The sequence below is a fragment of the Macrotis lagotis genome, chromosome 5, assembly GCF_037893015.1.
Source record: "Macrotis lagotis isolate mMagLag1 chromosome 5, bilby.v1.9.chrom.fasta, whole genome shotgun sequence".
Classification (NCBI taxonomy): domain Eukaryota; kingdom Metazoa; phylum Chordata; class Mammalia; order Peramelemorphia; family Peramelidae; genus Macrotis; species Macrotis lagotis.
In genome coordinates this window covers 261,070,512-261,193,642 of record NC_133662.1, presented here as the reverse complement: position 1 = coordinate 261,193,642, position 123,131 = coordinate 261,070,512, and the positions used below count along the sequence as shown (strand labels likewise).

General features: G+C 47.2%; 3 protein-coding genes and 1 long non-coding RNA gene across 9 annotated transcripts; all 4 read right to left on the bottom strand.

Moving 5' to 3' along the window:
* Positions 1-10,381: 10,381 nt before the first annotated feature.
* LOC141489042 (uncharacterized) lies at positions 10,382-21,249 on the bottom strand. The gene is made up of 3 exons (XR_012468886.1): positions 16,280-21,249; positions 14,114-15,648; positions 10,382-13,833 (listed from the first exon to the last, which is right to left on the bottom strand). It is a non-coding gene; the product is annotated as an uncharacterized LOC141489042 (long non-coding RNA).
* A 5-nt stretch (positions 21,250-21,254) lies between these two features.
* Positions 21,255-46,752, bottom strand: CAPN10 (calpain 10). Of its 6 annotated transcripts, XM_074189644.1 has the most exons (14): positions 37,379-37,400; positions 36,781-36,832; positions 35,842-35,973; positions 35,613-35,682; positions 34,390-34,586; positions 32,731-32,948; positions 30,860-31,001; positions 29,389-29,555; positions 28,602-28,888; positions 26,942-27,144; positions 26,501-26,756; positions 24,820-25,019; positions 24,463-24,508; positions 21,256-23,821 (listed from the first exon to the last, which is right to left on the bottom strand). In XM_074189644.1, the coding sequence occupies exons 5-14, from the start codon at positions 34,557-34,559 to the stop codon at positions 23,792-23,794; spliced, it is 1,719 nt and encodes a 572-aa protein (XP_074045745.1). In that variant the 5' UTR covers positions 34,560-34,586; positions 35,613-35,682; positions 35,842-35,973; positions 36,781-36,832; positions 37,379-37,400; the 3' UTR covers positions 21,256-23,791. The 6 variants fall into 6 exon arrangements, with proteins under 6 accessions (XP_074045741.1, XP_074045742.1, XP_074045745.1 ...); XM_074189645.1 differs by lacking the exons at positions 36,781-36,832; positions 37,379-37,400 and adding an exon at positions 46,422-46,752; XM_074189642.1 differs by lacking the exon at positions 37,379-37,400 and having other exon boundaries at positions 36,781-37,332.
* Positions 46,753-49,662: 2,910 nt separating this feature from the next.
* Positions 49,663-89,327, bottom strand: LOC141489542 (cytochrome P450 2J2-like). The gene is made up of 12 exons (XM_074190113.1): positions 89,309-89,327; positions 89,090-89,200; positions 74,454-74,688; positions 63,150-63,303; positions 61,700-61,862; positions 60,554-60,703; positions 59,349-59,509; positions 55,563-55,736; positions 54,955-55,096; positions 52,372-52,559; positions 49,968-50,109; positions 49,663-49,883 (listed from the first exon to the last, which is right to left on the bottom strand). Exons 1-12 carry the CDS (start codon positions 89,325-89,327, stop codon positions 49,663-49,665), a joined length of 1,860 nt encoding a protein of 619 aa, XP_074046214.1.
* A 796-nt stretch (positions 89,328-90,123) lies between these two features.
* Positions 90,124-122,047, bottom strand: RNPEPL1 (arginyl aminopeptidase like 1). The gene is made up of 11 exons (XM_074189639.1): positions 121,517-122,047; positions 101,431-101,571; positions 99,752-99,903; positions 97,717-97,833; positions 96,588-96,823; positions 95,393-95,506; positions 95,021-95,133; positions 94,273-94,381; positions 93,823-94,053; positions 93,193-93,335; positions 90,124-92,868 (listed from the first exon to the last, which is right to left on the bottom strand). The coding sequence occupies exons 1-11, from the start codon at positions 122,045-122,047 to the stop codon at positions 92,602-92,604; spliced, it is 2,154 nt and encodes a 717-aa protein (XP_074045740.1). The 3' UTR covers positions 90,124-92,601.
* Positions 122,048-123,131: the final 1,084 nt, after the last annotated feature.

Below are 123,131 nucleotides of genomic sequence, written 5' to 3'. Positions count from 1 at the left end.
TTGGAAGATAGAACAGAAAACAAATGTGAAAGAAGCATTTCAAAGACTGTTTCCACCTTACTCAGTGGAAAGAGCTCTGCTTCTGGTGCCTTCAAAAATCCTGCTTCACATGAGCCCTCTGGCCTCACCTGCGTGACTTGGGTAAGTGGGTGCACTCTGTTTTAAATACATCCCCAGCACCCTGCTGAGTACATACTGGCAAAGAGTCGTCAGCTTTGGATGCTACAAATTCTTATCACTTCAATCTGTTTCATGTCGAGTCCCATGCTGGCACCTAAAGGCAGTGAATTTTCCATGGTGACACATTGCTTTCCAGTTGACGCAAATCACAGATGATGTTTTAGAGACTTGAATGGCCATCTAGTCCAAAACATTTCCTAAAAGGAATTTCTTTTCTTTCCCAACTGACAAGTAATCAGCCTCTTCTTAGAGATCTCCAAGGAAAGGGAGCCCATCATCTCCCATGGCAACCCCTTCCACTCTTTGATGAAACTAAGCATTAAGAAATCCTTCAAGGCCAAATTGGCCTCTTTGCTACTTCCTCCCATCCATTGCCCCTTGTTCTTACTCAGCAGAAGTAAGGACAAAACTTCCTTCTAACCAAATCCCATCTTAATTGCTAAGCAGTCATGGTAGAAATCATTCTGGGTCCAGTTCTACCCCTTGCCTTGACCCAAACCAAGCTAGTCTAGTTCTTCTGTATATTCTTAAATACTTGAATGTAAGCTATCCTATCTCCCCAATTTCTTTTCCAAAATGTGCCTAGTTCTTTTGGAACTTGCAACATGGACTCATCCTTCACCATCTTAGTTACTCCTTCTGCATATTCTCCCTCTTATCAATAACCTTAAATGATTATCCTCTGACCTAAATCCAGAGCTCCAGATGTGACCAGGGCAGCCTCAACCTCCTATGCCTCAGTGTAATCTCAAATCACAAGACTATTTCTCTATAACTGCTATTGAGCTTGCAGATCATCCAGACTCCCAGATAATTTTCCCCTGAACTACTGTTATCTAGTCATGCCTCTCCTCTATCCTCTATTACTTGTGCAGTTGATTTTTTGAAACTATTGAATTTTGTCTTCTTAGGGTCAATAGATTTAGCTGGAAAGTGCCTTTGAGGACAAGATAGACATCCAAATCCTTAGATGAGGAAGCAAGCTGAGGGGCTTGTACCATCTATATATTCCTTTTCCTAAGTTACTGACAAGAAATGCTAAATTGCCCACATGCCCCAAGGCTCTTCAATGAAAGGTCACAGATGATAAGAGCAGAAGCAATATTCTCTGCTTTCACATCAGAGGCTCTTTCTCTTGACCCTTCTGGATAATTCTTCTGAATCAGATTATTCAGACAGTTCTAAATCCATTTAATTCATTTATCCTCCAGTCCACATTTCTTACTCTTTTTCCACAAAAATAGCATAAGATACTTTATCAAATTCATTACTAAAATCTGTTTACTTGTCCCAAAATGGAGATCTGGTTACTCATATATGACCTTTTTTTTTTTAGTTTTTGCAAGGTAATGGGGTTAAGTGACTTACCCAAGGTCACACAGCTAGGTAATCATGAAGTGTCTGAGGTCGGATTTGAACTCAGGTCCTCCTGACTCCGGGGTCAATCAGTCCTCTATCCATTGTGCCACCTAGCTGCCAAATATGACCTTTTTTAAAAGATTTTTTTACTTATTACTTTTTATTTTTAAATTAAAAATTTTATTTGTTTTACAATTTTTCCCCTAATCTTACTTCCCTCCCCCCACCCCCCAGAAGGCAATTGGCCAGTCTTTACATTGTTTCCATGGTATACATTGATCCAAATTGAGTGTGATGAGAGAGAAATCATATCCTTAAGGAAGAAACAAAGTGTAAGAGATAGCAAGAGCAGACAATAAGATATCAGGTTTTTTTCCCTAAATTAAAGGTAATATAGTCTTTGGTCTTTGTTCAAACTCCACGGTTCTCTAGATACAGATGGTATTCTCCATTGCAAACAGCCCCAAATTGTCCCTGGTTGTTGCACTAATGGAATGAGCAAGTCCATCAAGGTTGATCATCGCCCTCATGTTGCTTATTAGGGTGTACAGTGTTTTTCTGGTTCTGCTCATCTCACTCAGCATCAGTTCATGCAAATCCCTCCAGGCTTCCCTGAATTCCTCTCCCTCCTGGTTTCTAATAGAACAATAGTGTTCCATGACACACATATACCACAGTTTGTTAAGCTATTCCCCAATTGAAGGATATTTACTTGGTTTCCAATTCTTTGCCACCATAAACAGGGCTTCTATGAATATTTTTGTACAAGAGATGTTTTTACCTTTTTTCATCATCTCTTCAGGGTATAGAGCCAGTAGTGGTATTTTTGGTGCCCTTTGGGCATAGTTCCTGACTGTACTCCAGAAAAGTTGAATGAGTTCACAGCTCTACCAACAATGTAATATGTGTCCCAGATTTCCCACAACCCTTCCAACAGTGATCATTATCCTTGCCCTGAGAGGTGTGGGATGGTACCTCAGAGAAGCTTTAATTTGCATTTCTCTAATAAGTAATAATTTAGTGCAATTTTTCATATGACTATGGATTGCTTTGATCTCCTCATCTGTAAATTGCCTTTGCATATCCTTTGACCATTTGTCAATTGGGGAATGACTTTTTTTTAAAGTTGACTCATGGGGCGGCTAGGTGGCACAGTGGATAAAGCACCGGCCCTGGAGTCAGGAGTACCTGGGTTCAAATCCGGCCTCAAACACTTAATAATTACCTAGCCGTGTGGCCTTGGGCAAGCCACTTAACCCCATTGCCTTGCAAAAAAAAAAAAACCTAAAAAAAATAAAAGTTGACTCAGTTCTCTGTGTATTTTAGAAGTCCTTTGTCAGAAACAATAGATATAAAGATTGTTTCCCAATTTATTACATTTTTTTGATCTTAGTTACAGTGGTTTTGCAGATATGACCTGTTCTTGATGAAGCTCATGTTGGCTCTTTCCTTTGCTAGGTCTTCATTTCCTAATTTTTAAATTAGTAGTTCTTAAATTTTCTGAAGTCTGGCTCATTGACCTATAGTTTGTAGCCTCTTCTCTTTCCTGTTTTCCCCCCTCCACAGTCCTATTATATCTCTCCCATTTTCCACAGACCTTCAAAAGGCCCTCACAGAGGCTCAGCAACTACATTTGCCAGTTCTTTTAGTGGCTGAGGATGTAATTCATCTGCGCCAGGTGATTTACATTCATCCAGGATAATGATGCTTTTATATGAACAGAGATACATTGAATTCAAAGAACATTATCTCCAGAATCAAAGGGCCTGATTCAGATGCTACCTCTGATGATTGTTCTTTCTGTGATCATCCCTGTGACTCAGTTTCTTCATATGTAAAATGAGGGACCTAAACTAGAAGGCACTGAAGGGCCCTTTCACCTCCTAGTTCAGCATTTTTTGTTTTCCTCTCTTTGCCAGAAAAAACAAGCAAAATAGGGAATCATCCAGCTAATAAAAACTGTGGGCCAGGCTCATAAAAGTTCCTGTTTTCAAGAAGTTTACATTTTATTGGGAAGACCACACGTCCACAGAGGCTTTTACCAAATACACAGTAATTTCCAAGGGAGGGTTCTAGGTGCTGGGCCTATCTAGAAAGACCTCCTAAAGGGAACCAAGGATTCTGAAAGGTAGAGTTGAGTAGGAGGAACATTTCCAGGTATGAGGAGCAGGCCATGAAGGGTTGTGGGAACAGGAAATGAGACATTGGGGATGAGGAACAGGAGCAAGCAAGGTGGCAAGCTTGAGTGATCCATTGAGCATTGGAACATGAGAAACAAATGTAGGGAAATGTGTGGTAAGATGGGAGAGGAAGGTTAGAGCCACCTAGTTAAGGGCTTTTCAGGGTCAGCAGTAGGGTTGTCTTTGTTCTCAGAGCCAGTAGGAAGGGAGTGGTATGGGCATGACTTGGTCCTGCTTTGACAGCTGTGAGGAGATCTCTGGAGAATCCAGCAACATCATGGCTTCTCCATTAGGCAGTTGTCACTCGTCTGGCTTCTGGGTCTCTTTATATGTCTAGGGGATCTGTGAACCAAGACCATCAGACTTCATGGCAGAACTATGACACTTGAAGTCTCTCTTCCCCATTGACCCCATCATTGGCAATTCAAAATTCAAAGCTGTACAAGTTAATTATAGTCTACAGTGTAGGAAAAGGCATTTCCCGGAGTGGTATTGACTTGGTCATGTCACGGAGGAAGGAGTTTTGTCCACGGGGGCCCTGTGTGTCATGTCCTCCTCATTTTATGGACCGGATGAGTGAACGCCTCCATAGCTGTGATGAAATGTTAGTCTAGTTATTTGACTGAGTTGGTGAATTTCCCACTTGACTGGTGGTTGTTGCCTATTGATGGGCAGATGCTGTCTCCTGCAAGATTTGAGGGGTATGGGGTAGCTAGGTGGCACAATGGATAGAGCACTGGCCTTGGAGTCAGGAGTACCTGAGTTCAAATCTGGCCTCAGACACTTAATCATTACCTAGCTGTGTGGCCTTGGGCAAGTCACTTAACCCCACTGCCTTGCAAAAAAAAAAAAGATTTGAGGGTATGTCTTGACTTCCTGAGAGCCATTCTCTGTGTACATCCTTTTCCTCCTTCCCCTCTTTGACTTTCCTAACTCACTCTGGCAGGGAGAAGACAAGCCACGAAAATGTAACTGGTCCAGACCATTGAATTCTTACTTTTCCTTGGATGGTTCCCCAGTCTTTCTAGGGAGCCTTTTTTTGTTGTTGTATTGGTTTGGGTAGAGTTCTTGTTTTGGGTTTTTTCAAACGTTGATGTCGTTTGTCTTACTATTTATGGTCATTTCCTGCCTCACCCACCATATTGAAACTTCCCTTGTGATAAGGGAAAACAGCTAAGCAAAAACACCAAAACCATGTATGTGTATGAACACACATGATTGTTTCTCTTTGGGATTGAGTGGTCACTTTGTCTATAAATTCCAGGCTTCTAAGACAAGAATATATATGTCAAATGATTAGTGCTGTACAACAGGGGTTCTTAACCTGGAGTTTATGGACCCACCAAGAGGACCGTGAATAAATTTCAGAGGGTTTGTGACCTTGGATATTTTTTTAAAATGTCATTTTTTACCAGCTTATGATGAAAATTTAGCATGTCCTTCAATTATGAAGGCAACAAACTTCCTTCAGAGTATGGGTTCCAAGGCTTCTCCAGCATGCTTCCCAAGGGGTCTGTGACCCCAGCTAGATGAAACCTCAGAGATCATCTAGACTGACTCCCTCTTTGCAAATGAGGAAACTGAGGCCTAGGGACATCTTGGATCTTCATCCCCTTCCACCTGGACCGTAATAATATCCTATTTATTGGTCTTCCTGCCTCTAATAACACCTTTGTCAACCAGGGAGTTAACCTTTCTAAAGTTTAGGCCTGATCATAGAGGCTCAAAAATCTTCAGTGATCTTCCTTGGGCTTATATTTAAACCCCCTCCCCCCAAAAAATCTTATTTCATATTTACCTCTTTTATATACTCAGTGCTTTCACCGTAAAGGGCTCTTCTTTGTTTTCCGAACTTGTCCATCTTTTGCCTGACTCTGTACTTAGAGACATCACCTTCAGTGGTTAGAGCAGACTGCCTTCCCCTCACCTTGGTGCCAGCCTTGCCTCCCATTAGAGGAAAGGATGAACTTAGGTCTTCCTCACTCTCCCTGTGTATCCAAGAGAAAAGACTCAGACTCTCTCTCTGGGATTCTCCTGCCTTGACTTTTCCATTGTCCTAAGTCATAGTCTGAGTCATGATTCTTTGTGCTCATCATTTTTTCCTCTTTAAAAAACTATTTACTTATCTATTAATTAATAAATAGTTTAAAAGCAAAGAATGTATCATTATTTATCTCTATGACCCCAGTGTCTAGCATGATGACTTCCATATAGTTGAAACTCAGTAAGTTTTTGTTGGATTAAAACCTCTGAAGGAAGCATCAGAATGGAACCCATTGGGTCCTTCCTATCTCCTGAGGCAGTGGCAGGGCCATGTGATGAGGGGTTGCCCTACTGCCAAACTTTATTCACTGCCCTTTTGAAATTGGTTTTAACCAAGGATGGACTGGGATGGTGAACTCCCCGACATCCCTCCAAGTTTTCACATGTCCACCTCCTTTGTTAGAGCTAGGCATGGGCTGATTTTCTTACCATCCATCAAAGCTATCTGGCTGTTCTGAGTGTCTTGAAGGGACCGTTCTCACATGAGGTTTTGCATGCAGCTCTGAGTACATTCTATGAACATGTCTTCCAGGAGTCAGCCAATGTTTTAATCAGGTCCCTTGTCTCATCTCTTACATCTCCACTATTCATTTGTATTATAGGATCATAGATTTATATAGTCACCAAGTCCCTCTAGCCCACTCCCTTCTGTTCTCAGTAAGGAAATGGGGGTCTGCAGAGGTTTGAAGTGACTTGCCTAGGACCACACAGTGGAGAGTATATTGGCTGAGAGGGTCATAACTAGAAGTAATCCTAGAGGGTCTCCAATCCAACTCTTCATTTGTAGGTGAGAATGGGAATCTGCTGAGATCTCACAGGAAGCAAGGGGCAGACCCACAATTCACAGCCAGGGCTTCTGTCCCCAGACACCATCCAGCTTCCTGTCAGAGCTGGTATCTGAGCCAGTCTGATGTCTTCAAATTCGTTACTCTGCCTACTCTGTCCGGGACACCTCGAGATGACGATAGCCAGAGGTGGGTACTTGCTCCAGTTTATTTCTCTTCCGTTGTATATACTGGGGTGCTGTGCTTTGGGGAATGTTCTCCCTGGACCCTGAGACTCACCCTTGTGTCTGCTTGTTCCTCTTAGGGTTTTTGTCCTTGTGTGAGAGCTGTGGTTACTCTGACACCTCCAGTTAGTGACTTTTTTCCTTGTCTTGTTTGTTTTAACCAATGAGAAGTTTCCTTTCTCACTGCACCAGCACAACGAGAGGCCCTGTGGTCATGGGCCAGCATCAGCCGGAGCTCATGTGGCCCCCTGAAGCATGGGTAGACGAAAGCCAACCTGGCAGGCAGAAGCAGTCGGGAGGGCAGCTGATTTCTGTGGAGTTCCCTGAGGGCACCCCATGGCTGAATTTGATGACTGACTCTGACAGTTTGCTCTCTGGCTGATGGCAGAAGCGGTGGATGAATCGTCCATCTGTTGCGTCCTCTAGAGAACGAATCCGTGCTTCCTGTCTCCCATGGCTGAGGCTTCTCCCATTTCTTGTATCTGCTGTTTTTGTTTTTGTTTTTAATAGAGTTTATTGGTATCTTTTGATGCTCTATCACCTAGATAACCCCTCTGCTTCCTTCATTCCTCCTAGAGAATAATCCCTTAGAATATTTTTAAAGTTTTTTAAGAAAGAGAAAAAACTGCTAAGTTGATTCATCCATTAATTTAATTAAGCATCATGACCAGGGGAAAGAAAGGGTGGGAAGAGCAGGAAGAAGGGCATCTCCTCTCCTCACTCTTCTTCAGGGGCCAGGCTTGTTCTTTGTAAGTTCACAACTTGCAGTTTGGGTTGTTTGGTGGTTTACACAGTCAGCATTGTTTGTTGTTTTCCCAGCTAGCTTCCTTCACTTTGCTGGTTCATGTCATTGTTTCCTTGATCTCTGCACATCAAAACAGCATGGCCTTTTTCCATTATGTCCATGGACTGGGGTCTGTTTCACCATTCCCCAATTGATGGATATCACCTTTGTTTCCTGTTATTTGCTACCACAAAGAGTGTTGCCCTTAATGTTGGGGTGTTTTTATAGCCTTTGTTTTTGTCACTGCCCTTCTTGAGTACCCTCCCCAACTGTGGATTCTCTGGGTCAAAGGGCATGGATGTTAATGAGCCTTCATTTGCATAATTTCAAATAGCATTCCACAAATAATTATAGCAGCTCCACAAACAATGTATATGTGTGCCAGATTCTCCATAACTCTTTTTCCTGCCTTTTGTCAGCTTTGTCGATTTGCCAGATGTGAGATGAATACTAACTAGCTGTAATATTAATACTTCACCTCATTTGATTCTCCCAGCAACCCTGTTGGGAAGGGGCCTTTTTGTCTGCATTTTATAGATGAGGAATGGGCTTGGGAGATGGGAAGTGGCTTTGCCCCAGGGTCACAAAGATTTAGGAAGGCAAGAAAAGGCTTCTTGATGAAGATAGGTCTTTAGCCTGAGGCTTGAAGGAAGTCAGGAAAGCAGAGAGGCCAAATGAAGGAAAGAGCGTCCCAGACATGGGGACAGTGAGGGAAAATGCTCCAATGGGGCGGCGAGGTTAGGGTCCATGGAAGGGTGCAAGTTGTAAGAAGATTGGACAGGGAGCAGAGGGCCAGGTTGTACATAGATTTGATCCTGAGTAATAAGGAGCCCCTGGGTTTAGTGACTCTAGGAGTGATTTGATCAGAACAGTGCTTAAGGAAGATCACTCTGCTAGGTGAACTGAGGAGGCACTGCAGATGGGAGAGACTCGAGGCAGGCAGACCTCCAGCAGCCTATGCAGTGGTCCATGGGTGAAGTTATGAGGATCTACACCAGGTTGGGGTCAGTGGCTACCAAAGGATGGATATGACAGGTCATGGGAAAGGTATGTGTGGTTCATATGGAATATATCAATTTATTATCTGTCTTATTAATGAGCATTTGTTCAAATTTAATTTTTTTTAATTCTGAATTTTAATGAACACAAAAAAATTCATATTCCTATACACAAAATAGAATGGATAAAGGAAAATTATATTCTTTTCTTTTTGGCATGACTATTGCTTTCTCTTTAACTCTCCCTACCATTTCATCCTCAAAAAATTAAGAGAAACAAATCCTACGAACCAGTAATGATAGGCAGGCAAAACAAATCCATACATTGGGTCCATCCAAAAAATATGTCTGGTTCTGTCCCTTGAATCTTATCACCCATCTGTTAAAAAGAGGGCAGCCAGGAGGCTCCATCCATTGGTCCTTGGAAGCCAGGTCATCACTGCCAAGGTCAGTCTGTAAGGCTTTCAGGGTTGTTTTTCTCTTCCACATTGCTGCATCACTGTGTAAGTTGTCTGGCTTCTACTAACTTCAGTTTGCATCAGTTCATACAAGTCTTACAGTTTCTTTGAAACTGTTCTTTCATTATTTCTTGAGGTGCAGTAATATCCCATAGTGCTCATAGGGCACATGTGTGTAGCCATTCCCCAGTTGATAGGCTGGCTCCCTGTTTTTTCCAATTCTTTGCCCCAGCAAGAGCTGTTAGACATTTTTTGGCCAAATGGTTCCTTTTCTTCTTTTTCTGATGTCTTTGAGGTTTAGGTCTCATTGGGTGAAAGGAGGATAGGTTTAGTTGAGTTCCTCATCAGGGCTCAGTTCCAAATTGTTTCCCAGAACAGCTAGGCCAGTTCACATCTCCACCAGCTGCTCTCTTCCCACAACCCCTCCAGCAATGCTATTTTCTTTCTTTGGATAGCTTAGATTTTTTCCTTTGAATTATTAACTGCCTGTTTACATCCTTTCACCCCTGACTACTGGGAATGGCTTTTAATCATCTGTATTTGAATTTGTTCCTGATGTATCTTGGCTATGAGACTTTCATCTGAGAGAGTCCCCCCAACCCCCCACCCCACACGGGTTTGTTTCTCTTCTAATCTTAATGATATTGTTTTCCAAAAGGCATATATTATGCTCCTATTTTTTGTCTGACAATGGGTTATAGGGAGGTTTGTGTAAAGAAGATAATTAAGAGCAATCCATTGGAGCCGAGTGAAAGGGTTACCTGAACAACCTTATAGCAAAATATGAAGAAGCTCTTCAAAAGACATGGACCCAGGGGCAACTAGGTGGCACAGTGGATAGATCACTGACCCTGGAGTCAGGAGGACATGAGTTCAAATCCAGCCTGAGACACTTAATAATTACCTAGTTGTCTTGCAAAAAAATCCAACAAAAACCGAAAAAGAAACCCAAAAGACATGGGCCAGAGGAGAGGGAAACTGGCAGAACTTAGAAGAATTGGCTTAGACTGGCCATTCTTGGGGTTGCTTCTCACCAAGCCAACTCCCAATCGTAAAGCAGTCATGTAGCCAGGAGGCCAGAAGATGAGCATCCAGTAGAGCTAGGCTCTCTAATCTCAGAATCAGGTTGATAGAGAAGGTAGAAGAGCAAGGCTTAGTTTGAACTGGGATTCTGCTTTGGAGAGCTAGGGTGGGCACAAGAATTTGAGAATGGTAGCACATCCAAGCCGTGAAGCAGTATCTGGTTGAGTGGGCATTGGGTTGAGGAGCCTCTGGCTCCCAGCACACTATTAGAGAGCAGGGCATGAGCAGCCCCCTTCATGTGGACCTGAGTCACATGTGTTACATGACTCCACTTGGAGACTCTGGGGGTTCTCTCTTCCCACTGGTGCTGTATTTATATGGGAAAGAGAGTGCTTCCAACTATACCATTTCAGTAGATGTTTTTTCTTAAGCTAATTATGTCCCCGGCTGACTAGAAACATGATGAACACCCCAGTGGGGGCTCATGAGCTCTTGTCTTAGGTGTATGGACCCACAGAACACACCTACAGCAGTCATCTCCTTGGGGATCCAGCCCAAGAGTCCAACTGGGAACAGTAGCCTAAAGGGCTGCTACACCTTCCTTCAAGGGGCTTATGTTCTACTGGTTAGAAATGACATAATTCACAAATAAGTAAATATGTGCAGGGTGATTTGGGACCGAGGAGGGTGTTACCAACCAGCAGCTGAGGCCATCAGACCCCTTTCTGTGAATTAACTTTGCATATTTATTGATAACTTTTATTTTTATATCACTCATCTCCAAAAATATCTTTCTTCTCCCCAAGAAACCATCTCTTATAACAAAAAAATAAAAAGGATAAAAAAAATCAGTTCAGCAAAATAAACCAATACCACTGAGTCTGAGAATATATTCAGCTACAGGAAAAGCCTCCTGAAGGGGAGCTCCCTTGATTTGAACCTTGAAGGGCAAGATGAAGGCCACTTGAGGCCAGGGGTCCTCTGAACAAAGGTATGGAATGGTGTGGCCAGTGACCCATCTAGAAGGCCAGGACTGTGAAAATGCTTCTTCAGGGTAGAGAAAAGACTTCCCCCAAACAAAAATTCCTAGCTCTGGTTCTGATCCAGAACAAAGAATGATGCCTTTACTTTCTAGTCTAGGGGCTACATAGGGTTCCTCAGTTATTGAGGTGACCTTGACACTGGACCTGGGACATTGGGGCGGAGCTCTCTCCAGCTGTGGGGGTGGGAATTTCTCTCTGGGCACCTGCCACCATCCAGTTCTCATGTCCTTATTCCAGTGAGAGCTGGAAGGAGGCAATGGGGAGAGCCCTGACTCTGGAGTCAGGAGTCTCAGGTTCAGATCCTACCAGGGGGCCACTTTTCTATAAAAATGAGGTGATGGCCTTTGCAATTCTAGACCTGTGATAGTCAAGGCTATAGAGCCCTACAGTCCAAAGGCCTCTTCCACCACTGGCAGCTGCCCTCGGCAGCTTTATCTCCAACCTTTTCTGCCATGTTTTTTGGGCTCCACCTTGGGAACCCTAATGGGAAGTCCTTCCCAGGCCTCTGGGCCTTCAGCCAGTGCTCTACCCTTGACTGCCTTGCCATCCCTGCCAGTCTTTGTTGTATGCCTGGGCTTTCCCATTCCTAATCCTTCCTTGAGGTCTGACTCGGATGCCTCCTCCATCAGGTCTAATATAATGCTTTGTTTTGTGAGGTTGTCATGCACCCTCCTCATGCTGTTCAGTCGTGTCTGACTCTTCATGGCCCCATTTGGAGTTTTCTGGACAAAGATCCTGGAGTGGTTCACCATTTCCTCCTCCAGCACATTTTACAGTTAAGGAAACAGAGGCAAATGGTGAATTTGCCCAGAGTCCCGCAGCTAGTGAGTGTCTGAGGCTGGATTTGAACCCAGGAAGATATCTTCCTGACTCTAGGCCCAGTGCTCTGCACATGATGATGCCCCTAGTCACCCCATCATATAATGTGCCCCAAAGCTCCCTGGATTTGTCTTTAAGCCCCAAGATCAGAGAGCAGACCCCACTGAAGCTCTGCATCTCCCCATGGCTTGATTCCCCTGTGGCTTCTCTTCCACTTCTCCTTTCTAAATCGTTGTGTGCTGTCAGACTGGGAGCTCCCCGAAAGCCGAGACTGTCTTTTGACTTGGCTTTGCCCCCTGGCCATGTACCGAGCACACATTTGTTGATTGACTGACTGACAGTGCTCTGCACACCGTCTCATGGCCTGCCCCAGGTGACAGCCCTCTGGCATCCTCCCCAGAGCCCGGTGTTTCTTGGATTCTGAAGATTTTTAGCCCTCTCACATCTGGCCCATCAGCTGTGACTCCTTTCTGGTTCTCTTCTTGCCTCCCCTAAGCTTTCCCCTGAACCCAGGCAGTCCCACAGCCCTGGATCCCTCCCCCCTGGTGCCAGTTAGCCATTGGAGCTCTCCTCGCTGGAGACCAGAGGCCTGAACCATCCAGATGGAACAAGCCACAAAGGTCTGGGGCCTTCCTGGAGACTGCCCCAAGGTCCAGCCCCAGCTCTGTCGACCACATGAAATGTGGGCCCAGGATGAGGAGAAGCCCGGGCCTTTGTGGCGGATCCTTGCATGTTGAGCCCTGTCCATCCTCTGATCACACCGTCTGTCCACTCTGCTGTTTCTGGGTCTGCTTTTAATCCATTTCCTCTTTCAGCTATGGGCAGGGTTTTAATCAGATGGAAGAAAATATACATGTGGAGGATTTGGGGAGCAAATGAGGCGAGGTAGTGGGGGATTCTTTTCTGGAAACTTTAAAAATAACAGCCCTTAATGCTGTTTTCAAGTATCAGCATTGCCTCACTGGGTAGTCCTGCCTTTCCTGTGTAAATAGTGAGGGAACCCAGCCTGGGACCGAGAGCCCCCATGGAGCTTTCCAGGAAGGAGACATCCTCCTACCTATCCCCCTTCCCTCCTGATCTGTTCATAGGAAGTGGAAAGTATCTGGGGAGGAAAGAAGCCCCCCATTGGGCAGGAGTTCTCCCCAATGTGTGTGTGCCTTCTTCCCTCTTCCTGCTTGATCCAACTGGATTTGCTGCTGGTACCCTTTGAGCTCCCCCTGGTCTGGGCACATACACCCACCACAGGTGTTGAGAGACCTGGGTAGGATCAGGCTGCCTCCACTCAGGCCTTGTATCTGCTGACCCATGGAGTACGAGGAAGGCTCCCCAAGAGCCCAAGGTCTCGTTCCAGGGACCACCTTTGGGCCTTCCAGGGCCTCCCTGGTCTATCTGACCCTAGGACAGAACCAGGCTCCAAGAAAGCCTTGGAGCCTACAGCAGGGAAACTGAGCCTCGGCTTAGGGAATGGATTTTCTATCTTTCAGCAGGACAGTCAGAGATCTGGGGAAAGCCCCTAGAGCTGCCCCAGCCTCCCTTCTTCCACCCTGCACTTCATCTGGAGATGGAACACATCATCCCCTGCCCCCATGGTAGTGGCCGCCCCGGGGTCACCATCCTTCTCCAGAGCCCTTTGCTGTCAGCCTCGTGTTTTGAGGGGCTTGGGCAGGCATCTAGGGCTGGGAGGAAACCCTGCAGGTCCTGAGAACTGTCAGCCCTCTCTGGGACTCCAGCCAGCCTGGAGAGCCTAGGGGCTGAGACCCAGAGCTGGGAGGACTTTGGAGCCCACCAAGTCCAGGGCTTCATTTTACAGGTGAGTCTCCTGACCCAGAGCTGAAATGACTTGGCTGAGGTCACACAAGCTTGCAATGCTAAACGAAGGCCACATGGGCAGCTGCACCTTCCTGGGTGGTGTTTGGGGAGGCCCCAGTGAACTAGACCTGTAGTAACAAGAGCAAGGGGGGTGGGTCCAGAGTCATGCCTCCCTCCCCCTCCCCACACACACAGCCTCCCCTCCCCTCCCAGCCAACCAGCATGGATGGTGAAGTCAGATTGGAATCATAGGGAGGGGAAGAAGAAGCTGGGAACACGAGGGCTGCTATCTGGGGGCCTTTGCCAGAGGCTGACCCTTGTCCACAAGTGCTGTCTGTGGGGCAACAGCAAGGGGAACCGGTCACCTCCCCCTCCTGCTTCAGAAGGGTCACCCCCCCCACCACTGACCTGCAATTGGTGAACAGAGAGAACATGCAGCAACGTCCTCAAGATTGACCTGGTTCACTGCTCTGGGGACCTTCCAAGGAGGAGACACTGGATCCTCTCAGGATTTCAGGTCTCCCAAGAGGTGAGGCTTGGACCCAGACTCCGTGGCCCCACACTCCTCCAATAGCATCTCCCCATTCAGTCCTTTGATAAGCGCACTTCTGTCCACACCCAAATGGTTGACCTCAAAAGTTCCCTTCCAGAGTCAGAATTGAGTCCTAGCCCTGCTGAGAGTGGACCTCTGCTGTGGCCTGGGATTCCCCCGCCACCTGCCCTCAGCCTGTCGGTGCTGCCACTGGGGCAGGGATCTGCTGGTAGAGAGTGCTTGCAGCTACAAGGGGTCTTCCAGAGAAGGGAACAAAGGCCCGGGCCTTCTCCAGGGTCACACAGCAGTGAGGGTGAACTCAGGTGAAGACATGGGGATGTTTAGCCTGGGGAGGGTCAGCCTGTGAGGAAAGGGCTGAATAAAGTATTCCTTATGACCTAGCGACAGCTTGGTTTCCCTTGAGTGACTGTGTTCCATGCCAAGGGGAATGGGGGGGATGGGCTTGGGAGGAGTTGGTTTCAGGCAGAGATGGTGTCCAAAGACTCACCTGCTGTGGCTATCCCAGAAGTCAGCGACCACATGGGTTTAAATGAGAACCACGAGGACTGAGAGAAGGAGAGGAAGAAACAGAAGCTCCAGGCCCAGCTCCACCTTCTAACCACACCTTGGCTTTCTGGGGAGCAGCCCAAGTACACAACCAAGACTTTCCTGGGGGGCTAGCCCCCCACTTAATACTGTAAGGGCCTTGGAATTTACTTTCAGCTTGCTTCATTCAGTGATTCCGCACCCATTTATTAAGCACCTGCTGTTTACCAAACATTGTGGTGGGTGATGATGATGGATACAAGCACCAGAATGAGAAATTTCCTGTCCTCAAAGACGTTTCAATCTCCTCTTGGAGATTTTCTTGGCAGATACTGGAGTGATTAGCCATTTCCTTCTCCAACTCATTTTAGAAATTAGACTGAGGCAAACAGGTTGAAGTGACATGCCCAAGGTCACTCAGCTAGAAAGTGTCTGATGCAGGATTGGAATTCAGGTCTTCCTGACTCCAGATCCAGTGTTCTATCCATGGTGGCACCCAGTTCTATCCAAGCAGAGCCTTGGAGGATTCTGGGAGCCCAAAATAAAGGGGGGGGGACACCTGTTGCAAAGGTCCAGGAGATGAAATGTTACCTTTGGGGATGGGGAGGAGTGTGAGGTGGAGGGAGTGCATGCCTCCCCCCTGTGGAGGAGCTGGCCTGTCCAGGGACGTGAAGCCCCCACATTCAAGCAATCTCAGGATCAGAGGAGCAGGTCTACAAAAGTTGGACCTCCCTGGGCACAGAAGCCGTGGAGTTGCAGAGACAGATTTCAGGGACAATGTCCCAAGGAGTCATTGCTGTGAAAAAGTGGAACGGCCTATCTTGGCAGCTGGTGGGTGGGTGTCTCCACATCGGAGGTCTTCGAACTGAGTGTGGAAAATTGGAAAAAATGGAATCTTGAAATTGGAGAGGACCTGAGAGAGCCTCAGACCAAGAAGCGCCTCCCTGACAGTTCCCTCACGAGTGGTTCTCCAGCCACTCAAAGCCCTCCCGGGAAGGTGAACTCATTACTTCTTGGGGCAGCTCGTTTTCCTTGAGGCCACTTCTGATGGTTAGGAAGCTCTCGGCATAGAAAGTCAAAATGTCCCCTCGGGTAGATGACAGCCTAAGCCAGCTGCCAGCCCCGTGGAAGAGTCCTTCACAGGGCGAGAGAGGGAGCATTCCGAGGGCTGCTAGCCACCCCATTCAGGGCAGTGGGACCTGTCTCCAAGACCAAGAACAGTTGGGATGGAGGGGGAAGAGAACCCAGCACACAAGGCCCCCTGAGCAGACCATCAGCGTCTTCATACATCTTGGTATCTTTATAACCCAGGTCCAGCCTTCCCCAGCAGCTAGGCCTAGGACCCCCAGAGGATCGTTATCTATTGTAGCCATTGTCCCCCCTGGAGTTGCTCCAGGAAAACGTCCTCCTGTATTTCATGGTACACACACACACAGTCACACACAGACACACAAACACGTATGCAGCTAGGGGGTGCAGTGGATAGATCATCTGACCTGGTGGCAGCAGGATAAAACGTCCCATATTCAAATCTGGCCTCAGACACTCCCTGGCTGTGGGTCCCTGGGCAAGTCACCTCACCCTGTTTCCCTCAGTTTCTTCACTTCTACAATGAGCTGGAGAAGGGATGGCCAACCACTCAGCTCTCTGCCAAGAAAACCCAAAGGAACTCATGAAGCATCAGACTTGATTGAAAACAGCTGAACAAATATTTACATTGAGGGTTCCTTCAAGTAGCTCAGGTGGGTGTCCTTGGCTCCCGTAGGCAAGGTAACGCATGCATGTTGGGGTTGGGACAGACTATTTCATGGAACCACAGACCTGGAAGGGGAGGACCCCAGTAGTCACAGGGAAGGAGTCCCCACCACCTCATCCCGGACAAGTGCTCACCAGCAAAAGCTGCACAGGATTCTCAGGCACCCAGAAGTAAGGAAATCCAAACCCCACATAAAGCCCATCCACTGCCCCAAAGGCAACTGACTCTTCTGACATTTGAGGAGTGCAGATGTCACTCCAGCACACTCAGCACCCCATAATTCCCACTATGGTTGGGGATCAAAAAGCATACTTTGGGGCTGCAGAACAAGCAATGATAGAGCATCTTGGGAGCTGCGCTCGGCCTCTTGCTAATGAGCCTCACCTGTGGCCTGGGTGAAAGAGGAAGAGCTATATGTCAACCAACATGGTGGGGGGGAGCGGTGGGGAAGAGGGGGGCAGGGAAGGGCTTGCCAAGATCTTTCCAGCCAGTGATGACGAGGATGGACTCAAGTCTTGCCTTTCTTCGTGATTTCCAGTTTACAATAAGCCTCGGGGCCACAACAGGAGAGGGGGCCAACATCCTGCGGGATGCCACTGAGGTCGCTTTCTTGGTTCCCCACTGAGTTGTTGCTGCCACCTGTGAGTTCTCTCCAGACTTTCAGTTGCAAGGATCCTTCCTTCGGGGCTTAGTGGCCACTCTTTTGTGAGAGTCAGCTCTTCAGGTGAGTTTCAGAGCTGGAGTCGGCTCCTCCCATACGTCCTCCAATGTCCACTCCTTCAGGCCTACCTGGTTTGTGGCTTGGGGTGAATCGACTCTTTGTAGCTTCCATCACGGCGCTGACTGTGGGTGGCAGTCATCAAATTACCCCGGAGCTTCACCAGATGAGGTGGGAGGATCCAGGGTAGACCCAGTTGTCTTTGCCTGAGACGCCCCGTACCCAGATTGCTCCTCTGTCAACATGAGAAAGGAACTAAAACAAAAACCAAATTAGCACACGCCCACAGATGATGCCCCATCCTGGCCTGTCCGGTCCAGGATCACAACTTTCCCACCCTCCTTTCTGGGTCAGCACACCCACTTTCTCAGGACTGTTGAAGCAACAATGGGTACCGAGTGCTGGGGAGCTCTAGATGAGTGTGGCTTAGATGCCTCTGTCCATCTCTATGACTTAGAGGGAGGCTGAGGGAGTGGGGCCCATTGTGGAGGACTGGAGGCCAGCCTCTAGTGCACATAGCCTCTTTCCATTGAATTTCCTGAAGAGCATTGTAGAGATTATTGTCTCATTTTAGGATGAGGACAGGCTCATAAGGCCATAGGCTAAAAAATGGCAGAGGAAGGGTGGAAGCCCCAAGTCCTCTGCCTTCCCATCCAGAGCTATTTCCAGTGGTGGGTTCTTACAAGGCAAACAAGACATGAGGACAGACCTGCTGGGGGCAAACTGGATTTGGACCTGCTGGACAGAACAGGACTGATAATGTTGGGCCAGAAGGCCAGGGATCTACACTTGCCTAAGCTTGGCCTCAATCTTCTTGCCCGACTCCCTCCTCTCCCCAATTCTCTAGCAGATCAGCAGGATCCCCTCCCTCGACATCCTTGTAGAGCCAAAGGAACCTTTCCTTCCACCCCGTCTTGAGCCTGATGAATACTTGCATGGAGCCCGACAGATGGAGGGAAGATGTGGGCCAATGCCAACAGACAGATGGAGCCAAGAGAGCCAAATAAGGTGAAGATACAGAGGACTTACCCATTGACCCAAAGAGATTCCATCCCACTGCAGTCCCTTAGCGACATTCAACAATTCACTGCCAACAAGCTTGGGCAGGGTCTAGTTGGTCACACACTGGACCTGGTGGTTGAAGATATGGCTGAGAGATGAAGAGCCCGTCCCCTTCTTGTTTAGTTGTGGGAACCAGCTTGAACTTTGATAAATGAGTCTCATTTGCTCCCACTAATTGACTCCACCAAACTCCAGGCTGGCAGATCGCCATGCTGAGCTTCTTAAATTGGTTATTTGGACTGGCAGAGCCCCAGATAAATTCCGAATAGCAGTACATCAGAGTCAGCATGGGGTTTTTCTTTGGTGGGGTTGGGGGTGGGAAGAGGGGAATTAAGGAGGGTGGGATGGCCAACAGCATTGTTTCCCCAAGGGACCTTAGCTCATGTCCTTGTGGAACAAGGACAGTAGGGCACTTGCCATGGTCAGCCAGGTGTTAAAAGATCTCTTCACCCAGGAAGAAATGAGGCCTAGCAGTTAGACACTGGCGACTGGATGGTCTAACAGTAGGGTGCTAGGAGTGGCTGGGACTCGAGAGGCTATGCTCATTAGGAAACCTTGCGGATCCACCAAATAGAGGGTTCGCTTGATGGTTTACAAGACTTGCATCTGCTCTTAAATGCTCTTAAAAGACAAAAGCGAGAGTTCCAGCCCAAACCCAAGACTCCAGATCCAGGAGTCCTTACGGACACAGGCTGAGTAGTGGGTGCTCTAGAAAGAGCGAGATGAAACAACTGGTGGAAAAGGAAGGGATGAGAAGGATCCTCCCTCCTCAAGGCTCAGCAAACCCCCCACCCAGGGTGTCCATAGCACACATGGAAAGGGAAAACCCATCAAGATGTTCCTTCAGCCTTCTTACCTACAATATGTTGTCCAGTTCCTTTACTGGTGACCTCCAGCACTTGCTCTGATGTGTCCACATCTTATTAAATGCAGCATCCAGAACTGACCTAAGTTCCAGATCGGGCCCCACCGGGGCAGCCTATGGTGGTAGGGGACCCCCCCCCTTTCCTCCTGCCAGTCTCAAAGGCTAACAACCTCTGCCTGCCTCTTCTGATCACTGGCCAACACTTGAGGATTCTAACTCCCCCAAACTGGCCCCAGGCCTCTTCTCACTTCTTGCCTAGAGGAGGGCAAAAGTCTTCGGCTTGGTCTCCCTGCCTTTGTCCCTCCCCTCTCCAATGTCCACCCAAATACACAATAAGCCCCATTGACTCCCTATTGCCTCTAGGATCAGAGACAACCACCTGGAATTGGCATTAAAATAAAGTCTTTCAGGGCATCTAGGTGGCATAGTGGATAGAGCACCATCCTTGGAGTCAGGAGGACTGGCCTCAGACACTTAATTATTGCCTAGCTGTGCGACCTTGGACAAGTCACTTAGCCCCATTGCCTTAAATAAATAAAATTTAAAAAAAATAAAGTCTTTCATAACATGATAAACCTACCTTTCTAGTTTCATTACTTTTGTGAGGCAGCTGGTGGGGTGGTGGGGCCCGGGGTCATATCTAGCCTCAGACACCTACCAGCTATGTGCCTAGGTTTGCCTCAGTTTCCTTGTCTAAAATGGGGATAAGATCAGCACCTACTTCTGAGGATAAAATGAGAATATGTATAAAATGCTTGACAAACCTTAAAACATGATTTATAAATTATTATTAATATTATAAGATGCTGAGGTAATACATATATATTCATAATGCAAACAAATAAAAGTGAAATAACAATCATTTCCACCCTCTGGTTTTTTCCTCTTCATTGCACACAACCCTCCATCTCTCATCGGGGTGTCTTTGCACCCCCTCTATCGGCTTGCCCTCCCTCCTCACCTCCTCTGCTCAGAATCCTTCTCCTTTCACTACAGCCCAAGCCTCAGTATACCCCATAACCATGCTCTGAGGTTACCAGTGATCTAGTTGCCAAAACCAATGTTTGTTCTCAGCCCTCACTTTCCTTGACGTCGCTGCTTTGGACACTGTTGCTCTCTTCTCCATCTAGGTTTTGGGAACACTGTTCTCTTCTGGTTCTTCCCTCCGCTGATTCCTTTTCCGTCTCCTTCAAGGAATTCTCCCTTCTACATCAGGCTCTAACTAGGCATTCCTCAGGGTTCTCTCTCGGACCCTCTTCTTCCTCCCATGCTCCTTCACTTGGAAAGCTCATCACCTAAGACCAATGATTCTTAGTCTCTCCTTATTTTCCAATTTTTTGAAACTTAGAAATCTTTTATTTTTTTTAACTTTGTTGTATTTCCAGTGCTCTCGTGGAGTCAGTTCTCTTACCCAGCCCAACTATTAGGAAGTTCATTATTGGACTAAGATTTCGTACGTCCTGGGTCATTTATCAGTCTTCCACTTTTCTCAAGAGCTTTCATTTCTCATCATTTTTCAACTCATTTCTTGCAGGAACCCTAGGAAAGTTTGTGGCAATCTGTTGATTTGAGGCTTTGGAGATGTTTTCATTTTCTGGATTTACTTCTTGAAAATATTTCTTAATATTTTAATATTTATATCAACTATTTCTTAATAATTTTCTTCAGTTTATTCATTTCCCAGCCTTGTTTGCTGAATTAGAACTTAGGGTCAGGCGTCAAGCTCTGTGTACCTTTGGAAAAGAATAATTCGGCCTTCTTTGATACTAAACTATAATTTCTGGGTTCTGAGTAATCTAAGGTGTATTTTACCAAAAACCTCAGCAGTGGACAGTGAAAATTGGGTTGTCTGTACCAGGTGATCGATGTGGCCCCCCACAAGGAGTTCTGATCCATTTTGCACCTTGTCGCCCTCCTGGTCAGAGCTCCACAAGCTTTTGAGGTCATTTGGGATTGGAGCACCACAGATCCCTTTACCTACCTCTTCTGCCCTGGGCTCCTCTCTCTGCCCCTCACACACAATGTTAGACCTTAGACCCCCCCCCCCCCCCAGCCCTGGGCCATGTGCTGGGAAGCCTTGAAGCTCTGAGCCCCCAGTCAGGTTTTTCCGGCTGGAGCCCAGGGCTCCAGACTGTTTTGTGAGGACCCAGTATAGTTTCTCTTTGGATTTCATCACTCCTAAGTTGTTGGGGTTTTGCTGAAGTACTGTGGGAGAGGGCTCTTCAACGCTTTGTCGCTGAAATTAGATTCTATTAACTATCGTGTATGTTGGTTTTCTCCGGTTTGGTGTAAGGGAAAAGACTTTCATTTTTGTCCTATTTCAGAGTCTGGCACACAGTAGGCATTTAATAAGCATCCTTTGAATCGAATTAATCCTTAGAGGCAGATAAGCGCAAGAACAGCTCTGTGTGGAAAGTACGAGTGACCATAGAGACCCACCTAGACTGCAACCAAGAACTTCGGTTGGCTGATTCTTCATCCTCTGGCTACAATTAAATTCAAAATGTTGGCACCTAGGTGGAATGCCAGGCCTGGAGTCAAGAAGATTCCTGAGTTCAATGGCAGTCTCACTAGCTTTGTGACCCTGGGCAAGTCCCCTTAACCTTATTTGCCTCAGTTTCCTCTCCTCAAATGCGCCGGAGAAGGAAATGGCAAACCACTCCAATGGCTTTGCCAAGAAAACCCCAAATGGTTAGACACAGCTGAACAAGAATTTGAAAACCACACGAAAATAAATATGTGAGTCATCCAACTACCCCAGTCAAAGCAATGTCAAATAAACTTTAAAATGCTTTAACATTTTTATTATAAAAATTAAAATCTTTAAAATGTTTCCAATAAGAAATCACTTTATAATTCGTTTCTTCCTGATGCTAGGGCATTTCTCTGGATTACCAGGAGATGCTCTAGAACACTGCAAACATCAGGAGAGGCAGTGCAATGTCAAGGACCCAGTGTTGAACTTGGGAGTCTGGAAGACCTGGGTTATGCTGACCCTTATGACCTGTGGGAACAGGGGCTCACCCTTAGCCTCTCTGTGCCTCAGGCTAGTTACTATGTGAGATAATATTTAAAGATGGGCTGCAATTTGCATCTGTGGAGTGAGGACCCACACCACTGAAAGGCATAAGTCCTTCAGAACAGACTTGAGAATTGGGTTCCTTCAGTCTCCCTCTGAAGAGACTACAGGATCTGATTCTCCTCGACACCCTCTGACAAGCCATGTCCAAGGGAAGGTCTCCAGGGAGAGGGAACCCTCCCCATGGCAGGGCACCCGCTGCTTTATTGGCCAGCTCCCATCATGAGGCAGTTTCCCCCACGTTGAGTCCAAGTCAATCTCTCCACTTCCACCCATTGCTCCATTCGAGGCGCAGGGTTCTCTCCCTTTTTCACCTCCCCACATTCATGTCCTCATTGTCCTCCTCCAAGTTCTTGGACGTGCTTAGATGTGTTTTGGCTCCACAGGGAAGTCAGCGGCTGGAGGGCAGGGACCGTTTCCTTGTCTTTTCATCCCCCAGGCTGAGCCGAGGGTCCTGCACAGACTGGGGGGCCTCACGTTTGCTGAACCCAAGATCTGTCTCTGATCAAGGCCTTCAGATTCTGAGTGACTGCTGCTCGCGCCTCCTGTACAGTAAATGCCAAGCTCTACCCTGCTCCCTACCTTGCAAGTCCCTACACCGGCCACTTCTTTCAGAATCCCAAGACAGTTTGTCTGGGCCATGGGAGGCTCAAGGTCCCAGGCTCATTTCCTTATCCAACGTGGGTTTCCACTAGCTTTTGACCATTTTCGTTTCTTCCCTAGCCAACAGTCCTTCTTGGCAAAGACAAGAGACCATTTGGAGCCCTTGGACAGCAGTGGTTACACCTTCCAGCTCTGAACTTTCTTTCCTTCCTAACACAGCTGAAAGCACCCAGATTCTGGCCAGTCCTTTCCCACTGCCCCTTGGTCTGAGCTGCTGTGATTCTGGAGCCCTCCTTGGCCCAAGCTTTCATTCCCAGCTATGGGGGAGGGCAATGGAAAGAGTGCTGGGGATGGGGTGGTGAGACCCTGGGCAAGCAAACTATGCCACCTGTGAGTTTTGCTCTCATCTGAGAACTGACTTCTCCCAAGTCCCTTGTAGCAGGAAATCAAATCATCCACAAACAGATCAAACTCTCAGTCCCAAATTCTCCCCAAACACCTGATGACTTCCCCCTCTGGCAGTGACTTCAAGTCTTGAACCCTGGCACTTTTGGGGGGCAGGGGGAGGAGCTTTCCTGGCTTCCCACAAGCCTGAGGTTTTTTTCCTGAGAGGTGACAGTCCTCTTCACCTTGTCACAGTCAAGTACAATGAGGTTTCTCTAAAGACAAAGTCTTGTTAAATCAGCAACATGGAGCTGAGTGAAGAAATGAGGTATATATACTGCTAGTGGCTCCAGCTGTGGAGTCCCTGCAAGGGGGGCACTTCTCCTGTGAGGGCCAAGCAGGAGATTGGGCTGCACACTGCCAGAAGACCAGGACCCCCAGCATTTTGAGACGGTCAGTGGCCAGGGCAGAGAGCATGTTGGGCATCCTCCCGAGGCCTCAGTGTTCACTACCTGAATGCTCTCACGTGGGACATTTCCCATTACCTTTTCATCACTGCCGTGAAGGAGACCTACAAGGGAAAGAGAACACCACCTGTCAGGGTGTCAAGGACTCAACAGATCTCCAAGCTGAGGCTGCATCTTACACTCCTGTTCTGATTGTGAACCACTTAAAAGAACATCCTAATGTCGCCACCTGGAATCTGCAGAACCTCCTCCTTGCCCAGACCTTTCCAGCTTTGCCACTGTCTTCATGCTACCCCAAAGGGGGGGAAACAGGGCGAAAGCAGGAGCCAAAGACCTCCCCTCACCCTAGCATGAAGTTTGCAGGAAGATAGAGATTCTGGAAATCTCTAAGGAAGACCTCAGGAAACAGATTTCCCTTGGGGAATTCTAATCCTTGGAGTGATCAGCACCTCTTACAGGGGGACCCACAGATAATTAACGGGTCTAATGACTGGCAGTTTGACGCCTCGCCAAGGGAAGTGGCAGCCAGCACCTCTGCCTTTCCAGAACATGCCTGGGTGGCAGCAACCAGGGTCAGGAGACACTTCTGCTTCCTGCGGCTCCTTCTAAAGTCCACGTCTCCGCAAGGTTACATTAGCCCAGAAACAACATGTCATCTGTGGGTGAGGCACAGTCTGCGGCAAGGCCACCCTTAAACAGCTTTATGTCCCACCCCTTCTCAGAATTCCCTTGTTAGCATACCCACCTCCTGCAGGAGCTGCCCCAAGGTCTCCTGGCTCCGAATAGGCCTCCTACAAAGAGAGTGGGGGGGAAAGCTGGTTGGGAGATACTTCAACATCGCATTCATTTGGGCTGTGCCTCACAAACCTGCTGGGGACCCTCCCACCCTGCTCTGACACACTCCTCATCTACCTGTCACTCACTTTTGGGGGGATCTTCTTTAATCCCCCAAGGTCAGCCTGCACCAAGGATCCTTTCACTGAACCCACCCTTGGAGCCCTTTGCATTTGGGCCTTTCTGTCCCTTTCCCTTGGGAGCTGTAGAGAACCAAGCCAGGGCCCCACCCTGAGGTAGGCAGCAGATTGCCCCGGGGCACATGTACCTGTCTATCTGGGTCGCTATGGTGATGGTGAAGTCTCCCTCTGTATCGGGCAGGTAGGTGGAGGGCACGATCTTGTAGTTGCCCGAAGGGAGTCGACACAGGTGGCTTACTTCCTGAGAGTAGCGGTGAGGGACGCAGCTGAGCAAGGGCTCCAGGTGAAGCAGGGAGGAAGCCCCCTGAGGCCAGCCGCTCTCTGGCATCTAAGGACGGACAGACACGAGGCACCCCCATTGGTCAAACTCCCCCCAGATGCTGAGCAACCACTGCCTCACCCAGGAGGTGACTGTGTAAACCACTTCTGGCTGAAGCATGGCATGATGTGAGGTCAACTGAGGTATACTGGCGCCTTTCTCCTGTCTGGGCTTCATCAGGTTCCCTTCCCTGGGTCCCTAACCCCTCCAACCCACGGGCCAGGTATGGGCTCCCAGAGGCGCCTCCTGGGTGCACAATTAGCCTGGGAGCCACCAAGAGAAAGGGATCTGCTCCTGCCCAATGGTCGGGGGGGCCTGGGGGAGGCTGGCAGGAGGACCGATGGGCCTCTGGGAACATGGGCTCATGACAGGTCTTTCCTCATCTGTGGCTGTCTCTCTCTGTTTGCCTGCAGGGCATCTCCCGGCAGCATCAGAGGTGAAAGCCCCTGTTGATGAAACCCCTTGGGCTCCTGGGATCCACGGGTTCTGTCCCTGGTTAAGGACTGTCTGTCTTGTCCTTGTCAAGGCCCCCCTGTACCCCCACAGAGGTGCTCACTAGCAAGCCCCAGAGATTTAAGGAGTGTCTGGCTTGTCTAGGGCCCTGGGGGACAATGCCAAGGAGTCCTTCCTTAGCAGCTTCCTCTTGTGGGGGAAGATCCCCAGCAGGTTTACAGAAAGAATTCTGAGGTAATGGGGGAGGGGGCTTGGGGAGTGCAGGATGAGGAAGGGCCTCCCCAGATGGGGATATCTGAGGGGAGGTGGAGCTCTGGGTCCAGTTGGTGGGCTAGAAATGTTCCTAGTGAGATCGACCCCTCTCCCTGGGCTCCTGTCTCTCTGTGAGCTGTTGTCATTGACCTGCCCATTCTGAGAAACTGAGGCCCTTGCCCAGGGTCAGTCAGGTGGTGGCAGAGCCATGGCCGCAACGGGCTCATCCCAGCACTGGCCTGTGTCCCCAAAACCGCATCCAGAAAAGCAGGGTCAGTCCCAAGATTCAAAGTCTCCAGAATCACCAGAGACAACAGTGACCTCCCATGAGCCTCAACCAATCAACAGGAAGAGCTGCTTGGCTAGGGCAGGATGCCCAGGACAGAGCCTGGCAGGGAGGGAGAGAAAGGAGGGAAGGATGCCCTCCTGGCCCAGGAGACCCACCAGGGGGTCCCACAGCTTGGCTCAAGCCTCTTGAGGGTTTCCTAGACCAAGCCTAGCCTCCCCCAGATCCTGGGAGGCCTGGAACCAGAGAAGCGGGCATCATCTGCTGAGTGATCTGCCCTGAGCATTCATCTCCCAGACTCCCTGACAGAGCCATTGGGGTCCTGGGGCCTCCAAGAAGTCTGCCTCCCCACAACTAAGGGAGTCAGGCCTTCACTCAGACAGCAAAACTCATCAGGCTCTGAGGAGCATTCCTGCTCCCTCTTCCGCCAGAGCCGCCCAGGTTGGAGACCGTGGGCTGCACCTGGATCAATAAAACCTAATGGATACAGAAAGCCTACCTGGAAGATGTGGAAGCCGATTGGGTGGCACTCACTGTCCCGGCAGTGCTGGCGCAATGTGACGCGGATGCTGCGGGGGCCCGCTCCCGGGGGTACGGAGAGAGGGAAGCAGGGATTGCTGGGATATGATGGGAAGTTCCGACTGCCCCCCGCGGTGTGCCCGCTCCTCCAGCCCCCCTGCAGCTGCACTGTCTCCCACTCCCCAGCGGATGAATCTTCCCAGGGGGAGGCGCTACCAGAGGCTGGCTTGATTTCACTGGCCAGGGAGAGAGGAGGACAGAGGGAGAGAAGCGTGAGAATGGAGCGGGGCAGAGGGGGTCATCCTCAGCTGCCTGAAGCACCTTGAGAGAGGTCCTGTTGGAAAGGCCCCCAGGACAGCGGCTGCTCTGCTGACCTCCCAAGGGGCGCTGGCCATGAGTCCTGCCCCCCCACCTCTCTCACCTGAGGGAGATCCCACCACTGGAAAACACTCGCAGCAGGAAGTGTCCGGCAGCGTCCTTCAGGAAGGTGCTGGGGACAACCAGGTAGTAGCCGGGAGAGAGGGTACAGCGCAGGTGGACTTCCCGGTCATAAGCGTGGCAGGCAGTGCTGGCCACAGGAGGAGCAGACAGGACCCCCGGCAGATTGACCCGCTTCTTCTCCACCTGTGTGACAGAATTAAAGACCAGTTCATCCCCCCTTGGCTCCTTTCCTCGATGGAGGGCCTTGCTTTGCTTCCCCGCCAGGAAGGACCAAGGTCATTTGTTCAGTTGAACACATGGGGGCGCTCAGGCCACAGAGAAGACCCTGCCCCATGCCCCTAGAAGACTCTCAGAGGAGCCAAGTTCCACTGGAAGCCTGTTTGACCAGGAGCCAGGGGGCACCATGGGAACATGGCTGGAATGGAAAGTGGACTTTATCTGGACAGACAAGACTCAGGGCCAAGGGCCTTCTCCCAAGAGCCCCCCCCCCCCAAGGATAGGAGAGTCACAGCTTCCTGGCCCATCAGTCCTAGAGCTCAAGAAAGAAACCTGGCTCTAGGAAAGGGTCCATTGTGGGAATGGCCAAGGACTGTGGCAAGCCAGAGGCAGCCCTCCATGCCAGCTCCACTCTACAGATTTAGAAAAGTCACCTACAAATCCCAGAGAAATCTGGTGAAATCCTGGCTTCCTACAGTGGGGAACAGAACACATGCCTTACCAGATTCCCTGCCAGCCCCCCAAGTGGCTCCAACAGCTGATGCCACACAGGGATGTGGGCAATCTAGGGTCCCTGGGCCAAGCATGCACCTTCTGGATTTCTGGGTTCAGGTGGCAGGAAATGAAGTCATTCAGCACCTGAACACCTCCTTGAGCTCCCCCATTCCTAAGACCTAAGCTTCCAAAACCATCACCAAGGCTTCCCCATACTCTGATGGGCAGCTCTGCTGAGAGGAGCTACCAGGCTGGCCAAAGGGATCTTTGCCCCATTCGTGCTCCAGGTGACCACAGGAGACTCCTCCCTGACCCTGCCTCAACACTAAATATCACTAAGTAAAACTCTCCCACCCAAGCCTGGGCCTAGAAACCTAACTGATTCACCCAAAGGGGGAAGACTGTCACCTAAGGAGTGAGATCCAATGGCAACCGCTCTCACCTGCCCCAGACACCCCCAGACCCAGGGACGTGGTCCCTCTCCTCCCCATCAATGGTGACTCAGATGGAGAAGCTGCTCTTTGGGTGCTCACTGGGTTGGGCAGCTCGGAAGGCAGCTGAGTGGCGCGGGCCCTGCCTGGTAAGACACCCTGTGGGCGCCCCTGCAGGCACGGGACAGGGACCTCTGCCCAACAGAGCAGACTGACCTCACTTCAATTAGGTTTTGGAACCTGTCCCAGAAGGGCTTTTCCTAGTTACTATTACTTTTTTCTCCTACTCTGGGCAAGTTGGACACATTTTAATTTTCAGGGAAAGCCACCCAGAAACACAGCCGGCAGTTCAGAGCACCTTTGGCAGGTTAGCAGAGGTGTTCCCCCACCCCACCATCCGTCTGTGGAGGCCGCTGGACGCCGCTCAGGAAGGCTGCGGCAGTTTCCTCGGCTCAGGTCTCTCACATGTCCCCTCATTTCTCTCCTGCTGGTTGTTACCTTCCACACGTGGAGCCCCACGGCCTGGTACTCCTTCCCTGGGAGGCTCTGCGGGCTCAGGGCCGGCCGGCTGCCCTGGCTTGGAGGTGGGGCCAGGATCCTACCCGCCCAGTCGGCCTGGCACACCCGGGGTCTCTGCAGGAGGGCAATGCAAACCTCGCTCGGTTCTAAGACCCGCAGCCAGAATTTGGGATTGCTCGGGAAACTGCTGTTGTTTCGGCAACCTCCTGCAGACTGCCCTTTGACCCAGGCCCCGGGCAGCTTCTGAGTGTGACGGAAGACCTTTGCTAGGACAAAAACACATAGAGCACATCAGCTTAGAGAGAACGGAGCTGCTCTGCCCCAAATGCTTGGTTAAAATGGAAGCTGGACTCACGGCCCAAACAAGGAAGGGCTCCGTCCCCAAGGAACAGAAGGCAACATGATATGATTGAGCAACATGGAGCGTGGCTCTACATGGCAGGTGTTCTACTGGGAGGGTGGGGGGATGTGAAACTCAAAACCTTGACAAAAATGACTGTGGGAAACTAGTGCTGCATGTGGTTGGAAAGATAAATAAAATCTTGTTATTAAACCCTAAAAACCAAACCAGAAGGGAGAGTCTAGTTCCAGGAGGGAAGTGGAGGCACAGAAAGGAAGCTGACAAGGGGTTTGCTTGGAGTGATACAACAAGGCCAACCCTCTGGTGACCTGGCTCTCATCTCGAGGCCCAGGAGGGGCAGTAGTAAGACTTAGCGCCATCTTCTTGAGGTCCTGGGTATGACCACCCCCCGCACTCCCCACCTACCAGTATAGAGGCTCTGCAGGTGGCCCTCCTCTGTGATAGGATAGCTGATGGTGATCTCATCAAACTCCCTGATAAACTCTTCTTCCTCAACCCAAAACTCCCCTTCCTGCAGTTGAGACAGGAGTTGTGAAGCATCTTCTGGGTCCAACTGATCCCATCCTTCGCCCCTGGAAAAAGCAGGTCCAGCTCCATGAGCAAGTTTCAAGTCCACGTCCCTCCGTGTCTGAGCACAGGAGAGAGTCCATTTACCAAGGGTGGGGGCAATGCCCACCACCAGCAGAGGAAAAGCCTATATCCTCTTCCAGTTCCCGAGAGCTCCCAGAGTCTAGGGACTTTCACATCTTTGGTTATCCAGCTCATTCTCTTGAATGAAACCATGAAAACTGTCCTGGGATGCATCAACTCTCTACCTTGCAGCATCTTGGAGGGGTCCTCTGCTGCTCTGCTTGCTGGCAAAGGGGTGAAGATGCTGAATCTACCAGGACGGAGCCCCTCTAGAACATGACATGGGGCAGGTGGGCAAGTCAGGGGGTTGGAGAGGGTGAGGGGTTTCAGTCCATGGCTTGGCACAGTTCCATGCCTTGGGTTGAGACCCTGATCCAGAACCAACCAACAAAGATCAAAGCAGGGGCTAGAAGGTTTCTCAGAAAGCCTCTGGAACCCCCTGGTCCGACCTTTCATTTCAGGAAGGAGGACACAAAGACCAAGAGAAGGGGCTGTCGGCATCACAGTGCTGCCCTCAATGAGCTGAAGACATCAGGCCTTTCTCTCTATCTCTGAAATCCGAATGATGGACCATATGACGTCCAGCTCTAACTCTGTGACTCTCCCACCTAGAGATGAATTTGGATGAAAACTCTGGGGTCCAGGTCCCAGCCTGCAGCTCGCCCTCTTAAATTAAGCTTAAATTAGTCCCTCTCCAGTAGTCTCCATGGGCTCCTCTCTACCACCCAACTTTACCCTATGCCACGACTAAGGTGGTTTCCAAGGTGGGGATATTCAATGACTTCCTAGCTAGGTGACCCTGGGCAATCCCTTCACCTCTCTCTTCCTCCATTTCTTCCTCTGTGAAATGGGAACACAGCAGCCCCCTTCTGCCAGGGTGGAGACCCTGCCAGTCCACAGGGCTCCACAGAAATGGGTGTCACATTTATGAGCTGCTCCTCCTGACCAGACCTAGCAGGAGCCAGGGGTTACTCCAGAGTGGTTGGGCCACATTTACTGTGCACTAATGTCTTCACAAGGTTGTTGTAGGTGGCACATGATAAAGGGATCAATAAAGATGGACTCACTAGCCAGAGCTCTGGTAATGAGGACCACATGGACCAGACAGTGGAACACTCAGACTGGCATCCCCAGATCTCCTCACAAGGGCCACAGTCTCTGGCTGCCGCTTCTAGTTTGGGCAGGGCGCAGGATCACTGGGGCTGCCAGAGCAGTGGGGGTGCCGAGCCCTACCCGGGCTACTCACTCCTCTCTCCAGGGCCCTCGCCAGCACCGCCGACCCCACGGGTTCAGAATCCGAAGCAGCAGCACCTTCCTGCCCAAACTGCTACGGAGCTCCCGTACATCAGAGATTATGAAGGCATGAAACTCCCCTAGTTCACTGGCACCTGCATGAAGAAGAACAGCAGTCAGGGTGATGAGGGAGAGCTGTGACCCGGGCCCCAGCCTGAAGGGGCGCCATCCTTGGCCACCCTGGGAGCTCTGATCAGCCAGGCTGTAGGCATGTCCAGGGTTTGCCAACTTTACCCAACTGCTTTGTTACAGTGGCTCACACTGGGGAGGGACACACAAAGGCCTGACAAGGACTGAACAAAGGATGTCCAAACAAAAATCTGCAGTAAGACTTCTTTAAGAGTTAAAAAAAAAAGCAAGTCCCTGTTGTTCAGTGAGAATATTTCCTCCCTCTCATCCAAGTCTCAAAGGTTGGTCTGGCAAGGCCTTGAGGAAGGAGGGCAGGGTTGCAATCTGAATGGGTCCCTGTTGTTTTCTTGTTCAGTCAAATAGTCTTGTCTGACTCTCCATGATCCAATTTGGGATTTTCTTGGCAGAGATACTGGAATGATTAGACATTTCCTTCTCCAGCCCATTTTACAGATGAGGAAATAGAGACAAACAGGGTAAAGTGACTTGTCCTGGGTCACCCAGCTAGCAAATGTTTGCAGTCAGATTTGAACTCAGGAAGATGAGTCCTTCTGACTCCGAACTGACACTCTGTGTATTGTGGTGCCACCCAGCGGCCCTGGTGGATCCTAGCCATCTGCCGTTTCCCTAAAGCTCCTTCCCCAAGAACAAAGCAGAGGAGTGACATGGAGACATTTCTCTACCCTTTCTTTCACCTTCATTAGATGAATTGTGAAGTCAAAATCCCATCCAAAGTCACTGTGGACTGCAGGATGAGCTCTAGTCACTGCAAAATACACAAGTTATCAAGTGTGTTAAAATGTGTAAAAGAAAAAGGGGAACTTCTAAGGTAAAACCCAAGACCTTGGCCATCCTGGACATGCTGTGTTAATAAGGAATTCCTGGGAGGGGGTGAAGGCAGCACAAGAGGAGGGTTCTTCAGGCTCAGAAAGTCTAAAAGATTGACTTCAAATTAGAAACCGAGACTAAGGAGTCACACTTAGATTTTGATAGTTTACAAATAAACCTGTTGGTGCCTGGGAAGACTCTAATGTGAACAGTCTCATATGAGGCAAAGACAGGAGAAAGAAGAGAGAGAAAATAGGGAGGGAAGGAGCACCTGTGGAAGGGAAAATCCTAAGCAAAAAGGAGGCCTCCATTCAGAGAAATGGGCTAAGGAGCTGAGAGCCTGTAGAGCCAGGAGGCATGCCAATGAAGGGTTTCCTGGAGAGGCAAGTGGGGGTGAGGGAGGAAGCCAGCCTGTTAGAAAGACCTTGCTTCTCCAGGACAGAGTCTGGAGACCAAGGTAGACAAAGTTAGGAAGAAGAACAGTCAGCTTTCTGGGAAGGAGTCTATGGCCTTGGGCCAGCTCAGTTGAGAACCGAGGCTCACCTGACCTGGATAGAGTTTATAATCAGAAATTCCCCACGTGCTAAGGTCAAGTTTTTTCTCTGAACTGATTCTCTGGGACTGATTCCATGTCTAAAGTGACCAAACCCTGGGGAAGAGGAGGAAACCTGGGGCAAGACCCTTCAAGTACAAATTCTTCAGGATCAGAGGAAGAAGGCAAGCTGTTAGGGAGAGATGCCTCACTTCATCCTAAAGTCATGCCTGGAGGCTGAGGCCACTAGCCATGTGTGTTCCAAAAGCCTTCTGGGCTGCTGAAGGAAGAGAGGGGTCAGGGCAGGGGAGCTCACCTGGGCCTGGGGACCTTACCTTCCCTGGAGCTGAGCACGGAGCAACTTATCACACACTGGTCCTTGAGGTCCAGCAGCCTCCGGAATGTTCTCTGCTTCAAGCTTCTGGGACTGCTTAGCTTGTCCCCATTTCTTCCGGGGTCCTTCAGGCTCCACCTTTCTGCCAGCCCTCCCGTTAGATCCACCAAGGCATCCGCCACCTGCCCTGCCCACAGATGTTCATAGGAGCCATACACCCTAGGAAAAGACAGCATTGGCAACAACACATGCATCTCGGCCCCGTGACAACCCCCAACAGCCACTCCAGCTACTCAACTCTTGGGTTTCCTCTTCACCTCTGCTTGAAGTCAGAACTCCTTCATGGCTTTCAGCACAGCCACTGGCAATATTCTATTCACACTCAACACGATCCTACCACCAATTCCTGCTTCTCTTCAGATCCATCTTTACTAATGCTTTGGAGACCCACCTACTTCCTCCTGTCCAGTTTCTATCAAGATGAAGCCTTTGGGGAGTCTGCACACTCTTGGGAACCCGATCCCCCAAATAAACTGTCATAGTCCCATACCTTCTAAATGCTGCCTATACCCTGATGGTATAGGCACCTGCTCCTACTGCTGCTAACCCCTATTCTCTCTCTCCCTTAGCTCAAGCTAACCACAGTGATGATGGCTATGATGTTTGTCCTTCATTCTCGAAGAAGACCATCACATCAGGGAGGCGATGCCATGACAAGCACATGAAGTGGATTTGAGTGAGGGAGCACTGTGCCAAGTCAGCAGACTCACTTTCTCCTCCAGAGCCATCTGGGTCCAATAGTCAGATATGGATCAAGATGCCTGGAGATGGCCCTGGTTGCAAGGCAGTCAGAGTGAAATGATTTGCCCAAGGTCACACAGCTATTAAATGGCAAGTGTCTGAGGCTGAATTCAAACTCCTGACTCTGAGGCCAGTACTCTATCCACTGTACCACTCAGTTGCCCTAATCACAATAATATTTAAATAAACCCCTCTTTGTCCCTAAAAAAAGATCAAGCCCTGCTTTCTCAGGGAGCAAACCCATCTGATGTAAGGAACGAGGTATAAATGCTTGTTTCTGGCACAATCAGCCCTGCCAAAAATAAATGTAAGGCTGTTGGTTCATCTGGTTTTAGCTGGCCTGTAAACTCCCATGTTTATGTGAGCTAACATAACTTTATATATGTGTATGTATATTTATATTATATATATCTTTTGTTATTATTATTATCATTATCATTATCATTATTATTATATGACAAATGCATCTTCACCGCTTGACAAGGTGTCTACGTAGGGCCTGGGCGTCCAAAGTCATTTCAACCAATAAGAATCCACGATACTAAGAAACAAGCGCAGATGCCACTTTCTACAAACCTTCCCCTTTCAGACCAATACTGCTGGACGAGAAGCACAAGGAGAGCTGATGTGGTTTGAAGAAAGTAAAAGGAAAGAGGCCAACTCATGTTTTCTCTGGGGAGCTAGGCCCTGAAATCCATTCCCCAAAGAGAAGGGCTAAGAGATGCAGAGATCAATCTCTCTCTGCTTCCCTAACCCAAATATCAGCTCTGAGCCCCAGAATCCTTGGGGCAGCCTAGGGAAGCTCCAGGCTCCTCTCCCTCATCCCTTCCCACAGGGCCCTGGGGGCTGGCACACATACTTAGCATACACCTTTTCCAGCAAAGGGAGCCAGAACACATCCTCTGTCTGACACTGGGAAAAGCAGAGTCGGCCACCGAGGCAAGGCAGGCGGTCATCCACGGTCACCTCTACCCACTGTCCAAACTGCCACACCCGACAAGTAAAACACCCGCGATAGGCCAGATCCATCCAGCTGGGCTGTCCTGGTGGAATGACCTACAAGGGAGAGAGAGCATTAGTGAGAAGTCGTAATAGAGAAAACAGGGAAATGTCTTGGAAATAGGGACTATAAACATGATTCTTTCCCAGAGCCTGGCCACATACCAACCATTCACATCAGACACACTTTCTTATGGATAAGAGAGAGAGATGAATTCATTCCTCACTATTTAGGACAGTCTTTGGAGCTGCGATTGCATCAGAGTGGAAAGTCTCAGTGCAAAACTCCCTCCTGTGATGCAGATTGGCCACCTGTTTGTAACTTAGGGTCTTAAAGAGCTGCCCAGGACACTGGGAATGCCATGAAAATGAAAAGGACTTTTCAGTCAAAGATTCTGGGGTCAGATCAAGTGAGCCAACAGCTGAGAATCATCCTGTCACTTTCCATGGTCAACAATAAGCCCCTAACCTAAACTGAGATCAAAGACAACCTACACTGGCTTATAAACATACCTTCAGACTCTGCGGGCAAGTCTCTCTGAGCTGTCACACTCTAACTACCTTGCTCTACTGACTTCTCTGCTTAAGGAATGTTGGCCAATGTCTGGCCAGCCTTTCAGGTGACTTGAGCAATGATACGACCCAATATCTGGGCAGTGGGGAGGGACAGGATAACTCACTGGATATTGTTGAAAATATAAAGTATAAAGACAGAAATATGATGCCTCTGAAGTCTTCAAATGCCTATCTGTGCCTGCAGAGTTGACTCAGCTGGGCCATGGGCAATCTCCACTGGAGGGGATCCCAAGAGTCTCCTCTGCACACCACCCACAATCCCTGGACATATAAGAGATACACCTATGGCAGCAGGCAGGAGTGTTTCTTCCATGTGAATTTTTTCAAATACATAAAACAGTCTTATTTCAAGTTCATGGTCTATAAATGCCTGAAGGCATCGAGGGCTTGGGAGATGTCAGAATGGTGCAGAAACCAACTGGATCCAATTAAGTCAGTGAGCAAGGTATGGCCCCTTCAGTTGGTGAAAAGAAAACTGGCAGTCTGTACCTCTGCTTTTAAACTCACCCTGACTGATACCACTTGGCAGGTCCTCACACTTCCAACTAACCATCCTGAGCAGCTACAGCAGAGGCACCTGAAACAGCAAAAACTTCAATGGCCTCTCCCCCAGCTTCCTGCCACACTCCCTCACTAGCTTTCTCAAGGGCTTCCTGGGTGCGGCGGAGGATGGAGGAAGGGCAGGAGCCTGTGCTTTCAGGCCTCGGGTAGGACAGGAATGGGAGGGGTCCCGTACCTGATCCAGGAGATGTTTGCTCTTCTGGAGGGCTGCACAGGCACAGAGGAACCAGCAGTCTCCCAGAATCCCTTGCTTTATCTGGCCTTCCTGCGGGTTATCTGGGAACAGTCGAGGAGTGGAACAAATTTCCTAAAATCAAGAAAAATTGTTCCCAGTGAGACAATTAGCCAGCGTGGTTACAGATCAAATTCTCCCAAGCATCCCCCGGACCGGTCGGCATACGAAAAGAAATATTGATTTCTGACCCCCCAACACTCATAATCTGGCTATAGAGACAGAACAACTGTGTGCAGAGCAATAGTCAGAGTTAGAGGAGACCTGTACAAAACACCAAACCCAACCCAAAGTGAGGAAGAATAAATGACCTGAAGTGCGGAAGGGACCCAAATAAATGGAAAGGTAAGGTCTGAATCCAATGGCTGAGAAATGAGGTCATGGAACATAACATAGAAGATGCCAGAGTTCTGGGCAATTAATCCCTGCTGGTGATGTGTGCGGAGGACGGTGCCAATGGAAACAGATCAGCAATGACTGCATTGTTTGATCAGGGTCCTTCACCTTTATGAGGTAACCAAAGAAAGGAGGAAGGAATGGCACTCAACCCTCAGCATCACCGTACAGGACACAAGGCTAGACCTTCCCTGTGCTCTGTAAATAGGCAATAATGGTGCAGGAGATAGAGCGTCAGGCCTGGAGGCTGAAAGATTCCCTTTCCTGAGTTCAAATCTGGCGTCAGACACCCTGAGCAAGTCACTCCACCCTGTTGGCCTTGGTTTCCCCATCTGTAAAATGAGCTGGAGAAGGAAATGGAAAACCCCTCCAAGTATCTCTGCCAAGAAAACTCCAGGGGCAGCTAGGTGGCACAGTGGATAGAGCACCGGCCCTGGAGTCAGGAGTGCCTGAGTTCAAATCTGACGTCAGACACTTAATGATTACCTAGCTGTGTGGCCTCGGCGAGCCACTTAACCTCATTTTGCCTTGCAAAAACCTAAAATAAAAACACAAAAACAAAACCAAGAAAATTCCAAAAGGGGTCATGAAGACACAACTGACATGACTGACCCGGCACAACTGTGCCCCTCCCCCTTTCCAGGGTGCACCCCAGGCCCTGGGCTCCCGCTTCTGAACTTGAACTTGGGGGAGGTACCAGGTTTGCAGTAACTGAGACTGTCCCCGCCGTCTTCTACTCTGACAACAATTTCGGGGAGGCTTTCTGAGTCCCAGCACCTCGGGAGAGGGCTCGGCCGTCGCCTCCCAAGGACCCCACACCGACCCCCCACTTAGAGGCGGCCACAGAAGCTTGTGCTCGCCCCAGGCTTCATCTCAGGCCTGGGTGCAGGATGTGGCACCCCGGGGCCCTTGGGCCGCTCCGGCCTCCCATGGGCCGACGCTTGCCCGTCCTGCAAGGCCAGGATGGGGCCGGGCAGCCCCGTCCCGGGGCCACGCGGGCTCGGACGCGCAGGGGCCGGCCGGGGCAGGCGCTCCCCGCGGGCGCCGGGCGGGCCCACGCGCGGCCGGCTGTGGGGCAGGGCACCTGCGGCCGCAGCCAGGCGATGTCCTCCCGGAAGCGGGCCAGGGGCGTGGAGAAGGTGCAGAAGAGCGCGGCGTCGCCGGCCGGGAAGGCGGGGTCCAGGAAGAGGCCGGCGGGGGGCGGCATCCCGCCTCGCCGGGCCCCGCTCCGGAGCCACAGAAGCGGGGTCTGGGGGCGCCCACGGGGGAGAAGGGGAAAGGAGGGGGAGGGGGAGCCGGAGGTCCGCGCCCCGCGGGGCCCGGAACAGCCGCCGCCCGTCACTCCGTCTCCACGGCAACCGCCCCCGTCGCCCCGCGGCCAATGGGACCGCCCGCTCGTCGTCACGTGACGGGCCGGGCCCCGCGCAGCCGCAGACGCCGCCGCCGGGAGTCCGGGGCGCCAGCTCCCCCTGCTGGTCCCCGAGGGGCCGCCCCGGAGCGGGGCCCGGGGGGGGGGGGGGGAGGAGGAGGCCGCTGCCGACCCCCCACCTCTACAGGCCCCCGAGGGGCGGGGCTGCGCCGGGAGACCCCCCCCCCCCCCGCCTCCCGGCGGCGGTCAGCCTCAGAGAAGGCCCAATGAGAGCGCGGGAGCCGCGGGGCGGGGCCGGGCCGGGGGCGGGGCCGCCGAGAGAAGGGACACGTGGAGGGCGGGAGGGGCCCACAGGGCGTGGTCCCAGGGGCTGGGCAGGTCTCCGTGTGACGTCACCGGGAAAGCCCCCTTCCCCACTGAGACTGTGGAGACGGACAGAAAGAGACAGAGAGAGACAGAGAGAGACAGATATATATACATATACAGAGAGACAGAGAGAGAGACAGAGACAGACAGAGACAGACAGAGAGAGACAGATATATATACATATACAGAGAGAGACAGAGACAGACAGAGAGAGACAGAGACAGATATATATACATATACAGAGAGAGAGACAGAGACAGACAGAGACAGAGACAGATATATATACATATACAGAGAGAGACAGAGAGAGACAGAGACAGACAGAGAGAGACAGATATATATACATATACAGAGAGAGAGACAGAGACAGACAGAGACAGAGACAGATATATATACATATACAGAGAGAGAGACAGAGACAGACAGAGACAGACAGATATATATACATATACAGAGAGAGAGACAGAGACAGACAGAGACAGACAGATATATATACATATACAGAGAGAGAGACAGAGACAGACAGAGACAGACAGAGACAGAGACAGATATATATACATATACAGAGAGAGAGACAGAGACAGACAGAGACAGAGACAGATATATATACATATACAGAGAGAGACAGAGAGAGACAGAGACAGACAGAGAGAGACAGATATATATACATATACAGAGAGAGAGACAGAGACAGAGACAGATATATATACATATACAGAGAGAGAGACAGAGACAGACAGAGACAGAGACAGATATATATACATATACAGAGAGAGAGACAGAGACAGACAGAGACAGACAGATATATATACATATACAGAGAGAGAGACAGAGACAGACAGAGACAGACAGAGACAGAGACAGATATATATACATATACAGAGAGAGAGACAGAGACAGACAGAGACAGAGACAGATATATATACATATACAGAGAGAGAGACAGAGACAGACAGAGACAGACAGAGACAGAGACAGATATATATACATATACAGAGAGAGAGACAGAGACAGACAGAGACAGAGACAGATATATATACATATACAGAGAGAGAGACAGAGACAGACAGAGACAGAGACAGATATATATACATATACAGAGAGAGAGACAGAGACAGACAGAGACAGACAGATATATATACATATACAGAGAGAGAGACAGAGACAGACAGAGACAGACAGAGACAGAGACAGATATATATACATATACAGAGAGAGAGACAGAGACAGACAGAGACAGACAGATATATATACATATACAGAGAGAGAGACAGAGACAGACAGAGACAGAGACAGATATATATACAGAGAGAGAGACAGAGACAGACAGAGACAGAGACAGATATATATACATATACAGAGAGAGAGACAGAGACAGACAGAGACAGACAGATATATATACATATACAGAGAGAGAGACAGAGACAGACAGAGACAGACAGAGAGAGACAGATATATATACATATACAGAGAGAGACAGAGACAGACAGAGACAGAGACAGATATATATACATATACAGAGAGAGAGACAGAGACAGACAGAGACAGAGACAGATATATATACATATACAGAGAGAGAGACAGAGACAGACAGAGACAGAGACAGATATATATACATATACAGAGAGAGACAGATATATATACATATACAGAGAGAGAGACAGAGACAGACAGAGACAGACAGAGACAGAGACAGATATATATACATATACAGAGAGAGAGACAGAGACAGACAGAGACAGAGACAGATATATATACATATACAGAGAGAGAGACAGAGACAGACAGAGACAGAGACAGATATATATACATATACAGAGAGAGAGACAGAGACAGACAGAGACAGAGACAGATATATATACATATACAGAGAGAGACAGAGACAGACAGAGAGAGACAGAGACAGATATATATACATATACAGAGAGAGAGACAGAGACAGACAGAGACAGAGACAGATATATATATACATATACAGAGAGAGAGACAGAGACAGACAGAGACAGATATATATACATATACAGAGAGAGAGACAGAGACAGACAGAGACAGAGACAGATATATATACATATACAGAGAGAGAGACAGAGACAGACAGAGACAGACAGATATATATACATATACAGAGAGAGAGACAGAGACAGACAGAGACAGACAGAGACAGAGACAGATATATATACATATACAGAGAGAGAGACAGAGACAGACAGAGACAGAGACAGATATATATACATATACAGAGAGAGAGACAGAGACAGACAGAGACAGAGACAGATATATATACATATACAGAGAGAGAGACAGAGGCAGACAGAGACAGAGACAGATATATATACATATACAGAGAGAGAGACAGAGACAGACAGAGACAGACAGATATATATACATATACAGAGAGAGAGACAGAGACAGACAGAGACAGACAGAGAGAGACAGATATATATACATATACAGAGAGAGACAGAGACAGACAGAGACAGAGACAGATATATATACATATACAGAGAGAGAGACAGAGACAGACAGAGACAGAGACAGATATATATACATATACAGAGAGAGAGACAGAGACAGACAGAGACAGAGACAGATATATATACATATACAGAGAGAGAGACAGAGACAGACAGAGACAGACAGATATATATACATATACAGAGAGAGAGACAGAGACAGACAGAGACAGACAGAGACAGAGACAGATATATATACATATACAGAGAGAGAGACAGAGACAGACAGAGACAGAGACAGATATATATACATATACAGAGAGAGAGACAGAGACAGACAGAGACAGAGACAGATATATATACATATACAGAGAGAGAGACAGAGACAGACAGAGACAGAGACAGATATATATACATATACAGAGAGAGACAGAGACAGACAGAGAGAGACAGAGACAGATATATATACATATACAGAGAGAGAGACAGAGACAGACAGAGACAGAGACAGATATATATACATATACAGAGAGAGAGACAGAGACAGACAGAGACAGAGACAGATATATATACATATACAGAGAGAGAGACAGAGACAGACAGAGACAGAGACAGATATATATACATATACAGAGAGAGAGACAGAGACAGACAGAGACAGAGACAGATATATATACATATACAGAGAGAGAGACAGAGACAGACAGAGACAGACAGATATATATACATATACAGAGAGAGAGACAGAGACAGACAGAGACAGACAGAGACAGAGACAGATATATATACATATACAGAGAGAGAGACAGAGACAGACAGAGACAGAGACAGATATATATACATATACAGAGAGAGAGACAGAGACAGACAGAGACAGAGACAGATATATATACATATACAGAGAGAGAGACAGAGACAGACAGAGACAGAGACAGATATATATACATATACAGAGAGAGAGACAGAGACAGACAGAGACAGACAGATATATATACATATACAGAGAGAGAGACAGAGACAGACAGAGACAGACAGAGACAGAGACAGATATATATACATATACAGAGAGAGAGACAGACAGAGACAGAGACAGATATATATACATATACAGAGAGAGAGACAGAGACAGACAGAGACAGAGACAGATATATATACATATACAGAGAGAGAGACAGAGACAGACAGAGACAGACAGAGAGAGACAGATATATATACATATACAGAGAGAGAGACAGAGACAGACAGAGACAGACAGAGAGACAGATATATATACATATACAGAGAGAGAGACAGAGACAGACAGAGACAGAGAGAGACAGATATATATACATATACAGAGAGAGACAGAGACAGACAGAGACAGACAGAGAGAGACAGATATATATACATATACAGAGAGAGAGACAGAGACAGAGACAGATATATATACATATACAGAGAGAGAGACAGAGACAGACAGAGACAGAGAGAGACAGATATATATACATATACAGAGAGAGACAGAGACAGACAGAGACAGACAGAGAGAGACAGATATATATACATATACAGAGAGAGAGACAGAGACAGAGACAGATATATATACATATACAGAGAGAGAGACAGAGACAGACAGAGACAGACAGAGAGAGACAGATATATATACATATACAGAGAGAGAGACAGAGACAGAGACAGATATATATACATATACAGAGAGAGAGACAGAGACAGACAGAGACAGACAGAGACAGACAGATATATATACATATACAGAGAGAGAGACAGAGACAGACAGAGACAGACAGAGACAGACAGATATATATACATATACAGAGAGAGAGACAGAGACAGACAGAGACAGAGAGAGACAGATATATATACATATACAGAGAGAGACAGAGACAGACAGAGACAGACAGAGAGAGACAGATATATATACATATACAGAGAGAGAGACAGAGACAGAGACAGATATATATACATATACAGAGAGAGAGACAGAGACAGACAGAGACAGAGAGAGACAGATATATATACATATACAGAGAGAGACAGAGACAGACAGAGACAGACAGAGAGAGACAGATATATATACATATACAGAGACAGAGACAGAGACAGATATATATACATATACAGAGAGAGAGACAGAGACAGACAGAGACAGACAGAGACAGACAGATATATATACATATACAGAGAGAGAGACAGAGACAGACAGAGACAGACAGAGAGACAGATATATATACATATACAGAGAGAGAGACAGAGACAGACAGAGACAGAGAGAGACAGATATATATACATATACAGAGAGAGAGACAGAGACAGAGACAGATATATATACATATACAGAGAGAGAGACAGAGACAGACAGAGACAGACAGAGAGAGACAGATATATATACATATACAGAGAGAGAGACAGAGACAGACAGAGACAGACAGAGAGACAGATATATATACATATACAGAGAGAGAGACAGAGACAGACAGAGACAGAGAGAGACAGATATATATACATATACAGAGAGAGACAGAGACAGACAGAGACAGACAGAGACAGACAGAGAGAGACAGATATATATACATATACAGAGAGAGAGACAGAGACAGAGACAGATATATATACATATACAGAGAGACAGAGACAGACAGAGACAGACAGAGAGAGACAGATGTATATACATATACAGAGAGAGAGACAGAGACAGAGACAGATATATATACATATACAGAGAGAGAGACAGAGACAGACAGAGACAGACAGAGAGAGACAGATATATATACATATACAGAGAGAGAGACAGAGACAGACAGAGACAGACAGAGAGAGACAGATATATATACATATACAGAGAGAGAGACAGAGACAGACAGAGACAGACAGAGAGAGACAGATATATATACATATACAGAGAGAGAGACAGAGACAGACAGAGAGAGACAGATATATATACATATACAGAGAGAGACAGAGACAGACAGAGACAGACAGAGAGAGACAGATATATATACATATACAGAGAGAGAGACAGAGACAGACAGAGACAGACAGAGAGAGACAGATATATATACATATACAGAGAGAGAGACAGAGACAGACAGAGACAGACAGAGAGAGACAGATATATATACATATACAGAGAGAGAGACAGAGACAGACAGAGACAGACAGAGAGAGACAGATATATATACATATACAGAGAAAGAGACAGAGACAGACAGAGACAGACAGAGACAGATATATATACATATACAGAGAGAGAGACAGAGACAGACAGAGACAGAGAGAGACAGATATATATACATATACAGAGAGAGACAGAGACAGACAGAGACAGACAGAGAGAGACAGATATATATACATATACGGAGAGAGAGACAGAGACAGACAGAGACAGACAGAGACAGACAGATATATATACATATACAGAGAGAGAGACAGAGACAGACAGAGACAGACAGAGAGACAGATATATATACATATACAGAGAGAGACAGAGACAGACAGAGACAGACAGAGACAGACAGATATATATACATATACAGAGAGAGAGACAGAGACAGACAGAGACAGACAGAGAGACAGATATATATACATATACAGAGAGAGACAGAGACAGACAGAGACAGACAGAGACAGACAGATATATATACATATACAGAGAGAGAGACAGAGACAGACAGAGACAGACAGAGAGACAGATATATATACATATACAGAGAGAGACAGAGACAGACAGAGACAGACAGAGACAGACAGATATATATACATATACAGAGAGAGAGACAGAGACAGACAGAGACAGACAGAGAGAGACAGATATATATACATATACAGAGAGAGACAGAGACAGACAGAGACAGACAGAGACAGACAGAGACAGACAGATATATATACATATACAGAGAGAGAGACAGAGACAGACAGAGACAGACAGAGAGAGACAGATATATATACATATACAGAGAGAGAGACAGAGACAGACAGAGACAGACAGAGACAGATATATATACATATACAGAGAGAGAGACAGAGACAGACAGAGACAGAGAGAGACAGATATATATACATATACAGAGAGAGACAGAGACAGACAGAGACAGACAGAGAGAGACAGATATATATACATATACAGAGAGAGAGACAGAGACAGACAGAGACAGACAGATATATATACATATACAGAGAGAGAGACAGAGACAGACAGAGACAGACAGAGAGACAGATATATATACATATACAGAGAGAGAGACAGAGACAGACAGAGACAGACAGAGAGACAGATATATATACATATACAGAGAGAGAGACAGAGACAGACAGAGACAGAGAGAGACAGATATATATACATATACAGAGAGAGACAGAGAGAGACAGAGACAGACAGAGAGAGACAGATATATATACATATACAGAGAGAGAGACAGAGACAGAGACAGATATATATACATATACAGAGAGAGAGACAGAGACAGACAGAGACAGAGAGAGACAGATATATATACATATAGAGAGAGAGACAGAGACAGACAGAGACAGACAGAGAGAGACAGATATATATACATATACAGAGAGAGAGACAGAGACAGAGACAGATATATATACATATACAGAGAGAGAGACAGAGACAGACAGAGACAGACAGAGAGAGACAGATATATATACATATACAGAGAGAGAGACAGAGACAGACAGAGACAGACAGAGAGAGACAGATATATATACATATACAGAGAGAGACAGAGACAGACAGAGACAGACAGAGAGAGACAGAGACAGACAGAGACAGACAGAGAGAGACAGAGACAGACAGAGACAGACAGAGAGAGACAGATATATATACATATACAGAGAGAGAGACAGAGACAGACAGAGAGAGACAGATATATATACATATACAGAGAGAGACAGAGACAGACAGAGACAGACAGAGAGAGACAGAGACAGACAGAGACAGACAGAGAGAGACAGAGACAGACAGAGACAGACAGAGAGAGACAGATATATATACATATACAGAGAGAGAGACAGAGACAGACAGAGACAGAGAGAGACAGATATATATACATATACAGAGAGAGACAGAGACAGACAGAGAGAGACAGATATACATATACAGAGAGAGAGAGACAGAGACAGACAGAGACAGAGAGAGACAGATATATATACATATACAGAGAGAGACAGAGACAGACAGAGAGAGACAGATATATATACATATACAGAGAGAGAGACAGAGACAGACAGAGAGAGACAGATATATATACATATACAGAGAGAGAGAGACAGAGACAGACAGAGACAGACAGAGAGAGACAGATATATATACATATACAGAGAGAGACAGAGACAGACAGAGACAGACAGAGAGAGACAGATATATATACATATACAGAGAGAGAGACAGAGACAGACAGAGACAGACAGAGAGAGACAGATATATATACATATACAGAGAGAGAGACAGAGACAGACAGAGACAGACAGAGACAGACAGATATATATACATATACAGAGAGAGAGACAGAGACAGACAGAGACAGATATATACATATACAGAGAGAGAGACACAGACAGACAGACAGAGACAGAGACAGATACATATACAGAGAGAGAGACAGAGACAGACAGAGACAGATATATATACATATACAGAGAGACAGAGACAGACAGAGACAGATATATATACATATACAGAGAGACACAGAGACAGAGACAGACAGAGAGACAGATATATATACATATACAGAGAGACACAGAGACAGACAGACACAGAGACATATATATACATATACAGAGAGAGACAGACAGACAGAGACAGAGAGAGACATATATATATATATATATATACGGACATATACGGAGAGAGAGACAGACACAGAGATATATACATCAGAGAGACAGAGACAGAGACAGACAGACAGGCAGATGCAGACAGAGAGCACACTAACCAGCCGGCAGGCATTCCCGCTGCAGCCATCCACCTCTTGCGAGCAGCTTCAAGCACCCTTAAAAGCCCCAGATGCTTCCCCAAGTCCCCCCCAAAGAGGAGGCTGAAGGGGGGCCCTTTGTTGCCCTTTCTTCTTGTTCAGCGTCTCTGACTGAGCACGTTCACGTGTTTCTTGGCAGACATACTAGAGAGTTTGTTGCCATTTGCTCCTCCAACTCATTTTCCAGATGAGGAAACTGAGGCCAGCCGAGTGATGTGACTTGCCCAGGGTCACACAGCTAGGAAGAGCCTGAGGTTGGATTTGAATCTGAACCTGACTTAGCCACTCTGCCACCTTAATGCCCCATCTATATCTACTTTGCTCACACAACTGTCCTGATTCTGCAGCAAATTAGGAAGCTTTTCATCATCAGCCCAATGGGCTCCTCAGGCACAGCTCCTCCCCCTCCAGGTTTCTAGTGGTCATTTGGAGCAGAGATGCCGCCGGGCCCAAAGGGCAGTCTGCTCATGCTACCTGGAAAAGTAAGGTTAACGATGATTGCGCTCTACCTTTGTCAGAAAATGGTTGTGATATTGTGTCTCCACCTCCTCAGAGAGAGCTGATAGTCTCAGGTTAAAAAAAATAGATCCATGTGGATAGGGCCACTTTGTGGCTAAGTCTTGTGGGACTGGGCTTCTTTTTCATAACATTTTGGGGTTTCTTCCTCTTCCTTTAGGTTTTTAATGGGGGAGCGGCAGGGAATCACAATAGTAATACAAAAAAAAATCATTGTAATATTTTTTAAAAAGAGTCAGAAAGGGGCAGCTAGGTAGCACAGTGGATAGAGTACTAGCCCTGGAGTCAGGAGGACCTGAGTACAAATTCAGACGCAGACACTTCATGATGACCTAGCTGTGTGACCTTGGGCAAGTCATTTAACCCCACTGCCTTGTAAAAACACCCCCCCAAAAAGTCAGAAGAAAGTACAGACACGCCAGACAGTTTTGAAAGTAATGAATAGAATTTATTGTGTAATTTCTAAAAAGCAAGCAGTACAGATTTACAAAGACCAAACATGACCCCAGAGAAAAGACAGAAAGACATCCCCTCCACTCCTTTGCAAAGAAAGGAGGCCATGGCCATGGAATATTGTTTATATTTCAAGATATTTCCCTTTTGTTCCCTGTTTTCTAATTGCCTTTTTCCTCTTATTCTGATTTTTCTTTTTTTAAAAAAAAAGGATTCTTAGTTATATAGGAAGGGGCAGAATGAGAGATATAGGGGAAATTTTTATGTAATTTATAAAAAAGCAAAAATAAGAAAATGTATCAAATGAGCCAAGATGGTGGGAAGGGGGGAAGGGCAAGCAAGGAGCATGAAATGGAGTTTTACTGACTCATGAAATCCTCTCTGTCTTACTGTGGATGGAATTGTTCATTATTTTGTTAAGTTCAGAATTTAAAAAATAAATTCCAAGGTCATAGAGTTAAAAAAGGAAGGCTGCAGAATTAGAACCCAAGTCACTGCTGACCCCAGTTCTACCATTGCTTCTTCAAAGGGCAAGGATAAATGAAGGTGGGATCAGGTTTGGCAACTGTGAAGCAGGGCTGGGCCTCACAGAAAGACCTAAGGGATCCACTTGGGATGTTGAAAAGGTAGAGCCAGGATCCCTGTTCTTCCTGCTTTGGGCATTTTAGTTTTAATCAGACAGTGTGGTGTAACGCAGAGTACTGAGTTTGGGGCCAGACCCAGATTCAAATCTTACCTCTACTATCTGGACCTCCACCAAGAAGCCCTGGGATGAAAATGGGCAGGGTGAGAACTCTCAGGCTCAAAAGAAGCATGAAAAAAACTGAGTTAGGGAAATGTAGTCCTTAAAAGCTCTGTCCTCCAAAGGATATAAAGGATATGTTCTTGACTTCTGTCAGGGCTAAAACATGGTATGGGAAACTGAGGCAGTAGAATGGAGCAGAGGAGACCCTTGAACTGAAGCTAAGAAATTCCCTGCTGTGGGATGGGTGAGTGATGGTGGTAGTAAAGCAGGGGGGCAGGAGGGGAGGCTGAGCATTGGGATTCCCCAGCTGACCCTCCATTTGGCAGATAGCAACCCCAACACTGAAATGACCATATTTTATGTATCTGAGACTGCCAGATACTTCACTCTTGGAGGAGCCAGAGAGGCTGCAGCAGATGGCACCGGAGCTACAAAAACATTGAAAACAGGGCAGTCTGCTGGGTCCAAGTTCAGGACAGATGAAGCTCCCCCAAATAGCAAGCACATGGGTGCCCACCTCAGCCCTTCTCCACTGTTTTCTGTGGGTTTTACTCTTAAGCAAGACTGATGATCCAGGCTTCCACCCGACTCTTTCCTTGTCAGAAACAAAAAAGAGGAAGAGGGAGCTGTCAGTGGGGGAGGCAGCAGTCACCAGCTATTTGCTGCTGGGTAAAGCCATCGAGGTCCCTGCTGGCCTGGCAAAGGCAGAGCTGGAAAGAGCCTGGAGGGTTGTGGAAATCCATCTGACACCATGGAGACAGGGTCGAGAGTTCAGCTGGCTGGCAGAGACAGTCAGAGAGGTTGGGAGCAGACTGGCAGTGGCTGGCCTGGCACCCTCTACCACTGCCATGAGTGGGTCAGAAGACAATGCCATCACCCAGAGTTTCCTCCTTATTTTCCCTGCTTTTTGGTAAAACTGATCCCATTTGAAGTCCAAAGTCTTTTGAAGTGATAAACCCAAGAGGAAAGTCATGGAATCTACTAATTATTCCCAGTTTCTTGGATTGTTTGGTTTTTTTTGGAGGGGGGTGCGGTGCTGGTACTCATGAAGCAAAGCTCATGGCTCCCTTTGTGCTCCCCTTCTCCCCTGCCCCCAAACTTAGTAGAGAAAAAGGACCTAAACTTCTAGCATGGACAGCCCCTTGCCTCCGGTCACTCTTGGCCTTGAAGCCCAGCATGGTGTAATGAGTCGTTGTCCATAGTGATGAACATGCCATCTCTACATACTTGCCAGGAAAGCAACATAGTAAAAGTCGTCTGCCTCCCTCCTAGGATGCTCCAATTAGCAATGAGTGCTCCCCCCAACAGCTCTCAGGGCTGCCTTCTTGAGGCAGCTGCTGGGATTCAATAGAAAAGCCTTGATTTTATATCCCCCCTCCACCCCAAGCCCTTTAACACACATTCCTCCCACCCTGATTCTACAGAAATTCAGTGAGCCAAGAGGAAGAATGGAGAAGAATGGAGGCCTTCCAGGAGCATGTCGGGAACTTAAAGACTGTCTTCCCCGCCGCTGCTGCCTCGAGAACAGCCCAAACGAGGCCTGACACAGATTCTGTAGGGCTGGGGCTGCAGCGTGCCCCAGAAAATGTAATCTCGCTCATTCCCAGAGGTCCCCTCCGGAACCTGTAGCTGAAACTCCCGGAGCAGATTCGTAAACACCAAGAAGAGTTCCGCCTTGGCCAGCAGCTCACCCAAACACACCCGGTGACCTGGAAGAGGAGTAGGACCATAAATACCATCAAGGCTGTTGATCCCCCAACCCCTTGGTGGTACTAGGCTCTCAGGGCAGTTACCTGCAGAGAAGGGCAAGAAGACCTCGTTGATCACAAAGTTTCCGTCTCCATCCAAGAAGTGACCTGGATTGAATTGCCACGGGGTCTCCCAACAATCAGGGTCATACAACACAGAGGCCAGATTGGGTAAGATGACCGTCCCCTACCGAAAGGGAAAAAGGAGCTTGGAGGTGGGCCAGAGGACTGAGGATGGGGGGGCCCGGTTAGAAACAAACCAGAAGCAAAGACTGGAAGCTGGAAGAGACCGTCGAGGTCAGTTCTACTAATGGTCCTCGTTTTAGATGGAAAAGCTGAATCCCAGGGAGGGCAAGTAACTCAAACCCATACAGCTCATTAGACAACAATGTTAGAACTCAGACTTGGGTCAATTCGATTCAGCAAGCATTTATTAAGCTACAGAGCCAAGAATGAAACAGCCCCTGCCCACAGGGAGATTCCATTCTGCGAGGAAAGATGCAATGACATATTTAAATATAAATGAAGCTCAGGGCCCCAATTTTATCTCATGTGATCTCTCCTCTGGGACCCAGAAATGATGGAGAGAGAGCAAGATCTAAGACCCTTCCATCAGAAACGAGATTGTCCCTAGGGTCTTACTATAATCCCTTTGCAACAAAACATAAGTTAAGAGAGAAGCCTTCAGGCTTGAGTAATGAGTGCCATCCTTTGGAGCCATCCATAGAAGCTACTGAATTAACAGGAGGCCAGATCATTAGGAATGAATGGCCTGTTTCCTCCTTCCTGGCCAGTAATCACATTATCTCCTACAGCCCTGAGCCTACGCTTGTTAGGGAACTGGCCTGAATCACATTTGCCACCGAAATGTCAAATAGCAGAAGCTGCTGACGTTTTGTCGATCTTGAGAAGGAGGGGAAGCTTCTTTTCCCCCTTGTTCTTAAAGAGCGTCAGGTTCTGCCCAGACAGAAGTTCCAGGAAGCCAGGGCACAAAGGGAGCTGGGTCCCCAGGCTCACTTCTGCCCTGCGCTGAGGAACGTCTTCAGGTCTGTTTTCTTTGTCATTAGATTCTGTGCATGGTATGGTTGCACTGAATTGTGTTGAAATGTGTTTAAATCAATGAATACATAGGGAAGTGAACAGAGAATTCCCTCAAGGGGTGGGAGCTGGGAAATCATTGTAAAAATCTAAACATTTTAAATATTTGATTTAGTCTCCCAGACAAGAGGTCAGCTCTGTCCCTGCAGCATGGTTGCTGATCGCCATTATTAGCAAACAGGTGGCACAGTAGATTGAGTGAAGGACCTGAAGTCCGGAAAACCTAAGTTCAAATCTGGCCTCCCACACTCCCTAGATGGGTGACCCTGGGCAAGTCATGGCACCCAGTTTCCTCATCTATAAATGATCTGGAGAAGGAAATACTCCATTATCTTTGTCTAAAAAACAAACTCAAATGGGGTCATGAAAAGGAAGACATCATTGAAATGACCGAACAGCAAAAATCTGTTTGCTCATCTTTAAAATAGGAATCACAATAGTATAATCTCACAAGGTTGTGAGGATTAAATGAGAAGTGTTTTGCAAACTCTACAATGCTCTTATCAATGCTGCTATTATAACAATATTGATAGATAAAATTAGTATTTAATTTTGTTCAGGTGTTTGTCATGTCTCTTCCTGACCTCATGTAGGGTTTTCTTAACAAAAGTACTGAAGTGGTTTCCAGTTCATTTTACAGGTCAGGAAACTGAGGCAAACAGGGTGAGGGGACTTGCCTTGGGTCACACAGCTAGTCAATGCCTGGGGCCAGGAAGGGGAGTCCTCCTGACTCCAGGCCCCACATTCTCTTCATTATGGCTCCATCTAGCTGCCTATCATATGCATATACAATAATATTTTTGTTGTTATCGAGGATGGGAATACTCATGCTTGTTCAGGCAATGAGACTAGCTCAGTCTTTGTAAATGCTCTAGTGATCAGAGGGAATGTTTCAGCCTCCTGGCAGGTTGATCCTTCACCCCATTCTAAACACACACACACACAGCAGTTTGGGTTGTGTTCCAACTAATGGTCAATATTAAACTTTAAGTTCCTCCAACATCCTTGTCTGGATAAAACACACAGACAGCTGTGCCCCATGTGATGTCATATATACAAAAACAAAAAACACCATTAAGTGGAGGAGTCCTGGGCACCAAGAGGGTCAGGTAATGCCCAGTGTAAGAGATGGCACTTGAGGCGAATGACTTAACTTAGTCATGGCCCTGCATCTGTCATGGGACCTTATACATAGATGCTTCGAGTAGAACTGATGGGGAAAGAAGAGAAAGTTCCTCAGGGACCATGGTCAGCATGGAGATGAGCTGGCCAGGTCTGCTGGGGGTCTCTCTCTTACTGGAATGGGCAGGGGGGACTAGTAAGATTCCCATGGAAAGGGCAGCCCTCATACCTTGTGGATGGGGAAGCCTTGTACAGTGGTAGTTCTCACACACTTGCGTACAGCACCCACGGAGATGACGCTACAAAACCGCTGGACTTCATGGAGGACAGCATTGGTGTAGGGCAAGGACTTCCGGTCCTCAAAGCTGATCACCTGGGATGGACTCAGGACTGTGTCCAATTCCTTCTGAACCTTTTCTGCAGAGAGATGCTCAAGGTCATTTGGGTAGCACCAATCTTTTTGATGCTCTTGGAGCCCGTCACACTCCAGAAGAGATGGGATTGGAAGCATCTGCTTCAGGATAACCCAAGTCATGCCCAGCCCTATCATGTCATTCCAGTCAGTCATATCCTGATCATCTTCTCCCAGCAGGACCATACTTATGGCTGTAAGGAGAGATAAGGCTGAAGAGCCAGAGTCCTAACCTTCTTAGAGTATCTAGGCAGGAGTAAGAGATGAGATAGACATACATTTGGTGTGCAGCTAGGTGTCTCAGTAGATAGACCACTGGGCTTGGAATCAGACTCATCTTCATGAATTTAATTCTGGCCTCAGACACTTGCTGGCTGTGTGACCCTGGGAAAGTCACTTAACCCCATTTACCTCAGTTTCCTCATCTGTAAAATGAGCTAGAGAAGGAAATGGCAAACCATTCCAGTAATTTTTGACAAGAAAACCCCAAAAGAGGGTCATGATGTAACAGAAATTACCAAATATCAACAGCAACAAAGCATTTGGTGGGTCCCCAAAGCACTCTCATCACCAATGCTATCAACCTCTCACCAACCCCCATGCCCACCAGTTGTAGCTTAAGATTACACTAAGACTTTTGGGACATCTGGTATCCATTTGCAGTCCAAGAACCAGATGATCTCTGGATGGAGAGATGGATCATCAAAAGGCTGGCCACTAGATAATGATTTTTTTTTAACTATAGCAGTTTAAAATGATGTTAAAACAAGAGGACAGGGGCTGCTGTGCTTTTGTCTTTGTATCTCTAGCATCTGAGAAATAATAAAAATAAAATATTTTTATTGATTTACTAAGGTGTGGAAGGGTTGCATTCTATGGAAAGAGTGCCCACGAGAGCAATAACTAAGACAGGGAAACAAGGGTTCTACCCTAGGAAACTAAAATAAAATACAACAGCTATGATCCACTAAAGTAGCTAATTCCCTCTCTGCTGAACACACTTTGTCTGAATTACTCCTTTTAGCTGCACATGGTGGATTCCAAAGTTGATTTAAACTTAGTTTGTGCCATTTGCTCTGGACACCAAAATTCCTAGCTATTCCTCAGGAAATCATAGACTTTATGAAAGATTGTTTTATACATAGAGGGGAAATTAGGTAACGTGGCTAGAGCAAGGTGATATAATGAGCAAATGACAGCTTCAGAAATTAATATTGGGTTCTCTGACTCCAAGATTAGTACCATCTCCACCACCAAACACAACATAAATTAGAGAATCACTCAAAATGGATTGATAACCATGATAACCTAACATGATACCATTGATAACCTAAATTCTGCATTTGAGACTTTATGTCTTTTGCCTTGAACAGAGAACCCTATCCACTTTTAGAAAATAGTCATCTCTCTTTTCTTTTTTTTCTTTTTTTAATTCCAGTTTCTTTTTTCCTTCCAAAATGACTTTTCTGACCTGGAAGTTTTCTTTTTTGAAAATGGAACAAGAAATGACATGACTCTTTTCTTCTTCAACAAGGGATTTTGCACACATTCACTGACACCATTGAAAAAGGAGCTACCTGTAGTCCAAAACGATGAATCTGGGGAGGGCACCTATCCTCTGCTAAACCTTTGGTTTTTCTAGAATAGTCCACAAGGGCTTAAAATATGGAGAAGATTCAGTACAATATGAGGAAAAAGATTCAGAAAAGTGATGACCTCAAAGTCATCAGCACTATTCAAAACTAATCTCATCTTTCTATAGCACTTTCCTGACCACAACTTTGAGGTAGATAATACAAATATGAATTTCCCTATTGTACAGGTGGGGAAACTGAGTTCTAGAGAAGCAAAGACATCTGACTAAGTCATCAATACTATTCGATTTTTTCTATAAATAAAATACCTTTCTGTAGCAATTTACAAAGCACTTTCCTCATAACAACCCTGTGAAGCAAGCCATACAATGAATATTTCTCCATTTTGTGGTTAGAGAAATTGGGGGCCAGAGAAGAAGTGGTTTCCTAGAGGTCAGATAATTCTAAGTAGTAAGTGTCAGAGACAGAATTTTAATGCAGGTCTTCTGATTCCAAGCCTAGCTTTCTACCCTGAATCATGCTAGATCTCTGGGTAAGTGACTACCAGAACCAGACTTCTGCCCCATGCTTTCACTTGAGGGGGACGGAGGGGAGGGAGGGGAGACGAGACCATAACCTCAGATTCCCTGGAACTGGTTGTTGAGTCACTGAGTATCACAGGACCTTGGCCCTATCCATCTCTAACTGCCAATCCTGGGGCAAGACTGAGTGTCGAAGAATGACCTCTCTACCCAAGACATGAAGGAAGCCTTCCTTGGGTTATCCTGGCCTGAGGAGAGTTTTCTTTCTCCCGGTATGTCCTCACCTTGAACATCTCTATGATGGATCATATAGAGTAGTGCCCAGCGCAGAGTGGTGGCTGTAGTTTCAGTGCCCCCAAGGAACAGGTCAATGATTACTTGGATCAAATTCTCCTCATTGAATGTTGACATAGGGTCATTCTTACTCTGTGAGAAATGAACATCAGGCAGTAGTATGGAGTGAATAGTCTCTCTCTCTCTCTCTCTCTCTCTCTCTCTCTCTCTCTCTCTCTCTCTCTCTCTCTCTCATTCTGAGTGTCCAGTGGCAGATACCAACTTCCCAGATGGCTCCAGCAGAGAAAGTAGACCAAAATATCAATCACCACCAACTTCCATGGACAATCAGAATCCTCAGGAAGGTTTCCATTCTGCCATTTTTGGAGTCAGATGCTATACTGTTAACCCAAGGCTATAGGGTTTCATTTCTAACTCAAGACAGAAAAATCAAAGGAAGCAAAGGAGTAATGTAACCCCTTTGAAGGACTCGAGGAGCTCTGAAAGTTCTCTTAAGGGAAAGAGATAATTGTATCTAGGGAAAATATGTTTACTATGAGTGTCCAAGATTAGAGCTAAATCTCAAAAGTGACCCAGGATCCTTGTTATATCTCTTTACCTTAGTGATCTGCGTCAAGTAGCAGCTGATAAAGTCCTCTGAGTCCTCGGACATCCTCTGCTTGTGACTCTGGATCTCCTGGCAGATGAGATTCTTCACAATCTCCTGATACTGAAAGACCTTGTTGTGAGGTCCAGGGAGTTGGCGCAGTAGCCGTGGAAAGACATCATACAACTGGATAAAGAGACCCATATTTAACACAAGAGCTTGTGAGAGCCATTAGACATAACTTAGTGGAACCTACCTGGAGAAGTTTAAAGTTTCTAGAAGCTCATGAGAATAAGTCAAAATGACAAACAGTGAACCTGTGGAAGGAAAGATGAAAAGAAGACAGAGAAGCTCCTGTTAAGGATGCTGGCTCTGTCACTGACTAGCTACTGATCTAAGGTAAGTCACTTAATTTCATTGAGCCTTAGAGTCCTGATCTGTTAAATGGGTTTAATTTACTGGCCAACCAACCTTGCAAAATTGTTGTGAGATAAACACTTTGAAAATCAGAAAGTACCAATATAAGTGTGACCTGTCATCATAAGGTGAGATATATATAACTGTTTTCCTATCCCAGATGACAAGGATATTTAGCTGGGCAATGAGGTACCTGGAAATTCCTGTTGGACCTGGGATGACAAAAACATTTGAGGAAAGTAAAGGGATCTAGAGAGGCCAAAATAGTAATCATGGCTGAGTCAACCTGTGTCTTCCTGCAGTTAATCTCTTGAGATAATTCTTTAGGATCATGACATGAGAATCTTTGAGCATGAGATGCCTGAGGTAAGATTCTTTGGATAAGTCCCTGAGATATAAGAATGAATGTGTTCTGGGAAGCAAGTAAAGTTTGCATTCAAAATCAAGAGAGAAGTGGGAAGCACAACAAGAGCAGAATGTCTAGGTGTATCTGAAAGCAGATCTTCAGTATCTGACCTAGCCATGAAGACATGACTAATGAGCACCTTTCCCCACTCTGGGGTATCAAAAGGGAAAGATTTGAATCAGAACACCTGGCCTGTGTTTCTCTGAACTCTGAGATTTGGGCTCGTCAGAACCCAAAGTGGGAGACTGGAAACTGAGTACCTGGACTGTGTCTCTTTAGCTCATTTCATGCTATTTAATCCAGGAAAGATTATGAGCACCCAGTCAGTGTTGGTGACTTTAATGTGTTTGATATTATTCATTTATATATTTGTACTTTTGGATAGGACATCAATCAAAATGCAGCATGAAAGTGACAATAGACTGAGTTTTTCAGAAACTCAGCAAGAAAAAAGTTTGAATTAAAAATCTGCCTAGGGGCGGCTAGGTGGTGCAGTGAATAGAGCACCAGCCCTGGAGTCAGGAGTACCTGAGTTCAAATCCAGCCTCAGACACTTAATAATTACCTAGCTGTGTGGCCTTGGGCAAGCCACTTAACCCTCATTGCCTTGCAAAAAAAAAAAATCTGCCTGGATAAAATTCAAGGGATTAAGCCTTTTGAGCAAGAGATGAGCATTGCCACCCATAAAAGGATTAGGGTTAGGAAAGAAAGGCTGCTCACTCCCTGAAAGCCAAAAAAGCTTGGCATCATCATCACTCATCCCAGAGTACCCTCTAGCTTTGGCTAGAGCTAACTGGGCAGTTGTATGTTGGGTCACTAACACTTGCTCCTTACTAAACAAGAACAGACAGAACCTCCTAGTGGTTAAATTGCTTTTGGCAACAGACACATTATCAAAAGTCAAACAGATACAAATACTGATTTAAGCTTAGGCTGCTTCTTCAATCCCCAAAGGTATAATCCGTCCATTTATGCTGCTTTCTAATGTGAAGGGAGAATAGCACATGATTGGCTCAGGGATATATAGAATGTGAATTCTCTTGAGTAGGTCTTGTTACATGAAATTTAACACTCTGACACCTTCTTTGGAGAGTGGAATGGTGAAGACCCAGATTGCAACCACCTGCTTATCTGGTCACTTAGAGGAGATCTCCTAGCACAATGCTTGCCCAGCATTGGCTGAGGCAAGAAGCTCGATTCTCTCTGTAGGATGGGAGGAATGTGAGCTACCTTGTAACCCAGTCAGGTGGTTTTGGTGGTTAAATCATAAGATTCACAGAGGAGTAACAGATAAGCATTGGCGATTTGGGGAAGTCTCAAAAGGAGTGTCACAGGTACCTGTCCTAGGGCCTTTAGTATAGACTTATTGCTTTTTTATTAAAGATTTAAATAATTTTGAGTTTTACAATTTTTCCCCTAATCTCACCTCCCTCCCCTCACCCCCACAGAAAGCAATTTTGTCAGAATAGACTTATTTTTTAAGCAGTGAACTGACTAAAAAGGAATTTCTAACATCCTTATTAGATTTGCACATCATGCATATCCAAGACAAGAGAAAGAGCTGATCTAGCAAATGACAAAATTGGTTTCGAAAATAATTCAATAGTTTGGTCCACTGGGCTAAAGACAAGAAGCTGAAATTTGACTCACTATCTGCTATTGGTGATAAATGATTTAAGGTATATAAATATTACCTCAGTTTATGATAACATACCTGGGAAGTGGGGCTATTATCACTATTTTACTGGTGAGGAAGCTGAGGCAGATGGAGTCTAAGTGACTTACCCAGGGTCATGTAGCAAGGAAGTCCAGATCTGAACTCAGGTCTTCATGATCCAAATACAGTGTTCTCTCTATATTTTTTTTTGTAAAATTGCGTGTAAACGTTGTTTGGTGGAAAGAAGTCTTGCTGACTAGTGACCAGGGAATTGGCTTTTGTTCCCAGCCACCTGCACATTCCTTGGTGGCCCTGTTTCACAGGGTAGATGGAGAGACTTCTATTTCAGTGCTATCCCTCTCAGACCCCGGAGAAGAGAGTGCCCATCTCAAAGCTCTCTTGGAGCTGCCTATCCTTCTCTGCTAGCTGGCATGCCATGCTGGTGGTGAGGCAGAATGCTAAACCTCTTCTCCTTAGAGGTGACCAGGCCTTAGATTATCTCTAGCCTTGCCTCCTGTGAGTCATAGAGCTATACAGTTAGACAAGCTATGAGGTACACATATCTGACATGGGTAAACACATCTTAGACTTACGTTGGTCAAGGGATTGGAGTATCTGACCTTTGACATCTTTTCCAAGTCCAAGATTTTAAGATTTATGATTTTATTGATTTGTTTTTGTGAGACAATGGTGTTAAGGACTTGCCTAAGGTAATGCAGCTAGTAAAAATTAAGTGCCTGAAGGTTGGATTTGAACTTAATTCCTCCTAACTCCAGGGCTGCTACTCTGTTTACTGTACCACCTAGCTGCCTCAAGAATTATGATTTTAACAAGATCCTAGAACCATTCTATCTTCCCTATACTTTCCATGTTTGTTCACTCAGCTTCCCACAAACCCCAGTCAACAAGGAACCTCCCTTTCAATACATATTTTTTTTTAGGTTTTTGCAAGGCAAATGGAGTTAAGTGACTTGCCCAAGGCCACACAGCTAGGTCATTATTAAGTGTCTGAGGCCGGATTTGAACTCAGGTGCTCCTGACTCCAGGGCTGGTGCTCTATCCACTGTACCACCTAGCTACCCCCTCCCTTTCAATACAAATAGGCAGTAGGAGATGGCCCTACTGGGGGAAAAACTCCTGGGAAAAAGGATTTGTCTAATCTTTTCTCTCTGTCACAACTGTTTAGTCATGTGCTTCTTATGTTTCCATTGGGTCTCAGTAGTTAACTATATAAGTTGCTTCCTGGGTACATCAAAACCCAAGCAGGCATCAAAATCAGTGAGTGAATGGCTGATAGCATGACCCCAAACCAGCTTACCCGGCGCCAGATGGTATTCACAAAGGCCAGCCCAAAGTCAATTGCTTTCATCAGCTTTTGGAAGAAGGGATCCCCATGGGAAAAGCGATGGCCAAACACGAGAGCACAGATCACATTGGCCGCTGCCCTGACGATCGGAACATGGGGGTCAAAGGATTTGCCTTTGAGAGAGAAAAGAGAAGCGGTCAGGATAAGGACATTAAAACCAATGACTGTAGAGATTCTAACTCCATCTGCCTAGTGTCCCAGGTTGATGGGAAAAGAGATCATGATTATGTGACATGTTCAACTTTGAGCAGACTGTTCACCTCCAAGGGGAACGGGATGGGAAGGGAGGGTAGTAGGAAAATGGGTAACCTAAATATGCAAGTGGATGAATATTGAAAAACTCCCACAATATGCATTTGGAAAAATAAAATAAAATATCTATTTTAAATAAAAAGAAAAGATCATGACTTTTTTTTAAATCTTTCCCTTCCCTTTGCCTTTCTTTCCTTTCCCTTCCCTCTGTTCCCCTTCTTTTCCTTTCCTTTCCTTCCCCTGCTCTTTTCTTCCCTTTCCTCTTCCCTTTTCCCTCTCCCTTCCTTTTTCTTTTATCCTTCCCTTCCCTATTCCCTTCCCTTCTTCTCTTAATCTGACTCAGCCTTGAAGGGTAACTATAATGGCTTTTACTACCAACTCACCAACTCAACATATCTCATGTACACACACACACACACACACACACACACACACATCTGAGCTACATGTTGGAAGGGTAGTATAGTGTCGAAAACTAGACTTGGAAAAAGAAAAGACCTGGATTCAAATTCTGTCATCATCACTGACAAGCTATATGACTTTGCCTCTTTGATTCTCAAATACCTCATCTTTAAAAATCATAGAGAGGCATCATGTCATGGATGGAGAGCTAGCCTTGGGGTCAGCAGCACTTGGAAATCAAGGGCCACAGAGTGACTGTGTGACCCCAGACAATTCATTTAACCTCTTTGTGACTCTCCAAGAGGATAAGTAACGAGTAGATGCTTATCCCACATTGGAATGTTGTCATCCCTGGTCTGGTAAGAAAATCAAATGGCTCAATTTCCAGGGCTATAATGGGATTCAGTGAGAGGTCTGTTAAAAACTGCTTTGTAAATCTGAAGGTGCTCCATGTGAGCTACTAGTATTGTTGCCTACCTCTGCCTCAACTTCCCATTCCCTACCGTTCTCTTTGCGAAAGATCTCCACCAAGTACTGGGCCTCCTCCTGCAGTCGATGCTCCAGGTCTTTCTTGCCCATTCCCAGGCTGCGTAGGGTGGTCAGACCAAAACGTCTCTGCTGTAGCCAGAGGTGACCACTGGTGGAGATGATCCCTGATGCCAATGGAGAAGGGAAGTTTCAGTGGAAAACATTCTATCCCTGCTTTACTATGACCATATATTCCCACTTCTCCAGCAAAGGCACTATGGGAGAGGAGACCTTACCCAACCCAGAGATGGTCTTTTTGATACTGCTAGTAAACCTGTTATCCAATATGGGACAAGCAGCGCAAAATGTATATAACAGAGGGCAGAGTCTGGTAGGAATAGTCAACAGGAATCCTCATTGTACCATAGCCATCTTTTGGCCATTTCCTCTGCCTTGCTGTTCCCTGTAACCGAATGCCACAGGCTGAGTGACAACCCTCCGAGATCTGAAACTACTTCCTCGGGTCCCAGGTCCTATTTAACTGATGACCCACTTGATCCAGCAGGTTGTAACCAAGCTTCTACCCTGGCCATCTTCTTGCTATTTTGCTTGCTCTCATGCATGCATCCTCCTCCCAACCCAGGTCTGAAACTAAGCAAACCAATACTTTTGTTGCTGTTGAAGAGTGTATGTCAATCTACCAGCCTGTGACTGTGCTCAGCATTCTGATCTTTTCTCAAACCCAGACTTCCTTTAGCTGCTCTTTCCCCCTTTTGAAAATAAGAGGAAGTTTCTCAAGAGGTCATCTTGCTTTTCTTTGTGCATCCTGGCACTTAACACATAGAAAGAATGTAGTAGATGCTTTTTCATTCACTTCATCCATTCATTGAGATGCTCCTCATAGGATCAGCTCATTGTGACACCTAGAAAACATTTTGCATCTCTCCTCCTGTTTTCTCCTATACGTTTCTCCACTCACAACTCCCAGAATGGAACTAGAGAGAAGGCATTCATAGAGGCTGAAGAAGGTTCACCAAGTGAGTTTTCTTGGCAACTCATGTAGGTAATAAGCCCCAGGAAGATCCCACTTCCTTGCCACCTATGATCCCCCAAAATCTTCTCCTCAGACCTTCATAATGACTTCTTTACCAAGTCACTACTGGACATAAAGAGAGTGTTACCTTTGTCACCAAAAAGGTCCTCAAAGAGGGGAGTAACTGGCCGATCAGCAAAGTCCCCTGAATGATTGACCAAGGCATCCTTCACAGCCTGGAAACCATTCAGTACAACCACTAGTGTTGACCCCAGCCACACAGTGAAGATGCTTCCATGTTTCCTGGCCAGCTGCATAGGAAAGATGTGATTCTGTGCTTAGCTCATGACCTGGGACAAATCACTTCCCCTCTGAACCTCAGTTTTCCCTTTTATAAAAATGAGCAAATTGGACTCTTAAGGGCTTGGCGAATGAAACGAGAAAGTTTAGTTGCTTCTCCTTCAAAGGTGGTATGGGTTATACTTTCATCATGAAGTCACATCCCTAGAAAACCCCACGCATGGACCCAATGCCAGCTTTAGCATGAGAGCATCTCAGACCTGGAAGAGAACCTTCAAGGCTACCTCAGTGGAGTACAGCATTGCCCATTTCTTTTTTTTTTGTAAGGCAATGGAGTTAAGTGACTTCCCCAAGGTCACACAGCTAGGTAATTGTGGATTTGAACTCAGTGACTTCAGGCTGGTACTCTATCCTCTATGCCACCTAGCTGCCCCAGGATTACTTATTTCCAAAGCTTAGTGCCCATGTGACTTTGGGCAAGTCAGATAGCCTCCCTGGGGCTCAGTTTTTACAATAAAGTGAGGAGGTTAAGGGCAGATGGCCTTGGAGTTCTCTTCCAGCTCTAAATCTATGATCCTTGATATGATAAGTGGTTTTGCCTGAGCATTTCTAATTATTAGGAAAATTTTCCCTTATTTCAAACTGAAATTTAACCACTCTCAATCACTGTTGCCCTTTGAAGGCTAAGAGCAAGTCCAATTTGAATGATCCTGGAGGACAGCTCCCAGATCTCCTCTTCCCAAGGCAAACACCTAATGTTTATTCCTTCCCAATCAGCAGGATACAATCTACATAAAGGCACAATTGAATGAACAAGAACCAGATAGAAGGTGGACTAAAGACTGAGGGAGGGTCATGACCACACCATTTAGTGGCAAGGCCTTAGGAGTTGTTTAGATCTCAGAAGGATCAGCCTCTGTGATGGGATCCATTCTCTTTCCAAAAAGCTCCTGGGGCCTTGCAGATAGCGGATGTCCAATGATCTTAGCAGATTCTTACATGCAGTTGATATTTCCATCAGTATCTTATTCATTAGGCCAAGTTCAGAAGTCTGAGCAACAGAAGTCAATGAGCACCATCATGTTTTGCTCCCTTCCAGCCTGGAACTCCAAGGATGAGATGTGGAGGAAAATTGAGCCCTTCTCTTGGGTTCTCCTCCTTCTCCTCCCCTTCTCTTTCCTACCCTGGAAAATTGGCTCCCTCCCATTGTCCTGCTTCGATTGAGGATTAGGAGAAGGGGAGAAAGCAAGCAAACCTTGAGCATTTTGATCCCTACAAAGTCACCAAGGAAGGCCTACCTGGCTGAGCTTCTCAGGGTGAAGCTGGAAATTCAGCTGCAGCAGATTTCCAAGGATGGGAAATGGGCATGGACCAGGAGGGAACTGACTTCGATCCAGGAAGAAGGTGACCACCCTCAGGAGCAGGAGGGAGGTGGCCAGTATGGCCAAAGCACTAACCAGGGAGAACATGTGGTTCTGGCCCAGTGTGTCACCCAAAGCCCTTTGCCCTCTTTTCCTCTCCTCCTCTCACCTCCTTTATGCTCCTTTTCTTTGTTATCCTATTTGTCTCTCCTTTCTTCTATTCTTTCTATCCACTCTTTTCTTTCATTTCTTTCTCCTGTCTTCTATTCTCAAATTCTGTTCATGTCCCTCTCTCCTTTTCGATACCCTGTTCTTCTCCTCCTCTCTTCCCTTTCTTTATCTCCTGCCTTCTCCTGTATATTCTAATACATTTCTTCTTTTCCTCTTCCCTAGCGTCTTCTCTGTTTTTCTCTCTTCTTTATTCTTTTGTTCTCCCTTCTAGTTAATTCTAGCAATTGCCTTTCCCCTTCTCTTTGTTTCTATTCTTTTCTCTTCTGTTCAAATGTAGAATATTTTCTTTCTGTCGTTTTTGCCTCTCCTTCCCCTTCTTTCCTTTCTCTCGCCTATGTAACCACACTAAGCTTCCTTTCTTCACTTTCCTCCTTTTATGTCTAGAGTGGAGGTTCCAAGCAATGGGGAAAAGCCTTAGGAGTTTCTCCTTGGTGGAGCAGAGTAATTTCCATTTGGTCACAGTAGCTGGCCCACACCCTTGCCCCTCAGCAGGAGCTTAGCCTGGCACAGTTCCCTCCTGGTCTCACCCTGAATGAGGAGTACCACTCCCCCACTCCCCTAGCACCTTTAGGAGCCAGCACTGTCCCTGGATTATCTCTAACAACCAAAAGCTCCATGGGTCAAGAAACTCTTTCCCATTTATCTTGACTCTTGACCCCACAGTCAACTGTTGAGATAGCCACAGCTAGCAGCCACATCCAGAAGAACCCGAGTTCCAAGGACGGAGACTCAAACAGTCCTCTCTAATCTCAGGAAGCAGCAATTTCTTAATGGGTGTCCCCACCACTGGTCCCTCTTTTTACCATTCCAAAGTGCTGAGGGACTGGCCAATGTTTATGTTTGTTTTGTTTATCCTTCATTCTTTTATTTTTTTTCTTTAAGGCAACGGGACTTGCCCAAGGTCACACAGCTAGAGAATTATTAAGTGTCTGAGGTTGTTTTTGAACTCAGGCCCTCGTGACTCCAGAGCTGGTGCTCTATCCACTGTGCCACCTAGCTGCCCCTGGGACTGGCCAGTGTTATAGAACTAGCAAAACCATAGTTATGGTTCACCACAGGAACCAGGTTGGCCTCAGAGTAGCCCTGATTATAAGGTGACTTGTCAACTGGCTCAGTTGAAATTCACCCTCTTGGGAAGAGAATCAATTCCAAGGCATCTACAATGCCTTATTTTTCAATCCTCATGCTTCTTGGCCTTTCTCTCTCAACCTCTTCTATCACATGTACCGCCCCACCTGCTCCTGGATGTTTTCTGAGCTGTTTCATGGTGCTGTTCGCCTGGTTCTTCTTTTCCATATCTGGCTGCTCCTTTTTTTCTTTTGAGGGTTGCCTGGAATATTAGTAGGTGTTAGATAAATTCCTGGTGATTGGTGATCACTCAAGTCTTATGCCATATGCTTTTGTATACAACAGAGTGATGCTCTGGGCCCTCTTCTCTACTTTTTTCTCTACAATGTCTCTTGGGGTTCTTACTGGCTCCGTTCAGTTTGGTTATCATTTCTAGGCAGATGGCTCAGAAATCTACATATCCAACCCCCAATTCTTTCCTGAGCTCCAATCCAGCCTCTCTACCTGCCTGCTAGATATTTCCAAATGGTTAACCCATAGCCATCTCAAAATCAATATTTATGGAATACAACTCTTTATCTTCTCCATGAAATCAACCCCTCTTCCTAACTTTTCTCTTTCCATAGAAGGTTCCAAAGTTTGCAATCTCAGGAGGAGTTTTCCTTCTCCTTCATTCCCATATCCAGTCAGTTGAATGTTTAACCACCACATAGTGCTGGTAGCCATTCTCCTGATGGGAGTCAACAGGAAGGAGCTGGAGCTCTCATGGTCCTGCACTGTGATTATGCACAGTTATACCATTGTGAGAATGTGAAGAAGTTTCTTGAGTTCTTTCTTTTCTTTTCTTAATTATTTTTAGTTTTTGCAAAGTAATGAGGTTAAGTGACTTGCCCAAGATCACACAGTGAAGTAATTAAGTGTCTGAGGTCACATTTGAATTCTGGTCCTCTTGACTACAGAGCCAGTGCTCTATTCACTGCACCACCTAGCTGCCTCCGTTTCCTCAATGTCTCAGTCTGTCTCTCTCTGTACTGGACTTTTTTCAAGGGGGAAACTAGATGGATACAGATTCACCCAAATGGAAATCAGCTCTTAAGCCCTTAATTTACCTCTACTTCTTGGACTCCTTAAACTTACTTCTTTGTCAAACTTTCTGAGCCTTCAATAATGGAAAGGAAAAGATTTCTTTGGATATCACATTTAGTTCTTTTATTTGGCACAGAAACAACGATAGCAATGAAGCAAGCAGATTCACCCTTCTTCTTCTTCTTCTTCTTCTTCTTCTTCTTCTTCTTCTTCTTCTTTTCTTTTTTTTCTTTTTGGTTTTTGCAAGACTAAGGGGTTAAGTGACTTGCCCAAGGTCACACAGCTAGGTAATTGTGTCTGAGGCTGGATTTGAACTCAGATCCTCCTGAGTCCAGGGCCCATGGTCTATCCATTGTACCACTTAGCTGCCCCTCCCACCATTATTCTTGACCCCAACAATCCCCTAACCATCTAGAAGCTACTTCATCCAGATATTTTGGGGGGTTCTCAGTTTGTTTCTCCTGCAACTGGGCAAAAGAGGGTAAGCAATTACAATCCATTCCCATGCAATGATTAGCTCATACATCTGACTGGACCAGTTCTAGGACAAAGATGTGGGAACTGGGACCTGGGACCTGTCATTTGAAGGAGCATGGATCCAGTGTAAATTGAAAGATAAGGAACAACATAGTGGATAGAGCACTGGCCCTGAAGTCAGGAGGACCTGAGTTCAAATTTGGACTCAGACACTTCATAATGACCTAGCTGTGTGGCCTTGGGCAAGCCACTTAACCCCATTGCCTTGTAATAAAAACCACCCCCCCCAAAAAAAAATAAATTGAAAGATAACAGCTCCTGGACTGGTGCTTTCTTAGTCTCCATGGTTTTGTCACTGGCCACAACCAATCAATTCTTGCTTTGCTAGATCTCTTAGAGCATGACGGGCACCCCCACTGGCCAGCCTGCTTGCCACCATGCCATCTGGTACCTCTGACCTTGAGGCCTGTCCTCCGCTCATGTGTAGTTGTCACACCACGTCCTCCCTCGCTTTTCTTTCATATTGTCAGTCTGTCTGTTCCTTACAGTGGGAAGAGAGGCAGAGTGGAAGGGGGTCTCCCAAGTGGATTGATCTGAAATCACATTCTCAGCTTCACTCTAGTCTTCTAGGTGTGGATACTTTATGAGGATCTGAGATGCAGGTATAGGAAAATAATTTACACAACTCCATAATACAAATATGGAGAATATAAAATGAATGCTGAAGTTTGAATGATCAGTGCTGACCTAAAAGGGGGAAGTGCTTTCTACCTTGTCTTTGGAGAAGTGGGGAACTATGGGTGCCTAATGGTGCATTCTTTCTGAAGCAAATTTTATCTGCTTTAGATGGAGGTATCCTTTCCCCCCTCCCCATCCCCAATCATATAAATATTTGATGATATTCTTTGTGTCGCTCTTTAAACAGTTCTCAATTCACAATGTGTTGTAGCCTCCCCATGCTCACCGAGCACTGCTCCATCACTCTTTGAGAGGCAACTTTAATTTTGGGGAGCCTTTGAATTTTATAGCTTGAAGTTTCATTGCATCATCAAAAGAGTCTCTCATCTAATCCCAACTTGCTCAACTACTCTTTCTTTTCCTCTCTTCATCCCTCACCCTAGGGTCAAAACCATCCAACTGGATGGGTTGGAGTTCTGCTGACTTCCATGGGGACATTTCCCCTGACCTGGAGATAACAACTCACTGATGAGGCCAGACTGGGACCAGGTTTCTGAGATAATAATTTCCCAAGGAACACAGGAATGTGTTTGGAAACCAAAAGTCCTTTAGAGACTCAAAATTAGAGGCCCTTTTTGCACCTTTGATTTTTCGTACATATTAAGATCTTAATGTTCATTGATTGATTGGTTGATCAATTCCACCTGTATAAAGCTACATAGACTTCACCATTGGATAGATAGATGGGGCAGTAGATAGAGCACTGGGCTTGGAATCAGGAAAGATTGGTCTTCCTAAATTCAGATCTGACCTCAGACGCTTACTAGCTGTTCAATCCTGGGCAAGTCATTTCATCCTGCTTACCTCAGTTCCTCATCTATAAAATGAGCTGAAAAAGAAAATGGAAAATCACTTTAGTATCTCTGCCAAGAAATTCCCAAATGGAGTCATTGAGAGTCAGACATGACTAAAACAAGACTTGCTATAGTCCCTGGGAATTATGGATGCACAAATATGACTTGAACACTTTCCCAGATGAAATAAGAAGACTGAGAAGCAGAAAATGGGAAGAGGCCATTGGATTTGGCAAAATAAGAGACTGCTGTTGGAGCTGGAAGGAATCTTAGAAATTGATTAAGAATGATTGGTCCTTGGGGCAGCTAGGTGGTGCAGTGGATAGAGTACCGGCTGCGGAGTCAGGAGTACCTGGGTTCAAATCCAGCCTCAGACACTTAATAATTACCTAACTGTGTGGCCTTGGGCAAGTCACCTAACCTCATTGCCTTGAAAAATATAAAAATTAAAAATAATTTTAAAAAAAGAATGATTGGTCCTTGTCCTTCATTATTGAAGAAGACCAAAATGACATCTCTATGTTTGAGACAAATGACATGTGTCCTACTGTGGATGATCAGACCAATTTGAGCTTGGAATGCTCTACCACAGGTCGGGCACAAATAGTCCATGTGAACCTCTGGGGTGGGCACTCTAAACTTACAGATGTCATGTTTCTTTTGAGCTGCTTCCATTCTGCCATCCTCATAGAGTGCGGCTCCCTCTCTGGTGAGGGCACGCTACACTGGGTGGTCCTGTGCCGGTGTATCCCAAGCAATACAATCATTTCTAAAGTTCTTCAATGAGACCTTGAGGGTGTCTCAGTATTGTTTCTTCTGACCCCCTTGGGAGCATTTGCCCTGTGTAAGTTCTCTGTAAAATAGTTTTTTGGCAAGTGCACGTCTGGCATTCTAATGTGTCCAGCCCATCGTAGTTGCCCTCTCTATAGTAATGTTGGGATGCCAGGCAGTTTAGCTCAAGAAAGAACCTCAGTGGCTGGTATCTTCTCTTGCCAGGTGATCTTCAGAATCTTCCTAAGACAATTTTAAATGGGATTTTCCTGACATGAAGCTGGTATACCATCCAGGTTTCATGGGCATATAGCAATGAGATCAACACAATGGCTCTGGAGACCTTCATCTTGGTAGATCAGCTAGGATGCTCTCTACATGAAAAGCCCAACTCCTTCGCTTTATAAATGGGTTTGTAGAAAGACAAATGTATTTGCATAAACTAGTGGATAACAAGGGATTGGTTTCAGAACATGGTTTCAGACCCAGGACAGTCCTATTTCTTAAGACAGGTTTTGTGTTTCAGTGGCTAGAGACCATGAGCAAGTCACAAACTGTTAGCTCCACTGTCCTCATCTATAAAAGGATGTAGCACCTACCTCCTAAGATTTCTGTGAACATAAAATGAGTAATATTTGTAAAACATTTTACAAAGCTTATAGAATCAGCATTTAGAAATGATGATGTTGATGATGATGATGATGATGATGATTAAAAATGTGCCTACCTCCCAATATAAAAACAAAGAAAATGTTAAGCTGTAACTTCTCTTCATTTTCAAGCATAGATCCTAGACCAGTGAGAGCTCAGCCCTCCTTAATTTAGAGTTCCCCCAGAATAGAGACTCCAATGCAGGGTTACTGGAATCCGCCTCCTCTCCAGGTCACTTTGTTAATTCTCCATGCCAGCTGCCTAGTCAGCAAAAGACCAAGTGTGGTAATGCTGTTAAGTCAATACCACAGGGGCAAAGTCAAGTAGGGCAAAGTCTGGCAAGGATTTCAGATTTTGTAAGATTTAGTAACTTGAAGGCCCTGTCAATTAAGAAGCTTCATTAATCAAGCCTGCCAATTAAAAGTTTCATTAATCCTCTGTTTGTAGGATCATAGGACCCAGGCCTAGAAGTATCTATGTCCCCATTTTATAGAAGAAGAAGAAACTGAGGCCCTACAAGATGAAATACTGTCCAAAGTCATAGTTGGCAAGGGGCAGAGTTTAGTTCCTCCATCTCCAAATTTAGATTTTTTTTGCCATAATTGAAGTGCCTTTCCCTAAAATTCTCTCTCAATGCTTCACCAATGGTCCTTGGAAACTGTGCCATGGAGCAGGTTCAATAATTTGGAAACATTTCCAGGCCAAATTTAGGAGCAGATGGAGATGAGCCTTGTCACCCTGGAGCACCTCCTTTCTAAAGCCCACTCACACATTTGGCAAGGCTGGCCCTGACTTCCATGACATGAGGAGCCCCAGTCCCACTTGCTTCACATCTAGTTCAATTTCCTTTGTCTGGTTTTGTTCCCTTTTATTCCTCTGCCCTCCCCCCTCCCCCCTCCTCACTGATCAATTTTATTTTAAAGAAAGAAAAGGAAAAACCTTAATAAACAGTTATATCATCCAACAAAACAAATGTCCACAGGGGTCATGCCTGAAAACCCTCTTCTCCTTCTGTATGTTTAGTTCATCACTTCTCTCTGTTAAGAGATAAGGGGTAGGTTTCATCTACATTCTTTCGGTATCAAGGTTTATTCTCCAGGGAGCAGAGTTCTAAGTCTTTCAAAGCTGTTTTTCTTTCTAATGTTTCATTATATGCACTGCTTTCCTGGTTCCCCTTCTTTTGTTCTACATCATTTCATACAGGTCTTCCCCATTCTCTGTCCACTTGGTCATTTCTTTTTTTCCTTGTATTTTATTTTTTCCTATTACATGTAATGATAGTTTTCAATATTTATTTTTGTAAGATTTTAAGTTCCACATTTTTCTCCCTCCCCACTCCCCAAGACAGCAAGTAATCTGATATAGGTTATACATGTATAAATAACTGTTAAATATATTTTCAAATTAGTCAAGTTGTGAAAGGAGAAACAGGAAAAAGGAAAAAATCACAAGAAAGAAAAAACAGAACACAAATTTTAAAAAGTGAAAATAGTATGCTTTGGTCTTGCATTCTGACTCTGTACTTTTTTTTTTTTAGGTTTGTGTAGGGCAAATGGGGTTAAGTGGCTTGCCCAAGGCCACACAGCTAGGTGACTGGATTTGACCCCAGGTACTCCTGACTCCAAGGCCAGTGCTTTATCCACTACGCCACCAAGCTGCCCCCTGTACTTCTTTTTCTCAATGTGTACGGTATTTTCCATCATCAGTCTTGTAATTGTCTTTGATCACCATATTGTTGAGAAGAGCTAAGTCTTTCCTAGTTGATCATCACATAATGTTGTCTTTACTGTGTACAATGTTCCTTTGGTTCTGCTTACTTCACTCCACCTCAGTTCATGTAAGTCTTTTCAGGTTTTCCTGAAATTTGAATTTGGTCATTTCATATGATTCTGTAATAGTCCATTACATTCAGATAACACAATTTGTTTAGCTGTTTCCCAATGGGAATAGTGTTCCATTAGTTACCCTATTTCCAATTCCTTAGTTTCTAATTTTTGGCTACCATGAAAGGAAATAGTTCAAATATCTTTGGAAAATAGGTCCTTTTTCTCTTTCTTGAAATATTTTAAAAATATCTATTTATTTATGGAACAAAATAAGCATAATGTAGCATAATAAAAATAATTGCACATAAAATTGCAAATGTATTCTATATTTATATAATATTGAATATTTTATAGGTTAAAATATTTAAAATATAATATATGATTTTTAATAATTATAATATATTTAAACATATGATAAAATGATTTAAAAATCTATTTAAAATCTATTAAAATATATATATAACAAAATTATTATAAGCCTAATAGTATATTATAGAAATATATTTTAAATATTAAAATTTTAATATTTTAAAATATAATGTTTTGAATATATTATTAAATATTTTATATATGTATATTTAATATATAATATATCTTTTACATATATAATAAAATGATTTTTTATAGTTGTAGTAGAGCTACAGCAAAGGGTAGCAGTAACTATAAAAGCTAGGATTTAGACAGTGCTTTAGGGATCGCAAATATTATCTCATTAAATTCCCACAACCATCCTGGGGTGCAGATGTTATTACTGTCCCCATTTTATCAATGAAGAAACTGAAGTAACCAGGGATTTAGTGACTTGCCCAAGATCACACAGTTAGCTAATGTCTAAAGCCGTGTTTAAACTCAGGGTCAGCCTAACTATAGGTCATAAAGTATTTGCATTATCTCCTTGGCTATATACATAGTTCAGATACTCTTTAATCACGGTTACAAGTTGGGTTTCTCTAGGATGAGTTCAACTTAGTTTCCAGACTTCATCTCCTTACCATCAGTCTTGACCCCATGAGGGTACTCCCTTTTCCTTCTCACAGTTACCTGTTCCTCCACATCCTGTTTTCCAGATCCCCTTTAGTTTTTGTCTTCCACCATTAAAACTTCCTCCAGGGCGGGCACTGGCTTGTTTGCTTGGATTTGTATCTCCAACACATTTACTTAGCATATATTAAGTTCTTAAATGCTCTGGTTATCTCTCTATCTAGCAAGTGACCCTACTTAATATATGGGTCAAATATCACGGACAATGTGTTGTATTATTTCCTCCCTTGCCTCCTCACAGAAGCAGTGACCATGAAAATTGAAATAAATTCAAATTCTGTCTTCTCTAGAGCTCCAGGTTCGTTGTCCTTCTTTCTCTAAGAGGACCAAAATGACATCACTGTGTTGGAATCAAGATCTAGTGTGTCCAACTGTGACTGATCAGACCAATATGAGCTTGGAATGCTCTATCACAGGTCGGGCACAAATAGTCCATGTGAACATTTGGATCACTAAATTTGTACATCTCAATATTTCCTTTGAGTTACTGCAATTCTGCTTCAATCAGAGAGCACAGTACCTCCTTTGATGTGGGCCACCATGTTGGTCAGTGTCTCCCAAGTCATGCCACTGATTCAGAGAGACCTTGAGAGAGTCCTTGTATCACTTCTGACCTCTTTGTGAGTGCCTGCCTTGGGTGAGTTCTTTGTTGTTGTTGGGGTTTTTTTTTGTTGTTGTTTGTTTGTTTGTGTTGGGGGGTGGCAAGGCAGTAGGTTAAGTGACACAGCTAGGTAATTATTAAGTGTCTGAAGCCGGATTTGAACTCAAGTCCTTTTGACTCCAAGGCTGGTGCTCTATCCTCTGTACCACCTAGCTGCCCCCAATTATGAAGGAATTTTTGGAGTATTCTTAGCATTTTTTTTTTGTTTTTTGCAAGGCAATGGGATTAAGTGACTTGCCTAAGATCATACCTCTAGGTAAGTATTATGTGTGTGAGGCTGGATTTGGACTCAGGTCCTCCTGACTCCAGGGCCAGTACTCTATCCACTATGCCACCTAGCTAACCTGTGAGTTCTTTGTAAAATAATTTTTTGGGTAAAGTTAAGGTTGACATTCAAACAACATGGCCAGCCCATTGAAGTTGCCCTCTGCAGGTTAGCTCAAGAAAGGTTTCTGGTGCCTCATCTCGTTCGATTATTATTAGAATCTTCTGAAGGCAATTTAAATGGAAGTGATTCAGTTTCCTGGCATGGTGCTGGCGGACTGTCCAGGTTTCACAGCAATGAGTTCAGCACAAAGGCTCTGGAGATCTTCAACCCATTCCCTCTAGGTAGCTTGTGAATGAGAAAAAAGTGAAACCTGAAAGTAGACAGTAAGCAGGTCCCAAGGCCGAGAGGACATGGCCATGTCAAGCGGTGATCCTTTCTTTGTGAGTTGCCCCATTCAGCTTCAGAGGAACCTTTTGATGCCTAGACAGGACCTGTTACAGGTCATGGGGCCGAGTGACCAAAATGGAGAAATGGAGACTAGTGAGCCCTTGATGGTGCCAGCTTTAGATCTGGCTTGCAACCTCAAATTAGGAAACTTGGATTCATAATGGCAGAATGCCTCTCAAGGCAAGAGAAGTAGTTTGGCATTGCAGAGAATCCATGGCAAGTTTTGACTAGTCCTCACAATGTGCTGAGAAGGAAAAAGACCATCATGTTCTAGCTCCCTCCACTTACTTTCCCTGTGACTCCAAAGTCAATGAAACCCACCCTGGCCTACATGCATTGTCTCCCCTATGAAAATGTAAACCCTTTAAAATGAAGCTACTGCTTCATTTTTTTACTTTTGTATCACAGTGCTTGGTAATGGTATCTTCATGCAAATCTTAATAAATATATTCATTCATTCATTCATGCTGCCCATGAAAAACTCCTTTGGAGTCACAGAAAAGTATAATAGATGTATTTAGATTGCCCCAACAGGAAATTTCATACAATGAACTGCTCTGACACAAGAGGGCTGTTGGAAAGAGGAGGGGAAGAGAGAGAGATAGAGCCACATAGACACATACAGACACACACACACACACACACACACACACACACACACACACACACACACACCAGATAGAGAGAGAGAGAGAGAGAGAGACAGACAGACAGACAGACAGACAGACAGACAGAAACAGAGAGACAGACAGAGAAACAGAGACAAAGAGACAAGCTGGGTGGGGGGAGGAAAATTCCTAAATCCTTCCAAGCATATGAGCTATGGAAACAAAAGCAGGAGACTTGACCTGGTCACCCAGATACAAAGACATGTTTGGTTGGCATCTGCTGTGAAATGAAATATTAGGCAGAAACTAATCCTCAGAGGACAGAAGATCATGGGAGTAGCCAAAGGTCATAGGCTCCTGAGGTAAGAACCCCACCAGCAGAATACGCTGAAAATGCCGAGCCATCTTCTGCTCTAATTGGGTTGTAGATGGACATGTGAGTATGGCACAGGCTATGAGCAGGCCTATGGAGTTTATCAGCATTAAGGCAGGCCTGAAGAGCAGATAGTATTTCAAGGGGAAGTCCCTGGTTGCCAAATGATTAAAATTTCAAGGACAAAGTCCTTCCTTTTACTGTGGAACAAAAGGATTGCACATCATGAGGGATGTTGCTCCTGTCACGTCGACAGCCAGAGCAAAAAGGTTTCTTTGTCTTGGAGCAGAACAGAAGGTTTTGCACAGGGGACGGTTCTTGGCAGCTCTCCGACCCTGTGGCAAATGCTCACCAAAGCAGCTGCAGCTCACCTTCCTAGGACTAGAGGATTCTGCAATCCACACCAGCCCTTTTTCCCACCAAGGGAGGATTATTTCTGCAGAAAAACAAAGACAAAACAAAGTCCTGCAACTCAGTTGAACTTGACAGAGCTAGAATTAGGATTTTGGAAATAATTGCATCTGTCCAATCTAAGCAAGCCTTGCCTGATGCCCTTTGTATCATCTTAGTATCTGGAGTTAGGGTGGCTTCTAGCAGCTGCCCACTCACTACGGCATGGTAGATGCCCTCTACTATGAATAATGCCTTCGTTTTGGCAAAGGCTGTGGCCCCATATCCCCTGCAGGAATGGAAATGGATTCATCATAGAGTTCCAAAGTTTGTCTATAGAGTTCACTGAGCAACATGAAAGAAGATTTAAAAGGTCTCATTGTGTGTAGTCAACTTTTACTAAGAGGACAAAAGTGAAGCAGCAAAAGCAATAAGTTTCCAATGGCCTAGACTTTTGTCAGTACCCATGATCCTCCTACCAGACTTATATCATGGATATAGTGTCGAAAATAATAAGAGCAAAACTCTGAATTGTTCACTTGGATCCTTCTAATTTACTGTGTACCAATGCTAACCTGGAAGATCTGGAATCATGCTTTGTATCAAAAAATAGTGGTCACTGGTGGTCTTTGCCAGGAGATGACTTACAGAGTGAAGGAATCATTGAAACATGTACAGATTGGAGTTCTTGGTTTTGTCATGGATGTTACTGGAAAGTTCTGAGACTCTGTATCTGGAACTCAGCTTCAAGCATTGATTGACTAACTTTAATTGTGACTAGTGCTAAATTGACTGTTGCCTATCAGAGATGGGTTGGGATAGCAGCAAGAAGGGAATGACCAAGCTTTGGGAGAACTAGATGTGGTGATTAAGGTAGCTAAATAATGCCCATAATAGTAATTCATCTGAAATGTGCTTGGATAATATTGCAAAATATGTTGTTGAAAGTGTTGTGGTGGTTGTGTGTTGCATGTCACCTATATGTGAGCAATATATTTTCCGCTATTTACAAGAGTTTATTTAATACTTATACATTATTTTTGTTTGTCCTCATGTGACTCATGATGAAATGTGATACCCACTTCCTAATGGGGATTTGATAGAGCAAGGGTGGAGAAATTTTTTCTGCCAAGGGCTATTTGGAGATTTATAACATCATTTGCAGGTTATATTTGATTAAGTATTTAATTAATTTACCTCTGAAAAGTTCCTAGATTTATTGAATTTCAAGTTCTGTCTGCAGTTGCCTTGGCAATGCCAGACCAAAACTTGGCAGCTGAAGTTTGCCCACCCCTGTGATTGATAGATCCAGAGTGCAGATACAGACATACCTTTTTTTGGTGGAGAGAGGACTGTGGACATGGCTAACGTGGAGACTGTTCTGAACTATACATATTTATTATAGGAGAAAACAAAAACAAAATCTATATTGGCTAGAATATCACATGGAAAACATGAATTCCTCGAGTGAGGTGTCCAATTTTATTTATCTTTTTCATCTTATAACATGTTTTACATATAGTAGAGGCTGAGTAAATATTTGTTGAATTGGGACAAAATAATAATTAATTTAGTGGAGGTGATGCAAGATAGAACGCCAGATTCAAAGTCAATAAGAATTGAGATCAAATCTGGCCTCAGATGCTGTGTGAGCCTATTTAACTTAATCCTGTTTGCCTCAATTTCCTCTTCTGTAAAATCAGGGGAGAAGAAAATGGAAAGCATTCCAGTGTCTTTACTGAGTAAACCCCAAATAGGGTCACAGAGAGTCAGACAAGACTATAAAACAACTGAACAACCACAAAAAACTAAATTAAACAACAAATCCCAAAGCATCTCCGGTGGAGGGCCCCAAACAGAAGAACATCAACCTTCAAGATCCCCAACTGGACACTGACTGCTCTAACAAACTGGGAAGGCGTCTAGATAGTCCGCCATCTTCTCAAGTGATTAGCTCAACTGGATTCGTGAGTCAAATGTCATTTGGAAACTATTTATTGTTTGCATTCCCTTACCTACTCCTGGGAGGAGAGTCCGTGGGGAACCAGGCCAGAGCTCTGTCTTTCAAAGAACTCTGAACTCCAAAGAGCTAGTGTATGCAAGACTGTGCCTGTTTCGAAGGCCAACAGGTAAAGAGTCTCTCAATAGGGAGTTGATTGCATATTGTTCATTGTTTTTATTTTTCCTAGGCTGCCAGTAGGTGTTGGGTAAAATAGCCAGGGATGATGCTTCCCATGAGGAATCACTTCTATATGCTGAGTCTCTGGGTAATATCGGGGGGGGGGGGGTTATCAGATGAAAGGACTCTAGAGTCCTTGGGGGGGGGGTAAATCCATAAATCCAAACAACCTACTCCCGCTAGATCACAGGTTGTACTGTCCCACAGAGAAAGGCAGAAGAGAGCGAATAAAGGTTGTTGGTTCTCTGAGAATCACTGAGAACCCAGCACTTCTAGAAATCTCTGGCTGTGTCTCACCTAGAGAGAGATCAAGGGATACCTAACATCAGATGCTTCTCAATAAATAAGATCAAGGGGCATCTAGGAGGCACAGTGGATGGAGCACCAGCCCTGGAGTCAGGAGGACCTGAGTTCAAATCCAGTCTTCTACACTTAATAATGCCCTAGCTGTGTGACCTTGGGCAAGTCACTTAACCCCATTTGCCTTGCAAAAAACCCCTATAAAATAAATAAGATCAAGATCCTGGACATCAAGAGCACCTAGAGCCTAAGATAGACATGATTATTGACATAGGGTATGGAATGGGGATTACAAGGATTTCTTTATCCCTGAGTGCAGATCCCTATTCCTTAGGGCAGTGGCCTGTCTCAGGCCTGGTTGGGTTTTCTCCTCCTCCCTGACTTTGCGAATGTTTTAGGGACTATCTCCAGGCGTGTCTATAACACGAACAGCTGCCTTTGAAGAAGGGAAGAGGCAGAAAAAGAAGCAGAGAGGGGGAATGTGTCTCCAAACTTAATCACTATCAGCAGGTGTCGATGTAAGCAGGAGGCAAAGCTCCCTGCTCGTGGGATGAGAGGAGACCATCAAAGGCTACAAAATCCTCATGTGCCCCCCTGCAGTGGTAAATAGAGGCCACATCCCCACGCTGCCTGAGGGGACCATTTGTTGGGAGCAGGCCACCTGAGCTGTAAACCATACAAGGTCTAAAAAACCCCAAGATAACCCGTGACCCTAGAATGAATGTTCAAGATCTGTAATACCATGAGTTGAGGCTAGATGGTGGCTACCTGGAAGGAGGCACGAGACCCGGCCTCACCTTCCACCTTGCTGGTGCCCCTACCCAAGGTGTCCAGCTATCCTCACGTACTGTCCATTTTCCTAGTTGGAAACTGGATAACCAGAGTGGAAGAGGAGCTTCCAGATCTCTTGGGTCAGGTTTGGGTTCTTTCTGTAGCTTTTACTTTTTTAATAAAATTTTTCTCTGTGACTACTGAGGTTCCCATAATTCCCTAAGGACACCTTATGTGTAAAAAGGAGGCTCCACTTGTGTAGAGATAATTGAGAGAGGGGTCAAAATGTGGTTGGGCCTTTAGTGACAGATTTCCTGGTCTTCCCTTCTCCCCACCACCATGCTAGTACCCTCTCTCCTTAACTTGCTTGGCTCTATTTGCATTGATTCTTTTTATTTTTATATCATCTTATTAGAATTGAACCTCCTGGCAAAATAACAATTGTTTTATTCTTTCTTTTTTTTAGGTTTTTGCAAAGCAATGGGGTTAAGTGGCTAACCCAAGGCCACACAGCTAGGCCATTATTAAGTGTCTGAGGCTGGATTTGAGCTCAGGTACTCCTGACTCCAGGGCTGGTGCTCTATCCACTGTTGGGTGCTCTGTGTTTAGACTCATCTATACCCAGGATTGGTCTCATTTGGGTTGGAAGGAAGGAGCCCTTTGGCAAAGTCAGCCCTTAATCCATTGATACTTTCCAGAGCTCAGAAAACACATTTGTCACGGTCCTTGCTTCAGTAGGATTAAGTCAGTCTTAATCTTCTTATTATAATATCTTCCTTCTGGCTCATTTGCAATATTTATATTATTTCTATATATGCATATATAAACATACACATATATATAACATATATGTTATGTTTTGCAGGCATATAATATGTATAATATAATATATAATAAATATATAAAATATATAAATATATATAATATATACATAAAACTATAATTATTTTTGTCTCAGAGGATCAGAGTTACCCTTAAGAGGTGGAAGGAACTTCCAAGATCTGATTTAACCTCTTCATAAAGATCTTGTCTTTTTTTTTTTTAGTTTTTTGCAAGGTAATGGGGTTAAGTGACTTGCCCAAGGCCACACAGCTAGGTGATTATTAAGTGTCTGAGGCTGGATTTGAACTCAGGTCCTCCTGACTCCACGGCCGGCGCTCTATGCACTGTGCCACCTAGCTGCCCCCATGATCTTGTCTTTTACCTATGGTTCTAGGAGTAACTGGGCAGCTAGGTGGTAGAAAGAGCTAGATCTGGGGTTCAAATTTGCTTCAGATGTTCACTAGCTGTGGGGCCCTGGGCAAATCACTGAACCTCTGGAAATGACAAACCCCTCCAAATACCAAGGACGGCATTGCTGTCTCTGGTCCGTGGAGTCACAAAGAGTCAGATACAACCGAAGGATAGCCAGCCTAGGAGTAGATACAGGGATGTGCCGGAACCTACCAATTGGCCCTGGAGAGCCAGTTCAGTTTACTGCATGAGCATTTGCAGCTTGGAAATTGGCAGATATCACCAATCAGGGCTTGATTTACTGTTGATCATCTAGAATTAAGAAAGTATTGGAGAAAATATTAATAACACCCACTTAAAGCGTGTCCTGCGTTTTCGGGGAGCTGATCATGAAACATTTACCGGCATCCTTTGGAGTAGATTCTCACAATTGTGAAGTTTAGGGATTCTCTGGCATATTCACTGACTAAATGGATACATAGGAATGAGGAAGAGATTCAATTTGATGATTCCCTTCCCTCCCCAAGATGGAAAATGAACTTTGCTCTTGAGAGAAGGCTTCTCCTTTATAATTATCTCTCTTGTCTGTTGCCAGAGATCACATTCCTCAGCCCAGTTTCCTATCTTGACTCCTTGATTGATTCCTCAGGGAGAATATTTCATTCTTTAAGGCAATCAATTGCTTTTGTTGTTCTTATTCAGTCATTTCCGACTCTTCATGGCCCCATTTGGGCTGCTTTTGGTAAAGATTCCAGAGTGGTTTGCCATTCCCTCCTCCACTCATTTTACAGATGAGAAACTGAGGCATAGAGGGTGCCTGTGGTCACACAACTAGTAAGTGTCTGAGATCAAATTTCTGACTCCAGGCCTGGTGCTCTATCCACTGTACCATCTAGCTTGCCCTCACTTGCTAATCCGTTTTGATTGGAACCAGCTGGAAGTCAACAAGATCTGAGTTCAAATCTAGCCTAAGATACTAGTTTGGCTCTGGGCAAGTCATGTCACCTTGATCTTGCCTCAGTTTCCTCATTCATCAAAAAGGAATAATAATGAGGAATAACCTACTTCCCAGAGTATCTCAATGAGATAATATTTGTAAAGTGTTTTGCAAACTTTAAAGATATAAAACCTCATAACAGGCTAAGTCTAAGGCCCTCTTTATAATTCATTTAAACCTCACTCAAGCAAATGACTTTTCCTCTTATGATGGTAACAACTGTATAGAGGAGAAATCAATACATCCGCATTGATTCTCCTCCTTCTCACGACATTATATTTCTTCTAGTTTCAGCTCACGGGACCCAAAATATTTTCTGATCCATGAAATCTTCCTATCTCCACAGCTGTTTGTGCTATATCCTGAGTTTTGATGCCTGGGAACATTTGTGTGACCATTGCACCAGTGAGCTGAGACACAACTAAAAGAGCCGGGCCATATCCATACTAAATGGACCATGGCCAAATTTTCCATGAACATTTTTTCTCCTCTCTCCTTTGCCCTCTTTCCATCCTTTCCTTATTCTCACGTAGCAGGGATTTGGGGCTGAGCATCCTCACGTGTAGCCAACAGTGGGCCTGCCCTTCAGTCCATTACGATTCCTCCTCATCCTCCCAAATAATCCAGGAGAATGGTTAGTTATTCATTACTAAAACTGCAACCTCTCTTATAAATTAATAAATTTGCTCTGAGCAATAGAACTGATTGTCTTCCTGAAGAGAGAAAGGAGGATTGGCAGTAGAGGCCCTAGTCATGTTGAAGCTTGCATCCTTTATCCAAATGCAACTTATGATCTGTGAAATCAGCAGGAGAGAGTAGGACAAAGTCAGTCCCGGCTCCAGGGCACGGCCCTTGCCAGGACATGTTGCTCCACAGCCTGGTAAAGGGGCATCTGACAATTCCATAGGTGAATTTGACAACTAAAGGACTCCAAATACCTCAAATTATCTAACAACCCTAAGTAAACTAAATTATGAACATAAAGTATGCCATTCCTAATACGCCTTCTACCCCAATCCCAGAAACATGGCAAAAACTAGATTTGGCAGGACCCTGCCAAGGACAGTTCTCTTGGAAGAGAAACATATCTTACTGATGAAGCCAGAATCAGACCAGTTTTCTGAGATTCCAATCCCACAGGGGACACAGGAACAGGTAGTTCATTGAAAGTCTCTTAGAGGGGCAGTACAGTGGATAGAGCACCAGCCCTGGAGTCAGAGTACCTGAGTTCAAATCTGGCCTCAGACACTTCATAATGACCTAGCTGTGTTGCCTTGGGTTAGCCACTTAACTTCATTTGCCTTGCCAAAAAAAAAAAAAATCCTAAAAAAAGTCTTTTAGAGATATAAGACAGGAATCCCAAAAGTTATAACTATCCAAAATTTGAATAGATAGCTTCGAAGACCTTAAGTGAAGGGAAAACATAATAAATGTTTCTTTTTTACCAATCCCTTAGAATAGAACCTGTGAAAAGTCTTTCCTATTACTGGAAATTTTTGTAGGTCTTCTGGTTTCATTTCTAGCAAGACTAGGGTCCATTTAATATGGATATGGCCCGGCTCTTTTAGTTGTGTCTCAGCTCACTGGTCCCATAGTCACACAAATGTTCACAGGTATCAAAACTCAGGATTGTGGGTCTCCTCTGCTCCCTATACCACCATTGTGCCATTGTCATTTCCATAACAGAAAAGGATGGCACAAGACTGAGGGTCATTTTGTATTTTTATCTGCTAGGTGGGCACCAGCTCTCTTTTGCCTCTTTTTGTATCTCCATCACTTAATACAGGGCCTGCCCCATAGCAGGCACTTAATAAATGTTTATTGATTGATTGCAACATATAAAGAAACTATGAGGAATTGGAGAAGAGGATATCACCGAAGCCTTGTGGGATGGGAGGAGAAGACAAAGTAATCACATGGAAAGAATAAAGAATGGTGGGTAGACAGCCAGATGGCTACCCTGGTATGCTTCTGATGCCAGGAGAAAGCAAAGAATGCCTTTAGCATATTTATGGAAGGATGAGGTCAAGAATTGAAGAGGTTGGCTGGGTATGGATGGGTTGGGTATGGATGAGCTGGGTATGGATGGGCTGCTGCCTGTACCAATGGAAGAAACTCCTGAATCATAAGGTAAGTAGATCTACCTAGATCATTAGATTTATGCTCATAGGTTAGCTTGTGATTGCTCAAGATGTGTGTGACCTTGAGCATGTCACACTCTCTTTGGTCCTCAGTTTTATCACCTGTAAAATGAGGCAAGGTGGATGGCTTAGCTTCTGAGGTTTCTTCCAACTCTATATTTTAATACTTGGGAGCCAGCTGGAAGTCAACAAGATCTGAGTTTAAATCTGGCCTCAGATACTAGTTTGGCTCTGGGCAAGTCACTTCACTTTGATCTTGCCTCAGTTTCCTCATTCATCAAAAGGGAATAATAATGAGGAATAACCTACTTCCTAGAGTATCTCAAATGAGATAATATTTGTAAAATGTTTTGAAAACTTTAAAGATATAAACAAATAATAGTTATTATTTTGGGGTAGCTGTAAGGTGCAGTGCTTAGTGTCAGATCTGGAGTCAGGAAGTCATCTTGTGAGTTCAAATTTGTGTAAATCTAGACTTATTAGCTGTGTGATCCTGGGTAAGTTACCTAATGCTGTTTGCCTTAGTTTCCTCATCTGTAAAACAAGAGAAGGAAATGGTGAACTACTCTAGAAGCTTTGCCAAGAAAATTCCAAATGGGGTCAGAAAGAGTCAAATGTCACTGAAAAAAAATGACAGGATTATCATGGCAAGCTATGATCTTATCAATTTTATTGTTTGTTTTTGTTGAGACAATGGGAGCTAGTAAGTATCAAATGTCTGAGGCTGGATTTGAATTTAGGCCCTCTTGACTCCAGGACTGGTGCTTTATCCGCTGTGCCACCTTGCTGTCTCAAGTCATTCACTTCTTTTTTTGTTTGTTTTTGGTGAGATGATGGGGTTAAGGGACTTGCCCAAGGTCCCACAGCTAGTGAGTATCAAATGTCTGAGACTGGATTTGATCTCAATTTTTCCTGACTCCAGAGTCAGTGCTGTACCCATTGTGCCAGCTAGCTGCCCTAAGTTATTCACTTCTTTGGACTGCCATCAAAGATGAGATCAGACTTCCAGGTTGCCCCAACCCAATTAAATTGTAATTGAGAAATGTTTAACAAAAGAAATTAAAAAATACAATACAATATAGATAATGCTAATTTGTGATTTTCTATGTTAAGAAGCCAGCCACAAGGACACCATTCGACCAGAAAATTCCCTAAGCTCCCTTCTAGTTCCAACTCTGCCTGGGCTTCTGTTTATGGGAGTGCTCAGCCAGAATGAGCTAACTGCACCTCCCCAAGGCAGTAGAATAAATTGCATCATCCCACTGGGGGGGGGGGAGGAGATATTTTTCTGGGTAAATTAGTTTACCTAGAAGTCCAGTGAGCAGATAAGGAAAAGAGGCAGGGTGTGTCAACAGGTAACTACAATGGTCCGCAATGGAGATAAAGCAAAGGCAAAGAATAGGAGTTCAAAATGGGGCTTCTGTAGTGCCAAGCAGGCACCCAGGGGTACAAAGTGGGGGCAATGTCTATTCTGGAGGAATAAGTACAGTAAAGGCCTCTCTACTTCCCAAGACTTCTGGGGCAAAAGGGGATCCCGGAGGGGGGAGAAATGCATCACAAAGGAGATGATTGGTTATTAGGAGGGTTGGATATTAGGAGCTAAGAAAGAGCAATAAGATTTTTCCTATAGAGGGGGTGGGGGAATTGCAATAGCTCAACAAGATAAGACTTCCTCTTCTCCAGAGACTAATGACATGAATCTAAGTGGCACATAGTAGGCACTTAATGTTTATTGATTGACTATGAGAGCCACTCTGTGAGAGGACAAGTAGTGGTGGTAAACTGAGTGGTGCTTGGTGAACCCCCAGGACTGGAGGCTGAGAGAAGCTGTGATAAATATGAGCAGACCACTGACCTCAAAGCCAGGAAATCCTTTTTTTTTTAATTATTTTTATTTTTTGCAAGGTGGTTAAGTGACTTGTCCAAGGTCATATGACTAGGTAATTTTTAGGCATCTGAGGCTGAATTTGAACTCAGATCCTCCTGACTCCAGAACCAGTGCTCTATCCACTGCACCACCTAGCTGCCCCTGAGTCAGGAAATCTAATCCTGAGTTGAACACTTTTAAACAGTAAAATCGACAAAAGCACGGAATTTCTCCGTAAGCCTCAGTTTCCTCATCTGAATCATGCTTAATGTACCTACCTGGCACTGTTTGTGCGAGGCCCAAATGAGATCATCTGTGCAATCATAATAGCTGAAAGGGATGGTGTATTTTTAAGGTTTGTGAATCACTGAACATATATAGATCTTTACAGCATACTTGTGAAGTGGTGCTACTATTAACTGCATTTTATAGATGAGGAAACTGAGGCTGAGAGAGGTAAAATGACTTTCTCAGGGTCAGAGGCAGGATTCAAACTCCGATTTCCTGACTCCACACCCAGTGGTCTAACCACTACTCAGCCTAGCTTTCTCATCTAGTTTGTACATTTTGGAATATTTATTATTATTATTATTAGACCATAGGTCACAAAGTACAAGTCCTCAGTTTTGCCAATACGGTCAACTAAAGCCCAGAGAGGTGCAATCATTCGCCCAGAGTCACACCAGTAGTGTGAGCAGTCACATTTGAATACAGGTCTCGTTGCCTTCTTGAGCCAGAGTCATCTATTACAACAAAACTACCAAGAAGAGCTAGAGGGTCCCTCACAGGGCACCCAGCCCTCTGAAAACTAAAACCCAGGGTGGGTCAGTGACTCTGCCAAGGTCGCATAGGGAGCAGATGTCAAAGGCGGAATTTGAACTTGGGTCCCCTGGTCCCATAGCCAGTCAGGGACAATTGAATTCAACCATGAGTTACCAGGATACAAAGAGGAAACCATTTTGGGAAGAACTAGGGAGGTTTAGCTGCAAAGACCTTTCTGAAGAATCATCACAGAGAGAGAGGATCTAGAAGCCTCCCTGATGTCCCTCTCCCCTGCTTTCTACAGTAGAAACTTGAGGGAACTCCCCCTTTTCCCAGGAGAAGCTGATTACCTGAAATCTCCTCTGACTGTTTGACTCAGTTTGAATAGTCCATTCGAGTGGTTCACCACTTTTCTCTCTAGTTTATTTGAAGATGAGGAAGCTAAGGCAGAGTTAAGTGACTTGCCCAGGGTCACAAAGCAAGTAGATGTCTGAGGTGGATTTGAACTCAGATCTTCACGATTCCAGACCCTGCACTCTATCCTAAGGTAAAGCACTACTGATTTCAAATCCGGCCTTAGACACTTACTAGTTGTGTGACCTTGGGCAAGTCACTTAACCCTGACTGCCTCTCATCCAGGGCCATCTCCAGTCATCTTATTTCATATCTGGTCTGTGCCCAAATGGCTTCAAAGGAGAAAGTGAGGCTGGTGTCTTTTTTTTTTAGGGTTTTTTTCAAGGCAAATGGGGTTAAGTGGCTTGCCCAAGGCCACACAGCTAGGTCATTATTAAGTGTCTGACACCGGATTTGAACCCAGGTACTCCTGACTCCAGGGCCGGTGCTCTATCCACTGCGCCACCTAGCCGCCCCGAGGCTGGTGTCTTAACCTAGCTCCCCCTCACTCAAATTCAATTCGTGTCAACATGTTGGCCAATAACGCCAGTGCTAATCTCAGGTCCACTGAGGTTCTTCCTGACCAGATCCCAGCTAGAGGACTGAGCTCAGTGCACTGCATTTAAGGGCACTCAGCGATGAGCGAGGGCGTCCAGAATAATGATGGGAACAGAGGTCATGTCATTCACATGCAATGGGAGAAGCTGACCAGGGAGGGCTTGGTCCTCAAACACTATGTTCTACCTGGCTATCAACATACATGGAGGCTTGGCAAACCTGCTTCTGGAAAGGCGTTATTATGCAGGGGTTCCCCCTCCCCACTCCACTGTCTCCTCTCTGTTGGCTTATTGCCTGGTGACCTAAACCTTTTAATTGCCTGGTGAGCCATAACTGAACATGAATACAAAAGGACAGATATCCTTCTATTATTCTCTCCCCCTTCTCTCCATCCTCCTCACTTTCCCTACCCCTTCACCCTCCTCTCTTCCTTCCCTCTCTGACTCTGTCTCTGTCTGTCTGTCTGTCTGTCTGTCTGTCTGTCTGTCTCTCTCTCTCTCTCTCTGTCTCTCTCTCACACACACATCTCACACACACACACACACACACACACACACACACACACACACACACACACACACTTATCGTGGCATATGAATGTAGTGGACAATTTAGAGGAACCTGGGAAAGCTCCTCTGGATTAATGCAGAGTTTGAAGCAAACAAAACAAAACAGAACACCAAGAAGATGATAATATAAAGAAAGCCAACTCTGAATGACTTAAGGATTGATCAATGCTGTGGTAAACTATAAATTGAAAGGAATAAAAATATACTATTCCACTTACCTCCTGACAGAAAGGTGAACTTAAAATACAGAGAAATTTTTCAGACATGCTTTATTTGTTTTGCCAGACTATGCAGACATGTATTGAGGGCTTTCGTTTTCAGGGTTTTAAATTTTTTGCTCAATGGGAGGAGAGAGAGGGGAGTGGGAGGGACAGCTCAATTTTCAACATATTAACTGAAAACAATTTTTCAAATGTTGGTGCCTTTTCTCTCCAGGAAGAGGAGAGTATGCTCTCAGTTTGAGATAATATTATTCTTTGGTTCTTGCTTTATCTTTTTTATTATCTCTGCAAAAATTATTGCTATTGACTAGTCAATTGATATTAGGGGAAGGGGAACACACTGATGGGGGCTCATTAACAATGGTAACATTTCTATCACCATACTTCCTCAGGTTTTCCCTAGGAACTGAGGAGAGATGTAGTAGCTTTGCTTAACATACCCACCCAATGTATTTGTCCTAGTGTGGGATTGGAAACTGAGTCACTGAGTCTATGAGCTACACAGTGTTAAAGAAACTAGTGACATTTTGCTTGGATAAGCAAAAATTTATTGGGAGGGGAATGGTGAACGTCATCTTCAAGTATCTGAAGGACTGTCACATGGAAGAGGGCATAGACTTAGTTCTGTTTGGTCCCCAGCAGGCAGAACTAGAAGCCAGGGTGGGAGGAGAGAAACATCTAGTTGTGATTTTTGGGGAATTTGCCAAGCACTGAATTGCTTGGAATGGGTAGAATGGGCTTTCTTAAGAGGGGAAGGATTCCCTCTTTAGAGGTCTTCGATAAGTTAGATGGTCATGTGTTGGAAAGATTGTGGAGTTTCTTAGTCAAGCCATAGCAGCTAAGAGTTGTGGTTAGCATTTATATAGTGTTTACGATGTGCCAGACACTTGGTCTTAGTATTATACAATTATTTTATTTTTTTAAATTTTATTTAAGGCAATGTGGTCAAGTGACTTGCCCAGGGTCACACAGCTAGGTAATTATCAAGTGTCTGAGGCTCCATTTGAGTTCAGGGCTAGTGTTCTGGTGCTCTATCTGCTAGGCCACCTAGCTGTCCCCTACAATTATTTTTTCATTCACTCCTCAGAACACCCCTGGGAGATAGATTCCATTGTTACATCCATTTTGCAAATGAAAAAACTGAGGTTAAACAGGAGTGAAATGACTTGCCCACCATCATACAGTTAGATAGATTATGGGTTGAATTAGATTGTTTCTGCAGCTCCTCCCCTTCTCAGATTCTTTGACTTCCCATTTGTTCTGATTAAATTATCATACATTTATCCTGTATTCAGCTAATTGCTGAAATCCCAGGTCTTTGATGTTGATTATAACAAAAATCTATTATATTCATAAAATGACTTACAGAGCATCACAACAGTATGGAAAAGGAGGGGGTTGGACTGGATAGCCATCCAAGTCCTCCCCAACTCTAAATTTGTGGCCCTAGGAATCCTTTATTCACTACCTGGGGAGTAGCAAAGGAAAAATAGATCTATGATTTCTCTGCTATAGAGATCTCCAGGGATCCACACTTAGCACTGCCTAGGGAAGAGGGCTCCAAGGGTGTGTGTGGGGGGGCCATGGTTTGACTCTAGAGGGTATGTGATCAATAAGAACATGGAAGCTCATTCCACCTTGTCTCCAACACAACCCCCCCCCCACTGTGATGGTATATGGGGAGAGGGGAGAGGTAGACAAGGACCCCTCAGCTACATGGGTGCAATTCCCTGACCTCCCCGTTCCCCCTCTTAACACTTCGGTGTTTCCATACCTCATCGGTTCTGGGGCAGTGGCAGGTGAATAAACCCTCACACAGACTTTTCATTTGGGTAATGATGGATGAGGAAAGCATGAGTGGCAGTTAGATGTCTCCCCCAACCTGGCCCTCCTCCAAATCCTCCCATTTCCATTGAGGGCATCTCCATTCTATCAATCTCTCGGGTTTACAACCTCCAAATTATATGTGACCCCCCCCCAAAACTACGCTTTTCAAAACTACCAATGTCAAATCCAACGGCCTTTTCTCAGTTCTTGCCCCTCTTGGCTTCTCAGGAGCATTTGGCATTGCTGATCACCCTCCCCTCCTAGATGCTGCTTCTCTCCTCTCTTGGTTGTCATGACACTGCTCTCATCTGGTCTTCCTTCTACTGGACCGTTCCTGCTCAGTCTCCTTTGTTGGCTCATTGTTCCTATCATGCCTCCTTCCTGCTTCTCTTCTCTCTGTTCTCTCTCCCTTGGTAACTCCACCAGCTCCCACAGGTTTAATTATTTCTTTTCAGATTACTCCCAGATCTGAGCTCTACCCTAATCTCTCTCCTGGGCTCTGATCCCACATGACCAAATGAATGTTGAACATTTTTCAAACTGACATCTTCGAGAGAACTCAAAGTCCACAAGGGCAAAGTAGAACTCGTGTTTCCCAACCCTTCCCCCTCCAAAAAACAACCCCACACCTCTTCCAAACTTCTCTATTACTGCCAAGGTCACCACCACGCATTCACCCAGGTTCACAACACGACTGTCATGACCAGATCTCATCATCTCTTTCCCATCTGTCCCATTCTCTGCTCACACAGATGTCACCCTTGTTAGGCACGCCTCACCTGCCGTAATAGATCTACAGAGTTAGAAAGATGGCTAGAGATAGATGGTATGTGGGTAGCTATACCTACCTTCATAGGGGAGTGACATGTTCTTAGGGCATGTTCCTATGTTCTTAGGAAAATCACTTCAGCATTTGGATGGAAGAGGGACTGGTGAGAAGACCCTTGATAGGGAGACCAGTAAGGAAACCAATGTGTTTTCTCTTTGTGTCTCTTCTTCCCTCTTCCTCTTTCTCCCTCCCTCTCCTCTATAACTGTGAAGAAATTGAGGCTCAGAGAGGCAGTTACTTGTCCATGGTCACATAGTTAATATAGGTCTAAGGTGGGATTTGAGGGTCCCTTTCCCCTAGCATTCTGCTCTCATTGGCATCCTATCCCCCCATGCTTCCCACAGGACAGCAAACTGTGATGGCCACCCTTAAGCTTTATCCCAATTTTGCATCTTCATTGTCTCAAAAGGTGCTCTACGTTTGGGAGGAAATGAGTTGGGGCAGCTGTTGCACTATAATCCCTGAGATTCAGCCCATCACTCTAAGCTGTCCAAGAGGCTGAGGATGGAGCCACTGGAGACATCCAAGGGCGACGGCGAGGGCAAGGGCGAGAGAAGCATGCAGAGAGCATCTGAGGTGACCGACGCAGAAGCAGAGCTAGAATGTTGGCACTATCTCAGAAGCCAATGGAAGTTTCTAGTAGTTGGGGAGGAAAATCTTTCTAAAGCACCTACTAAGTGCCTGGCTCTGGGCATTTTCCAGAGTTCATCTGACCCTAAAGTGAATCATATCAAAGTCATCAGGGTCAAAGAGAAGGAAGATGGGAAGATGTCAACATGGGAACCCGGAAGCCTCAGGAGGATTCCACAGAGCAGCAGGAAGACCAATGATGAGGACAGTGTTCAGTTCAACATTTATTAAGCACCAACTGTGTGCAGAGCATGGTAGGTTCTGTGGGAGATACAAAATTTAGATAAGACACAATCTCTGCCCTCATGGAGCTTACAGTCTTGTAGGAATTGGAGTAGAGAGGGAACAAAGTCCACTCCCTTGAAAGGTTTGACCAGGAATGAAAGGTCAATGCTGGGACCAAGGTGGCTCTCTCCTTCCGAGGGTCTCCTGGCCGGAAAGAAGGGTCAGGAAAAAGCTATGCCGTGCCGAAATCACAAAAGAAATTGAGTGGGCTCCTAACACTGTCAATCCTGGAGCCATCTGGTGCGGCAGGCTGCTTCCCCAATAGGCACGGATGCCACCCACTTCAGCGCAGACCCTTCTGGTCCCTTTCTCTCCTCCCTTAGCCTTCCCAGCTCACAGGCCCTGCTTTTAAGAAGTGGGAGGTCTGGGACCTGGTCTCTAGAGCAGAGCTCACACCTTTCTCCTCTCTTATCCTCCTGCCCACCCTCTCCTCTCCCCAAGGAAGCAGTTGCACAGACTTTAGTGGTCAGAAAAGTCTCCTGTGAGGAAGGAAACTGTGGTTAGTAATGCAAAACCTCTCCACTCAGGTTAATCACAGGAAGGAGCTTTACAGTAAGTCATTCAGTGGGTCCCCACAGCCCAACCCAGCCCAGCCCAGGATTCCTCCCTAGAGGATATGAATCCCCCAACTGAGGGTGAGGCTGGGCCAGGGTTAGGAGGTGAATTGGATGATGACGTAACAGCATAAGGCTTTCATGACAATTTTACTGGTTCCTTCCTAGGCTGGTGGTGAGACAGGCATCCTTCAAGGCTCAAGGCTGGCTTTCACAGTGGTCGCTCCTGGGCAGGACACAAACCCTAGAAGTGGTGTCTGGGGATTAGGACCCCCTCAGTGGTAAGGCCAGGGGCCCTGGGGAGGCCATACCTCCCCAATCAGTTTCTTTTCAATGGGGAACAGCAAGGCCAAGTTGCATGTTCCCCTCCCTGACATATCCCTGAAGACAGGGGAATAAAATCAAATATTCATCACACGGTTGGTGCAAGTTGGAGCTTGGGGAGTGGGAGTGGCATGGCTGGGAAAGAGTCCATGGGGACCTATCCTGGGGGGGGGGGGGGCTTATTGCTTTCATCCCAGTCTGGTCCCCAGACAGCGCTAAAGCCAAGGTGCAGATAGGGAAAAGGTGGGTTGCTTAGTCACCATTGCTGATCCCTGGAGCCAAAACCCATGGAGACAAGAGACCTCATGATGCACTCAACCTCAGGGCACTCAAGAGAGTGATGGTTCCCTGACCTTGGCTAGAGATTCCAGGGCTGGAAAGGCACCCGTCATCTTTCCCTCCCGCTCTGGTGGATACCCCACCCCCCCCCCCCCGGTGTCCTTTGCCTCCTTATCTCCTTCTCTCGGGTCCCCTCCTCAATCGGCCTTGCTGGCTTCATATCTCACCTCGTGGTAAAGGGGGGGGGGGGGGAAGATTGAGAGTCCTGTCCTCTGGTCATCCGACCAGTTCTGTCTTCTGACAGTCTCTCTCTGCAAGGGCCTGGCTCCAGGAGCCTTTTGTCAACCCCTCTCTCCACGGGCCTGGCCCCAGCACGGAAAGCTTACCGCCACCCTGGCTTTTATCCCCAGTTATCCCCAAAGAAGAATCAGAAATGGAGGAATGGGAGGTGGAGCTTGGACTCGGGGGGGGGGGGGTCACTGGGAACTGAGGGTCATGTCTAGAAAAAAGGCTCATCCTACGCCTTCTTGGGCAGACGTAAGGCACAGTGTGGCGGTCGTCAGGGTCAGGGGGGGAGGGGAAAAAGATAAAGAGTAAGAAACCAAGCCTGAGGACTGCTCCAAGACGTCCCTGCAGGAGCAGCCTGGGGGGGGGGGGGTAAGGAGGAGAACCTGTTGCTCTCACCTGCTGTGCCCCCAAGTCCCACCAAGAGACACACGCCAGCCCCACCCTCCCAGGAGAATGGGCCCTTTGCCAACTTTACAAGTGCAAACGTGGGGCAGACTTTGAGGGTCAAAGCTCAAGGGATCTCGCCCTTTCGCAGGAGACCCTCCTCACTTTGCACCACCCCAGGAAGTGGTAATGAGGTTGCTTGTTTCCCAAGGGGCAGAGAATCCCCCCTATCCCTAAGCAACTCTTAACCCTGAGGTAAGTGGCCAACTGCCCCTTGACCAAAGTTCATGCCTGGCTGGCTGCTGGGCAGACTTCTCAGAGTACCAAGGAGTCCTTTCAGGGAGACCTGCCCACAAGCCCCTGCTCTGGCCTCAGAGATGCCCACTGAGGGTGAACATTGTAATACTCCAGTACCCCCTTCCAGTTTACACCTGGAAAATACCCAGAGCCCCAACCAGGATGGGCATGGAAAGGCACATTCAACTTGGTAGCTGGAACTGCCAAGCAATCCCAAACCAAGAGACTACCATCAGGGGCCAGGGGGCTACCCCAGAACAAGAGGGTGGGGCTAGGCAGACACATTGACGTCCCTGAGAGAGATGGCACCATTTGTGGCTTCGGGGGGCTTGTCCTCCAGCAGCAGGGCTGGTGTGTCTGTGGTGGGGGTGTCCGTGGGGGCAGGAGAGGCCAGGCCCTGGGCCAGGATCTGCTGGATCGTTTTACGAAGGTTGGGGTGGAGCCGGCCCTGAGTCTGGTAGAAAACTTCCAAGGCGAAGGACTTGAGGGCACCGGTACAGAGATCCTCATAGAGCGGGATGGTGTACATCCGGGACATCTGGAAAACAAGAGGCTTTATCAGATGGCCGCCCAGGCAGCAAGCCAGCCGCTCGGGACACCTGCTGAGGGCTCTCCCCATCCGTCCACCAGAGGGCGCGCGCGGCAGCAAACCTGCAAGCACAGGCAAGATGGCCCCAGGACGCAGGCTCTCCCAAAGCCAGCTGGGCCCAGTCCCCATCCCTGCCGCTCTGGGTCCCCTCCCTGCTCCCAGGGTCTAGTTCACCTCTGCCAGTCCACTTTCTGATGCCCCCGCCAGTTCTGCCCTGCCCTTCTAAGGCCTCTCCCAGCTGACATTCTCTGTTCTCAGGCCTCTCTTGGCTACCTGGCTCTCCAGGAACCGCCGGACTTTATAGAGGTCTGGGTAGTAGTCATTCCGGACAACAATTTGGAGCCATCGGATGCGGATCTCAGCATTCATGGAGTCCAACAGTGAGGAGTAACACTTGGAGAGCCTCATCACCACTTCTGAGGAGGTCAGACATACAAGACTCAGTGGAAAAAATCTTCCCCAGGGACCCGTATCAGGATCCGGACATTCAACATCTCAGGGTCGCTGACGTCACTTCTGGTCCCTGGCGACCCTCGGCCACCAGCAATCAACCACATCGGACAACAAGGACTCGGTCATCGCCCCCAGCCAGTGATCATTCTCTGGGAGATTGGGGATCCCCACTAGTACACACCAAAGAGCAGTGGAAACCTCCAGTAGCAATCACCAGGGAGCAGTGGGGACACCAACCAGTGCCAACTCTGGGGCACTGGAAACCTCCAGGCAGCATTCATCATAGGGCAGTGCCCACCCTGGTGCTGTGGAGATCCTCGGTCAATGGTAATTTTAGGGCACTGGGGACCCCGGCCAGTCCCAATCAATGCTCATCTTGAGTCCACTGGGCTCCTGGCACCCCTTGGAACACTCACCAGGGAATCCTGGCTCCCCTCTACTAGTGCTCACCCTGGGGCAATGGAGACCCGTCCAGGAGGCGGTCCAGGAAGAGAACAGTCTGAAACGTCTTCCACTTGGTGATATCGATACTGCTGGCTGAAGCAGCTGCCTGGTCCAGGGGCTCTGCCGTCCACAGCCGGAAGAGGGTCTCCACAGGCCTAGTCAGGCTGGAGCCCTGGGATAAATCTGGCTCTGCGAGTGGAGGCCCTGTAGCATTGAGCCACCGCTCAAACTCCAGCCCTGGAAGATAAGAAGGCAAGCGAGTAAGGACACAGGGCCTGGGCCATGCAAGGGTCCTCCAGAGATGCCTCAGGAACCAATAAGGGCCCAGACTTTAGGTTGGCATCGCTGCCAGCCAGGAAGCTTCTTGCCTCACTCCCTGAGGCTGGACTCATGCCCATCAGCACCAAGGACAGTGCTGGCCAGGACAGGGCACAGAAACCAGGCTTGCTTCCCTACCTGCTTTGCTGTCCACACTCTGCTCCTTCAGCTCAGGGAAGAAATTCAGGAAAGAATCTAGAAGATCTTGGGCAACAACACTGCTGAACTTGTACTTCTCTACATAGGCCTGAGGGAAAAAGGAGCAGGGACAGTGAAGACGAGTCACCGGGTCTCCGTGGGGCAATGTAAAGGGGCAGCCTTGGGCAGCCTGAGGACAGGCAGGCACAGAAGGAGACGGACCCGCACAGGTCATGGGCACCTGACCTTGGGGGCTGGTTGAAGCAACGTAGGTCTCTGCAAGGGCCGCCCGAGACCCTAGTCCGTGACCTGAGCAGCAACTCCACAACCTTCGGGCAGGAGCCCCAGCCCAGCCCCAAGTGAAATGTTTGCTCTGAGGAGTGTGAATGAGGAGGAAAACAGCCCTAATATGACTTGGACATTTCCTTCCCTGAGAAGGTGAGTCAGGCCTAGAAGCCAAGATTGGACTCAGTGGAGTCTACGGGGTCTCCGTCAAGCCAAGGATCTACATAAGGACCTAGGACTTAAAACCAGAAGAGCCACAGAATACTCCACCACTGGGTCCAGTTCCCTGAGTTTACAAAGAAGGATACTGAGGCCCAGATGATTGATCTTGCTGAGGGAACCAGGGTTCAGACTCTACTCCTCAAACCCTGCAGACCTTGCTTGGGGTCACTGCCCTTCCCACAGCTCACTGTCCACAGGGATGATAGTCAAGACAGGTGGGGAGGGGACAGGGGGCACTAACTCGAAGAAAGGAGTCAAAGTGCTGGGGGTCTCCGCAGAGCTGCGACAGGTAGTAGACAAAACAGTAACCCTTCTCGTAGGTGAACAAGTTCATGAGGTTGCTGGGATTCACCCCTGAAAAGAGAAGAACAGTCATCCAAGATGGTCTTCACTGGAGCTGGGCAGCCCCCACCCCTGGCATGCCCCTGAGAGATGGGAAGGGGGAGAAGCAGAGCTTTGATGTCCCAGCTCCAGTTAGATGTGGGTTGTGAGAAATCAAGGAAGATGAGGGGCACTGGGGAAGTGCCAGAATAGGAGGCAGCTGAGGGTGACAGTGAGGACAAGGGAAAGGACAGGATGACCATGGGGTTAGGGGCGGGGAGGGGGCAGGTACCTGGTTCCAGTTTGACCTGCAGCTTGCTGACAGGGTTGTCCTCTCCAAGGAGCTTCATCTGCCGATGGAGAGCATCGAGGCGAAAGGCGGTCTCCAGACATGTGAAGGCAGCTCCTAGTTCAGGGAGGGACCCATGGTAGTGATCCCCCAGGCTGGGAGTGCAGGGAGAGGGTGGGGACGGAGGGAGGAATGGAACCCAAGTCCAGCAGGGGATTCTGAGTCCACACTGCTCATCCAGGCAACATGCATTCATTCATTTGCTTGCTCACTTGCTCAATAAGCATTCCCCAACATTTGTTAGGTCTCAGGAAAAGGGGAGACAAAGATGGGAAGAAAAGTGTCTCTGCCTTCCAGAAGCTGCCATTCTATCAGAAGGGGGCAGGAGGCGAGTGCGTACACAGCAAGAGGAATAAAAAGAAAGCAGATGCTAGAGGAGACCATGGCCCCTGGGGAAATCAAGACAAGCTTCCTGCACTGAGAAGGAAGTGAGAAAATTGAGGTACAGCCAGAGGAGGAAGGACATTTCAGGCAGGGGGTCCAGCCTGTGCAAAGGTCCGACGATGGGATGCCTATGGGGAATGACCTCTAGGGCCAGAACATGTTATACCAAAGACCAATAAAGCTTGAAAGACAGACTGGAGCCAGTTCACCAAGGACTTCAAGGCCAAACAGAGGAATCTATTTTGATCCCAAAGGTAGCTGGGAGTCACTGAGGTTTCTTGAGCAAAGTGACCTGATCAGACCTGGTCAGTTGTGAGGACTGTGTGGAGGCTGGAGACAGTAAAAAGCCCATCAATGGCCAACACAGAAATGTTTTCCATAATTTCAAGTGGATAATTGGTCTCATGTTGCTTTCCCTCTCAGTGGATGTGAGAGGGAAGGAGAGAATTTGGAACTCCACATTTAAAAAGAAAAGAATGTTAAAAATAACTTAATGATAAATTAAAATGTTTTTTTTAAAAAAAAAAAACCACACACAATCTCCAAACCCTGGAGCAGGCTGCTAGCAGAGGGGCCTGATCTGATCTAGGGTCTCCCCTCCACCCCATCAGGTGCTAGCCTGGTGGGTAGGTTCAATACGTCCCCAGAGGCTGAGTGAGTGGAAGGAGCAGGGCCTGCCTGGGGATGATCTCTGGGGAAGAGAGAAGGCCCATATCCATGATGTCTCCTCCCGCCAGTGCCTGGGGAGTCATACCATAGGTCTCAGTGGTGATGCGACGTTGAGCGTAGGTGGCCAGCCCCTCGCTCAGCCACATCTCCTCCCATGTGGCATTGGTGACTGCGTTGCCAAACCAGCTGTGAGCCACTTCGTGGATGATGTCAATGATGAGGAACTCATCACTCTCCAGGATGGAGGAGATGATGAAGGTCAAGCAGGGGTTCTCCATCGCCACAATTGGGAAAGAGGGGGGGAGGAAGACGATATCATACCTGGAGGAAAGAAAGAGGATATCATTCTGAACACCACGTCATCATGACAGAAGGAAATCTCAGCCCAGGAGCCACTCACAAAGGCTTCCTCGGGCAGGATGCTTGCCCCAGAAGCTCCAAGCTAGGTAGTGCAGCAGGAAGTCCTCCTGGTCTGCCATCAGGGAGACCCAAGCTCAAATCTCTTCTTACTATCTTTGTGACCCTGAGCAAGTCACTTCACCCCTTTCTATCTCAGTTTCCTCAGCTGTTCAGTGGGGATGATAACACTCCCAGCCTCCCAATGCTTATCACAGTAGGGGCTCTGTAAATGTGAGCTATTATTACTCCTCCAAGCTCACAGAGCCCTGTTCTGAAGCTCAAAGGCATTCTGGAGCTCCCCAGGCCTGTACCCTACCCTCCTCTTGGGCAGGAGGCACACTTCTCTTTGCCTCATCTTGGTACTTCCCCCAGAGGTTGATACAGGGCCCCACACTCGTAGGTGCCTAATAAATGCTTTGTTGAATCTGTGACCAAGTTGATCCCCAAAAAGAGAGATGAGAATGCTCCTCCCCGTCTATTTTGAAGAGGTGGGAGACTGTGGGTGTGGAACACAACAGACAAGGGCAGGTTCGGGATGTGCGACTGCGTTTTCCTAGTTATCGTTCTTCAAATTTGGCGCGATAAGTGAGAGTTCTCACAGAGGGTGAGGGAAGAAGAGTAGAATGGGAAACGGAGGCGAGAGCAAAACAAAACCTGTCCATTAAGATGAACTTTTAGATAAAAAGAATAATGCTTCATTGACTTTGGGCAGCTAGTCTCCTGAAGAGAAAGCTCCCCTGCTTTGGGTGCATGATGGAGGAGTCCCTCCCCTGTTCCCCACTGGGTACCCCTTCCCCTCTGCCCCTCCTGCTCACCTGCCCCACAGGTAGGGCCCATAGAGCTTCTCTGCTATGCTCAGCCACTGTTCCACCAGCCCAGAGAGTTTGCTGGTGGCCGTTGACAACAGACATGGCTCGGCCCACACTCTGCTCCTGCCAGGAAACAACAGCAAGATTTGAAGTCACACACCCAGTCTGATGGAAAGTTGCCTCTGCGAGTTTCCCCAGAAGAGCCAAAAGATCTCCCAAGAGAAGCCCGGGTTCAGAACCTCCCTCAGAGCCCAGCTGGTCCTGTGGCCAAGGACTGAGACCATTGACCTCTTAAGAGATTCTATTCCCTCGGGCAAAATGAGGATGAAAGCATCCTTGGACCCAAATACAAGAAGACACCTCTCCCCTTCTTAGCAGAGGTGGGGAGCTATAGCATTCAATGGCAGAGTTCTTTTCCTTTTTGGTTCTAAAGGAAGGGTGGGGGGTTCTGGGAAGGGAAGAGTAGTGGAGGTGAGAAAAAGCTAAAGATGACAATGGTATTTTAAAAACCGGTCACTTGCCAACTCTCTAGGGTTGGCTTGTGGATCTAAGGAACCTTCTAGACCTTTAAGAGGGAGAGGCTTTATCACTGCTACAGCGCACTGTCAGACGAGGAAGGCCCCTCTACCAAGGCAGGTCATCACCTTCTACAGCCTCAGAGTTGCCGAGAACACTGAGAATTTCGGTGACTTGGCCAGTCACACAGCCAGTGGGTATTCAGAAGCAGCTCTCGAGCCAGGCCTCTCCTGGTTCTCTATGCCTCCTCCTCCAAGCCCTATATAAATCCCTGCATCACTGCCATCCTTCCTGTTTCCCCTTAGGTACCGATCACTCATCCTGCAGCTAGAACTGTCTAGTGGGTAGGGCTGGCCCCAGGCCAGGGACCATGGCCCAAGAGAACCCACTGGGCTTCCCAGTCAGCCACTAGTTAGGGCCTCTATTAACAATGCCCATTTGTTTCCAGGAAAAACTAAGTGCCCTCCCCTCTAGGGAAGTGACTGGCACAGGCTGTTTGATGATAAAACAGCTCACTGTCACTTTGGAAATAAAAAGGAATGAGGCCCTTGGGGGACAGGACTTGTCAGCTTAGGCAAATCTTGAAAAGGACAACAGGAAAAATTGAGAATGTTTTGGCACCAGGGAAAGGAAAGAAGCCCAGTGTTCAGAGGCCCAGGGCAACGGGTTAATCTAGGAGAGCCAGCTGGAAGGCTCTACCATCCTCTCCCCAGCCCATCCTCTCTACCCACCCCTCTTTCCCTTCTGACCCGATGCTCCCCATTTATGAAAGAGAGAAAAGAGATAATGTTGCCTCTCAGGGAGTAGAAACCATCCCCTCCAAGAGGCTGATCCCCCAGGATGCCTGGCTGCCTGTATTTGAAGTCACTCCAAAGAGGGAAGGTCTAAAAATCAAGAGACACTTCTCTTCCTCCCTGGTCTTCCCTGAGGCTGCTCTCCTAGAGAGATTTCCCCCTTCCCAGGTTTTAGGCAAAGCAGGGCCCACTGCCCCACACTCCAGCCTTGGTCTCCTGATGAGGCAAAAAGGATGGCAGGAGGCCAGAACTGGCATCTCAGAGGCTGCCAATTTCTGCTCTCCCATTTTACAGATGAGGAAACTGAAGCCCACAGTGGTTATGACTTGCTAATGGTCACACTGCTCCTAAGTGCCTGAGCAGGATCCAAACTCAGGATCTTATTTCCCCCAGCTCTACATCCAGTACTCTCTCCATTTCGCCCAAGCTGATATAAAGAAATGGTGGACAACAGGTCACCAAAAGTTAATTGGGGGGGGGGGGGGATCACTAGCTTTAGTTTTCTCATTTGTAAAATGACTGAATGACCTTGAAAATTCCTTCCTTCTCTAAATATGTCCCAGGACTTCAGCTATTTATCCCCATGTGACCCGGGGCAAGGATTTCCCACCCTCATCCCAGCCTCAGTTTCCTCCTCTGTAAAATGAGGTTATCGAACTGAATGACCTCTTAAGTCCCTTCCAGCTCTTAGGCTCTGAGCCTCCATTCCACAATCTGGAAGAATCTCTCACCGGGGCCCAATGTCGGCTGGCACAAGCTCTCCTGCCACCAGAGCCACCAGGTAGGCAGGCACTGGATACTCCATGTGAAACTGGTAAACGCCTTCCTTCTCCAGGTAGGCACTTTGGGTGGCACTCATCAGCACCTGGACCCCAGCAGGAGCCTGGAAGACAAAACCAGGTGAGCATCCAGGGCTGGCCCAGAGCATCAGAACAGCAGCCACTGGCAGGCATCCAGTAAGGCCCCTCTTGGCAGAGGCCCCAGAGTTGACCCCAAGTTCCTGGGCAGCTGGGGCCCAAGAAGGATATTCAACATAGGAAAAGGGCAGGTAGATGGTGGTTGAAGGGAGCTGATATCCTTTGGGTTCAGACATTATATGGCAGGGGGGGAATTTGACAGAAACAATGAAGGTGCATCTGTGGGGAAAGAGGAGGTCTCAAGGCAGGTTGTTTTGGGGGGTTAGCAAGAAACTTCTGTTCCAGGGAACCTTCTGGCTCTGGGGCCCTTGGGAAGCTAAAGATGCAATGTCCAGGGACTGACCCCACAGACCTGGGGAGGAGATGGGACAGGTGAGCAATGGGTATATAAAAGGAACTAAGGCAGACTCCCCAAAGATGTGCCAAGATCTCCCTCTAAAGCCTGGCCCTCCAATGCAGTCTTAGTTCCTATCACAACCCTTTGCACAGTCTCCATTCCAGAAAAGCTAACCCGGCTGCTGCTTCCTTCAACACTGCCTCCAGCCTCGGTGACTTTGCCCAGGCTGGGTCTCCTTCCTGGAATGCCCTCCCTCCTCCCCTCTGCCTCCCCTCAAGAACAGCTCTGGCAACACCCTCTCCTACAGGAAACTGTCTTGACTGGCTGCCAGCTGGGAGTGCCTTTGCCCTTCTATACAACCTCTGTGTCAATTTTGGGTTTTCTAATCTGGGTCCAAGTTCCCTGTGGGCAGGGATTATGTTCATTTTTGTCTTATGGTACCTGGTCCACTTGCCACTTAGTAAATACAAAGCTCAACTGTGCTACTTACAGCAGATCGCCTCGGTGATCTTGGGAAAGTCACCCTAGGATGCCACATTTGCTCTCTAAAATAGCAGAACTGGACTAGATCCTTCTAGGTCCCTTTGAGCTACGGATAAGATTCACTTCCCTTCTCAGGGTCTCAGACCCGACTGTAAAACGAGGGAGGTCAAGGAGACGATTCCCCACCGACCCTGCCCTGAGAAGCTGCCAAACCCAGGATGCCACCATCCAGGTCACCTTCCTTTTCAAGTTCCTCCTCTGTAAAATGATGAGTTTGGGCCACATGACCAAATGAGGCCTGTCCAGGTCTAGGCTTCAGACCAGAAGACCAAATGAACTGTGGGCCTGCTCTATAGCAGGGGTGGGGAGCCATAGACTTCTGCCAAGGGCCAAAACTTAAAAGTTAGCCTGCACTATTTGCTCAAATATTTAATTGATTCACCCCTAAAAACCTCCTAGATTTTTGAATTTCAAGTACCACTTGTGGTAGCCTTGGCAGTACCAGACCAAATGATTTCTTGGGCCTTATACAGTCAGAGAGCCAGACATTCCTGCCCCTGCTCTTTAGGAAAGAAAGAGGCTGTCCTCACCTTCCAGAGGTGCCCCAGGTAAACTAGCCGAACAGCCCCCACCAACCCCCCTCCCACCCCAGAGAGGGGCAAGCAGGACTCACCTTGACCGTTGCAGAGTAAGTGCACTTCACCGCGGGCGTGTCAAAACAGGGGAAGAAGGAGCGGTTGCACACGGAGTGGCCCTGGGTGAAGACGAATGGCTTGGAATTGCTATAGGTCAGCTCGGGATCCAGCCACCAGATCTGGGGGTGACAGGAGGCAGGGAGAAAGACAAGGTCAGGGTCTGTCACACAGGTCTCTGGGGGCATCTGCCAAAGATCCATCTTGGCTGGGGCCTGTTCACACAGCACTGGGAGCCAGAGCCCCGTCAAAGCCCACACCATTCATTTAACTAACGTGTGTGTGACCTTGGATAATCTCTTCATCTGGAAAATGAACAGGGTTGGACTAGACGGACTGAGGACTCTTCTGCCTCTTGATCTGAGACATTCTGCATCCTGTTGATACAGATTACTTCACTAAGCCTCAGTTTCCTTTCAGTAACAGGAGGACAAGAAATGCTGCCTTATGGAATTGTGGTGTTCAGGCGATAGGAAGAGCAATACGATATAGTGAGCCAGCTGGCCTTGGTGTCAACAGCCCAACGCTGGGTGGCCCTGGCCAAGTCACCACCCCATGAGCTAACAATAGTCTAAAACCAGGAAGCGCAAAAGAAGAGCCAGCTCCCCTGGGAGTACCCCGCACAGATCAGGTCCAGCGCTCGAGACCCAATCCCCATGACGACACGTCCGCTTTTCCAACCTCCTGAATGTTTATCTTGGACTGGGAGATCCAAGTCCGAGTGTCAGAAGTGACCAAGCATCACCAGCTGTGCTGCTTCTGACCGATCACCTGAGCCTCAGACTCTTCTTTAAAATGAGAGGAAAAGGGGCGGCTAGGTGGAGCAGTGGAGAAAGCACCGGCCTTGGAGTCAGGAGGACCTGGGTTCAAATCCAGTCTCAGACACTCAATAATTACCCAGCTGTGTGGCCTTGGGCAAGCCACTTAACCCCATATGCCTTGCGCAAAAAAAAAAAAAGAGAGGAAAAGCTCCCACATTCCCTAGGGCTGCTCTAGAAGGTGCCTGGTAAGCGGGAGAGAGCCTAGAGAGACAGAAATGTCAAAGGAGGGTGGGAGAGGGAGAAGTATCCCCATGCGACTGGGCAGACGGAGCAACCAAGGACAGAAGGCCTGCGCAGGTACAGGAGAGGGTGGGAGAAGGGAGGGGAAGAATTTTTCCATGCCATTCCATTTGGTATCCTCAGCAGGGTGTCTGCTCTCTAGGACCATTTCTACAGGCCTGCTCTTAATTCCTTCATTCGGACCCTCCCAAGTCCTTTCAGATCATCTGACTTCCCAAACAAGGGAACCATCCCTCTCACAGGAGATGCCTGAGAAAGTGGACGGACAGGTTTGTCAGAAATCCCACTTTACAGGTGAGAAGCCTGAGGCACAGGGAGGCTTTGAGGTAAGAAACTTCGGTCGTCAAGAGAGGCCCAACCAAGGTGTATGTCTCCACATCACAGGGCCTGAGGCACAGCCCCCTCCCCAACAAGGCGGAGCTAGAGGACCCTGTCCCTCCCTCCCTGGCCAAGTCATGTGACGTCTGAGCCTCAGTTTCTTCCTCTAAAACAAGAACTAAGACACTTCAAAGGTTCCTCCCATCTCTAAACCTTTAATCCCAAGAACCTAGAGCATCCGTCAGATGTATACCAAACAAAAAATACCCAGTCGCACTGGGGCGGCTCATGATTTCCAGCGCCCCAGAGCATCCCCAGGCCTCTCAAGGGTTACCATGTACTTCCTGCAAACCATCAATTCAGTTGGCTTCACTCCATTCAATACACATTTATTTATCAATAAATCGATAAAACTATTGATTAGGTTGGCTTCAAGCTATAACCATTTCTTTATTGATAAATCAATAAAACTATGGCTTACCCTGATGTCATACAATGTAAACGAGCGGCACCATCTATGTTGGAAGGGTTGGGGGCCACAATAATATAAATAAAAGGGAAAATCTTTTAGAGCTATGATAAGACAGTGTCTGAATTGTGATCCTTTGACCTGTGGCAAAGTAGATTTCTCAGATTCTTCTGACAATCCTGGAAATAACTAGAAGGGCTCAAAGTCAGAATTGCCCAAACTGTTGCTCAGCCAAAACCAGATGAACATTAATTAACAAATTAAAATTAAAATGAACAAAATAACTAACATAAAACAAGCACAGATAATGTGAGTTTGTGATTTTCTACGTCACTAGGGCTAACCCATTCTATTAGAGTTTGACACTATTGGCTCAAGCAACAATTAGATGTGACAAGACTGAAGAGGAAAGGGGCAGCTCTACCCAATGCGCCGGCCCTGGAGTCAGGAGGATCTGAGTTCAAACATGGATTCAGACACTTAATAATTATCTAGCTGTGTGACCTTAGGCAAGTCACTTAATCCCACTGCCTTTCAAAGAAAAAAACAAAGAGATTGAAGAGGAAGAAGAGGGTCTAGTCAGAGGATGGGCATCTGTCATATTAATAATGTCAGAGGGAAGAGATGAGCTACTGCTCTGGCCACTCTACTAGGCAAGGCTACTCCAAGGAGCTCACCTCACCCAAGTTTGTTCTTTGAACCAAGAAAATGACTGGAGTGTTGGAGCCGGGGGAAAGAAGAATCCTAACCAGAACCTGGACTGCGTAAAACACCAGCCTCAGCATAGTTTGTTATCAGGAGAAAATGGTCTAGGTACCAGCCAAGCTGAGGAAGCAGGAGGCCAGAAGACAGGTACATCCAGGGTGTCCCATCAGCCCAGGTCAGTGAGGCCTTAGCATTCAGGATGCTGCTGCCGGGAAACAGACCAACACTAACTGCTACCCAAGCCAGCTCCGGGATTAGGCATCCAGCCTTCAAATCACAAATAGCACCTGCCTGTCACAAGCAAGGGCTGGACCCAGAGCTGGGGGCAGAGACATGGGAGGCCAAGACCTTGCTTAGTATCTAGAAGCCAAAAGAATATCATGGAATGGGGTTTTCCCAAATCGATTTCTGTCATTCTCGAATTCCCTTGAGATTCCCCAGGAGGAAGGGGAGACAGAATGGCCCCACACAACCGGAGGGAGAACTGGATTTCCTTCCAGCACCTGACTGTGGTGCCTCGGTCTCACCTCCCTTAAACCAAGGGATGGCTACCTGGCTCAATGAGCCTCCATCACAAGGACTGTTTGGATGCTTTTGACAGGCCGGGCCTAGGAAGAATCATAATTAAGAATTGTTTAAATAATATCCAACTTAAGCCTAAGTGGTATTTCTGTCAATAGAACATAAGCTCCCTGAGGGCTGGGCCTCTTTCTCTCTTGTCTCTGTGTCTCCACAGCCTATTACAAATAATAAATGAATGCTTGGAACAATCACTAACTGTACACAAAGACGAGGATATAAATGGGAAGAACATTTCTCCTCAAAAAGTGAACATCGGATAATTAATATTCACTAAGTTTGTTCCCAAAGCAGAAACGAGAACTTTATCTCCCTCTTTGCAGAGGTGGAGGTCTACAGAGAGAGAATGAGGCATACACTGTCCCACTCAATGAATGGAGTGATTCATTTTGTTAAAATGCTTTTTGCTTTTTCCTTCTTTCTTTTTCATCCTTTGTTACAAGTGATGGCTTGCTAAGTGAGAGTGGAGGAGTGATATATTTGGAAATGAAAAAACATTTCAATTAAAATGGTTTGTAAGGATAAAGGCAGAAGGTAGGCATTGGATGGATTGTGGCAATCCTGAGGCATCAGAGGTTTTTCAGGCTCCATCTCAGGGAATAGGAAAGATGAGAGGGAGAGAAATGTGGCCAGTTAAATAGAAAGTAGAAAAGGCTTGGGAGCAAGTGGGAGCCAAGTAGGCAATGAGAGGGATGCCCTTTAATAAATTACCGGTACCTCATGAGTTCCAGACCCGGCCCTCCTTTTAAGAGTGGCAACTACTTCCCGGAGCAGAGGGAAGCTGAGAGGAGACTGGGGCCAGGGCTGGGGGCACCTGGGGGACCTCAAAGGCCCCAGGTGCCAGGAGGGAAAGCATGAGAAGAGTTGTTCCTGACAGAGAAACCAGGGTTTCAGCCTAAACAGCCAGAGGGGCTCTAGGGGGAAGGAGGAGACCAGGGAAGGGCTTAGGAACAAAGAAAGAGGGGCCAGGCTCCACTGGATGGAAGCATCAGAGAAAGGTGAGGATTGGGGAAGGAGAGCCCTGAGAGCGGGTTCCCCCCAGGTAGGGTGCAGGGTAGGCTAAGGCAGGGCGGCCATCCAAAGGCCACAAAACCAAGATCAAAGATCACAGCTCAAGAGCCAATATAAACAAACTTGGGTTTGGCTTCAAAGTCCCGCACAACCTGGCCCCAGCCTATGGCGGAGCTGACCAAGCTGCATGACCCCCAGAAAAGCTCTGCTTCTTCACTTCTAAGCTTAGCTCGCCCATCACCTTCCAAGATCCATTCCAGGCCACTGTTGCTTCCTCCCCAAATTCTGCCCAGGGCCACAGATACCTACTATGTGGCGGGTCCGAGCGACACTACTGAGAACACCCAGACAGAAGTAAAGCAATCCCTGCTGCCTACCAGCTGGCGGGGTGTGTGTGTGTGTGTGTGTGTGTGTGTGTGTACGTAAATCATGTTTACTCTCAATCCATGACCTCTGGGTTTGTCCTAGTTCTTTTTTTTAAAGATATTCAAAATACTTTATTTGAGGGGGTGGCTAGGTGGCGCAGTGGATAGAGCACCGGCCCTGGAGTCAGGAGGACCTGGCCTCAGATACTTAATAATGACCTAGCTGTGTGGCCTTGGGCAAGCCACTTAACCCCATTGTCTTGCCAAAAAAAAAAAAAAAAAGGAAAAAGAAAAAAACAACAAAATACTTTACTTGGTTCTAAATGAAAAGAAATGGGAGTGACAGTATGGAAAGTATTCAATATTCTCCTCTAGGTAAAGGGATGGAATTAGGGGAGTCTTGTCTTGGAAACTCCAGGGGGACGTCACTGCGGGTTTGGAACAGCTAGCTACACAAGTCTAAAATAGACATGATTTTTGTCTAATGTCACATTTGCTCATCTCCTGCAGAAGCCCGAAGACGAAGCCCCTGCTCCCATTTATGTACGAAAGGGGAGGGAGAGAGGAGAAGCACTTATTAAGTGCCTTCTGTATGCCTTCCCCAAGGCCCCTTAATTCCAGGATCTTCCCCTCTTAGTCATTTCCTGCTTCTCTTCTATATGGATACTTGTCTATATGGGTTTGTCTGCTATCTTCCCAATTAGGGTGTAACATTCTCTCTGCGCTAGCATACAGTAGGCCCTTGGTGTGGGTGGATGGTGGATGGATTGATTGCAGGCACTTTAAAATATGATCTCATTTGAGCTATTTTAATTATCTTCATTTGACAGTTGAGAAAACTGAGGCAGAGGTTAAGTGATTTGTCCAAAGTCATACAGCTAGTGTCTGAAGCTAAATTTGAACTCAGGTCTCTCTGACTCAACCCCAGAACTATCCATTGAGCCACCTAGTTACCCCACTAACATCCCAGGACAGTTGTGTATAAAATCCTGGACTCTAACTTCCTCTCCTTCCAGGTCATCATCTTCTTCAGAGGACAGAGATGGATCTCTCCACTCAGGTCAGTCTTAACCCCAGGCCTGGTCCAAGGCCTTCTGTCTCCTGCCATTTATGACATACACTCTCCTTAGAAATGTCACTAACCCCCTTTGTCTCTCAGTGTTCGTTCAATTCAATCCCAGGAGAGTTTTATAATACAAGGGAGATACAAAGATACAAAGAAGAGAATCCCTTCTCTCATTCTCTCAGGGATGGAAATACTGTGCACAGACACAAAAGGAAAAGCAAGGTCACTTCAGAGGATGGAAGGACCCAAAAGAAGTCAGGAGGAACTGGGCAGAGTTCTTATTCCTCACTATTACCTAGAAGGGCATCCCAGGACTGAGTTTCCTTTTTCTCTCCCAAACTTCCAACCTCTCCACAACCCATGATCCAATGACCTTGGCCTTATTTCCTGCCCTCGAATCTCATTTTTTTTATTTATGTGCATGCACATGCGCGTGCGCGCGCGCACACACACACACACACACACACACACACACACACACATACACACAACTACAGACTAACAAATAGAGTCAGCCTCAGAACCCAGAGGCCCAAAGTTCAATTTCTGCCCCTAAACTTACTGGTTGTGAGATCCTTGGCAAGCCATAACCTCTAAGTGCTCTGCATGACTAACACACACTCTCTCTCTCTGGGGGGTTTGCAAGACAATGTGGTTAAGTGGCTTGCCCAAGGTCACACTGCTAGGTAATTAAGTGTCTGAGGCCAGATTTGAATTCAGGTTCTCCTGACTCCAGGACTGGTGCTCTATCCAATGTGCCACCTAGCTGCCCCTAAATGGCTAACTCTCCAAGGGTATAAGCCACAGGGAAGGTACTCCCCTGCCCTGGTGGAGGGAGATTCCTCCTGTGGGAATTTCCTAGATAAGGAAATCCTAAACCCCTGTCCCTATCCTTCCATCCTTTGCCATGGATGATGGCCATCTCTTCCATCCAGTCACTGTCTCAAATGTCCATTTCTGCCCTCACCCAGACTGCTTTCCTTTCTTCTGTCTTGGGGTAGACCAAGTTTTCTTTGCTCCTCTCTGCTCCTGCGCATGGGGCTGAAGAATCCAGAGGAAGAAGGGAGGGAGGACAAGAGAGCCAAGAACTCGATGGGCATCAGGGCAGCAGGCAGGCATTGTTCTTTTCATCTTTATTTAGCTTCAACCAAATACGCCATATGACTCAGTCAAATAAATAAGTAAACAGTGCTTCTGCAGACTGCCGAAGGCAGAGCGGTCTCCTCTGTACAGTTGTTTGTCACAGCTCCCCAGAGGCCGCTGTGGTGACTAAAATACCCACGCGTTGGAAAGCACCCCGAACTCATTCTGTCATCATGACTTTTCTCAAACAGACATCAAAATGCCAACAGAGCCCATGGTGCCTGAAACATTCTGCTGTTCAAGGGGGCCCCCCTACTCCCCAAAGTTGGGGGCCGTGGATGTTGTCCTTCCATACTGACCCTAAAGAATCCCAGTCTCTCTCAAATGGAGGACATGGGGTCCAGGACTTGGGTTCAAATCCCAGCTCTGCTCCTTATCTGCAGTGCTATTATAAGCAAGTCCCTTCCTGCCTTTGTGCCTCAGTTTCCTCCTCCATAACATAAAGCATGGGATGAGCCAGATGAACTCAAATGTCCTTTCCAATTCTAAATCCATGCTAATCCCCTGATAATACTCCCCTTAGTCCACCTTTTAAACCAACTTAGATCCCTGCCCTTCACCCCAGCTGAACTGGGCCCCTTCTCTCCCTCCTTTCTCTCCTATTAATATGAGACAGCTTATGAGCAAGATGAGTAGAACCAGAACATTGGGGTTTGATGACCAACGTCAATGGACTTGCTCATTCCACCAATGCAATAATAAGGCACAATTTGGGGCTATCTGCGATGGAGAATACCATCTGGATTCAGAGAAAGGATCATGGAGTTTAAACAAAGACCACTTTTTTAAAAAAGTGATCCTATTATGTAATTTTGCTATCTCTTATATTTTAGTTTTGCCTTTAGGATATGAATTTTCTCTCAACACATTCTATTTTGAACAATGTATAGCATGGAAACCATGTAAAGACTATCAGATTGCCTTCTGTAGGGGGTGGGGGTGGGGGAGGGAAGCAAGATTAACAGAAACATTGTACAATTCAATAAAAATTAATAGAAAAAATAGGAAACAGCTTAAACCACAGGAAAAACAAGCCTCTAGCCAGGGCTGGAAGCATCTCTCAAGGGGTGGAAGGAAAGGCTGTATCTGGCATTTAGGAAATCCAATCAGAGGATCACTACTTTGGAGCTGGAAGAACTTTCGTTAATCTAGTTCATCCCCTTTCCCTTCACAAACAAGTAAACTGAGGTCTGGCAGTGGTTGGCAGGGAAAAAGAGCACTGGATCTATAGTCAATAAGTCTCATCTTCCTGAGTTCAGATCTGGCCTCAGATACTTCCTACCTGTGTGTCTCTAGGCAAGTCACCTAATCTTGTTTGCCTTAATTTCTTCATCTCGAAAATGAGCTAGAGAAAGAAATGACAATTCCCTTTAGCAATGCTGCCAAGAAAACCCCAAATGGGATCACAGAGAGGCAGAAACAACTGAAAAACGACTGTACCTCAATAAGAAGCTGAGGTCCATAATGGGGCGAGTGATTTGTCCAGGCTTATACAAGAAAATAGCTTTAAAGCAGGAAGAACCCTCAGAGATCATCAAAGCCAACACTTCAGACTCAGAGAAGGAGGACAGGGGTTGCCCAAGAGAGTCCCAGCACCAAATAGCAAAGAGGAGGTCTTATCTCAGGTCCCCTGAATCCCACTGCCTCCCTAAGGTGGCTTTCAGCTGAAAGGGCTGGAGGAAGGGTGAAACAATCTATTTATATTTCCAAGCTCAGTACCAGAGAGTAGTTAACAATGTGGGAGGAAGAAGAGAAGTAGATTTTACCCAGCAACTCGCAAGAGGGAAAATTTATGAGGGGGAACCAACAATCAAACCCATGGTCTCAAATGTCTCCACCAAACTGTGAGAGATGAGTAAGGAGGAAGATGACCTCGTAGGTAAATTTAGACACATCACAGAGACACGATGTGATGAAAGCTATTATGACTGAATCATGTCTCAGGCAATAGCTAATAAATGTGGACCAGATCTGTGCTTTCAAAGACTGCTACAAATCACAGATAATAAGCAAAATACAAACCAAATGAATGGTGCATGTTGGAGGGGCTGTGGAAAGGCGAGCATGCTCACTTATGGCTAATACACAATTCTGAAAAGCAATGCAGCGTTCTGCTGAGAAAGTGAGGAAAAGGCCTCCTCCTTTGACACACAGGCACTGCACGGGGCTTGTACCCAAGGAGGTCAAAGATTGAATAAAAAAGAATCCCATATATAAAACAAAATATCATTAGCACCACTTTTTGTGCAAGTGAAGAATTAGGAACAAAGGCCATGCCCAATGACTGGACGGCTACAACAGGGTGTGAAGGGATATCACTGGGCTTCAAGGAACAAAAAATATGCAGAACAGGGAGCGGCATGTCAAGGCTTATATGAACTCACACAAAGTACATGGAACCAAGAAAAGGAGATACCCAACGTAAAGAGAAACAACCAAAAAAATCAAAACTGAATACATCTACTGATCAAGCTTGACCCCAAAGGAAAGGTATCTCAGTTCTCTTCTCCATTTCCAGGGGGTCAGGAACTATGGATGCAGATCACTGCATATAATATAAGCCTTGACTGATGTGTGAATGGATTGAATTGTGCCCCCCCTTCTTTTTCTTTTTTGTTTTCAATTTGGCTGACTTTATCAGTGGATAGAGCACAGGATGGGGAGTCCAAAAGACTTGGATTCAAATCCAGCCTCGAATACTTACTAAGTTTGTGACCCTGGGGAAATCTTTTTGCCTTTCTGCCTCGGTTTCCTCATCTGTAAAATAGCACCTACCTCTCAAAGTTGTGGTAGAATAAAATGAAATGATAATTATAAAATGCTCTGCAACCTTAGGGCTTTCTCTGAATGTTGGCTATTTTTATTATAAGGAATGACTGGGAGCAGAGGAAATAGGGAATCAAGATGATGTAAAAACAAGAAATCAATCTGAAAAATAAGGAACAGAATTTATAAAGGGGGAAACTGTGTGTGTGTGTGTGTGTGTGCACGCATCTTCAATCTCCTCTTTTCTGATTCCTCCCATAATCTTCGCAGTCTGAAGAAAACGAGGTCCTTCCTTAAGACAATGAATCCCTAGCTGCCATCCTCAATATTCGATGCTCCTTCTCCAAGGTCTCTGGACACACTGAGCCAGGAAGAAGACTTGGCTGTCTTCTTGTTCTTTCTTGCCCCTTCCAGACCCTCCCCCCCGGACACCATCACTTAGCAACCTCTCCTCCTCTGAGGCTCAGACCATCTGTCCATGTCAGCCACTTGAAAGCTTCATGCCTAGGATCCAGAGGCCCCTAGGTCATTCTCTTTCCCTCCTTTCTCAATTCCTGCCAGCCCTCTCTCACCAAGCCATTTCTATCCAAATTGATGAGCTCCCAATTCTCTTGGCCTCCTGATCCATCATTCCTCACAGCTTCCCTCTCGTTCAGCTGTCCTCAGCAGTCACCAGGACTGTGTCACCTCCAGTAAATCTCTATTTCAGCTTAGAGTTTGGCTTCAGTTCCCCCCTCTGCTTCTCCTAAGCTGATTCTCTGTAATGACTGCAATTTTTGGTCCTGCTCCCCCCAATTCATTCTTCTTATTCTGGCCTTTACTTTCCCCCCCTTTATTGTATATCACACACACACACATACACACACACACGTATGTATGTATGTGTATATGCATAACCATATACACATTTATTTTAAAATAAATGTATTCTTTATTTTAACATTCACTTTTTTAAAAATCTGAGTGCTGAATTCTCTTCCACTGGAAAGACACAAAATGTCATCACTCTCACCGAGATGGAATGGCCTAGTTCCAACATACACCATCCTCCAGACTTACCTCCGTCTCCTGGCATCATACCCCAAATCAATACCACATAAGCACTAGGGTCAAACATCTTCTCAGCTCATAGCATCATTTAAGAATAGATTGAGACCTGGAAAAACTCTTGGAATCCATCCAGTCTAAGCCCTCATATTATGGTTAAGGAAACTGAAGAAGAGAGAGGTTAAGTCACCGGTGCCGGGTTCCACAGCTTTTAGGTGCCTGGGCCCCTGGCTTTCTAACTCTTTGGTCTGGGCCAGCCCATCCAGGAATACTCTCTCATTTCTTTCTCTTCACTGCCAGAGGAAGCAACAAATCTGTGCTGATCAGAATATAAATTCATGTAACCTGATCTCAGATCATCCTTTACTGCTGTGTGACAAAAGGTACATTCTTCTTTTTCACTGACTGACTCCATCCAAGCCCTGTAGCGAGCTATTCGAAGCGTTCCTCCTTTCCTCAAGACGCCAATGCCTCCCCCCCAAGCTCAGACTATCAGTCAATGACCTTCTTCTTTACTTTATGCCCCCCACCCCCATCCATCCAATTCTCCATTATTCTCTTAGAAAAAGATTGCCATGGGCAGCTAGGGGACACAGTGGATAGAGCACCAGCCCTGGAGTCCGGAGGACCTGAGTTCAAATCTAGCCTCAGACACTTAATAATTGCCTAGTTGTGTGACCTTAGGCAAGTCACTTAAACTCATTGCCTTAAATAAAAAAATTTTAAAAAGAAAGAAAAAGATTGCCATGGTCCCTTCTCCCTCTTCCCTAGATCTCACTCCCTCATTAATTTTTCTGATAGCTTTTTCCTCAGTCTTCATTTTCCTTGACCTCTCTGGGACTTCTTCCTCTGAAGGACTGGTTTGTATCCTGGGCACTGCTTTCCCTTGTTTTCCTTCTTACGTCTGACCTCCCTTTCTTGTCCTGCTGGTTCATCATCCATCTCCTGCCACCTTAGCAAGGGCATTCTGGGCTTTGCTTCTTTCATTTGATCATTTCCCTCTTTCTCTCCTCTCTCTGAAATCTTGTGAGCTCCCATGGATTCAAACTGGACCTCTGTGCCCACCACATTCGATCTACTCTCTCTGCCAAACTCTAAGAATGCAGCCTAACTGTTGTGGGGGGGAGGATAGTGCTCTTTTTGCATGTCCCACATGTATCGCCAACAAACCTAACCCAAAACAGAACTCGCAATGTTCTCTGCTACACCCACCCCTGCCAGGCTCCCCCATTTCTGTGAAGGGCACCGCTACCCTCGCAGCCACCCAGTTCAAAACCTTGAAGTCAATCTTCACAATTTCTTCCTCAATGGCTTCTCTATCTCATCAATTCTACAATCAGCAAGGAATAGCAGGAAGAGCTCTAGCCTTGACACAAGGTTGACCCAGGTTCAAATCCCACCTCAGACACGTACCGACTGTGGAGACCTGGACAAGTCACTTCAACCTTTGTGCTTCAGTTTCCAAATTCCAAATTCTAATGAGAGGGCTCTACCCCCAGTGTTCCTTCTAACTTTAAACCTATTCTTATTTAAACCTTTAGTCATATTACCTGGGAACTCCACCATCCACAGTCCATCTTTTCTTATGTCTATTCCCCTTCTCTGCACTCACAAGGCCACGACCCTCACTGAACCGTTATCACTGCTGGCCTAAAACAGTCTCCTAACTGGTCTCCCTGCTACCATCCTCTTCCCTCTCTAATCAATAAAAGAATCTACTTGAGGCACAGGTCTGACCACGTCCCTCTACTGTCTAAGAAATTCCCATCAGGCACCCTATAGCTAGTGAAAGATCTCCATCACCTGGTTCCCACCCACACTCCATATTGTACCCTTCCATGAATGCTATATCTTAACCAAGCTGCCAAGCTGAACTAGGAGTTGTCCAGCAACCACACCATTCCTATATCTTCTCTCTCTCTCTCTCTCTCTCTCTCTCTCTCTCTCTCTCTCTCTCTCTCTCTCTCTCTCTCCTCTCTCTCTCTCTCTCACACACACACACACACACACACTCTTCTCAGAAGCATTTCCTTGGAGAAGCTTTCCCTGGCCTCTCCCTGATACTCCTTTCCCCTGCCTTCCCCCCCACTGGTAGTGCTCCCTTCCCTGACCTTCCCCGCTGGTAGTGTTCCCTTCCCTGACCTTCCCCGCTCGTAGTGTTCCCTTCCCTGACCTTCCCCGCTGGTAGTGTTCCCTTCCCTGACCTTCCCCGCTGGTAGTGTTCCCTTCCCTGACCTTCCCCGCTGGTAGTGTTCCCTTCCCTGACCTTCCCCGCTGGTAGTGCTCCCTTCCCTGACCTTCCCCGCTGGTAGTGCTCCCTTCCCTGACCTTCCCCGCTGGTAGTGCTCCCTTCCCTGACCTTCCCCGCTGGTAGTGTTCCCTTCCCTGACCTTCCCCGCTGGTAGTGTTCCCTTCCCTGACCTTCCCCGCTGGTAGTGCTCCCTTCCCTGACCTTCCCCGCTGGTAGTGTTCCCTTCCCTGACCTTCCCCGCTGGTAGTGTTCCCTTCCCTGACCTTCCCTGCTGGTAGTGTTCCCTTCCCTGCTTGTAGTGTTCCCTTCCCTGACCTTCCCTGCTGGTAGTGTTCCCTTCCCTGACCTTCCCCGCTGGTAGTGTTCCCTTCCCTGACCTTCCCCGCTCGTAGTGCTCCCTTCCCCGCTCGTAGTGTTCCCTTCCCTGACCTTCCCCGCTGGTAGTGTTCCCTTCCCTGACCTTCCCCGCTGGTAGTGTTCCCTTCCCTGACCTTCCCCGCTCGTAGTGTTCCCTTCCCTGACCTTCCCCGCTGGTAGTGTTCCCTTCCCTGACCTTCCCCGCTGGTAGTGTTCCCTTCCCTGACCTTCCCCGCTGGTAGTGTTCCCTTCCCTGACCTTCCCTGCTGGTAGTGTTCCCTTCCCTGACCTTCCCTGCTGGTAGTGTTCCCTTCCCTGACCTTCCCCGCTCGTAGTGTTCCCTTCCCTGACCTTCCCCGCTGGTAGTGTTCCCTTCTCTGACCTTCCCCGCTGGTAGTGTTCTCCCTTCCCTGACCTTCCCCGCTGGTAGTGTTCCCTTCCCTGACCTTCCCCGCTGGTAGTGCTCCCTTCCCTGACCTTCCCCATTTGCAGTGCTCCCTTTCCTGACCTTCCCCACTGGTAGTGTTCTCCCTTCCCTCAATTTTCCTCATATATTTGTTTGTGCACATATTTTACATAACTTTCCCCCATCAGGAGAGGGGTGAGTTCCTGGAGCACAAAGATTGGTTCTCATCCCTCCCTCCCCTCCCCCCTCTCATCTTGGCATTCCCAATACCTAACAGAGTGTCTACCCGCCACATAGTGGACTCTTTACAATCCATGGAATAACACTGAAAATCTACTCATGGAAAAAGTTCAGAAACTGAGGAAGAGAAGCAACATGGAGAACAGTCAGATGAAGATTAAGAGAGAAAGGGCTAGCTCTGCTATTGTTAATGGAATATATTACAGACCAGCTGGGAATAAATAGGAAAATAGAGGAGCTGAGGAAACCAATCACAAGCCTGGATGGAACGGAGGCATAACAGAGCAGTGATTGAGGATCTCAATTATCTGTTCACTCTCAGGTCAGAGTAGGTAATCATTTTGTGATTTGTTTTCACTTTTCATCTGTTCAAAGAAATAAGTAAATGAAATTGATAAGAGAAAGAATCGAGGGTCCATAACAGAGGCAGAAGTTTGGTGAAGAAAATTAATAACAGGGGCGGCTAGGTGGCGCAGTGGATAGAGCACCGGCCCTGGAGGCAGGAGTACCTGGGTTCAAACCCAGCCTCAGACACTTAATAATTACTTAGCAGTGTGGCCTTGGGCAAGCCACTTAACCCCATTTGCCTTGCAAAAACCTAAAAAAAAAATTAATAACATCAAGGGAGTGGATGGGGGGAGTGGTTCTTGAGCTATATTGGGGAAAGGGGGAGGATTCAAGGAGGACTGGATGCTCAGGATGGAAAGGACAATGATGACTGAGGAAGAGGAGAAGACAGACCTGCTCAATTCATGATTTGCTTCTATTCTCCCTAACAGGAAGGACAGACAAAAATCGATAATAAGGAGGTAATGTTCAAGATGAATAGAAAGCCAGAAAGGGAGCATCTAGCTTCCCTTAATGAGTTCAGGGCGCCAGGTCCATGGGAATGAAATCTTAGGTTACTGAAAAAACTGACAGTACTATTGTTGAGTCAGTAACCTTAAAAAAGATCATGGAGGATCGACAAAGAGTCACAAGGCAAAGTTAAGGTAACAATTTAAAAAAAAAAAGGAGAAAAATGGAGTCTGCCAAGTATAGTTCATTGAGGTTGACTTCAAATACTGGAAACATTCTAGAATTTCTTTGTAGAAGGATGGTTGGTGAATATTTAGAAATGGAAATTGTGACTACAAATAACATGGCCTAATCAAGCAAGGCCAGGACATGCCAGACTAACTTTATTAGCTTTTTAAATATGGGAAATTAGGAAGTCTATCTAGGCTTTTTCAAAGCATTTCCTAATTTCTCATGCCATCCTAATGAAAAATACGATGAGATGGAAATTTGAAAAAGATCCAGGGATCTGAGTAGGCTTGCAGATTCAGTATGTCAGAGGTCTGATATACTGGAAAGAAAAAGGAAAAAAAATTCCAACAATCAGAGCTGTCTAAGTGGAAATGGGCTGCCTCTGGAAACAGTGAACAAGGCAACCAGCTCATCTATGAGGTCCCTACTGTTTCCAAGCATGTGGGGCACTTTCTCTCCTTTCCTACTGACATTATTTTAGACAGAAGTTACGCCACATGATTTCGGGAGGAGAGTGAGTCATGAAATCAGCAGTCTCTAATATCCCCACCATTCTGTACAGTCCTCCCTACCGAAAAAACCTCTGTCACTTCCAGGGCCATTTCTATTGTCTCTGGTATACTGAAGCAGGACTAGCCAGACAGGACAGTAGCTCTGGCTCAGTTTGGCTTGGCACAAACTACTGGACATTTTGAGCCTGTCAAATGTATACTGGGTAGTGCCAGCCCTTACTGCTAGCACAAACCAAGGGCCTGGTACTGCCAAACCGTCCCAGCAAGCCTTAGTGCAAGGAATGCTCTGCTTTAAAAAGGCTGGCCACGTGTGCTTTGGCTTCTAGGAATGAGAGGAATTTTTCCACTTTCAAGGAAAAACAAAACAATAAACAAGGCACCATATTGTTGGCTAAAGGGAAGAGGTCCACAACCTCCGCTCAATCCAAATTCAGGGAGCCAAAGGTCTCAGTGGCTTCCCCGGAAAGACTCAGAGAAGGAGCTGCAGATTTGTGCCAGGGAACCTTCGGAGTCATAGAAGGGTTGGGCAGAAGGCCTGGCTGCCAGCAGCCCCACCTAGCCCTTGCTTTTGGGTGTGAGGAGGGAGTGGGGCCCAAGACAAGCTAAAGAAAGTGGGGGTGGTGGCAACTAAGAAACCTGAAACACACCCCAGACAGCCACGTGGCTGTGTCTCATGACATGGGCATCTTTTCAAATTATCAGAAGGGGCAAACATGAACTCCTGGAAGCCAAGAGAAAGAAGTGCTGAGCTTTGTCTTCTGTAAAGAATCCACTAGAAATGAGGGGCCCAATAGTGAAAAAACTACTGCTAGGTCCCAGGGCTATCCAGTACCTGGAATTTTATCAGCTCTGACGCTTGCTAGCCATGTGACAAACCAATTCCGGTCTCTGGAGCTGTTTCCGTATCTGTAAAATTATAGCATTGGACTTTCTACTCTATCATACTTACCTGCCTAAACAAAGCTTTCCCAATTCCCTTAGTGACCTTGGGCAAATCAATTCCAGTTTCTGGACCTCAGTTTCCCTATTTGTAAAATTTCTGAATTGGGCCTTCTCTTCTAGTCTTATCTGCCTAAACAAAGTATTCCAGATTCCCTTAGTTACTAACAGTTTCTCTTTTGAAATTGCATTGTATTGCCCTGGGAGACCTGTTGTGGATGGTGCCATCCACATCCAGATTGGGGGAAAAAGAAAACAAACCACAGAATCTGAATGAACACACTATGTTCATTTTTTAAAATTATGTTTTTCGGGTGGCTAGGTGGCACAGTGGATAGAGGCACCGGCCCTGGAGTCAGGAGTCCCTGACTTCACATCTGGCCTCAGACACTTAATAATGACCTAGCTGTGTGGCCCCGGGCAAGCCATTTAACCCCGTTTGCCTTGCAAAAACCTTAAAGATAAACAAACAAACAAATAAAATTATGTTTTTCCTTCCTATCCCATGGTTTTCTTTCTTTTCCTTAGTCCTAATTCCTCCTACATCAATTGACTAATATGTAAACATGTTAAACATAAATGTTCATGGACAACATTCACAAGACTGTTTGCCACTGATGGGGGAGAGTAAGGAAGAAGGGAGGGTAGAAGAAAACTATATAACTTATAAATATGCAAGGGGATGAATACTGAAACACTTACATAACACGTAACTGGAAAAGATAAAATACAATATCAATCAAAAAAATGAATTTACTTTATATCATTTTGTATCAGATTTTGTATTTTTTTAAATACAATATTCTCCCTTAAAGGCAGGAACTGGTCAGTTTTTGTCATTGTAACTGCCCACCAGAACCTAGACGGGCTTCATAGATGCTTCTTGGTTGACTGATAGTTGGGCAGAATGGAAGCTCCTTGAGGGCAGGACTGTTTCCTGTGGCTTGTGTCTGAGCAGCCCCCACACTCTCCACTTCCTCACAAGGGCTTAATGGGTGTTTCTGGGTTGGCTAATAGATCTGTGAATTTGCTCCCATGAATGTAAACAGGAGGAAATGGGGGGCGGGAAGGGTGAGGAAGGAAGGATCTGTGTGCCGATGCCTTTTCTCTAACCCCTAACACAGTGACTGAAAACTTCCAGCCTTAAGCAGACCGGACCTTATCTGGAGGCAATCCCTGAGATGCCAGTCTGCTCCTGGTGTCCCGGTGAGGATCAGTCACTCCCCACCATTCTATTGCTATAGCAACAAGAAACCCACTGAGAAACCTGACTCTATGGACCTGTGCCTTCCCAGAAGACCCTGAGAACTTCAACCTCAAGTTCTTCCTATAGGTGATGGATTACCCAAAGGGTTTTGAGCATCTGCCTGGTCCCAGGTATCTCCTTATCAAGCCTGGAGAATGGGCTCACAAGCTCTCTTGGTCCAGGGTCTCCAGGCCCATCGTTTTTGGGGCCCTTTAGCTTCTAGAGAATACTATACAAGGTGCGTCTTAGGTATATTATACATGGTCACTTTCCTAAAGGAAGAAAAGCCAGATTCTTCCTCCCATTTTGTGCTGGTCCATGCCAGGCAAGCAGGAGTGCCAGAAGCACCCGGTATCACAGAGCTGGGCACTGCCCAAACACAGAGGCAGCTTGGATTAGCCAAGAAGCCCACAATCCTTTTTTTATCCCAAGGAAGAAGGAATGGACTGGCCTTGCAGGAGAGCTCTGGCTGGGATGCTCAGGACTAATTAGGAAATGAGTGAGTCAGGAGGACAGATTTCAAGCTTAAGGCTTTTGTTTTCTAAATGGATGGTTCTGATTTTAAAATGGAAAACTCAGGTTTATGTGCACGGATTTGGCCCATGGGCTATAGTCTAGTGGAGAGCAATCCTGGAGCCTGAAAGCACTAGGTTCAAGTCTGGTGTGAGACACATGCTGACCGTGTGACCCTGGTCAAGTCACTTAACTCTCCTAGTGTTCTAAGAGGAGAATATGCTGTTGTATGCTGGTAAAGGGAGTTTCCTTAGCAGCAAACTTCCTCAATGTTGCATCACATGTCAAACTAAAGAAAAAATGTTAACAGATGCCCCAAGGGGGGAGAAAAAAACACCACCTTGTTCTCAAACTTGTATTCTACAATATTGCAGGAGAGTCTTCATAGGCTCCTCAGTCAGGATGGAGAAGAGACCTTTGAGGCTGGCAGGTTTTATGCCATCCTTTTACAGATAAGAAAACCAAGGCATTTCCCAGGGCCATGAAAGTAAGCATCTGAGGCAGGATTCAAACTTTCTGAGGTTGGCACTGTCTTAGGTGGCACATCTGATTAATAGTTGGGCCCAGAGTTTGCAATAGCTGAATTCAAATGCGACCTCTGTATTCTCTAGCTTTGTGCTCCTGGACAAGTGACTTAACCCCTGTTTGCCTCAGTTTCCACCACAGTAAAATAGGGATGAATATAGGCCCCATCTCCCAGGGGCATGAGGATTAAATGAGAAGATATGTGCAAAGTGCTTAGTAGACCCGAGCACTATATAAATTCTTGTCTCCTCTCCTTCCCTCCCTCCCTCTTTAAATTCAGATTTCAATGTGCAATTTGCCCCCAACCTTGATTTGACCAAGTTTACTGTCCATTGCTCTGGGCTCTTGGAGGCTGACACGGCAGAGCAGAAAGGAGGGCTCGGTCCACAGAGGTCAGCCCGAGGACTGATGGATCCCAGGGCATCCTGCCCTGGCCCGGCCATTGGAGGGAAGGGCAGGGGGCTCTCCCACCTCTCCAGACGCACTTATATTCACAGCTGGTGACAGTGATGAGGGCCGTGAGTGTCCCAACACAAATGCCTGGTCTCATTTGCTGGCTGACGCTACCAGGCTACCCACGCCTTGGCTGCAAACATCCTCAGATGTAGATTCCCCTTCACAGAGTGAAATGAGAAGGCTCCTTCGGTCCAGTGCAAGAGGGTGTGAAGAACACTGGGTCCACCTGTTGCTTCCTACCTTTTTGACCTTAAACAGCTGACTTCACCTCCTAGGGTCTCAGTTTCCCCATCTGTAAAAGTGGGGGTTAGACTACATGGCCTCTGAGGAAGCTTCAAGCTCTAGGTCTGTGTTGCTATGCCCCTGGGACACGTCCCCCGTCTGAACCCATCTGTAAACCGAGGGGGCCAGATCATACATAGCCTCTGGGGCCCCGTGGGCACCCGAAAGCACTGCCCCGGCCTTTGCTGGCACTCACGCTCTAGCGATTCACAGATCTGCCCTTTCCCGACCAGCCTGCCCAGCTCGGGGTAGAGGATCCAGTGTCTGGTGGGCGAGGGGGAAGAGGGGCCCCCAGATCTGTCGGGCCCTCTCTATCGCTGGCAGGAAGCACGGGAGGGACTCCGGGCTCAGTCTCCCCGGGTGCCAGCCGCCCCACCCATCCCCCATGTGCCAGGGGGGCTCCAAGGCCCCAGTCCCGGCAGGGGCGGCCTGGGCCCTCCCCTCCCCCGCCCAGCCCGGCCCCGCTCCGCTCGCCCCCCCACCCGGAGGCCCGGCCCGGCTCCGCTGGCCCCTGGGGCCCGGCTCCCCTCCCCCGCCCGGCCCCGCTCCGCGCCGCTCGCGCCCCCGGGGCCCGGCCCCGCTCCGCTCCCCCGCCCGGCCCGGCCCGGCCCCGCTCCGCTCGCCCCCGGGGCCCGGCCCCGCTCCGCTCGCCCCCGGGGCCCGGCCCCGCTCCGCTCGCCCCCGGGGCCCGGCCCCGCTCCGCTCCGCTCGCGCCCCCGGGGCCCGGCCCCGCTCCGCTCCCGCGCCCGGCCCGGCCCCGCGCCCCCAGGACCCCACTCACGGCGGGCGCGTCGCTGCTGGTGTAGCGCAGCACGATGTGGAAGGGCTGGTGCGGCGGCAGCGCGCCGGGCAGGCTGATGGTCAGCGACGAGCCGTAGTCCGTGAAGGGCTCCAGCCGGAAGAGCAGCGGCCGGCAGGGCCCGGGCGCGCCGGGGAAGGTGGGCAGCGGCGGCGGCGGCGGCCCGGCCGGGGGCCCGGGCGCGCCCGGCGCGAAGGCGAAGGCGCAGGGCGGCTGGCCGGGCGCGGCGGGCCGGTAGGCGGCCGAGTGCAGGCGCAGGGCGGGGTGCGCGTCGAGCACGAGCGCGGGGGGCCCGGGCCGCAGCGCGCACAGCTCCAGCACCAGGCAGCCCGCCAGCTCCCGCGCGGCCGGCCGCAGCTCCAGCCCCAGCTGCAGGTGGCGCAGGCGGAAGAGCCGCGAGCTGGCGGCCGAGGCCACGTCCGGGCCCGGGGCCGCCGCGGCCTCCGCCGCCGCCGCCGCCGCCTCGGGCCCCGCGGCCCCCGGCCCCTTGCGGCAGCAGCACGGGGCCGCCATGGCGGGGCGCGGGGCGGCCGGGGCCCGGGCCGGGAGGGGGGCGCGGGGGGGGGGCCGGGCCCGGGCCGGGAGGGGGGCGCGGCTGGGCGCCGGGGGAGGGGGCCGGGCGGGCCGGGCCGGCGCTATGTGAAATCCATGGGCGGGCAGGGCCTTCCGGGGGAGCCGGGGCCGGGCCGGGCGGGGGCGGGGCGGGGCGGGCGGGGGCGGGGCCTGGAGGGGCGGGGCGGGGCCTGGAGGGGCGGGGCGGGGCCTGGAGGGCGGGGCGGGGCCGGCGCTATGTGAAATCCATGGGCGGGCAGGGCCTTCCGGGGGAGCCGGGGCCGGGCGGGGCGGGGCCTGGAGGGCGGGGCCTGGCGGGGCCTGGCGGGGCGGGGCGGGGCCTGGAGGGGCGGGGCGGGGCCGGCGCTATGGGAAATCCATGGGCGGGCAGGGCCTTCCGGGGGAGCCGGGGCCGGGCCGGGCGGGGGCGGGGCCGGGGGCGGGGCCTGGAGGGCGGGGCGGGCAGGGGCGGGGCGGGGCCGGCGCTATGGGAAATCCATGGGCGGGCAGGGCCTTCCGGGGGAGCCGGGGCCGGGCGGGGCGGGGCCTGGAGGGCGGGGCCTGGAGGGCGGGGCCTGGCGGGGCGGGCGGGGGCGGGGCCTGGCGGGGCGGGCCGGCGCTATGGGAACTCCATGGGCGGGCAGGGCCTTCCGGGGGAGCCGGGGCCGGGCCGGCGCCGGGGGCGGGGCATAGGGAGGGGCCTGGCGGGGCGGGGCCGGCGGGGGCGGGGTAGGGCGGGGCCGGCGCTATGGGAAATCCATGGGCGGGCAGGGCCTTGGGGGGGGAGCCGGGGCCGGGCCGGGGCGGGGCCTGGTGGGCGGGGCGGGCCGGGGCGGGGCCTCGTCCCGCATCTCCCCGCCCTTCCCCGGAGGGGGAGCCGCGGGCCCGCCGGGCTCAGCGAGGGGCGCCGCGGTGGGGGAGCCTCCTGGGCCCCGACATCTGCCCAGGCGCAAGGAGCAGGACGAGCAGGGGCAGGGCCGCCCCCACCCCCAGATACAGCCCTCGGGAGCGCGCGCAGCTCGGGTGCCGCAGACCCTGCTGTCTT

What these genes read in the sequence shown, in the direction of transcription:
- CAPN10 (XM_074189640.1), bottom strand. Translation starts at nt 37,501, where the DNA reads ATGCCGCCCCCCGCCGGCCTCTTCCTGGACCCCGCCTTCCCGGCCGGC. An exon ending in GCAAACATCTCCTGGATCAG is followed by an intron (nt 34,587 to 35,841) that starts GTACGGGACCCC and finishes TCTCCCTTGTAG; the next exon opens with GTCATTCCACCAGGACAGCC. An exon ending in TGGGGCAGCTCCTGCAGGAG is followed by an intron (nt 23,822 to 24,462) that starts GTGGGTATGCTA and finishes TTTCCCTTGTAG; the next exon opens with GTCTCCTTCACGGCAGTGAT.
- LOC141489542 (XM_074190113.1), bottom strand. An exon ending in GGACCTTTTTGGTGACAAAG is followed by an intron (nt 60,704 to 61,699) that starts GTAACACTCTCT and finishes CATTGGCATCAG; the next exon opens with GGATCATCTCCACCAGTGGT. An exon ending in CTTCTTGCCCTTCTCTGCAG is followed by an intron (nt 49,884 to 49,967) that starts GTAACTGCCCTG and finishes CTCCTCTTCCAG; the next exon opens with GTCACCGGGTGTGTTTGGGT.
- RNPEPL1 (XM_074189639.1), bottom strand. Translation starts at nt 122,047, where the DNA reads ATGGCGGCCCCGTGCTGCTGCCGCAAGGGGCCGGGGGCCGCGGGGCCC. An exon ending in CCAGCAGCGACGCGCCCGCC is followed by an intron (nt 101,572 to 121,516) that starts GTGAGTGGGGTC and finishes TGTCACCCCCAG; the next exon opens with ATCTGGTGGCTGGATCCCGA. An exon ending in GGGCCCTACCTGTGGGGCAG is followed by an intron (nt 96,824 to 97,716) that starts GTGAGCAGGAGG and finishes TCTTTCCTCCAG; the next exon opens with GTATGATATCGTCTTCCTCC.